General features: G+C 31.6%; 10 protein-coding genes, 1 long non-coding RNA gene, 1 other non-coding gene and 1 pseudogene across 16 annotated transcripts; 9 read left to right on the forward strand and 4 right to left on the reverse strand.

Annotated features, from left to right (window-relative positions):
- Positions 1 to 2822: 2822 nt before the first annotated feature.
- Positions 2823 to 5098, forward strand: LOC121229502 (WAT1-related protein At4g08300-like; annotated as a pseudogene).
- Positions 5099 to 8495: 3397 nt separating this feature from the next.
- Positions 8496 to 10983, forward strand: LOC121203646 (WAT1-related protein At4g08300). The gene is made up of 7 exons (XM_041114049.1): positions 8496 to 8982; positions 9084 to 9146; positions 9261 to 9377; positions 9528 to 9765; positions 9867 to 10025; positions 10123 to 10274; positions 10581 to 10983. The coding sequence occupies exons 1-7, from the start codon at positions 8768 to 8770 to the stop codon at positions 10792 to 10794; spliced, it is 1158 nt and encodes a 385-aa protein (XP_040969983.1). The 5' UTR covers positions 8496 to 8767; the 3' UTR covers positions 10795 to 10983.
- Positions 10984 to 15868: 4885 nt separating this feature from the next.
- On the forward strand, positions 15869 to 15950 carry TRNAS-AGA (transfer RNA serine (anticodon AGA)). Its single transcript has one exon. It is a non-coding gene; the product is annotated as a tRNA-Ser (tRNA).
- A 14889-nt stretch (positions 15951 to 30839) lies between these two features.
- Positions 30840 to 33928, forward strand: LOC107923191 (WAT1-related protein At1g21890). Its single transcript, XM_016853410.2, has 7 exons — positions 30840 to 31276; positions 31393 to 31455; positions 31823 to 31939; positions 32691 to 32928; positions 33016 to 33174; positions 33265 to 33416; positions 33505 to 33928. The coding sequence occupies exons 1-7, from the start codon at positions 31086 to 31088 to the stop codon at positions 33716 to 33718; spliced, it is 1134 nt and encodes a 377-aa protein (XP_016708899.1). The 5' UTR covers positions 30840 to 31085; the 3' UTR covers positions 33719 to 33928.
- Positions 33929 to 36037: 2109 nt separating this feature from the next.
- Positions 36038 to 40428, reverse strand: LOC107923933 (DNA ligase 1). Its single transcript, XM_016854132.2, has 9 exons — positions 40097 to 40428; positions 39731 to 39836; positions 39034 to 39314; positions 38773 to 38878; positions 38259 to 38681; positions 38073 to 38149; positions 37862 to 37986; positions 37028 to 37279; positions 36038 to 36374 (listed from the first exon to the last, which is right to left on the reverse strand). Exons 1-9 carry the CDS (start codon positions 40426 to 40428, stop codon positions 36352 to 36354), a joined length of 1725 nt encoding a protein of 574 aa, XP_016709621.2. The 3' UTR covers positions 36038 to 36351.
- A 195-nt stretch (positions 40429 to 40623) lies between these two features.
- On the forward strand, positions 40624 to 42894 carry LOC107923936 (uncharacterized). The gene is made up of 6 exons (XM_016854137.2): positions 40624 to 40902; positions 40987 to 41095; positions 41344 to 41555; positions 41650 to 41677; positions 42064 to 42172; positions 42663 to 42894. Exons 1-6 carry the CDS (start codon positions 40633 to 40635, stop codon positions 42742 to 42744), a joined length of 810 nt encoding a protein of 269 aa, XP_016709626.2. The 5' UTR covers positions 40624 to 40632; the 3' UTR covers positions 42745 to 42894.
- A 689-nt stretch (positions 42895 to 43583) lies between these two features.
- Positions 43584 to 48395, reverse strand: LOC107923934 (general transcription and DNA repair factor IIH subunit TFB4). 3 transcript variants are annotated; one of them, XM_016854134.2, is made up of 12 exons: positions 48209 to 48385; positions 48007 to 48095; positions 47632 to 47902; positions 47309 to 47355; positions 46376 to 46413; positions 46254 to 46299; positions 45668 to 45721; positions 45494 to 45562; positions 45179 to 45255; positions 44641 to 44736; positions 44272 to 44358; positions 43584 to 44028 (listed from the first exon to the last, which is right to left on the reverse strand). In XM_016854134.2, the coding sequence occupies exons 1-11, from the start codon at positions 48237 to 48239 to the stop codon at positions 44286 to 44288; spliced, it is 891 nt and encodes a 296-aa protein (XP_016709623.1). In that variant the 5' UTR covers positions 48240 to 48385; the 3' UTR covers positions 43584 to 44028; positions 44272 to 44285. The 3 variants fall into 3 exon arrangements, with proteins under 3 accessions (XP_016709623.1, XP_016709624.1, XP_016709622.1); XM_016854135.2 differs by having other exon boundaries at positions 43584 to 44049; XM_016854133.2 differs by lacking the exon at positions 43584 to 44028 and having other exon boundaries at positions 44109 to 44358; positions 48209 to 48395.
- A 120-nt stretch (positions 48396 to 48515) lies between these two features.
- Positions 48516 to 50495, forward strand: LOC121229505 (uncharacterized). The gene is made up of 2 exons (XR_005927287.1): positions 48516 to 50143; positions 50268 to 50495. It is a non-coding gene; the product is annotated as an uncharacterized lncRNA (long non-coding RNA).
- Positions 50496 to 52684: 2189 nt separating this feature from the next.
- On the reverse strand, positions 52685 to 56666 carry LOC107924400 (UDP-galactose transporter 1). Of its 2 annotated transcripts, none has more exons than XM_041114051.1 (5): positions 56227 to 56666; positions 54811 to 54954; positions 54496 to 54703; positions 53416 to 53647; positions 52685 to 53149 (listed from the first exon to the last, which is right to left on the reverse strand). In XM_041114051.1, exons 1-5 carry the CDS (start codon positions 56237 to 56239, stop codon positions 52919 to 52921), a joined length of 828 nt encoding a protein of 275 aa, XP_040969985.1. In that variant the 5' UTR covers positions 56240 to 56666; the 3' UTR covers positions 52685 to 52918. The 2 variants fall into 2 exon arrangements, with proteins under 2 accessions (XP_040969985.1, XP_016710325.1); XM_016854836.2 differs by having other exon boundaries at positions 54811 to 55060.
- A 3055-nt stretch (positions 56667 to 59721) lies between these two features.
- On the forward strand, positions 59722 to 65655 carry LOC107924518 (small glutamine-rich tetratricopeptide repeat-containing protein). Its single transcript, XM_016855006.2, has 10 exons — positions 59722 to 59879; positions 60770 to 60993; positions 61279 to 61312; positions 61447 to 61583; positions 62900 to 62966; positions 63567 to 63666; positions 64063 to 64226; positions 64482 to 64528; positions 64595 to 64645; positions 64953 to 65655. The coding sequence occupies exons 1-10, from the start codon at positions 59807 to 59809 to the stop codon at positions 65328 to 65330; spliced, it is 1275 nt and encodes a 424-aa protein (XP_016710495.2). The 5' UTR covers positions 59722 to 59806; the 3' UTR covers positions 65331 to 65655.
- Positions 65656 to 68438: 2783 nt separating this feature from the next.
- LOC107922824 (long chain acyl-CoA synthetase 9, chloroplastic) lies at positions 68439 to 74754 on the forward strand. Its single transcript, XM_016853003.2, has 12 exons — positions 68439 to 68751; positions 69550 to 70046; positions 70190 to 70270; positions 70779 to 71033; positions 71191 to 71322; positions 71450 to 71623; positions 71723 to 71952; positions 72625 to 72742; positions 73163 to 73294; positions 73434 to 73568; positions 73642 to 73848; positions 74327 to 74754. Exons 2-12 carry the CDS (start codon positions 69603 to 69605, stop codon positions 74492 to 74494), a joined length of 2076 nt encoding a protein of 691 aa, XP_016708492.2. The 5' UTR covers positions 68439 to 68751; positions 69550 to 69602; the 3' UTR covers positions 74495 to 74754.
- Positions 74755 to 77975: 3221 nt separating this feature from the next.
- Positions 77976 to 79817, forward strand: LOC107922894 (uncharacterized). Its single transcript, XM_016853100.2, has 2 exons — positions 77976 to 78574; positions 79282 to 79817. Exons 1-2 carry the CDS (start codon positions 78163 to 78165, stop codon positions 79563 to 79565), a joined length of 696 nt encoding a protein of 231 aa, XP_016708589.2. The 5' UTR covers positions 77976 to 78162; the 3' UTR covers positions 79566 to 79817.
- A 19490-nt stretch (positions 79818 to 99307) lies between these two features.
- On the reverse strand, positions 99308 to 101463 carry LOC107923103 (photosystem II 22 kDa protein, chloroplastic). 2 transcript variants are annotated; one of them, XM_041114053.1, is made up of 5 exons: positions 100903 to 101307; positions 100657 to 100773; positions 100315 to 100558; positions 99926 to 100138; positions 99308 to 99516 (listed from the first exon to the last, which is right to left on the reverse strand). In XM_041114053.1, the coding sequence occupies exons 1-5, from the start codon at positions 101107 to 101109 to the stop codon at positions 99485 to 99487; spliced, it is 813 nt and encodes a 270-aa protein (XP_040969987.1). In that variant the 5' UTR covers positions 101110 to 101307; the 3' UTR covers positions 99308 to 99484. The 2 variants fall into 2 exon arrangements, with proteins under 2 accessions (XP_040969987.1, XP_016708802.1); XM_016853313.2 differs by having other exon boundaries at positions 99308 to 100138; positions 100903 to 101463.
- Positions 101464 to 113337: the final 11874 nt, after the last annotated feature.

A 113337-nucleotide genomic window follows, 5' to 3' on the forward strand; every position in this document is an offset into this window, starting at 1 on the left:
ATTACACTATTGACGGCAATTAACGGCTTAATTTCCAACATGATAATGTCAATGACTAATACGTAACATTTCAAACATAAGTGACTAAAATGTAACAAGAAACAAAGTAACTATTTTAACAGTTTACCCTATTTTATTTAAAAAAATGACAATTGATTCAATTAGCCCATTACTAAAAACAAACTCAAATTTTTCCATTTTTTTAACTCAGTCCAACAATATTCACCAATTCTATCAGATATAGTGGAACAAAATAAGACGGTAGCATCAATCAAAACTTTTGTACAATGAATAAGTTCCATTCTGTATTATCCTTTTACTTATAATCTATGAACCCTATTCCAGCATCTACAATCATCAAAATTTTCAATTGATGAGCCAGACATCCATTTAAATTGATTTACCATGACACAGATGGACAATATTATCCTATATCTGCTTACCTACCAACTATATGAATATAAATTTGTATTCGATTTGAATCTCTCATGATAGGGACAAAAAAGAAACATGCTTTCTTCGTCACCAGGGCCACCCTCTTTCTCTTTTCTTTTCTTTTTTCTCTCATTATGGATGGGCACTCAACAGACAAGGTTTTAGCTCCACACCATATATATAACTCAGCATCTGTCTAATTTCATATCTTATGACGTTGAAAGCTCGAATTATTCCACACCTTTAAAGTTTCAATCTTGTCATTTAATCGTATCGGATTGAGTGGCATAATAGCACTTCTGTTTCAAGTACTGTACGTATTGGATGAGACGAAAATCAGGTTTTGCCAGAAAAAAAAAAAATGTCTGAATACGCGTTGGGTATACGTGTTTAACTGATTTTTTTACCCAAAACGAAAGAGTTGGATAATGGTAACCTTGGGTTTGATTTTAAGTGCAGAGATGACAAGGCAAAAGGGGCCTTGGATTTGTCTAAAACTAGAAGTTAATTAGTTACAACATATAACTTTAAATCACCAATTAAACAATTTACTTCTCTGTCTTAATAATTACAATGAAAACATGTAGAAATCAATGTGTTTGTTTTCCCATTTGTCATGTGGAATTCCACCAAACCAACCTGATATTTTCATGTTGGGATCCAAACACGAAAACCACCAACTTTGTTTTGTCCCTACATTTTAATACTTACGATTATAAATGATCTCTTTTTCCTTGGGAAATTTACACATATAATCCAACAACATTGCATCGACTTGTTTATTTTGTAACAGTTGATATATCTAATTCACTGCTCCCACTCATATTTTAACAATGTTTTTGGTCCAATAGATAGTTAGTGATATGAGGATTCGATTTCCCATGGATTCAAAATATCTATGTACCTTCACTTGTATATCAATAATCATTGAACCATTTAGTTGATATCCAATTCATTTGTTTCTCCATTTCACTGAAAACACCAGAAGGTCCTTTGAGTTTTATTACCATATTAAATTTTTATTTTTTTTAAATGAGAAATCTCTTAGATAAAGGCATAATGAAATGATGAATATTTTCTTGAAAGATGCAAAACCAAAGCAAGCAAAGTCATTAAGAGTGAAGTGAAAAGACAAGAAGCAGGTGGGGGAGGGGGAATAAGAATAATTAAATGTGAATTTTTTATGCAAACATTTGATTTTGAAGTTATATTGAGAATATGTGAAATGAAGTGAGAGATGCCTAATCGATTATTAATCAGCAACCACTTAATCCCATTTGAGATCAATATCTAATCATAAATATTAATTAGAATAGATTAGATTTTACTTTGGGTTTTGACAATTTTAACCAAATAGAATTCAACTCCTTGTTTAGTTGATTTTTGTCAATTTACTATATGATGTGCAAGTGAAAAAGCATATAGGAATGGAGGTGGAACAATTTAGATTTCTGATTTTTAGTTGGATAGAAATTATAACTTTTTATTTTCAAGTACGCATTTAATATTAAATATAATTAATAATAATAAAAATATGAATGTGGTTTAATGTTATAAATTTTATTTAAAAATAATAATTAGACATTACAAATAATTTTTTTTATCCATTTAAATTGATATTTCTTTTACCAATATGCATTTGACTTATGACTTAGTTATAGCATACCGACAATCAGACAAGAATGCCACCAATTCTCAAAATTTTAGTTGATTCGAACTGATGGAAATAAATCCGAATTTTTCATCCATGATTTAGAAAAAAGAAAAGTGAAAGTGAAAATACAGAGAATAAAGGACGGTGAAATGTGTGGATAAAGAGAGAAAGTGAACAAGGCGCAGCAGTTGTTTTTAGAATGGTGGCCACGTAAAAAGGCACATAATTCCTGCATGCATATCATCACATCACCATTAATCTCAACACTGTTTGGCTGTTCATTGAACCGAATCTCCACTTCACATGATAAACAAATCAAACAAATGAGAAATACAAGAAAAAACAAAAAGGCAAAAAGCATCTTATTCACATACACCCCTCTCCTTTTATTTCTTTCAGTCTTTTGGTTTCACAACAGTGAAAGTATAGTGGAATTGATTTGTAATAACAGGAACTGCTTTAAATTATATTAATGGATAAGTCAGATTTATAGAAGGATATATGTGTGATTTTATTTCGTAATAATTAAAATTGATAAAAGTAAATGGGGTATCAATCAATACCGAATTCGTACTGCCAATTGCAATTGCAATACTAGATAGAGAAAGAGGTTGAAAATACTGAATATGGACAACTGAACCACTTGCTTATTTATTTATTATTATTATTGTTGTTATTTTATGTTAGCATTTTCCTCCCTATATAAGAAGGCGAATCCTGATTCAGAAGTTGCAAGCTTCTGAGCTAGTAGTGGAGAGGTAAAAGAGACAGAAAAATGGGAGACCAAACATCAAGTGCTTCAGCTTTGTCTGATGTGTTGAACAAAGCGAAGCCATACTTGGCTATCATATCTCTGCAGTTTGGATATGCCGGGATGTACATCCTTCCACCATTTGCATGAAGCATGGCATGAGTAATTTCATCCTCGCTACCTACCGTCATGTTGCCGCCACCATTGTCATTGCACCCTTTGCCTTTGTCCTTGAAAGGTTCATTTTTTCCCCAATCTCACTACACACTTTCATGTATAGACATGTATATATAATCCCCAGCCTCATTGCTGCCTTTGCCATTCGTTTGTATATGCAGGAAAATTAGGCCAAAGATGACCCTGCCAATCTTCCTCAGGATTGTGGTTCTTGGCTTCCTGGAGTATTGCTCTAAACTTATTGCATCTTTATTTTGCATTTACTAAATGCATGTCATTTCTTGATATATCTATGGATACAATATGAAGAAATAGAGTTGACATTGGAATATGCACAGGCCAGTGCTTGACCAAAACTTATACTATCTGGGAATGAAGTTCACAACAGCAACATATTCATCTGCTTTCGTCAACATGCTTCCTGCTGTTACTTTCATAATGGCCATGATTTTCAGGTACAATCCATCACTTTCATTAACATATGCCACCTCCCACTACACCACACCACATCAGATAACTTAAAAAGTTCCATCATGATGTTAATACCATCGATAAGATTGAAGGAAACTATCATTTTTTTTAATACGAGGAATTATTTATGTCAAATAGGTTGGAGAAAATCAATTTGAAGAAAATACACAGTATTGCAAAGGTGGTTGGAACTGCAATCACAGTGGGCGGTGCAATGGTGATGACATTGTATAAAGGCCCCATTATTGACTTCGTCAAGTCAGGAGGAGCCACACACCATGGCACTAATACTGAATCTGCAGATCAACACTGGGTTTCTGGCACCATTATGCTTCTTGGAAGTATCGCTGGCTGGTCAAGCTTCTTTATTTTGCAAGTGAGTTGAAATAGGTCAAGTCTCTTTCAATAAACAAAATTTATTAAACTATTTAACTGTTTACGAGCTAACGTTAAACGGTTATTGTTTCTGGTTCAGTCCTTCACATTGAAGAAGTACCCAGCAGAGCTGTCTCTTACAGCTTGGATATGTTTCATGGGAACGGTGCAAGATGCAGGGCTGTCATTTATCATGGTTCGTGACCTAAGTGCCTGGAAAATAGGCTTCGACTCCAGGCTTCTTGCTGCATCTTACTCTGTAAGTCCCTTTTCTTACCAGCCATGATGCTCCCGGAAAGTGTTACGAATCACAAGTGCTTAACACTTCAATATAACCCATGATTGATTAGGGAATAGTGTGCTCCGGGATAGCCTATTACGTGCAAGGCATCGTGATCCGGCAAAGAGGGCCGGTTTTTGTAACAGCTTTCAGCCCCCTGTGCATGATCATCACTGCTGCGCTAGGGACTATTATTTTAGCTGAAAAAATCCACCTTGGAAGGTATGTAAGATATTAACAGCAATCTAAAATTTCCAGTATTAAACAATTAGTGTTCTAATTCTTTGCTTTTATTAACCACCATTAAACAATTTAGAAGTCTTATTCATTTAGTGGATTTCTGCATTGGTATTCCTTGTTTCACATTGCTCATTTGTTTCTTCTTTATCTTTTGATTGGTTGATTTCAGCATACTGGGAGCCATTATCATAGTCTCAGGCCTTTACACTGTGGTTTGGGGCAAAAGCAAAGATGTGAAAACTCCAGAACTTGAAGAGAAAAGCAACGGCCTGCAGGAATTGCCAATCACAGACAATGGTAGATCAATGAATGTTGTTGATGGAGCTGCGAAAGCTGTTAACATTCCGGATTCAAAGAACACTTTCAGCACACGAGGAACATAAAACAATATAGATATTTCCTTCAAAATGCTGATATATTTCAAGCAGAGTTTGTTCTTTCCAAGGCGATAAAAACTACTATGTAACCCACCCCTCCCAGAAACTATTTTCTACCTTTAATAATCATCTTTTGATTGTACTTTGAGGCTAATTTGGTGAGTAAAAACCATGAATCAATCGCGGTTTGCTTATGTTTTCCCCCAATTATTCCATTTCCGTACCTTTTTTTTCTTTTTGGCTTAAGCTCATCGGATACTATAGCAAAAAGATCTACTGCAAAAGTCAAAATAACTTGCTCCATGAATTTTACTGCTATCTCAAACTTTCCACGTTCATCATTTGTTCAAGTCTATGGAACTTTTTTTGCTTCTTTTTCACATCCTGATAGCTACATTGCTATATATTTGCTCTTCTTGTTTATGACTTCGCAAGGTGAAGATATAAAAGCTAAAAGAAAAGGTTAAATTCTGCAATTAGTCCCTGTACTTTGAGAAAGTTGTGGATTTAATCCATGTACTTTAATTTGATTATTTCTAGTCCTTGTACTTTTCAAATTTTAAATTTTCAGTTGTAATCAAACAATAACGGTTAAGTTCATTAACTTTTGCTATTTCAAAATTTGATCTCCAAATATATTATCATGTGTATAATACCATGTTAGCTCACTAAAAATCTAATAGATGGATTAACAACGGTCATTTATGTCAAGACTGAAATTTTAAAATTCAAAAAGTAAATAGACTTAAAATGATCCAATTGAATAATACAAACCAAATTTACAATTATACGTATGGTACAAGACTAGTAATTGGATTTAACAAAAAAAATTAATTACTAATATTTGACTAAGGACTAAAATTTAAAATTTGAAAGTATAGGGACTAAGATTAACCAATTAAAAAAAACTAGGATTGAAATTGATCAAATTAAAGCATAAGGGCTAATTTCACAACTTTCACAAAGTGTGAGGACTAAAAGTAGAATTTAACCAAAAGAAAATAGCTTAAACCCATTATTGGTTTTTAACTATTTAATCATACCAACGTGATAATGTTTGATACATTGATGGAATATAATCTAATCAAACAATACATTAAATATAAATCCATTAGAAGGTTGCATTCCACGTTCTTCTTAATAAACCTATTTTAATAGCATCATTTTCTTTTACTGGAAGTCATTCCCTAAAACATATATTATTTATTTATTTCATGGATTATCATTACATTCCAGTCTCTCAATTGCTTGCTTAAACCCCGTTGCCGTTTTTTAATTGTTTAATCATATGGAACATTCCACTTTGTTTATGATTAACCTATTTTAATAGCAATATTTTCATTTTACGAAACTGATTCACTTGAAAACATTTTTTTCTTAAATTTAATTTTATGGATTCTTATTCTCCGCTATATATCTCCCTTAATTGCGGTTGTTGGTTCTTGGGAATGTCACACAAACATACCTGCAGACAAGTCTTCACTAAAAGAATGGAAACGCAAGCCTCTGCGTACACTCCACATGATGGTATTTGAATAAGAATTGGAATACTATGATACACGCCATAACACCAAGTATAAAGAAACTAGACAAGTGGGTTGCAGCTTCTAATGCTATTTCATCCCAACAAATTGGTAGGTGCTCTAATAGAGGAGTCAAGAATTGACAATTCTAAGTTGGAGACCTAGTTTTAAGGTGTCGTGAAGCAATGCCAAACTAGCAGGAGAATGCAAGAAAAACTCTCACCAACACTTGGGAAAACAACAAAAGCGCATGTTGAACTTTCACGAGATTAGTGGTGCTTATACAAGCTTAAGAATTCACAACTAAACAAAGCAAATAAATCGATAGACATGATACCATTTATGCAAAAAAACTACAATATTCAGTACTTTTAAATATACACTAGCTATCTTTAGGCTTATATTCAAATTACTACCATATTCCCTTTTGAAACTTTAACTATAATATCGTTTTGCTTTGATGGTAAATTCTTTTTACTATGAAATTGTACTGTGTACACCATGTATTCGGCCTGGTAGATCATATTAACTAAAATCACTCTTAAAGAGAAGATTCCTCCCCCACACATCAATTACATGCCTTAACCCAGTATTTTAATACTCATCATTGTATTCTTCATATATCCCCACTCATATTTAACAATATTTTTGGTCCAATAGATATTTAGTGAAAAGAGGATTCTATCTCCCATGAATTCAAATAAGTATATCTTGATTGTGTATTAATAATCTTTGAACCATTTATTTTGATTAAAAGTATTTGAATTTCATCATGTCATATTTAAATATATGTCATGATGGACACAACAATTTTAAAATAAAACCTGATAGATAAGGCATAATCAAAGGATGGGTTTTTTTTTTTTTGAAAGATGCAAAACAAGTGGTTGCTCCAAATTTGTGCTACGTAAAAAGGGTAGCAATTTATTGAGAGTGAAGTGAAATGAAGAGACAAGAAGCAGGGGGAGGAATAAGAATAGTTGTATGTTATTTTTTATGCAAACATTCGAAGCTATATTGAGAAGATATAAAGTGAGAGATGCCTAATCTAATTAGTGATTATTAATCAGCAACCACTTAAATCCAATTATCATCTTAAATTCTTATTATTCTAATCTTACGAAGAATTCCAGATATCCGAACTTGTGCAATATTCAGTTTGGGAAGATGCTCTAAGCAATATAAAGTTTGTCTAATCATAAATATATTATTCTTTGTCGACGTCATTTGCACTAATTACATTAGTTTTGTTCTCTGTCCTTTCTGAAAGATGCTACCATTTCTATATTTCTAAGCTTACAATTTATTACCCCTTTGTAAAATCTCTATTAACACCGTATTAACAAATGGGTACGGAGATTCAACCATTTAGATTTCTAATTTTCAGTTTAAAATATTAAATGTAAATATTGATTATGAACGGGGTTTAAAGTTATACTAGTTTGGGAGAGGGAATGACTCACCGTTAACTAGTTGAAGTGATTGGTATTAGAGAATCACTTTTTTGATTAAAGCCTCTTTAATTGTATCGGGTTATTGTGGAATTGGATTGCTTATTAGTAGTTGAAGTGTTGTCGTCTCATCATAATATAGACATTGAGCTATGTATGATTCTTGACGATTGTTTTATGTTACGATCATATGTTGGATCGTTGTCTTTCCAATGGATCTTGTTGGGATATTAATAAAGTAGTCTTATTACATGCAAACCACACTAAATGGAATCTACTCCCCACTAAATACTTTGATTACTATTGATTTGATTCTTTGATACATCATGAGAATAAAGGATCACGAATGAGATGTATGGGATAAATCTATTGACTTGGGTTAAATTATCCCTCGCCTATGTCTTTTGTGTTCGATTTTACTTTTACCAATCAGTTGTATACATTTCACTAACCATGAGTTCTACCAAATCAATTTTTTAACTGTCAATTAAAAGAAAAAAAAAGAAATGGAAAGTGAAAACAAGGAGACCACAATGAGGGTGAATTCCGTGAGTAAATGGTTTTAGGGAAGCAGTTGATTTTGAAAATGATAGCCACGCAAAAGCCACATAGTTTCTTTCTGCATGCAACATCCGCACTTAACCTAAACATAATTTGGTTGTTCAATGAATCCAAACCCACTTCCCATGATAAATAGTGTAATTAAATTAAACAAATGAGAAGTAAAAGGAAACAAAGGCAAAAGAATCATATGCACAGATAGCCACATAAACACCCTCCTTTATTTATTTTATTCTTTTGATTTTCATCAGCAAAGCGATGGTATTCGAAATGATTTGTGATAATGAGGAATTTTTAATCATTATTAGTGGATAAGTGAGTTTTACATTTATGGGAAACACTATACTTGCTTCTATTAACTTATTATTATTATTATTTGTGTTTGCACTTTTCTCCCTATAAGAAGGCCAATTCTGATTTGTAAGTTCCAAGCCTCAGTGCAAGCGGTGGTGGAGAGAAAAAAGAGAGAAAAATGGGGGACCAAACATCAGGTGCAGCAGCTTCCTCTAATGTGTTGAACAAAGCGAAGCCATACTTGGCTATCATCTCCCTGCAGTTTGGATATGCAGGGATGTACATCCTCTCCACCATTTGTATGAAGCATGGCATGAGTAATTTCATCCTTGCTACCTACCGTCATGTTGTCGCCACCATTGTTATTGCACCCTTTGCCTTTTTCCTTGAAAGGTTCATTTTTCTCCCCAATCTAACTACACACTTTCATGTACAGACATGCATAATATAATCCCGAGCCTCATTGCTCCTTTGCCATTCGTTTGTATATGCAGGAAAATTAGGCCAAAGATGACCCTGCCTATCTTGCTCAGGATTGTTATTCTGGGCTTCCTGGAGTATTGCTCTAAACTTATCGCATCTTTATTATGCATTTACTAAATGCATGTAATTTCTTGTTTGCTGATATATTTATGAAGAAATAGAGTTGACAGTGGAATATATATGCGCAGGCCAGTGCTTGACCAAAACTTATACTATCTGGGAATGAAGTTCACAACAGCAACATATTCATCTGCTTTCGTCAACATGCTTCCTGCTGTTACTTTCATAATGGCCATGATTTTCAGGTAAAATCCATCACTCCCATTAACATATGACACTGCACACTACACCACACCACATCAGATAACTTAAAAGGTTCCATCATGATCTTCATATCTTCGATAATATTGAAGGAAATTATCATTTTTTAATCGGTAATTATTTATGTTAAATAGGTTGGAGAAAATCAATTTGAAGAAAATACACAGTGTTGCAAAGTTGGCTGGAACTGCAATCACAGTGGGGGGTGCAATGGTGATGACCTTGTACAAAGGCCCCATTATTGACTTCGTAAAGTCAGGTGGAGCCACACACCATGGCACTACCACCGAATCTGCTGGTCAACACTGGGTTTCTGGCACCGTAGCGCTTCTTGGAAGTATCGTTGGCTGGTCAAGCTTCTTTATTTTGCAAGTTAGTTGAAATATTCACGTCTCTTATTGAGCAAATATAGTTCATTAAAACTATTTAATTGTTTACGCGCTAACGTTAATGGGTTATTGTTTCTGGTCCAGTCCTTCACATTGAAGAAGTACCCAGCAGAGCTGTCTCTTACAGCTTGGATATGTTTCATGGGAACGGTGCAAGATGCAGGGCTGTCGTTTATCATGGTTCGTGACCTAAGCGCCTGGAAAATTGGGTTCGACTCCAGGCTTCTTGCTGCATCTTACTCTGTAAGTCCATTTTTCCCCATCCATGATGCACTCTAAACGTCTTACTAATCAGTAACCATAAGTGCTTAACACTTCAAAATAATCTGTGATTGATTAGGGAATAGTGTGCTCCGGGATAGCCTATTACGTGCAAGGAATCGTGAGCCGGGCACGAGGGCCGGTCTTTGTAACAGCTTTTAGCCCTCTATGCATGATCATCACTGCTGCGCTAGGGGCCTTTGTGTTAAATGAAAAAGTCCACCTTGGAAGGTATGAAATTAACAGCAATAAAACATGTTCCTGCAAAAACTTGCACTTTGATCTTTAACAAATATGTTATGATAAGAAATTTCACTGACACATGAAATAATATTACGGTGCACAATATATCAAAGTTTTAGAGAATATTACTTTTACAGATAGTGACAAATGCACTGTCAAGTAGTTCTCTTTGCTTTTATTAACCATCCATTAAACAATTTAGAAGTCTTATTCATTTAGTGGATTTCTGCATTGGTATTCCTTGTTTCCCATTACTCTCACTTGCTTCTTTATCTTTTATTTGGTTGATTTCAGCATACTGGGAGCCATTATCATAGTCGCAGGCCTTTACACTGTGGTTTGGGGCAAAAGCAAAGATGTGAAAACCCCAGAACTTGAAGAGAAAAGCAACGGCCTGCAGGAGCTGCCAATCACAGACAATGGTAGATCAATGAATGTTGTTGATGGAGCTGACAATACTGTTAACATTCCAGATTTAAAGAACACCTTCAGCACTCCAGGAACATAAAACAATATCCAATATTTCCCTTAAAATTGATATGTTTCGAGCAGAGTAGTTCTTCCCAAGGCGGTAAAAACTACTATATATGTAATCCACCCCCTCCCTATTAAGCACTTTTGTAACTCAATAATCATCTTTTGATTGTACTCTTTTTTTTTCTTTAATAATCTAATTAATTTACTCTTGAGGCTTTAATTTTGTGAGTAAAAACCATGAATCAATCGCGGTTTGCCTATGTTTAAATATTCCATCTCCATACATTTTTCTTTTGTGGCTTAAACTCATCCGATACTATCTACTGCAAAAATAAAAACAACTTGTTCCAGGAATTGTATTGGTATCTTAAACTTTCCAGGTTAATCATTTTTTAAGTTTATCCTAATAGCTACGTAGCCATATATATATATATATATTAATTCTACTTGTTTATAACTTTGGCAACGTGAAGAATATGAAGGCTAAAATAGAATTTACTTGAACCCCATTGTTGGTTTTTAATTGTTTAATCCTACGGAACATTCCACTTTCTTTGTGATTAAACTGATTCTTATTCCCCGATAGCTCCCCTTAATTGCTTGCTTAAAGCCTTAAACCCCATTCTTGTTTTTTAATTGTGTAATCATGTGGAAGAAAAACCACTTTCTTCAAGATTAACCTATTCTAATAGCGATATTCTCGTTTTTTGAAACACATTCCTTAGAACAAGTTTTTAATTTAATAATGGATTCTTACTCCCCAATCAGCCCTCACTTAATTGGTGGAAGAAGTGGTTAGAAGAGGCTAGCTGACATCATATGAAACAAAGAACCAAACATGAGTTAAAAAGAAGAAACAATTGTTTTGGACCGAATTGAATGATACCATCCATAGATTGTTTTAAGATTATTCAAAATCTACATTCTTCACACACAATTTATTATGATATAATAGGTTAAATTTTACTATTAGTCTTTGTACTTTAATTTGATCAGATTTAGTACAACTTTTCGAATTGGTCAAATGTCATTCTTGTACTTTTTTAAACTTTGAAATTTTAGTCCTGACCCAAATAGTAGTATTTAAATTCATTTTGTTAAATTCAATTACTAGCAGATACCATGCGTGCAATTGTATATTTAGTCTATATTCTCCAATTGGATCATTCTAAGTCTCTATAATGTTCAAATTTTAAAATTTCAGTCTTGACGCAAGTTATTTTTGTTAACCCAATAACTGAATTTTTGTGAGTAACACGTGAAAATAGCAAAGCTTATTATCACACCTCGAAAATCGAGTAATTAAATCATGGGCTCGAGTGAGGAATCAGAATTAGTGACATAGAAATTAAAATAAAATAAAATAAAATAAAAGATTAATTAGTTAATAATAATAGTAATTGGGTTAATAAAATATATTAGTGAGGATTAAATTGGAATAATTTTTAAATTAGAGGTCTAATGTGTAAATTAAAAGATTTAATTGAAATAGGAGCTATTAGAATAAGGGAGGCAATAGGAGGGGCCTTAGGGGTAAGTAGCACAAATTTTAAAATTTTGTTGGCTATATAAGACCACCCAACGTCCCTTCCCTCCACACTTTCAACCATTTCAAAAATAATATAAGATCTTAAATAGAGTTTTCTCTCAAATTTCCCTTCATCCTTTTTGTAACATCCCAAAACCCTAAGATAAATTTTTTTCGTGAAATAATATACAAAGAAAGTAAATAATAAGGATGTTAAAGAAAAATGAAATAAGAATAATGTTGTGAAATGTTAATTTGAGTTAGGGATTAAATCGTAAAATATAAAAAGTATTGTGGCCTAATGTAAATATTTGAACCTAAAATGACAAATAAACACTGAAAAGTTAAGGAGCCAAGAGTTCAAATTACCATTTTAAGAAAATGATGAATCTCATAATAGGGATTAATTTGTGTTTTTATAGATCTAATTAAGAAATTCTAAGATCTATGGTTTTAAAGCTTGGTTTTGCACAAAAATGGTGAACCTTATAATAGAGTGCTAAGTGATGATTTTAAAATGATTTTTAACTCAATTTACAATAATTAAGAGGTTATAAACTTGATTTAATAAATCCTTAAAGAATTTGCATGAATCAAATGATTTTTCTTCTTGAGATTGAAAACGAACGTGATTTTTCCGAAAAATGTTAATTAGTGAAATTGTATAAAATTAATGATCTAAATTTATAATTAAACATTAGATATGATGTTAGGAAGTGAAAATTGAGGGTTTAGTCTAGTTAAATTGAAGTAATTTGAAGATTAAAGTCACGTGAGGTGAGCTCTCCAGATTTAGGAGAGTGGCGAGCTGCTATGTTACTAGGTGGCCGCTCAGTCTATTTAAAAATGAAAATAACCTGTATGTTTATGCGAAGCCTCTATTCGTGAGGGAGCATCCACTAGTAAGGATAAGGGGAAGGAAAAAGTGGTGTAGGTTCAGCAGTATCAGCGAGTCAACAGGTGAGTGTTCTTGCACACTGCATCATAAGCACAAGTTCGCATGCTAAGGATAGCCAAGTAAGGCATGCATACCATTCTATTTAATGTGCGAACCCAGTTATGATCTCATGCGAACTCAGTTTACATCATGTAAGCCCTTATAAACCTTATGCGAACCCTGCTATACATGTGCGAACTCTTATATCTATGTGAGCCTAGATGTGTGCGAACCCCTGATTTATGCGAGCCTATATATATATATTTATGAGTGAGCCCTATTTTGCATGTGAGCCACTGCATTATGTGAGTTTCATGTTATGTGCGAACTCATATGTTGTATGCGAGCCCTAAATGTATACAAGCATTATGTTGTGTTATGCGAACCCTATGTTATGTGAACCGATGTTACTGCAAATCTATGTGTATTGTGAGCCCTGCAGAAATTTGAGCTCTGTTATATTGTGAGTCTGATAATATTGTATATTATAAATGTGATAAAAATGATATGTTGACATTCTGAACACTAAAAATCATTGGATATCATTGACATGTCATAGGATTGTGAGTACTCATTTATTTTATTATGTGTTAAGGCATTGTGGCCCGGAGATAATGTTGGAGAGATAAGGGAATGTCGAGCATAGATCCACTCATCATAGACAACGTGATGTGTTTGGAGAGTGTGAACACTCATGCTACACTTACATCGAGATAGCATATGACTCTATGAGTCATTTGGTGTGTTTTGGAGATCCGTTTATCCAATGCATACAAATTATGATTATGTTTCATATTCACAAATTGCCAATATTTCACCATGTCTATGAATATTGTATTGTATGTGAAATGTTACAGTATGTTTAAATCTTAGCATGATTAATGCGTTTTATGTGTTGTATGCTTGAGCATTCACTAAATTTCATAAGCTCACACTCCTTGCATATACCTTACGGATAAACAGTTAGCGGGACTAATGGTGAAGTGTGGCAATCCGGTGATCCATTCCAAGGCAAATCCCTTCGAGTATGTGACATGTGTTTCAAACCTTAAAGTGGAAGGTAATGTGGGACTATCCTAAGGGATTGGAATTAGACTTAGAATTTTAAAACATATTTTGGGGGGGTCTGTTTAATTTTAGATTTTGTACTTTATAATTGCTTGGTTGAATGCATGATTGATTGGATTTTATACATGTTGATTGTTATTAAAGTGAAGAGCTAACAAGCTTATGTAGGTTAAGGAGCTCGTCAGGTTCTAAGGTACGCCCTTACCTTTTATGTATGATAAAGCAAATTAGTGGCTTAGTATGCATGAAACAACTAAGCATAGTGCGAGCTTAGGGGTTTGCGAGTACAGGGTCTTGCCAGTGTTAAGGGATTCACCAAAGCTAGTGTTAGCCAAAGCATAGTCTTCGCTATAGTGCAGAATTCGCCACCAGGATGCGTTCGCCAGGGTAGGTTAGTACACTAAAGTACAAAGGTTCGCCGAAATGGGGAGGCCGGGAGGGCTCGCCAAGTCAGTAGATTCGCCATGGGTATTTGGTTCGCCAGGGAAAAAAAAGGTTCGCGAGTGTAGCATTCCCTAGAGCGGTCTGTTCAGTTGAGGGGAAAACTGGGGTCTAAGTTCGCTAGGAGGAGAGTGGTCGCAGGGTAACATGCGAGCTGGATTCGGTAGTTAGGATGTGAACCAGGGGGTTCGCGGGGCAAGTTGCAACCGGTGCATGTGGAAGGTCGCCAGCTAGAGCTCGCCAGGTGTCTGCGAGGTGCTTGGGGTTCTAGAAGGGGGTTCGTCACAAGGTGGGTTCGTAGGGGTCTAAAACTTGAAATTTTAGTGCTTTGTTCTTATGGTATTTTTAGAAAAGCATGTAATTAAGATTAGTTTTAGTATGATTTATGTTGCAAATGTGTGATGTGCATGGTTGGTTGGTGTGCTTCGTGTTGTTTTTAATGGAAAGTCGTTTCGGTGGCTAATGTGTCGTTCAAAATTCGGGTCGGATCATCCCGGCCAAGTTTGGGACGCCACAATTACACATATGATAATATGTTTGCTACATAAAATTTTAGAAGTACAAAACTTAAATGAATTTAAAAGTTATTGTAGGTGAGGGGTGAAATTTTAGAATTTGAAAAAGTACAAAGATTAAAAATGACCAAATTAAAGTAGAGGGGTTAAACCTATAACTTTTGCAAAGTACAGGGACTAATAACAAGATTTATCCATATAGATATATATAGAAGGGAGGGGCATAGAGAGGAGCAGACAGACACCTTAGTTTGCATATCATTGCATTACTGCAAATTGAGGATTCATAAAAATTGGTAATCTAAACTACCGAAACCGTTGCAAGAACTTGAGCTCAAAAGGGCTGCTAGTTGCTGATGTTAGCAGTCCATTTTACCTTGTAAGAAAATGGTTCTTCTGAACATCAAATACAGAAGTTAGTAACAAAAGGATACACTTATCACTAGCATATCTCTATCCTCACCATCCATAGTCTTAATTAGATGGTATAATCAATACTTTTCATTGCCGAACATATCTTTCTTTTAAAAAGTCCGGAATCCATAAGCTAATGGTTGAGTTTTTTTTTTTATTTCTTTTGTATAATTAATTTTTTATGAAAGCAGTTGCAGGGTTGGTGGGCATGCCGGAGTGGTTATCGGGCATGACTAGAAATCATGTGGGCTCTGCCCGCGCAGGTTCGAATCCTGCTGCTCACGTTTTATTTTTGCCCTTCTCCACTTATTAGCTGCCCAGAGCTCAGTTTTCTTTGGAAGCCTAGAGTGCAAATTACAATACAAATGAGATCTAGTATTTTCTTTAATTCTTAAATGGATATATATAGGTGTTATTTTAAAATTATAGTTTATTTTTTGGGTGAAAGTAAAGAGGGCGTAGTCTTATGGTCCAATTGCACAGCTTAAAGACCACAATTAAGACAGCAATGCCTTGTCAAAATCAGTCTTTAGTAACGGTAATAAGTTGTGAGGAGGTGAAGCCAACTTTAGCAGCTTGAACCCACCGACCACCGACCACTGAAGGCATCAGCCACCCGATTAGCCTCTCAAAAGATACAGTGAAAGGAGATATATCACTGCCTGCTACAATACTCCCTAATTAGCCGAACCAAAAACAATGGAATTCACATAGTCAGAAGGCGCATTAATTATTTGGATAGCCAGCAAACTGTCGCATTCTACCATCACCTTCTTGTACCCTGCTTCCCAAGCTATCTTCAAACCCTCATCTATTGCCCTAAGTTTCGCATGCAAAACTAAACAGCTCCCCAAGAACCAACTAAAGCCAACAATCCACCGCCCCCTATAGTCTCCAAAGACTCCACCAATAGAGCTTACAAATTTTACTACAAGAAAAGAAAATAATTTTTATAAAAAAAATATTATACTAAAAGGGCATAATGAAAATTTTAGCTCTTAACGTTTATATTTTTTGTCAAGTTGGTCCTTATTCTTTTTTTAGATAAATTATTGGCTCTCAACTTTTTAAAGATAGTTAATTTTGACCATCAACTATTCAAAAAGAGTAGAATTGATGGCTTTTTAATGAAAATACTCACTAAAACATTGAATTTTTAACATGGTAGCTTACATGATAATTCACATGTAATTTATGCTCTTTTTTTGAACTTCTATGAAGTTTCTTTTATAATTTTTTTTCAATTTTTTTATTTTTTAATATTTTATAAACTTTAAATTATTTGTTGATAAGTCATATAAGACAAATAGTGGTATATCAGCATGAAGTTCACACAGGTTTCCATGCAAACATCATTAAAAATTTGAAGTTTTAGCCGGCATTTCCGTTTTAAAAAAAGAGAACAATTTGACTCTATTTAAAATGTTAATGACCAAATTTAGCTCAAAAAATAATAAAGGGTAAATTGAAAAAAAAAAGATGTAAATGTTAAGGGCTAAATGTATCATTATGCTTAAAAAAACATATGAGCATTAATTAATAGGCATAATGATAATTTTAACCCTCAACGTTTACATTTTTTTGTCAATTTGGCCCTTAACCTTCAAAAAATAATCAAATCGCTTTTTTTTTAAACAAAAATACTGACTAAAATATTATTTTTTAATATTCTTGACGTAGCAACTTACATAGCGGTCCATGTGCACATATGTTACCATAACTCCATTTGTTTTATATGTTATATCAACAAATAATTCAAAAATTATAAAAATAAATAGAAATAAAAAATTAAAAAGTTCATAAAAATTCAAAAAAATAGCCTGAAATATACGTGAATTGTTATGTAAGCTGCCATGTATAAAAATTTAACATTTTAATTATTATTCTCATTTAAAAAAATCATTTTGACTCTTTTTCAAAAGGTCTATGGTCAAAATTGAATTTTTTTTTTAAAAAAGTTAAGAGTCAAATTGAACTCATAAAAGAATAAGATCCAATTTGACAAAAACTATAAATATTAACGACTAAATTTAATATTATACCTAATTAATAAGGTGTTATTATTAAATTATTTAGCAATTTTATAATAACATGCATTTAACATTAGTTTATCATGTAAGGCTTTTTTTTTTTGTAATGGCGTTGTTAAAATGTGAAGTTGAGATATGATCTCAAATAAGAATTTAAGCAATTCACTTATCACTATATTATATGTAAATGTTGTTTTCATAATATAAATATATATATATTTCTCTTATATTATTGTTATTCATTATTGTTGAATTAATTATAAAGTTAAAATTCTAAAACCTTTATAAATTTAAAATTTAATTTTTTTTAGTAGTTAAATTTTAAAATTCATATCCAATTGTTAATGTCACATTAAAATCTTCAGTTAAATTTATTGGTGTAATATTTTGAAAATTTTAAAACACTTACTTAGTAGCCATGCAACAAAAATTAATGTTGTGTTGAATCTAGATTCAACGGAAAAATTTTAACGATATTAACAATTAGACTTACGTTTTTAAATTTGAAAAGTAGAGAAACTAAATTCCTTAAAATAAAAAAGATTAAATTCTAAATACATAAATAATATAAAAATTTAGAACACATTTTAACGAATCATATCTATATTAACATCATTTAAAAAATGTATCAATCAAACAGTTTTTCATCAACATCTCAATCTTGACAAATAAACCTATAGCAGTTAATAGAATTATTAGTAAATTAGGGTGTCAAAGAAATCGAATCTGTAGATATAATAAACTACTAGTTTTTATCCAACCAGACTAAATCGGTTTGGTTCATGTTTTGAGTTTTCATATTATCTTTAGGTTTTGTTTTAGATTTATTTAGATAAAATTATCTTTGTTTTATGTTTCTTAAACATTGTTTGATAATTTTAATTTTTTTTCAATTATATATAAAATCTATAATTATAAATGTTTATTAAAATTCTAATTAAACATTGATTTAATCACTCTCAATTAATCTTCACCGAATATAATCAATGCTAAATTATTTGTATTTTATAACTCTTATGCTACCTTTGGCCGGAGTATTATTTTTTACTCATATTTTTAGTATATGGGTTAACAATAAACTAACTCAATTGGTAATATTTAGCCACTTTTATGATTTATTTTTAGCAAAAGAAGAAAATTTTTACAAGAGTTATTACTCATATTTTTAATTTTAGGTTTAAATTTGTACTAACTATTTTTTTTATGTCTATCCATTGTAATACATATGTAATAAATAAATTTTTTTCCTTATATTATTACATTAATAACCATACAAGGCATTAATGTGTAATGATAGCAAAAAAGCACCAAACTTGAAAATATTAATAATGACAACCAAAATTTTAGAAGTTTTAATAACAATAATAATATAAAAGAGATCATATTGTTGAAAGTTTTAACAACAATAAAAAAAAGAGCAAAGAATTTGTAAGATATTGACATTGAAAATAGATTTAGGGTTTATTTTTATTTAATTATAGAATATTTAAACGTATAATAAAAGTTATATTAAAATTTTTAAAGTAATGGGTTTTGTTTTGGGTTTTAAATGGGTTTATAAATTTGGTTTATATGTTAAAAAATTAAGTTTTTTTTTAATTTTTAAATGGTTTTCTTTTTATTTTTTAACGTGCAATAAAATAAATTCAAACTCAACTGAATTGATATGATTTAATTACATTATTTAAACTAAACCGAACTGAATTATAAAAATCTTAACTGAATCGAATCGTGAGTTTGATTCAATTTCACAGTTTGGTCGTTTTTTTGGTCAGCCCTAGTTTCTGCATACTAAAAATCACTGATTTGACTCAGTTGGTTGTTTACATAGTGCTTTTGAGTCCTAATTTCCTGGTCTTTTGCTGATTCTGTCGAGTCCTTGTCTAGAACTGTCTGCTGATCTCAGTACTTCAAACTGTTGGACAAACGGACATCTCCCTCCACTTCCCCTGCTTTCAAACAGCATGTGAAAACATGTTATACACTCACTGTTACGTTGCTTTTTCAAGTGTCAAATAAAGAAATAGTTTAAAACTATGTATATTAGGTCTGTTTACTATAAAATCATTGTCTAAAGAGAATATTCCTCCACCATAGATCAAATAGAGAAAAAAATTAGACCCTAAACCTAGTATTCTGCAGTAGCTTATCATTGATAATTTGCATGGTATTTATTGCTCTACATGATGTTGCTGTCAATCTCTACATACAAATTGGCACCAAATCGAGCAGTAATACCCATCTCTAATTCGTTATTTCCTCCATCTTCATTTGCTGACAAATTACATTACTCATGCTGAGGAAAGGCTCTTCTTCAAATTCGTGAGGTTCTTTCCCACTACACCCCTAAACAGTAGTCTACAAGTTGCTCCAAGTATTTCTTCACTTCTTTTGCCTAAAACGACCTTTTTTCTTTTCTGGGTTTAGCCTTTAAAGATAATCAAGTAATGAATCTTGCAAATGGAAGGGGGAGCCGAACTACGTCATGATGCAAAATGGAAATATAAATTAAAATAACACAGGGCAGCATTAGAGATGTGATGTGACTCCACTATACGTTGTCACCATGGTTTCCTAAACGGAGGGTTTGTTTTTCGTATAGTGTGGGATACAGTCATCCCAATATTCTGCAACCATGAGTTCATCTCCACGGTCGAAAAAACAGTGTCCAGAAAAAAGATGTTTCCCTATATGCTTTACCTCTTTCTCTTTTCAATTTGGATATTTCCCCTATTCAACCTGGTTGTTGTTTTTCTTTAAATGGCGTCTCCACTATAACCAAGGATTTGTTTTTGCAGATTATTAAGTTTATCTATAACCAAATCATAGTGCTGCCCACTATTATTCAGCGGCTTCTCGTTTATGCTTAGGATTGCAAGCGATGAGTCATCCCCAATAGCGGGAACTTCCCTATAAAATATACCTATAACAACAATTTCATGTGCTTGGAACAGTGTTGAACGGCAAAAAACTGGTCACTGATTGATACACTAAATTTAATTAATGATGCCAGGTTGAAATACGTTCTATGTTCTATTACTTTTGCTCAACTTGTTATTCACCACTTTGAAGCAACTTGGTGTATTATTGTGTTTATTTGCAACATGACAGAGCAAAACAAAATGGTGCAACAAACATTGGAGTACATCACTATTCTCTTTCCATTACAGGGAAAGGAAAAAAAACAACCCAATTCTATTTCAAGTTTGGAATGGAAAATATTATATGATCTCATCAAGATGCACGCATGTGTTAAATTTGTAAGGTGGCTTTGATGTACACAGTTGAGGCTTTTACCTTTGTCTTTTTTTGCATATAAAAAAAAGGCTCAGCAAGCCTTGGATATATTGAAATTTGGCAAATAAAATCTTGAAAGAAAGTGAGTATGTTATATGTGATATGAACCTTTGGCTACACGTCAGGAATCTTACTGCAAATTAAATGCACCAGAATGATAAGAACAGAACAACCACTTATATATATACGAATATAGATCTTTTATTGCTTTCCAAATATGCTATAATGATAGCTTCTAAGGCCGATGTTCCATAAATCAATAGATTAATATAATTGCTCTGTTATCAGCTTAACGTATGGATTATCCTCTAATGGCTATGTTCAGGGTTATCATTGGAGACTTGGGAAGTCATATATGATTTGTGCCTTAATATCTTTGTTCGATAGGTCTAGGAGACCCAATAATTAAGCAAAAGAGGAGACTCTCATCCTTCTCACCATCATCGTCATCACTATCATTATCATTGTCGTCGTCATCAGCTTTATGGATTTTTATATAAAAAAATATAAATATATGCGCACTTGCCGACTTTGCCTTAGCTAAGCAGCAATATAAGATCCGAAAGGTGAAAGTGGAACAAACTTAGAGATTCCAAAACATTAAACAAATGATCGATGATGTCTACCTAACCATATTTTATCAAAAATAGTACACAACAGTATTTACTTATCAGTTACTTCTTCCAGGAAATATATATTAGTGTTAAAATGGGAAAACAGGCACACCCGCATAGATTCCTTGTTAAACCTTATTTACATGGTTTTCTAGTTAAGGGACATGTTTTTCTTCTTACGAGTAAGGATAAATTTAGATCATAACCATTACTCTTTTACTGATCACGTTAAATCCTATTTCTTCTTCCTCTTTTTCTTCTTTTTTTAATATCATTTTATCCCTCGACATTAGAAATGCAGTCTAATTGCATTTTCAAAAGAAATAATTAATTAAATCATAAAAATTTTAACATCACCAACACGAGAATTCATGTGTGATAGTTTCTTCATAAAAATTAAAATAATTATTAAAATTTTACAATTTATAATTTTTTTTAAAAAGATATCTATGTTATTTTAAAGATGTTGATAAAAAAAATACATGGTTACACATATAATAAATATATTTATTACATAATCTTATTTATTTTATCATATCAACTAAAACTTATTTATTTTTTATATAATTTTTTATAAATATATTTATTACATAATCTTATTTTTCACTCACATAATAAATATTTCATAATAAAAAATTCAAATATAAATGATGTAGAAATTTTCCAAATTCAACTAGCTGCTACCTCACTTTCTTTCAAGGAAATCTATTATTAATAAATGTATTCTTAATATGAAATCATTTAATTACTATGTTAGCATTTTTTTTTGGAAACTTTTTCACTTTTTTATGGTAAATTTATTATAGGTTAATATTTGATATATTAATGTGTATAATTTTATATGTCATGTTAAAGTTTTTTTTTTTGAAATGAACTATCAATTGAAATAAAATAGCAAAAATAGTCAAACACAAGCTGAGAAATAGAGAGGAATCATGTAAACCCCAAGCTGCGGTAATTATTGGCAACAACAAAGTTAATGGAACATCAAAAAGAGAAGAGATTGCATGAGATTTAAGAAAAAGATAGTTTTGTAACTTAAACTCAGAATTATCATTCATTGTAAAGTTCAAAATATTAATTTCACATCTTGTAAGAATTCTTGGGGCCGACCCCAATTTTCTTCTATATAATATTATGAAATTATTATTTGACAAGGGTTGTGTCTCATTTATTTTTTAGAATTTTTTTAGAATATTAATTAAAGTCATGTGACACCTTATTAATTTATTTATAAGTTAAAAAGTCATATTCATTATTAATAAAAATAATAAATGTTAGAATCTTTATATTAATATTTATTTACTTTATAACAAATTTAAATAGCTTTGGAATTTTCTCTCTTTTAATTTTTTTATTTTAAGGAATTTAATTCTTTTATTTTTTTGGATTTAAAAATTCAAATCTAATTGTTAAATTTTTTCTCTTAAATTTCAAGTTTATTATAATGTTGTTTTTCTTTATATGGCTATCAACTAAGTTTTTTTTTTTTAATTTCAAAATGTTACACAAACGAATTATTGGAAATTTTGAAATCCGAAAAGTAGATGTACTAAATTATTGGAAATAAAAGTAAGACTAAATCTCAAATATATGAAGAGTACAGGGACATAGATCATATTTTAACCAACAAATTATTATTAAATAACAACTTAATCTACTCGTGTTGAGCTGGTTTGAATTTATAATTTTTATGATATAATATCAAATTTAGCTCTCAATGTTTTCATTTTTTTTCGTTTTGGCAACTAAATTTGGACATTAACCTTTTCAAAAAGAATCAAATCTCTTTTTACTTAATGGAAATGTTGACTAAAGTTCAATTTTTTTTAACGATGTTGGCATGGCTACCTACGTGACAATTTATATATACTTCATGTCAACAAATAATTTAAAAATTATAAAAAAACAAAAATTTTATAAAAATTTAAAAATAAAATTAACATGAAATATATGTAGTTGCCATACGGGCTATCATGTTTAAAAAATTAACATTTTAATCACTATTTTTTATAATAAAAAAAATCAATTCAAGTCTATTTTAAAGGTTGATGGTCAAATTTGATATTTTTTTTTAAAAAAAAGTTGAAGATTCAAATTGATTAAAACAAATGTAAACATTAAGAATTAAATTTGACAATATGTCAATTTTTATTTTGACTCATATTGAAATTTAGCCTTTAGATAAATCCACATTTATCTCTTAAAAACAATAATGTAAATTAATTGAGATAAATCAATTAGCATGATTTGAGATAGATTAGGTTAAGGTTTCTATCATTGACCTAAAGAAAGGAAGAAAAAAAAAAAAACAAAGGACAAAGACGAAAGCAAAGGCAAAATTTTACTTGGTGAAGAAGGTCCCATGGCCACAACGGGCATTGGAGGGTGTCATTTTCTATGATGTGTAAACATGAATTTTTAATATAAACTTAAGAAATATAAGGGATTACTGTGTGTATATGTATAGCCATTACTAAGGTAGGAATCCACCGCAAGGTTCCACCACCGCCTTCTTTTTCTCCTTTTCGTTGGAATCCAATCATCAAAGCACCATCCCCATTTGTTTTTACACATCTTCAACAATTTATTTTATTGGTTAATTTGTTCAAATACCTAAAGAAAAAAAAATTGTTAATCTATTCAACATGATTTCATATTTAATAAAAGCTTATAAATTAGCGTATTTTAATTAATTTATATTCTAATTATTTTAAGTTTTATTTTTTATTAATTATCTGAATAAAATTTGACTTAATTTTTTTTCGTACGATGCAGAGATTAATTTTATGTAAATTATTTTATATTTTTTTTGTAAAATATGGTAAATTTCAAAGATTAAATATTTAAAACTAATAAGTGATTTTAGTGGGTTAAAAAAAGTAGGAGAATTTTTCTTGAAAGATAAAAATACGGGGATTTTATTTGAAACAAAAAATACATAAAAATAGAAAATTAATGTGATTATATTTTGTTATATATATAAGCCATTCAATAGCATATATTCTTATAATTTCATAAAATTTTCTTTTTTTTAAAATTTTTAAAACATATATAATTTTAATATTATATGTTATTTAATAATTCAAAAATGCATTTAGATAAATAAACAAATTCAACAATCATTTGTCGTGACACTACCACGTCTTCAATCGATGCTAACATGACATCTATTAATAGTCATATTAGTATTGTTGTTAGTTTCTAACGGTTAACATTAGTCAAAAAATCTTGCTGGTCAAAATGATCAATTCACGAGCTCAATTGGATGCAAAAGATTTGGAGAAAATTACTTGATTGTTTTTAAAAAGTTCGAAAACTTATTTTACCAATAAACTTTACATTTATAAACTCAATTTTACACCATTTCAACTAAAATTAAAATTGATTACCTTTTTATAAATTTGTTACATATTTTTCTTTAGCCACCCACAGCATAATATCATAATATTTTAAAATACATTAGAGAACTTAAAAGAGGAAAAATATTGTAGTGTTTGGTAGTAATTTAGTCCTCTATATTAAGCTTACGTGGTGTTATTGTGTTTTACAGTTTCGCCATGATTATCGAAAAAATCCAATGATTTTAATAAATATATATAATAAAAATATATATTTGAGTTAAAAATACATATTAGCATCATTATGCGTGAAATAAATTTTGAAAAAAATCAAGTAAATAAATATTATTTATTTTATAAAGTATTTATAATTTAAATTAAATTAAATCAAAATATTTGAAATGCATGAGATAATTTGCACATTCAAAATTGCAAATATATCACACTAATAAATTATCCACATAGGACAATATATTTTTCTCGTTAAGTGCTTCGGTTTTAATATATATATATAAGTTGATTGGATCTTAATTCAGTTAGTATGGGTATTGTTACTAATATAGGAGAAAATGTATTCAAGTGCATTAAAACATATTATCTTTCTATTTATGGGTTGAAGAAATATTATAGCTAGCTCTAATCATTATATCAAATAGAGCAAATATGATGAGGTAATTATCCAATATATATAAGACAACGTAATTAATTTTCTTATTATTGATAACTTATTAACATTAAGTGTAAATTATAAATCGTGTGGGTGATGAATTTTGCAATTCTTTTTTGACGTTTTTATTTTTAAAGTTTAATAAGAAAAAATAATAAATTGGACAAATTGGCCCTTCTAAAAAATTAGAGTAATTTAACCTGTCAATTTTGAAAGTGACAAATTAAGGGAGATTAATCTCGGTGTTAGTATCTTCCGTCAATCGTACATAATTTTGATTAGTATAGTAACAAATTTAGCTATCAATATTTACATATTTTGTGTTTGTCATTTTAGCCTTAATTCTAAAAAATTCAATAAATTCAGCCTCAAAATTTTCATATTTACACAAATATTGTGAGATAAATTTATTAAATTATGATTAAATTGACAGAATGTGTAAATTTTAAGGACTAAATTTAATATTATACCAATCAAAATCATATACAATTGATAAAAAAGCATTAATGTCGTGTTTAATTAATTACACATTTTTTAAATTGATAAGGATTAAACTATTTTAATATTTTAAAAGGAATCAATTTACTCAATTTTAAAATTAAGAGATTCTGAAGAGATCTTTTTACTTAGAAAAGTTAATGATAGCATGGATGAAGTGAAAAATTTTTGTCAATAGTACTTACATTGTATTATTAATTTTAAGAAGGCATCTAAAAATATATAATTTTTATTTAATCAAAGGGATAAAAGTATTTAAATTAAATTATTAATTTTTAGAATAAACTAAAAATGAAAAAAAAATATCTTTTAACCGAAGAGGGCCGAAGCCTCTACTTTCTCCTTGACCCAAGTATAAAGCATGAAGAATTTTCTTTGTGGATATTGTTGCAAATACATTAAACTTTAAATATTATAATTTAATGGAATAAATTTTAAAATTATATATGAATTTTAGTTTAATGTATAATTGTATATATAAATTTTAATTTAGTACAATTGTACACTTGAAACTCTAATTGTAATTTAAATGTATACTTAAAATATTAATTTTGATTTAATCATACACGTTTAAAGAAATAAATATTAATTTATTTTTATAGTGAATAAATATAATTATTTATGCATACAATATATAAACATAAAATAATTTTATATTAATAATTGTTAATAATTTATAAAAATTGAATCAAATTAAAATTTTATGTATAAAATTACACACAAATTAAAATTTATGTATATAATTATATATTAAATATATATAATTTGAAAAGTAGGGTTTAAAATTTAAGATGATTTAACGTTATACCTCACAAATTAATTTTTAATAATATCCATAAAAATAATTTTGTTTTTTATGATATCAAAAATCAAAACTGAATCTATGCTAGCTATAAGTTGATGATGAATTATAATTATTTAATTATATTGGATAAAATAAATCATACATCAAATCTGGGTTCCTTTTTCTTTCTTGTTTTTGTCTGTTTCCTTGATTTGATAGAGAAAATAATGTAATTTAATAATATAAAGATATAAAAAGTATGATAAGGTTTGTGAATTGTTCGAGTAAAGTATTATTAGGTTTGAATTTGGCTCAATGATTATCACATTGAGTTCAAATCATTTTTGAGTCGAATTTGAATAATTTGTGAGTACCAATATCTCATTTACACCCGTAACGGAAGATGATCAAAATAAGAACAAATTCAAATATTAGTATCCAAATTTTTAAAAAAATTAAAATTGAATAACCAAAATAGAAATACGGACATAATTGAATGACCATTTATATAAATTACCCAATTATTTAAAGTAATTTTATTTCCTCTTTTTGGCTAACCATATACTTTTTTTTTTTTGAGAATAACCGAGGTTATGCTTTTTTATAAAACAAAATCATGCCAACCAACACTTCTCTACGTATCTTTCTGGTGAGAATTAACTTTAAAAAAAAGATAAATCTTAAAATAATATATTAACTTTAATTTAATAAGGTGAAATTTTATACATAAACTTTGATTTTGTATAATTTTTAATATATAATTTTTTATTTAATCTAATTCTCATAAATTATTAACATAATTATTGATATGATATTATCTTAAGTTTATATATTACATACACAAATAATTATATTTGTCCATTATAAAAATAATTAATTTGATGTATTTATTCTTTTAAATATATATAATTAAAACAAAATAAAAAATATATATATTTAAACTACAATCAAAGTCTATGTATAAAATTATACATTAAATTAAAATTTATCCCTTAAATTAATGATAATTAATATATATATTTTTTATGTTGACAAATGTACTAAATTTTGGTCATACGTTGATATTTGAGTTTATAATATTATAATTAAGCTCTGAATTATCCTTCAAATTTATAAGAAGAAAAGTTATACCTGCCATACCAAATATTCTCCCTTTTTGCATGCTATATACCAAGAAACGTATCTCCATATATTTTTTTTCGTGATTTGAAACTTAGATCGATTTATTCTAAGCGAATTTTAAATATAATATGCATATATTCTCTCTCAAATCTGAACTCAAATCACCCAATGGGATAAATATTCTCAAGAAAATTATGTTAGCTGATGATGCGGGTAATAATATAATATTAGAGTTGTGTTTGATTAATCAACTTTTATATGAAAATTAAAAAGGTTTATTTTCGATACATCCTTAGAGAACACAATAAAATAGTTGATTGGATAGCTAAATTTATAAGTGAAAATTATGATAAGATGCAAGTATATAAAGAGGCCCTAACCTTATTACAAGAGTTTCTCAAAACGGATTTTAATTTCATGATTGTTATTTCTAATTAATTTATTGTCATTGTATTTGCTTCCTAATTGATTCTTGTTAAAAAAAAATCCAGATTAATTAAAATTAAATGGATTTCTTTTACAAGTTTAGAATTTATAAATATACCAAATATTAAATTTAGTTTTAAGAATATAAATGGTGGCCATTATTATAGGCACCCACACTTAACAAACACCACAAGAAAACTTCTGCATTTGCATGCATATTTGAAAAGCACTAAGACTTATCTTCATTGGACACCAATGATTCGAGCAGATACCCACTTTCCTATTTATTAAATAAACTTTTTCTTGGGGCATTTCCTTTATTATTATTGTATTGTTTTAGCATATTTGGTCGCCCAATTTTGGGGTTCTAGATTATCAGCATTTTCCCGGTGGATAAGAGAATCTGGAATTTGGAGCAAGGGTAAGTACGAAATTTGTACTCATTTTTGGTGTACGGATTACAATTTGTCATATTTTCTTTGTTTGGATGTGATAGCCGCTTTCACTAGTCCTTTTTCCTATCCAATTTTATTTTCTTCTAGAAAAAAAACAAACTTTTCTTTTTTTTGGATTAAACTCGAAAGCGAAATGTTAAATGACTCCGCCCTAAACAATCTCTACTTACTAACCTATACCAATTTTGAGTTTATTATAAATAAAATAATTATATATATAAGCAAATTAGTTTATTTTAGAAGTATTTATCTATTATCTTAGTATTATTTAAGTATAAATATTTTTATTTGATGTATTATATTTTAAATTTATTTTTATATAAAATTAATATAATTTTTTTAATACGGGTGAGCCAATCCAAATTTAGTAACTGTTTATCTAGATCGAACTTGAAAAAAGTTTTAAGCCTATTTTTTAGGTCAGACTAAACCCAAACTTAAAATTTTACATTGACTTAAACTCTATCCATGATCAGTTCCACATCCCAATTACTTCCAATCAAATTTAAAAGCTTTCAATGGTTTTAATTGGTGCTTTAATAAGAGATATATATAGCATTAAAGATATTACTAAAAGATATAGGATTCTTAAAACCATAAATCTATAACTAACAATAAAAGTTATCCCTGAGGTTTCTCAACGTATTTTTTTAATAGTTTAATGTCACATCAATATTTTTATCTTAAAAAAATTAAATGAAAATAAAAATTTTAAAATTTAGAATAAAATTATTGATGTGATATTAAACTATTGAAAAAAGATAATATCTCTATTTCGTACAATTTTTTTTCTTGATAAAGAATACTTTAGCATACGAGGAATCCTAAATATAAATTAAGATGCGAAGGGGTAATTGGGGGAAAAGAAAAGGACAAAAGATGTAGAAATGTATGAATATTTATTTTATGTTTTTATATAATAATTGAATAATATATTATGTATTTATATAAATTACATTTCTACATGTTGATATATTTGTGTTGTATTTATGTTAATTTTATATCGTTTTCTAATTGTTTTTTTCATTTTGTGTCGTGTTATATTGTTATCTACAAGAAATGGCCAAATCCAATTTACAATATTAAAATAGTTCTCAAATTTGTGTCATATCTCACCATTTTTTTTTATCATAATTGCATTTAAAAATCTGTAAATTTTGGCATAGTAATAATAGTCACAAAGTGTTGTACGTTTTTATATAGTTTTTCTATTATGTTTTAATTAGTTTTCATGTCACATCTCAACATTATCAGAATTAATTGATCATACTAAAATAGTTTGTATTTGATATACTCTGTAGATTATATTAAAACAAACCATTTATAAATTAATTAATATTTTAAAAATTATTAAAAATAAAAAAAATTTATTACTTAATATTTTAAAATTGATAAAATATCAGCAACGTAGGGCGGGTTTTTGCCTAGTTATACAAATTATACTCGGGATTCTTAGTTGTCTTTTGATATTTTATAGCTTGTGCAGGAAAAAAGTTGGCGTGGTTTTGACATTCTAACACGGTGGGAATCAGAATCTCATCACACTATTAGTAAATCAAATTATGAAAGTATTTTAAAAAAAAATAAAAATAATTTAATTTCTGTTATTATCTGATTAACCGTACATAAAATTATATATAGTATGAGTATAAATTATTAACCTATAAATAATAAATTTATATTTGATGGATGTATCAATGAATAATATTTAAAATTTTAAAATTAAATTCAATAAACTTTGCTTCTAATGATGTAGCGTCCTATGGTTAACTGCATCAAATTTTTGAACCAAAATAGGGAAATTATTTTAAAGTTTTATGAAATAAGGTAGCTGATGGATGCAAGATAAATCATATTCGAACTAAAAAGAAAAAGAAATAGGATAGGGGATTTGATTGATGTAATAATGGAGATGAGAGTAGCAAATTTGTCTTGATTCTCTGAATTTCTCTTTCCTTCAGGTTAGGCACTTTGAGAACATTTTCACATTTTCCTGGCCTTCACCTTTTACTTGCCTATAAGAAGCCCTTGTCTCATTTCAATGGCAACATATCTGAAAAGAAGAATCAATTATATATACATATATAAACAGAGAGAAAGAGAGAGCAAGAGGGAAAGGCAGAAGAGGCTAAGCTTATTATTATATATATATACATAGAATTCAGTATAGTTGTTTGAGGGGAAAATGGCAGTGTCATTAGGGCTGAACAAGGCGAAGCCATACTTGTCAATGATATCCCTCCAGTTTGGATTTGCAGGGATGTATGTTATAACCATGGTCTCTTTGCAGCATGGAATGAACCATTACGTTCTTGCTGTTTATCGTCATTTGGTTGCCACCATTGTTATTGCACCCTTCGCTCTTGTGCTTGAAAGGTCTCAACTTTTTATCTTTCTACAGTCTTTTATATATTTTTCTTTTCCTTCGTATTCGTTACTCTAACACACTATAAATTTGCTTACTTCAATTCTGGGTTTTTCTTTCCGTGCAGGAAAATAAGACCCAAGCTGACTCTCCCCGTTCTCCTCAGAATCCTGGTGCTTGGTTTCCTAGAGTAATGGCTCCCAACATATTAACTGTTTTTCATGCATGCACATTCATACGTGCATACGTATATGTGTGTTTATGCAGAATTGCACTTCATGCATTACACTTGGGAATACGTTCCATGCAGATGAAATTAAGCCCTGTGTACATATATATATCCATGACATATTTTGCTTATCAATTCATTACATAACATTTGTTTCGAATAGTATCCGTATAAGTATTTATACAGGTATATATCTAATACAAATATATTCATTTTTCTTTTTAAAGTTCATTATCGATGATGAGTCCGTCACATAACATATAATTCATGCTAAATGAACGAAGGGAAAAAATGAAAGTCTACTTATTGGATAAATGATGATGAACAGGCCAGTGGTGGACCAAAATCTATACTATCTGGGGATGAAATACACGACAGCAACGCTTGCATCTGCCACTGTCAATGTGATTCCTGCCATTACCTTCGTTATGGCATTGATTTTCAGGTATATATATTTATATATAGTTGAGTTAATTTTAATTTACTGATTCATATTCCCATAAACGCAATAATAAGAAGCGTGCAAATTTTTTCAAAGGAAAGGTGATTTATTATTAACCAGTACCACAAGATAAGAAAAAAAAATGAAATGAATAAGAGGCGTGCAATGAGAATGAGAGGAAGAAAACGAAAGTTACATGCGCCAAGTATATATGCGGCAATAATATGTGGTGAGGTGGGTGTGGCGGGCCACTGTTTGGCATAAGCTCCCACCTTAGACCAAACCAGTCATTTCCAAGTTGAAAGTTGCCATCATCATTCATCATCTATCTATCTATCTTTATCTCCAATTTTTTAAAAGAATTATCTAATTTATATGTGGTTTATGGCTTTATGCAATCTTTTCTCATATTCTTATGGAATATTCATGATAAACTTTTTAGAATATTAAATGCTTCGCTTGCGCTTCACAATTTCACTATTGCTACTCCAAGTTACTTACAATTTTTTATATTCTCTATTTCTTGAACAAATTTGTTAAGCTCAAGCTCACTTTCTACTAAGTAAATAAATTTAATCAAAGGAAGTTCTAACAATTGAATCTTTATCTTGAATCTAATTTAGAGTCTTGAATTCTGAATCAAGCTCAAGTTTATTATAATTTGAGCTTAGCTCGACTAGATTAACCTTTTTATGACATAATAATCTTGAGGAATGATGGGAATAACTCATCAAGTATGAACTTTGTGAATTAGGTTGGAGAAAGTAAAGTTGAAGAAGGTGCACAGCATAGCCAAGATAATAGGAACAGTAATCATGGTCCCTGGAGCAATTATCATGACAATGTACAAAGGTCCAGCAATCAATTTCATAAAGTTGCAAGGGGGAAGCAACCACAATGCCACCAACGAAGCCGAGGCCAAGCATTGGGTTGCTGGGACACTAATGCTCCTAGCCAGATGCTGGGGCTGGTCAGGATTCTACATTTTGCAGGTCAGTTGTTGAAACATTTCACTTCTTCAATACCCTAGAATGTTGCTAATTACCTTGGGTTTTTGATGATCTTTTTGGGGGTTTCAGTCATTTACATTGAAGATGTACCCAGCAGAGCTCTCCCTTACAGCTTTGATATGCTTCGTTGGGACCATAGGAGGTGCAGCAGTGTCATTTGTGATGGAAAGAGATATGAATGCCTGGAAAATTGGATGTGATTCAAGCTTGCTAGCTGCTGTATATTCTGTAAGTAGTACGAAAAGAAAGGCCGAAACAATGAATTTCAAAGATGAATATAACAGCCTTATTGACATTATGAAATGATTGATGAATCAGGGAGTGGTTTGTTCTGGAATCGCATATTATGCACAAGGAGTTGTGATTAGGGAACGAGGCCCAGTTTTTGTTACTGCCTTTAGTCCCCTCTGCATGATCATCACTGCAGCTCTGGGATCTTTTATTTTAGCAGAGAAAGTTCACTTGGGAAGGTATTTTACTTCATCATTTTACACCTTTAGAATTTCCTTTCCATTATAGCATTATTCACTCATGTAAATTTCTTTTGTTTTTTCCCAGCATAATAGGAACTGTAATCATAATCTTTGGACTCTACACTGTGCTATGGGGCAAAAGTAAAGATCAGAAGAACGCAACAGCAATAGAGAACGGTAAAGTCCAAGAATTGCCAATCACTGACGGTTCTAAATCGACCAAGTTGGAGGATAGCATGGAATTACCTGCTACGATATTGAAGATGCCAGCTGAGAGTCAATTAACTAGAGAAACATGAAACAATGACTGTAGACTTGCAGCAAAGTTTTTTTGAAGCTATAATAATAATTTATATATCTAAATCTAATCTCTTCCTCTAAATGGACTCTAGAGTGTTTTGTTAGAGAATAAACCAATTGTCGGGCTTTTAAAGCTTTTTAAGTTAATGGTTCCTCACTTTACTATGCTACAGTTTTTGTCTATAAATATAATTTTGCTTTTGCAAGGATATTGTGCTTACCTGTTACTGATGGAGCTATATTCATACGGTTCTCCTGCAGCGTATGAAAGCACCTTCAACACTCTGTTACCGGATAGTTATAAGATTAGCAAGTTCATTATATTTTCTACTTTACATTATTATATTTTAAAATAACATTTTAAAAGTATTTTTTAATAGTAATTAGGCCAAATTTTTCAAAAATAACCACTCCTCCTAAGTTTATAAAATTATCAAAGAAAACAAATAATTCACAAACTTCAAAATCTACTTATTTAGAATTATGTATTTATATAAATAGAAAAATTATATGTTCCACCAAAAAATTTTACGTTCCAACAATACAAACCCCTATTGAATTATGTGCCTAACGAATAACAACTTGCATTCTCATACTAACATTGGTTCATTACATAATGAAGGATATAAGGAAACAGGTTCAAAACTTTAATCACAAATCATACAAAATGTAGAGAATATAACAGCACATGGTTCATACAATATATAGAGCATATGTAAGCCTGTTGGCTTTTTGTGTCGTATTTTTTGGTTTTTTTTTTTGGGGGGGGGGGTGGGGACACAGCTAAATTTCAAGAAACAACTTAACCCTGCTGTGATATCCTTTTTAAGGCTCAATCAAAAGGAATGCTGATGTAAGAAAAGTTGTAAGATTTGAGATAATGTCACAATCTCATACTTTGGGAGATTTTTTATTATAGGATGATTAAATTAATTATTTTATTATTGAATAAATCAATTTAATATTTATTGTTATTAATAGAGGTGTTAATGGGTCCGGCTGGGTCAAGTTTGGGCTGGGTTCAAGTAAAAATTTAGGTTCATTTGTTAGGCTTGAGCCTGGTCCAAAAAATGGGCTTAAAATTTTGTCCATCCCGACCGGATAAAAAATGTTAAAACCCGGGCCTAACCCCGGTCCGTATTAATTTTTATATTATTTTTATACAATTTTTAAATATATATAATACATCAAAAAAAACTAAAACATCAAAATAAATATTTCCCAACAAATTGAAAATAAATTTTAAAAAATGATGCAACTTAATAAGCAAATGCCTCTAAAATAATAACAAAAATTAACAATTGCCTTTAAAATAATAACAAAATTAACAATAAAATAAGTTTTATACAATATCTAAATAATAATAATAAAATAGTAGCAACATAATAATAAAATAGTAACAAAATAGGAAAAAAATAACAAAAAAATAACATTAAAAAACATAAAAAGAGTAAATTTTTTATCCTTTAGTACATTCGGGCTAGGCCAGGCCCAGGGCCAAAATGCCTTACCCAAGGCTTGGCCTGTTTTTTAAAAAGGTCTTATATTTTTTTTATCCAATTATATTTTTCAAGCTTATATTTTTGTCTAAATCCTTTCACATTTTGGACGGGCCAAGTGACCCAACTCATAAACAAGTCTAAATTACATGAAACCAAATAACATCCAATTATAATAGAATTAATATTTACTGTTTAAAATATATATTTACTGTTTTAAAGAGTAGATATTTTGTGAAGTTTTTATGTTTTAAAAATAAAATCTATTGTTTGAAATTAAATTATAATTAATAATAATAATTTTCAAAATACTTTTAAATATTAACCCTGCTATAATTTAAATTTATTTTACTCTTTTTAATAATATACAGACTAAATTGATATATTTAATAAAAAAAACTAATTTAGTCTAGTCCTATAATACAAGGACCTCCCAGGTATTTTAACGTATCTCTTTCCCAAGGAAAATTAAGTTGGCACCTCGAATTCCTTACCCAATATCTCAACCAACCCGATTGGGATCGAATAAATCAGACCCAATGTCCAACCCCTAAATAAGTTGCTTGCTAATTATTAATCATTTTCATAAAAAATTATGCAAATATATAACAAAAAATATATACAAAGGCGACATAATACACAAACTGCTAGGTCCAGCTAACATCCTATGTTAGTTGAGGACTTCATCCTCCAAGTCAAGAAATCAGGGCAGGTGACTAGGTTGTCTCCTTTAGCTAGCTTTTGCATCCCTGCATAGTTTGGAAGTGACAAAGAAGTATACTAATTAATAACAACAAGCAACAATACGAAAGCCTCGAATTCCAACTCGAAAGGGCTCTGATTTAACTTTGTAAGGTTTATCATGAAGCCCTTGAATTCGGTTATTGTCAATATTTAGGGCTTGCAAGGTAGGTTCTTCCGGAAAAATAACCTAAATCACTGCATTAATCAACAATACACGACATCCTAATAAAAAAAATACTGAAGCAATGTTTTTCTATCAAGGACTAAACAACACACCAAGTATACTACAAAATATCAGTAGAAAACTAAACTCAGATACATAATATAGCATCATAATCTAACAGCCCATGAGCAAGCCACTGCCTTGCAAGTTTAAACTCGTCCAAGATTCAATCGCTGTCACCATCTTCTTCTGCAAACATATGCACAGATCATATAAGACAACTGTCACTAGCTTAGAACAGGGAACCTATTATCCAACTAAAAGTTATTAAAGAAAATATTATTGCAGCATAATCCGGTTTCACTGTGAGCTACTTGGACATGAATCAGGACTCAGGAGTCTGAAATGCTGCTACATTGCAAATATTTCCACTTTGCATTCAACGGCTTTTCTGTGGTCAACTATACGACATTAACACCTTGATTCACTTAAAAGTTGATTCTTCATATTATGTGTTTTTGTATGGTATTGAATTTGCCCCCATTTCTGAGAAGTGTCACAAACACTTCCCATGCCCAATTGTGAAATCATAGATTCACAAAGTACTACATAAACTCTCCAAGGCATAGATCTCTCCTCATATGCACCAAAAGTAAATGCACTTTAACAAAGTGGGAAAAGAATTTATTAGTAGGCTAAGAGTGATAAATTTATCATTAGAACGCTTATGACCTACTGACTCACTCCTGTCTATGGGGACAAAGAATCTTTAAGATCACAGAGTTGATTCCCCAGTCACATTATCTATATTCTCAAAAACTCAAGGTCCCCAGATTTAATGGTGCATAAAGTTCGTTAATAAAACTTCATAACAAAGCAAACACACAAATCTTTATACTCACCTTCTTCTGATTCTTCACTTTGGCTGTTGCCATCATCACCGGCTTCTTCATCACCATTATCTTCATCATCATCCCCGTCATCCTCATCACTTTCTTCACTTTCATCATCATCACTCATATCTGGTATTTTAGGCTTTGGTGGAGGAACAAAACTGGTTGTAGACCTTCTACGTGAACTTGACACAATATTACTCATGTCAATCCCTTCTAACTCTCTCGCTCTTTCTTTTCTCTTCCTCACGTCCTTGATTTCTGAGAATTAAAGTACTACTATAGATTAATAGAATTAAAGAAAAGATCAAGTAGAAGAATAAAATGGTGGTGGTAAATGGTGACAAAACCACAAGTTGTGGATCAGAATGCATTCAGCTTGGAGTATGGTGGGCACGGAAATCTCTGCAATCCCATGCGAATTTTACAGAGTTGCTACCTAATGCTCAAACAGCAATTATCACCAAGCCTTCTGAGTTCAGACACAGAAACTCTCAACGCACAAGAACAAAGAGCAAAACTAAGTTACCCATTGAAGATATTATTAATAGAAATGGACAAGTTTAAACTTGGTTTACACTTTCCACAGGTATCACTGTACCAGTTCTTAGTTAATGAATAGTTTCATTATCATCATCACTCATGGATGGTCAAGGCAACCGCTATATGACAAAATTAGTTAATAACACTCCCCCTTCCCAAAATGTTATCCAAGCATTAAAAAGCTTCCAATGGCAAAATAAAACACAATCCATCTTTTCTCAGTAACAAATATCTTTCCCGAAACAAGGTCAACTCCAGAAATAAATAATAAAAGAGTTGTACAGGGGCTAGAATCCTGACCTTTTTCTGAAGGCTTTGCAGATAATCCTTCTTTGGAAAGAACCTCCTCTAGTTCCTTAATTAATTGGGCTTCACGTTTATTCTCAGGGACCTGTTTGACCCTCTTGTAGATCGAGGGAGGAACACTGTAAATAAAATAAGGGTAAGAATAAACTGACTTGCAACCTTCATGGAGTTCAAAGATTCATAAAAGAATTGGTCAAAGAGAAACCTCATCCCACATGACTTGATAACCGACTTTAGATGTTCCACACGTTTCCCATATACTGGAGCAGAAGTTTCTTTTCTCTGCATATCATTACTATTATTAAAAGGTGCTTAATTTAAATCAAATCAAAAGATGCACGACTTAAAAGAATATAGATTAGGACAGAAAATGAGCATTAAGAAGTAAGACCTTCACCGCCTTTGCAGAAGAAGATTGAGAGCGACCATCATCAGAGACACTCCCACTGTCTTCTTCATTGCTATTATCATCTGAATTTCTTTCTGCATGCTTGCTTCTCTTCTTGCTAGGCATCTCTGCCTCCTTCTTAGGTATTTTCCGTTTTTTAAGCCCTTCAGAGTTCTTAATCTTCCCTTTAGGAGTGATCTTCTTTTTGGGCTTCACTTCTTCTTCTTCTTCTTCTTCCTCTTCGTCTTCTTCTCCTTCATCATCACCATCTTCTTCTTCATCTCCCACTTCATCATTCTCGCTTCCTGATGAAGCAGAAATTACTTTCTTGCTAAGCTTTTCAGAAGTTTTGCTCTGAGAATTTTTCTTGAGGTTTTTTTTCTTAACCTCACTTGCAGGTGCAGAAACTTCAGCAGACTTCAATAGCTGATAATTAACAGAAAAATTACAAGAAAGTTACAATACACATTACAGTTTATGAAGCTGAATTGACTTCTCGCAAACAAACTATGCCCACCTCATCTAATTGTTCAGCGATAAACTTCTTGTATGGATCAAGTGTATATTTATCAAGTTTAAGATCTTCCTCCAAAAGACGACGGAGTCCAGCCATTGTGACTTTTCTGAAACATAAAAGTTCCAATGATTCGATATTACACCTCAGTATATCATAGGCACTGGAAAAGGTAGCATACAAAACAATATGATGCAACATAATGAACAAGCATTGCAATCACATTGACTTGTAGCAATTATCAAACAATTCAGTAATACTTACTCCGAATTAGCTTTCACATATGAAGCTCTATTTCTGATAGCTTTCTTTATCTTACTCTCAGAAACTTCTTTATTTTCTTTATTATCATTTTTCACAGTTTTATTGTCAGACAGAAGGCCCAAAACTGGAGATTCTTCCAATTTCTCATCTTCAGAGCAAGGTTCCTTTATTTCTTTCTTAGGTTGTCGTCCTTTGGGAGATTCTGTTCCTTCAGTGGTTGTACTTACATTTTTCTCCACCGTTCCACTAGAGCCTTCATTGTCATTGCCATCATCTAACCACTGTAAATAAAGAATGGATAAACATGCTGATCAAGTAAAAGAAAAATCATGCATTTTGTACCCAATTGCACACTTAATGTTTGCTTCCAGCTGCAAATAGTTAAAATATAACATAAGAATGCTTTAATACCATTTTAGCAAATCAAGAAGATGCATTATAAATTAACATTATTCCAAGCAAAAAGAGGTAAAATCATGCATTTCCCAATATCAAACAAATTTTAGTTTTAATTTTTCAAAAATAGTATTGGCTTCTGTATCTAAAGGAGACCTTTTGCTTTTAGAAGAGAAAAAGCAAGTAGCAAAAGTAAGACTCAAAATTTACACGAAGCCTAAAAAAGGAAAAAAAGAATCTTATCAAGCAAGTAAAAGATAGAAAAGAGGGAAGTCCAACGCCAATATTGATAAAGAAGTACCTTTAACAGGCATTGCTTGACAAATCTCTTGTGAACATCCAGTGCAAAACTTTCTAGCCCCAAGTCTTTCTCTAACAATCTCCGAACTCCCTCGAACGTCAATGAGCTTAAAATAAACGAACCAAAAAAAGAACCAAATTAAACAAAATTATGAAGTAAATAAGCTACAGATCCCAATGTTATACACAATATTCACATTCTCTCAAATAATTCGAATAAAACCCTTCAAATATCCGTCCAAAATACCTAGAAATCCCTAGAATTCGACTATGTAAAGCAATTCATTTCACAAAACTTATGGATTCGAAACTGAAAACCTACTTAAGGAGAGTGAAAGAAATAAACAGCGAGAGAGAGAGAGACTACTCGGATTGTTCCTTGAAGTGGCCAACGCGAGAGCGCATGGCGGTGGTAATTCGTGACTCGATATCGTCCATCTCCGCCGCCTCTTCCTTGGCTTCTTTTTCGCCGGCGGGGTTACCGTGCGCCTCCTCTGCCATTTGTCGGGACTCAGGAGAAGGTTTCACTGTCACTGGTTTAGAGAGAGAAACAAAGTGTGCTAAAACCTTAAGCAACGGGGGAGCGAGGAAAAAAAGGGGTATAAGGAAAAGATAGAGTGTAGGCGGGTGTACTATAATAAAATCACTGTGGTGGGTTCTGAGAATTACAAAGTAGGGGAAATTTTCCAAAATAATCATGTTTTAGACAAATATTGAAATTATAAAGTAAAAATAGGAAATTTTGGTCTTTTAGACACGCAATACGCTAAACGACAAAAACATAAAAATCTTATCTCATCGTCAACATTTTTCATTTGTCCCAAATCCAAACATCAAAATTCTTGGAACAAAAAAGATCCCAAAATCGAAGTTCAGTTTTATAGGGTTTCTCTTTGAAAAACAATGGTTGGCCATGAAGCTGTGGAGGTTGCCAAGACGGTTCTCGAAGTGGCCGACGTCGCTTGGACCGCCATGGAATGTTGCCACCACCTCCACCACCGTCACAACCCCGACGATGATTCTCCTGAAAATCATGACGCTTTCAAACTCGAAAAAGAATTGGAAACCCTAAAATCCGAAAATCAACGTCTCAGGAATCTTCTGGAACAGAACCTCAAACTCCTCAACAATCTCTCTGAATCTCCTGTTTATTTAAACGACTGTCCTCCTGACGTACATAAATTTCATAACCCTTTTTTTGTGTTTGATTTTCTTTTTCTTTTTAATTTCTGGACCTAATTATTTAAGTAATTGCAGCTCTATGCTCGGTTGGTATCTACCGTGGAATCTAAAGACTTTTTGCTCCGACTCAAATCTCTTAACGGATCCAATACTAAAATCGAGTTTCCATTCAAGGAAGCTACAGGTTCTTATATTATTATTTTTGTATCGATTATTTGCACTTGCTGATATCTTATATAGCTTTTCCATGAATGTAGGGAATGCATCAAGAAATTCTTAATCGAACTGATAAATTATTACCGCATCAAGTTGGATTAATAACTGTGGCAATAATGTTGATGCAAATTTTTCCTTTTCCTTCTATTTATTGTTAAGAATGTTGATATTAATTGATTAGTTACCATGCTTTTTTTAAATTTGATTTTAAATTAGGGGATGATAAGCATTCTGCTGAAATTCTGATTAATGTTAACCAAAATGAACCAAGTTGGTGGGTATGGATAACTGATGAAATGGTTCCGAGCAATGTTGAAGAGTGGAGTGGAATTGATGATGAGAATTATACTGTTATTAATGAGGAGCATGTTGTGGATGCGGTTGCTAACTTTATGGCCAAATGCATTTTGTCCAATTCTAAAGCTCAGGTTTTTAGCTGCCTGATCTGATTTTTATCCTTTTCAAGATATATGACATGTAAAAACAGCTTTCTCATGTTTGTTCGTGTTCCTGGTATTTCAGGCTTTGACACCAGAAGAACTGCAGAAAAGTAAATTTTCTACTTCACCTGGCTTTATGCCTTTACTACCTAAATAAACTTATCTTTTTTCCTTGCAAAATGGTTATTGTACTGGATAAATGCTTCATGATAATTGACAGAAAAATCATGCAGTTTCATTCTTCTAAGAAAGAGTAAATTGCATTTAATTTTAGATGTGGCATACGATTTCAATTGTTGTTGACCTCAATATTTAGACCCTGAAAAATGGTTTTGTGTTTCTATGAGTTCATGGCCTGGCATTTGAAAACTTGCCGGAAAATTTGAGCACAGAATATTGCTATCCTTAGTTTAGGAAATCTAATTATATTTCTCGCCACTCTTCTTGTCAACTAAACGCTATATGAGATTACTTATTATCATGAGATTATGAGCAGCTCTGCTTAAATCATTGGGAGGCGTCAGCAAATTGGAGAAAGTTTTGGGCATTTGGCATGCTGGAAAGTTGTTCTATGCGTTGTCAACCTGGGGACTCGCACTGTTTGGGTGCGTTTTATTGTTCCTTTTATTATTGTTTCTTTCTTGTTCATTTTTTTAGTCTCTTTCCATTCTCTTGAGGTAAAAGAGTCAGCTTGTTCTTCTTTGAGAGGACGGGTCTATTGATTTAATTTTGTATACACCATTTTTTAGTATGATGAGATCCGTACTGAAAACTTATGGAGCCTGTTTGATAATAAATGGTTCCCCCCACCGTTTTATGAAAACCAAAGAGGAATTATTATCCATTGAAACGATCATTCCTTTTATACATTAGATTATGTGAACTCTTTTAGGTACTGTAGAACCTTTTTTGCTACATATCTTGTGAGCTAAATTCATACAATATATTGATGAAAGTATCATTTGAACAAACTTATAGCCTATTATACTACAACATAGCGTTCAGTGTCGTATAATGTGCTAGGTTTTAGTCGTGTTCCTATGTAATCTTTGATCTAGTAAATTAACGGTTTAGTTTATCTTTCGACTTTGACAGGTTATATAGAGCCCGTAGTGTGGTAAAAGTTGCTGCAATGGGCATCCACACGACCGGCAAAGTTGTAATGAGGGCTCTATGAATTTATTGCTCCAATATCAGATAAATAAATAAAAAAAAGGTCTGTTTGAACTGTATTATTCTTTCAATTCTCGGTTGGTTTGTTTAAAATACTTCTTGTTGCTGTAAAATGTACATGTTGTAAATATATTTGAAATACTCTTTTAATGAATCAATTGTATTGCTTCAGAATGATTACTAATGTAAAATATTCACTTGTACCGGGAAGACTCGTGGAAAATGTTTTTTAGAAAAAGAGTTCCTTTATAACATTTTTTGGAAAAAGAGTTCCTTTATAACATGATTTTTAGATAAAACTTATGTCAACATATTGAATATAATATCTTTATATATTCCAAACTTATTTCCTCTCTCATTTGTTCTTCCTCTTGATGTTAATTAATGTTAGAAAAAGTGAGTCATGAGGCTGGTGCCAAACTTTCAATAGTCTCTGTTACCCGATCTCTAACCAATAATTTGGGACCAATAACATGATTAAGGCCAAACCGTTTGAAGACAAAGGCTCAATTGCAATTTAACAACTTAATAAGTTATGCTTTTTCGATCAATTTAAAAGATAAAAGCTTGGTAGTAAAAAGGTTTTTACAAGAAGCATCTTCCTTGCTATGGAGCGCCTCTATTGATAATTAATTCTTTCCGTAATTAATCAACTTTTTTTGACGTGTCATTTGACAATGTGTACGTTTTATACACTGACAAATGTCAACACCTTGAATATAAGATCTTTATATATTCTCTCTCATTCAAACAAACTTATTTCTTCCCTCATTTGTTTTTCTTCCTGTGTGTTAATTACTGCTAAGATGATGAAAGGAAAAAAAAAAAAAAGAGTAATGTGGCTGGCACCAAACCTTGAATTGTATCCACTATCCAATCCCTAATACTTCCAAGCCTATGACAGAGAAAAAGTGACCCTTTTTGAAAAGCTTAGGATCAATCGCTACTTCACAAGCTTGTTTGCTCCATCTTGAGCATTTCCAAAAACTTTCCAGGTATAGTTTTCCACAACAACATTTGTAAAACAAAGTTGTAGGAAGACCCATAATGAAAGCTACATTCACCATTTCTTTTTCTTCTCTCTCGGTTCCTAAAACTGTAGTTTCAACACCACTGAATGTTTCTAAAAATAACAAAGTATGCTTTGTGCTAACAGTTTGGTGGATGAACAGAGAAATAATAAAATGAAGGCATGTCCTTTGTAAGTATCAAAATCTCATCTCCAATCTATCAAACTCTTCTGAAGGTTTACGGAGGAATCCATGGTCAGAGATGCAGAATCTCCGGCCTGCAATCACACATTTGTCACCTTCTCCGTCATAAGCACAACCAGAAATTCGTTTGACACGAGTTTGTGAGAAGATAAAATTTGTAAATGCTGGCTCAACCTTTCACATTTAATAATTTATGATGTACAGATTCCGCATATCAAATGGTTGCGCAAGGAGAAAGTTTTTGTTCTCTCAAGAAACAAAAATTGTTAAGCAAGAAAGACTTGCCCAAATTTAGTAGATTATAAAACTTCTCTAACCTCCTTAATTAACTTTATGTCTCAGGAGTCTTTCTCTTTTTGTCAGATGCTGAAGCCGCCTCAGATTGAGCTTGACCAAATACAGACCTGCACTTGCAAGTAAAAAATCAACTTTACATACAAGGATTAGAGGATGGTTAAAAGAATCCCAAAACACTAAAAGGATGTTTGGGTTTCACAGGAGGAGAAATTGATGAAGCTGATTCCAGACAACCAGCACTTCTGTCGGAGAAAAGTTCGAGAAGTCACAGAATTTTTTGTTATTTTGAGAACCAACTGAACTTTTAATTGTTTGATAGATAAGACTTTTGCATACATGAGGAGACGAACATAAAAAATGGAATCTAACTTGCAGCTACAACAGCTTACCCGCAGGTGGAACATTTCTTGTGATGCTTGCAGAAAATTGACAAACATACAGAACATATGTAGCCCATGTCAATAGTGTTTTTATGGCAAAAACATCTGTAAATTTCAGAATTCAATCAATGCATTGCATAGTTTAAAGTTCAAGTGAAAAAAGCACGAGAATTGACATGTGATTAACTGCAGGCAATATAGAGGAATTTAAGACCTTAAGCAGTTATGCTAGCTCGAAGAACATATGCCTTGGCAAGAAAAGAAAATGGAAAAAATAAATCTAGAGCTCCCTCTTGTTGTAGTAATACCAAAAAAATGTTAAAGCAAGGAAATTAGCAGTTTTTTGGCTAGCATTGTTGACAGTTCTTATCTTACCTTTTTCTTCAAAACAAGCATGATATCAGCTTTTCTTTTAGTTACTATATTGACTAACATAAACCATTATCAATGGCACAATGCATGTTTAAGAGGCATGAGAGGAAACATGTACATTCATACAAATAAGGATGGCTTCAAAATTTAGCAACAAACAAGTAGCAAAACTTACGAGGCGCGAAAATCAACACCAACAGGCTTTGGAAGATGTATGAAACTGCGAGAATGCAAGTCAGTAGCAAAAATAGTCTGCATGGAAGGCCAATAACATGTTAGTAAAATAATCTGCCCACATTTTCATCAACCAAATGCACTTCAAAGAACATTTATAGAGAAAAAGAAACTTTTAACATCATACAAGGCCGCAAAGTAACATATGTGCAAGAAATAAAGTTATGTTCATCAGTCTGTACAGAGAGAGCCGCAATTAGTGGCAATAAGCATAACGTAAATTCAAATTGCAGTCAAATTAGAATAAACAACATACCATGAGATACTGAAACAGCCCATCCAAATTTTGCGGTTTATGATGTACACCACCAGTTATGTAAGAAGCCTAAAACTCCGATGCATCAAACTGTATCAGTAGAGCTGAGAGAGGAAGACCAATGTTTGTTTGCAGCATAAGGTAATTAAGAAAGCATTACTAACGGTGCCATACCTGCTGCAGGAAGGCTGAATTTTGAGAACCTAGGTAACAAGAATCTATAGGAACCTACAAGATAAAGCCAATTAATTACGACTCACGACATGAATACATCTAAAGCAAGACAAACTACAAATTCATGTCATAAAAAATAAATATGTTCTATACGTGCATTTGTGTTTGTTGAGTATATTCAGATTTACAGAGAGTGACAGAGATAAAAATTACTGCCATAAACTTAAAGAAATGAACAATGTCAAATTTCACCTACTAGCATAATGCAAATCATCCTAGTTGAAAACAAGATAGCAATAGTAAAATGACGAAAATAGTATTTCCACAAGTTTAAAACCAAGCATGAGCTGTCATCATAATGCCCTCCCTAAACAATTCAAACAGAGGCTACAAAAGGTAGAACTCAAGGAAAATTAACTTCCCAACTAATCATTTAAAGTTGTTCGTGTCATTATAAGCAAGAATACAAGACTAGATTGAATATAGTTAATATTGAGCTGCCAAACGGAAGAATCTAACAAAAGGAAAATTAGGCAGAAATATATTGAAACGATGAGAAAGAAATAATAGATGCAGCATCAAGTACCGAAGAGCGTTGGGCAGAGAATATCGCGTTCATGATTGCAACATATCTGAAAGAAAAAATATTTCTTTGAGTCTAAAGGCCAGAGGTTGAAAGCATAAATAACCCAAAAAAAAATAACTTACTGTTCAGGTCCATCTGGTGATCCCTGCAAGCATAAGATCTGTATGCACATGTTAGTCAACTACTATGAAACATAGTAATAAAAACAAAAACAAGTAAATACACAAAAACTACAGTGTTACAAAATTTGTTTCTAACCTATATCCAGAGAAACTCTCGATTTTATTATCAGTTTGCATATAGCTTTTCCAAATTGTTTGAAGTTAAACCACTCTAATGTTATCCAGCATGCATTTCAACACCTAGAATCATATATCCTTCTACGATTAGAAAAATATCTTTGTCTCTTTATCATTGCTCAATAACTATGAAAATTAACAATGCACCCATGTCATATATAGCTTGGCCCACAGTTATTTTAGTAACAGTGGTCGATAATGCAAACAATATTTAAACAGCATTGTCCTGGCAGCTGTCCTGGTCAGTTACCTTAATACAAGCATCACCTTTTGATCTCATCAGAAGTAAATTTTAAAAATGATGGTGCACTAACAGGAGGAAGTGAAAAGTGGGTCTGCTACAAACATGAAAATAAATAAAATGAAAGAAAATGCAGCTCCTCATGGTATTAATAAGACACATGGTACCAAAGATGGCACTTTTGACTATACAAAGATAGATGAATTTTCAACAGCACTGGTACTTAACAAGATACATATGCAATTGATATGAACGTGTTCAAGCAGTCTACAGTTGCTGAACACACACACAAACAAAGAAGACACAAAATTATAATAGTAAACATAATCAGCGTGTATCTGAATTATTTCAGAAATGTAGCACTAAACAAATAAAAACATATCCAATTTCATTCATCACATGAAAGAATTTCCCAACGAGCAGGAACTGCAGAATTGGTGTATAAAATTTTTCAGATGTCAAATTATTAAGATCAGCAGATAAATCGAATAGCAATAAATTATTTAGAGACTCACTCGAGGATGTGGATGGAGGGCTCCTGAACGAAACACTCTCTGTATATCTGTTAAAATCTAATTAAATCAAAAAACAAGTAAAGCACATATTGACAAAGGCCTGCAAAACGTACACTATGCCTTCACTCTCCATGCATTTCCATGCAACTGAATAATACTTGCATAAACATCACTCGGGTATTGAACAACCCCCTTTACATAGCTATATAACACTATTACCACTATAAACCCATTAATTTTCCAAAAGAACTAGGTTTACCATGAATAGAACCAAACACTTACATCAAAGAAGTAAGGAAGCATTAAAACACCAGAAAGGATACAACAAAGAGCCATTGACAATGACCCCGAGAAAAGGGAAGACTTAATCTTTCCTTCAGGTTCCTCCTTGCTCAACTGCTCATCTTTAATAAGAAATTCTTCCAACTTCTGCAACAAACTGGAGCACATAACAGGCATTCTCCCATTCTCAAAACTCCGGTTCAAATCTGAAGACGAATCAAAGACATAGTCACAGGAATTATATCCAGTAGCAATAACCACGACTTGGTTTAGCTGATTCAGAGTCAATATCGCATTCAAAAACGCAAGAACCTAAACAAACACCAACATTACAGATCAATAAAATGCAAAAATCAATGAACCTTTTAACTTGGTTTGCTTTAATTTTTAGGGTTTTCTGATAGATAAGAGATTACATGGGAGAGAAACTGAGAGAAAGAGAGTGAGGAGGAGCTCCAGAAAAATGGGTTAGTGTCCAGCAAAACTACCACAAGGCTAACATCATCTGCAACCATAATTAACAACAATAGTTATAAAAGTATCAAAACAAAAGAAAACCCAAGAAGGAAATCAATCAATATTATGCGAGTATCAAGAAAAGTTTAAAGGAAGGGCAACCTGCATAGAGCTTGGAAGGAGCTGAAGCCATGGAGGAGGCAGCTTCTCCTACTTTTATTTATTGTTACTATCAAAAGATTGGGTTTTTTTCAGCGAATGCAGTGAGTTGGATTCATGAGAAAAAGGGAACGACATCTGACCTGACCGAAATTCTTTCCTTCAAGCTGTTGATTGTAAGCGTCGAGTCTGCTCAAAATACGAGATTTTGCATAAAATGGGCTGAAGAACAGAGGCCCCCATATTCTTACGCGACGGAATGGCTCAATTGAGCCCATTTGCTTTTCACTAGTTCTAATTCTTTTTTCGGATCCCCCCCCCACCCCGGGTCTGCATTTTAATTAAATTAATGCAATATAATTTAAAAAATTGAGACTGTTAAAAAAATTTATTCATGATGACTGAAAGGAGGAGTTGAAGATGGAATTTTAGTGTTTCAATCTGAAAGCTTTTAAAGCTTTCTCTTTCAACCCAAAATCTGATCACTTGCAAGTTAGAATTGAAATTTTATTTATTTAAGATGGAGAAAAGCAAGTCCTAAAAGTGAGCAGTAATCAGAAACTATTGTAAACCCAAAACTGGAATCTTTACCATCTGTCCTGTCTGAAAATGAGCTTGTTTGCATAATAAGATTTTAAGATGTTCAAAATTATTGTACCATGTTCGATTTTGCATTCAACCTCCACCTGTTTAACCAGTGCCACACTTTTCTTCATGTTGTCTCAGAACCAAAAGATGCTTTTAAGATATTAAAACAAACGTCTAGAATGAGTGATCTGATTTCACAAACTGACCAGTTGCTTTCCAAGTGGCAGATGCAAGTAAGTGATAATAGTATTTTTTTTTTCCTTTTACGCTTACCTTTTGCGTATGCTTGTTATCTACGATACAAATTAGCCACTTGTGCAGGATTACTTGGAGCTGTTAATGATCCCTTCTGCTGATTTAGTTGCAGTCACTTGGTGTGATGAGCAGCTGCATATGGCCACCACAGTTTCTAACCATGTATTTTGCTTATATGCTAAAGAAATTGATGCTATAGGATCAAATTTGGGTTTTGAGCGTAGGGTGGATTTTAGCCAGGAGATGCTGGCTCCCTCAACTAGTACAATGACACTCAGTAGATTGCTCGGACATGGTGCTATAACAAGCAGCACTTCAGTTGATGGAAGGGGTTTGGATATAAGAACATCAAAATGTGAGCTACCAGTGAAAAGGTACAGGCTTGTTATTTCCTTTGAAGCGACACTTAGTTGTGTATTACTTGCATATTAGTTGAGCATTCTTGACATTGGCAGATCAAAGATCAAATTTGATGTTTATTATCTATCGATTACAATTTCTGTTTCGGGTCACTAGGATGGATAAAGTAGTTCCTTGGATAAGTAGAGTGTCTATAAATGTATGACCTGGGCATTTTATCTAATATGTTTTGTCTGAAACAGATTTTGGTTCAGTCATCCCGTTAAGTGATTTAAATTTTCATTATTGGCACTGCCTTTTTACTTTACCTAAATTAGTTTTGGCATTTGCAATAGAGGGATGTGAAGTCCTGTCTTTTCAACATTATTAGCTCCATCATACTTGACACTGAAGGGTTCTTCATTTCATGAATATTTGTCTTCATTGAAATGCATTTCAAGATCAGAAACCTCCCGCTTATTGGCAGACATGACTCGATAAAAAGACGGAGGTAAACAAACTTTTAAATAAATTACTTTCATTATTCATGACCCATCACTGCCCTTGCTGTAGTTCTTGTTTTGTCATACTGGAGACGAGGTGCTCGGCATTACTTGAGTTCCATGGCAGTTATATTATCCCCTGAAGATATTTCATTGTTGGATCAATACAACTTTACTGGCAAGTTATCATCCAACGTTTGATGCTAGTTTCAGAAAACCAAAATCCAGGAAAACCCCAACAAAGGTAGACATGGTAAGCTTGTAAGTTTAATGCCATTGGCTTTAAACAACTGCGAGTCAACGATGGATATGAAATGGCTTACGAAAGTTGCAAAAATTATTGGCATGTTGATTTGTTTGAAATTTCTTGATGTCAGGTTATGTATGTAGCCGGCTTCAGCCATGTCAGGTTAGTTAGGAGGATCATGACAATGTAGAAAGCTACCTCAATTACCAAATACAAAATTTATTTAGTTAACACGATGGACAGTGAATCATTTTCAGTAAACAGGTGAGACTAGATTTGCTTATCCGAATATAAAAGTGAGATAAGATTGAGCTTTGTACATATTCATTTTCAATTGCCATTCCTCCTCCTTTTTTCATTTCTTCTTCTTTACCCCCTCCATCTTATTGCTGGAAAATAATATGGTTATTTCGACTAGTTACTTTATCCGAATATGTTATGAAGTATTTTTGTTTAAATTATGTGCATGAAAAAAATATATCCTTTAAACTATGAACTCTGATCCTTATTCTAGTGTTCAAACTAGTAGCCACAGTTTATTTTCGTGTTTTTTTAACAAAAAAAAAACTACTTTAATATTAGAATTTATAGGATGCGCTTGGTTGGGTGGAAAAGTGAGTGATGGAAGGATGGAGTAGAAAAGTAGAAAGAAAATAAATTTAAAGTTTACATGGTTAGGAAAAAAAGTGAGAGAAGAAAAAAAATAAGAGGAGTGATCATTTTCATACTAATGCATAAAAACCAATCGAAATGAAATAATAAGAGGAGAAAAACATGTTAGTTCAAATTACACATTCTTCATTTATTTTATTTTCTTTCGTTTCACTTTTCAACACTACCAAATAATGGAGGGAAAGAAAGTTGTATTCTCTTTCTATTTTTCCATCTTTCACACCACAATTAAGGAAAAAAAAAATTAAATTTTCATCCTTCTAATTTTCCAACCCTTCAATTGTTGATCTTTCCAATTTTCTTTCCTACGTACCAAGCAAAGCGACTCATCTCATGTAGCTAACAAGGTGATTTGCTCACTATACTTCATATTATTTCCGTAAGCCAAAGGAGTTCATACGAATCTTCATCTTCTTCTTGTTCTTCCTATCTGGCTGTATCTCTTGGCTCACTTAGCGAGGCTTGTAAACCTGAGGTCATGTACGCAGCAAACCTCGAAGTTTTTAAACAAAAAACGACCCCAAAAAATTTGTCATTTCTTGTGTTTCTGGTCCAATCCAAACCGGTTCCATCTTTGCTGGTTACTTGCCTTTTTCAAGGGACCAATACGAGCAGGTACAAGTGGAAGCACTGGTTATCCAAGGGCCCCAAGTTGGCGACAGTAATGAGCCTCAAGAAGCGGGTGTTTCCAAGTACACTTTTTTTCCATCATTCATTAAGATCTTCCTAACCTTCTAGGGACCTGCTGCATCCACGAGTTTGTGTAGCAATGCATCAGTATTGCAGGTTGCTTAACCATACAAATGGTGTCGGTAGCTAGCTTATGACCACTAAATGGCAAAACAATTTATGGCTTTTGGCTTCATCTAGTTACTATTAACTCAATTTTTATATATAGTACATGATCCCAGACCCAGAATTTTAACTCAATTTGTTTATGCAAAAATAATTTAGCTTCGGTTCTAGTCTTTTACTGCTAACTGGTTTTTTCCCCGTTTCTCTTCATTATTGAGACGTAAAATGTACAACTGTGTCTTCTCTTCTTTTTTTCTGATTGGATAAACAAAATTTGGTGATTGTCTAATGAAATTGAGGGCATTGCTCTTTCAAAATATGTTTATTTTACTTCTGTAAAAATGGGTTAATTTGGGGTTTTTAATTTTCAACTTTAGTTGGAAACATGTTAGGGTCAATTTATTTGGGATAAAAAATACTTTTCAAATAAAAACATTACTAAACAAGTTACTGATGAATTTTTAAAAATTACTTTTGGGACAAAAATGCTTTGAAAAAATACTTTTTTTTATTAAAAGTAGAAGAAAAAAATTTTAACTTCTGCTCAAAAGTAATTTTTAGAACAAAAGTATTTTTGAAATTTTTTTGAAAAGTATTACTAAATATCAGGAGTGATATGTAAACCAAGTAGTCTGATTTGGATATTTCAGATTATAGTACTTCAAACATCACAATTCCCATACTTGCTTCTTCAGTTGCTACCATGTAACCAAACGCAACTCAAGTTATAAGAACTTCATATTCGAGTCCGACTTTGAAATCTAAAACTCAGTTCAAATTTGACTAAGTTTCATTTGAGATAAAAACAAACTTGAAAGCACTCGGTTAGACTTTATTACATACTAAAACATGAACTGAATTCTCATACTTCAATTTTTTATTATTTCAGCCTAACTTGAGTTCAAAAATGAAATTTTTCAATACATAACTAAAAAAAATAAAATCTCGATTAATCTTGCAGCTTGTTCAAATCAAATATCAAAATACTTGAATCCAACTCAATCAATACTAGAACTTGAGTCAACAATGGTCGAGCTGAACTTGAGTGACTTACAAACTAGTATCGGGAAACAGAGAGTCTGAGCAGCAAAATGGAGAAAATTTCCATTGATTTCATGTACTACATATTTGAGGCACTCTAACAAATAAAGAGATGTAAGAAAATAATTTCTGTATCTGAGAGAACAAAATATGTTAAAAACTTCCCCAACTGAGTAAATCTAACGTAGAACCGCACAAGGTGATAAAATCAACCTTTCCAAATCATGCCATTTCTTTGTATCATCCAAGAACCCCCATGCATAACAACCTAAATTAGATCTTGTCATCTAACTTATCATTATTATTTACAAGGGGTAGTAGTTGTTCCATCCTGTTCCTAGGTGTCCGGGGTGTTCGTGGTGTTCCAGGTGGCTGTTGAGAAAGCAAGTGTCGGACGTACCCGTAAAATGTACATCCCACAAGTGTGATACCACAGCCAACAGCATTTAGACCCGAAATCGGGTTTTTGAATATCATCCATGAAATCAACACAGCAACTGCTACCTGCATCAGAAAAGCATTAGAATAATGAATACCACATTCAAAATGATGAACAGGAAGCTTTAAAGCGTTTAAGCACCAGAAATCTGCTACAATTTACCACAAAATTTCAGGACTCTGCAGAATCCGAAAAATAGATTCATCTAAATAATCAAATCTACGGTAATGTAAACAACTTAAGCCTAGAACACCACAATCAATGACAACAATTATAATAGTAAAATGAGTCAGAATATGATAAGAATCCCTCTTCACTAGATAAATCTCACCTTAAGGTTCCCAGCAACATTAAATGTTACAGCCGTAGTTGAGTGAATCACATAAAAGATGGAGAAGTTAAGACAGAAAGCCAGCACTCCAGAGCTGAAAATAATGACGAGAGCTGGCCAGGGAGAAGGGTGTGTCTCAAACCATTCCATAATGCCATTACCTTCTAGTAACATTGCTGGTACTCCCAAGATCAAGGTTGCAAAAGGTGCCATGTAGTAGACAGTGTTTATGCTATAAGAGCATGCACCAAAAAATATAAAGTGAACCAAGAGCAGAGAACGTGTGAATTAATAAGTTGGAGCGAAACACTTCTCCACAAGTAACACATGATTACTCTTAAATATATAAATAAATAAAAACAAATAGCTTTGCTCAAGAAAAAGAATAAGCAAGTCTCTATGTGGTATTACGGAAATCACATTCGTCCACATAGGCTAGGAATGCAATTAACTCTTAAAACACTACAGCAGTAATATCAAAGCTTTCAGGCTAAAAATGGAAGGAATTTATCACGGCTTTTATTCTGAAAAAGTTTTGATCACAAGTTTCTAAGTTATGATGCATGCATGTCAAATACTTAGCTTAACAGAATAGTTTGTGAAGCACTACTTGATAGTTATGAAATAATGGCAGTAATTGTTGTTCAACTAAATATTTCCTTGTTCATAGTTCAATCCAGGGACACAGAGTGTCGTGTCAACCAGAAGTTTGCCAGTCAAAAGTTATCTTCCTGAAAGTAAAAATCTATGCTAATGGAGATTGTGAAGCCAAGGAAATGGCACTCATTCAATTTGTTAGCGAAACAGTATAAACTACATGAAAAAAAAAAGAAGGAATCGTCATACAAAAATGCAGAGGAAAAGATGACTGACAAGTGTAGCAAAATTATATGCTAGCTGCAAAAGACACAACACTAAGTGAAGTGTAGAATTAACTAAATTTTTGCATCAAGAATATTCCATGGCCGTCATAAACTAATTAATACATTGAGCATGAGCTTAGCTTCAAATCCATTTTTCTTAAATTTCAACCTTTTCCAATTTGTCAAATATGGCCATGAGAACAAATGACAACAGTACCTATCAAACTTGTATCCATGCAGCAGTGATTCAGCAAGGATAGTCTTTGTAGAAGTAGCTAAACATCCAAATAAGGCAGCACAAAAACCAAACATATTAAAACTAAGCTCTGTAATAGATGTGAGAAGAATTCCTCCAACAATAGGAATCAAAGAGGCCCAAATTCGCCAATCAAAGTACTTCCTCCAAACTAGCCACTGCAAAATAACTATCATGAACATACAAGATTAGATGTGATGACGGCATGCATGCAAGACTTATACCAAGATAATGCGCATAAAAGTTATGATTAGGCTTATAATTTCTAAATCTCACCTGTTGTAGCAGGAGTGAATGACTTTATAGTCTGCATAAAAGAAACTGGGATGTAGCGCAAACTGACATTTCCCAACACTATGTTGACGCAGAATACAAAAGACATGGGAAATATCCTTTTCCAGCGATCTTCAGGATCAACCACTATTAGAGGTTTAAGCTTTAGCACTTTGATTACCATATATGCTCCAAATGATGAAGTTATGAAGTGAACGCATGATACTGATAGAGGGAACTTGAAATCCAATTTCTGGAATTATAAATTTTTTTAAAAAGAATTAAGAAAAGAAAAACAACATCAACATTGTCATATTCCAGAACTTTGTCAATAAGTGTCAAAATCAACCAATTGCAATCTAAGGTACCATTATCCCATCTAACAATTGAATGATCATTGAATGGTTATACTTTCTTATGTCCACTACGAAAAAAAGATCAAAGGAAAACATTTAATGAAAAATAAATTCATGTCAGGTTTTTCATTCAGCTGAAGAACAGCCGAAAAGATTCGGTTCCCACTTATGCCGATATTAAAGTTGCAGACTATCTCAATGCTCAGCATTAAATCAGGGAAGCAGCAGAGATAGAAGGTGTTTTAAGCACCTCAAATGCTTCCAAAGATTCCATTAAACCGTCCAAAAAATTTAGGCTAATTCATTAAGCTGGAAAATGCACTTATCAAGCCAAAAACTTCAAGGTTTGAGTTTAAACCCATAACATGCTAAACAGTAAACCCTACTCTTCTCCCCTCTCATCAAACATTTATCATAAAAATAAAATAAACATTATAATACCAATATATGAAGAATCATATGTATCAACATTTAATTTATTTATTATAATCCTAGATCTGTTGCTTATGAACCCAGACAAAAGCTTAAAGCGGCAGCCACATTTCTATAACATGAAAATTAAAAATGACAGCCTAACCATGATTCTTGAATCTTTCTTCTAAGATGCATAATTTAAGTCCATAATCAGGCCGGAACTCTAGATTTCAAAATTAAATTAAATACTAATAAACACGAAAAGAACCTAATACTGTTAATAATACATAATTTACAAACTAAACTGTACCAGTTAAAATCTTGCAACCCCTTTAAATTATATTTTTTATAATATGTATTGTTTAATAAATTTTATTGAGCTTAGTTATACTTATAGCCCACATCACAACTTCGGTTTTTAATATATAATTCTGGAAAAGGCAAGTTGTACTCTAGCAAAGCATTAACAAGAATCAATCAAGAAACTAGAGCAAACTGAATCGAAGCAGAGGAAAAAAGGCATCGAAAGTATATATAACACAACAAAAGAGAATTACATGAACATCAAATAATTAGATCAAATATAAGAAAATTTAATATAAAACTGGAAGTGTGAAGATCGATAAAACAAATTTAAAGAAAAAGGAACCTGAAAGATCCATTTGTTAATGATAATGACGGTTACATTAAAACCCCACCACTGGACAATTGCCAGAAGAGATCTGCAAACACTCCACTGACATAATCTCCCTTCCTCCATTTCTCTTCCCTCCCTCTCCTTCTCCCAACAATTCCCACGCACAAAAAAAAACACAGATCACCAAATTCAAAACCAAGAACCAAAAACCCACCTTCAAAATTTTCGTTTATAGAGCATTGAATTAAAAAAAAAGGGTAGCTAAGATGTAAATAAAGAAAGAGAGAGAGAAAGACAAAAACAAAAAGAGAAACTTAACGAAAATGTGAGAGAGGGTGTAACGGTGGAAGCAGGCTTTTCTTCCCTTGTGAATTACCCCCTCTCTCCCTCCCTCATTTCTCTCCCTCTAATATTATGGGTTGAATTTTAATTTTTCCCAATCGATCTATTTTTGTTTCATTTTTACTATGTCTATTTATTTTACTTTTTGCTCCTAGGAAATGGGGATGATTTAAGCCGTCGATAGGATAAACTATAATTTAGATTTGTTATATTGACTTTAATTTCTATCGTCAGATATTGTCTAGTCGTAGATCTGATCTCACTTGGGAGAAACCTCATACTACCCTCTTTTTCTTTTTTTCTGCCCTTGGGGAATTTCTCATCTGTAAAATGAAATAAAGTGGGAGATAATTACGGGTAAACTTTTCTCTTTAATTGATGTGCACTGTAAATTCCGGATACAACTAACTGCCCTTCTCTTTGCGAATATTTATTTACTCTTTCTTTAGCTTTCAAAAAATTATTTACTTTTTCTCAAGGATGGGAATAATTATTTACTGGTTATTTTATTACTAGCTACAATAAATATAAATATATTATTTTCGAATAGGATTTTATTTTTCAATTCTATTAATAATTTGAATAAGTTTTGATAATATTTTATCGAAAACTTGAATGTTTAAAAAAGCAATTTAAAAAAAAAAAGATAAATTGACGAAAATATCATATGTTTAAAAATGTGAACCTTAATAATTATTGAACGATTTTGTCTTTAAACTCTACTCTTAAACTTTTCCTAACAAAGTTAGCCTCCTTTCAACAAATAACTCAAATGGTAACATTCTCATTTATAAGTGCCTTACACAAGGAAATTTTCTATAAACTTCACTTCATATACTTTTGTCAATTAAGGGTCGCTCAGTCATACTTTTGAAGGTGGAAAAATGTTTTTCAACCCTCAAAAGCAATGCCAAAGACTTGGCTTTTGGGTCGAAAGTGTGGAGAAACAGTGATTTTAGCAAAAGTTGAGTTTAGGTATTTTTAATTTTTGCGTTTTGAAGTGTAAATTATTAAAATATTCTTATTTGTATTAATTATATTTTTACTTGTATTAATTATTTAAAATATATTTAAATTTTTGGATTAATTTATATTCTATTTAAATATTAAACTATTTAAATATTATTTATTATTATATTTAAAATTTTAAAATATTTTATGTATAATTATATTAAATTATTTAAATTATTTTATTTTTTATTTTTTAACATCATATCTAAAATAGATATTTTAACTTCTCAAATTTGTTTATTAGTAAAATCGAAAACTAGTACATTGAAATATACTCTCTTTTAAACGTAATTCAATCTTGATTTGATTGTAAAGATGTTAAATTGCTAGAATTAATGGACACAAATTCGGTTCAAGCAAACCATAAGAAAGTAAGTTTTGGACATTAAATATAAACTTTTGGTATTGTAAAAAGAATATCTTTATCTTAGATTGATCTGGTTAGTAATGGATACGTGGTTGACAGTAATCTTTTAGAAATTTAATTTATACATACTATGATTTTGAATGAATGGTAAATTAAATTTTGGCATGTTCTAAATGAGCAAAACAATGTTGCAGATTGCATAGCAATGATGTCGAATGGAGATTTAAATGTGAAATATTATTTTATTGAGTCACTTGAGGGTGTTCAGAATCTACTAAATAACGATATTTAATAATCTGGAATAAGGTCTGACTCTTAATAAAGTCGTGTAATTAGAAGTTTACTTCTATTTCTTTTAACCAAAAAATAATAATATTTTTTTATCTATCGCTGCATTATTTAGATTATTATTTAAGTCTCTAATTAAATCAGTGTCACAAGTTAGTTGACCATCAAATTAATTGAGAATTTATAAAAAAAATTAATGTTATTGGACTTGAATTCGTGCTTTTTACATCAATAATTTTTTTTAACATTTAACCAAATCTTTATTTTAATATAATATTTATATTTTAATTGTATTATGGCTACTTTATTACATCCATCAATTGTATATCTATATTTCTATACTATTGGTGTCACAATTTAATTAGACACCAACTCAATTAAAAAAATTAGAAAAATATCATTTTATAATTAAAATAAATTATATCATTCAATAGTATGCATAGAAAAAAATATGAGGTTCAACTCTAAAAGGTGTACAAGGATCAATGACCAAAACTCTATCAATCAACTGATATAGAAATTCAATTTTTATCTCTCAACATGGTACTTGAATAAGTCGATGGATGTATGTTCCGTAAAGTCCGTAGCAAGATAATATAAATTTTATAGAGTTAAATTTCAAAAATTAAAAAGTATAGAGAATAAAATTATCGAATTGAAATAAAAATAGAGGCGTTTATGAGTTATATCGAGCTAGTTTATGTTTAATATTAATATATTTTATATTTGCCAAAATCTAGACTGAGTCAAAATATAAGCCTCAAAATTTGCTTAAATTCGTCTATATTTATAAACAATTAATCCTTTCTAAACTCGTACATATTATTATTTTATTTTAAAAAATTTATATTATTTTAATTTAATATTATTATTTATTTTAGATATTTTATTTTAGTAAAATTTAAAACATAAGCATTTTAAATATTTTCTAATGTTTACATTATAATATATATTTAATTTATTTGATATAAATTACATAATATATAAAAAAAATTACAAAATAAAAAAAGCCATGCGAGGCTAGATTCAAGCCTTAAATATTAAAATTAAACTCGATCCATATTTTAAAAGAGACTAAGTTTTTATCCAAGCTCATTTTTAGATTTTATATTTTTGTTAAAACTCTTTCACGTTTTGTAGGAGAGTAATCAGGCTCAAGGTCCTTATAGCATAATTTCACAAGGTTAATGTACCATTTTGTATATGAATTTGACTTCAATATTTAATTTGATACTTAAGTTTAACTTTAATATTCAATTTAATATCTAGATCAAGCGACATCATGAGACCCAATAAATATTTGACATGTGTGCAATATTAAAAGAAATAGATACACAAAAACTCTAAGTGACAAATTAAACCTTGAGACAAAAGAAACTTAAGTGTCAAAATGAAAAAAAGTTTAGTACCAAAATCTGAAAAAAAAATAAAAACTTAGTATTAAATTGAACATTGAAGCTAATATTAGGTACCAAATAATATATTCACCCTTCTTATAATTCAGTACTAGAAATTGAAGTCCCCAACTCTGGCGAAAACACAAAACAAAGCAAGAGGTGGTTTAAGCTGTCTTTGCAAAATTGGATGGGTAAATTAAAGTCCGATTCTCCCCTCTCTCGTCGCATCGTTCGATCCTTTTTGGATTTCCTCGACTCAGGTACTCTCTCTATCTCGCCTTTGATTTTATTCACTATTTTTTTCAATTCAATTAGGTTAGCTTAGCGTTTGTCACTGATTTATTTTTTTTCCTTTTTGCATTATTTTTTAAATGATTTTCTTTTGGATTGTTCTTTATTTTGCCATGGTGCAAAAGCGGAATTAGCTCCTTTACTGATTGATTTTGACTTTTGCAAAGCGCAATTAGCTTAATTCTACTTGGAAATTTAGGGTTTGCAACTGCTAATTCGGAGTTAAAGTGATGCTTTCTTAGTTTCATGGAGTGTGTTAAGGGTGGAAAGAAAAGAGGTGTTATGAATAAGGAGTGTTGTTGTTCGACAATTCAGTGTAGACAAATGAATTGTGGGATTATGTGATTGTTAGGTTTCAATAAAATTAGGAAGTGCAGCATTAGCTATAGAATGATACCATTGGAGAACGGCTCTAGAAGTCTTTGGGCACAATATAGAATTTGATCGATCTTTAAATTATCCGGGAAAAAAATGGTGTAAACATTTGGAACTTTGTCCTAAAAGCTGCATCATCGTTGGTTTGTAAGAAAACAAATTGACTGGTTTTGTGTGCATCCTCTTTAAAATTGACAAGGGTCCTTTTTATATGCATGACTGGTATCATGTTTTTTAAATGGCAACTTTTAAGTTCATTGATATCATCACATTATACTGGTTGCTTGCATCCTCTATACTATACAATTTATGTCTTTTATTTCATCTCCCTTATTTTATTATTTGGGCGGGTGAGTGTTTAGGGCTTTAAGCGATTTGAAGGGGGAGATTTGCTGAGTATTTCCTAGTCATATACTTCTTCATTCACTTTGTATTCTCATCTTGTTATATATTTTCTAATAATAATCCTGTTTCTGTAAAATAGTTGAACCCGCCCCAGGGGTTGATCTTGAAGGCCTTGAAGTTGCTAGGGAATGTTTGGTGGAGGTGTTTAAACTTGACTCAGCTTCTATAAATTATGTCAAACCTGATCTATTAATTGACATATTCAGTTCACTGGATGAAAGTGAGGATAAGAAAATTAAATCAGATCTAAGACACAGGGGTACTTCTGATAATGCCACTGCTTCACTTTCTGCCCATGATATCGTAAGTGCTAATTCCTTGGCGGCATTAAAATTGGTATTTCATGATCACTCTATTTTCTTTTTGAAATTGATTTAAAGTATATTTGGGTTCAGGATTTAATTTAGGCACCATGTATGTCATCTAAAATTTAATATGGGAAAATTTTTCTCTACATATGGTTCTCTTTCCCAGTTTCCTTATCATTGTATGGATGCTGTTTTAGTGGTATCCTGTCAGGGACATTTCTTCTTTTGTGGCACTTATTTTGTTTCTAATATGTTTGGTGTCTGGATTTTGCTAAATTAGGGGGATAACTGGACTAAAGAATCTCAGTCTACAGGTATGCCATGCTACTTATCTTGATAATTTCACATTTTGGACTTTTAATAATTGGGTTGAAATGATTTACCTTTGTATTATTTATTTTAATGTTTTAGGTTATACAAAGTAGTTCTAAACCAGGGTAACTTGCAGGAGTCTCAAAGGATGAACTCTTTGGGCAATTCTTTGCTGCAATAGAGAAAATTCACTTTCTGAGGGCCATGCCTGATGGGAATGATGATCCTGCCCAACTGGATAAAGCTACTCGTTTATTTGAAGACGCCGTAAATGTATGTTTTCCTCTGGTGTATATTAAACCTGTTCCACTAGATGGATGGTTAGCTTGCCTTGGTTTATGGTTATTGTTGCTTAATTAATTGTTGTAACGTGAAGGTTCTTTTTGAGATATTTTTAGATTTGCCCCATGGATTCAGGTTAAGTGTTAGAGTTACATGTTTCATTGAAGTAGTTTCTTCATAGTGTATCCATACTTTGATTACATCATTGCACTCAGAAAATAGATTAACTGAATTACATGATTCCGATCATTTAAGAAGATTTTCTGGTCCTCATTTTTAGTAGGGATGTTCAGAAGGGAAATCTTATGATACTGAAACTAAAAGCTGAAATAAATTACTTGTCTATCTTCGTTGAAACTTGAGTGAAATTTGGAAATCAGAGTGTAGGGAAATTCTTCAAAAGAGTCTTTTGAAGATCGGTATGGGGATTGTCAATCTTTCCCCATGGCATGGATTTATTCATCAGTAGTGTTCTTTGTCATATATGAGCTATTAGGATGAAAACCTGTGGTTGATTTCTTCTGATTATTTAGTAAGAACCGATCATGTCAAGCTTAATCATTGACCTCAGAGAATTATATGAGCAAACTCTTATCATTTATTTCTTAACTTGACATCCTGGCTTGCACAGCTGACAACGGCATCTTTATTTCCTCTTTTGGATTAATGTAACAGGTTCCTTTGAAAATTGGCCAACCTTTGAAGTTTTACACTTAGAGACAAACTCCAGCTTCTGCTATCTCTTATATTGAGAAACATATAATGCATTTATATTATCATCACATAGATACATGGTTCTAGAAACTGAAAGAGTGAAATGCTGATTTTTAGATTGTAGTTCCTGAAATAAGCATTCTCGACATAGTGGCTTATAATATTTGGATAGAAAGGTAGGTTAGTGAGCCAGCCTTAAAATTATGGTTATGACTGGGGATTGGAGAACCAAGGTAGTTATTACAGGTTGCAAGGTTATTCAGTTGCATGGCATCCTACTGAATTTAAGCATTTGCAATCTTTGCATTCTGCCGTGTAAGAAACATGATTATGAGGAAGGATATTAATATATGTTTTCTTTTTAGTGCTTTGAACTAGTTAGGAAGTTGGGATCCACTAGTGACATTTAAGTTCATCTTGCTTTCACATCACTAAATCAGGACTGACTGGCACTTGATCTTCATTATATTCTTATTCAGTTTAGATAACTTCTTGCAATTTATGTTTATTGTCATATTTTATTTTTACTTTCTAAAGATATCAGTTAGCTTCTATAACAAACCTTTATTGATATCTTAAATTTTCCACATCAGGAGATGGAAAGGTCTGGTTGTCAGGCATTTGACTGTAAAAACCTGGCCGAGACATTCAAATGTCAAGGTAATAAAAATTTGTGTGCTTTTTTTTTTTTTTTTGTTGGCAGTTAGTACTTCATATCTTTAACGTTTAATTTTAAGGGCTCATTGTTTGGAGAGGTTGAGAAAGTTTTGTTCTTCTCTTTCTTTTTTTTGTCTAATTTATGCATGCTTTATCTGTTTATTTGTTAAAAGTCATAAAATAGATGCTGTAAAAGCAGACCCTAGCAAATGAGCTCGCTTGATATCCAATCCATCCAACAGGATTTTTTTTACTTAACGATTTAAACTCAATTACTATATACCCTTATTGAGTAAAATGTAGAAAACATTAACATGAGCCTAAAGTCACCAAAATAGAAACAGGGCCTACCTAAATTGATTCTAAAGGACCCAAACCTAAAGTTACCAAAATGGAAACAGGTCCTACCTAAATTGATTCTAAAGGACCCAAACCTAAAGTCACCAAGAAACCCAATACCTGCAACTTTTTTATGATAACTGTTGCTTAAGAAGTGTCAATGTGCTTACCATATGTGATGTTTTGGTAGCATGATCTTTTTAATATCTTGCACTGCTCATTCTCTGTAAAAGCTGCTCTTAAGTTATATTGTTTTGCTTTCAGGTAACAGGACCATGCAATCAAAGCAATACTCTGATGCGATAGAGCTGTATTCTATTGCTGTTTCTCTTTGTGATGATAATGCAGTTTATTATTGTAATCGGTACAGCAGTAATTTGCTCAAGCTGATAATTTGATATATATATATCTGTTCAATTTACCATATTTACCATATTTTTTTCCTTACCAAGAGATGGAAAGTCCTTATCCTGCTACGTCAAATTATTCTTGCACTATTAGGTCACCCTATGGGTTTCATTGAACACCGTAAAAGCTTTTAGACTTTGACTTTTAGGAATAGTAAACTTGTCTTTTCTGTTAATCATGTCCCAATAATATTAGGATTTAGGAATTTGATTCTTGTTAATGTTCGGTTTCTAGTAACTTTTAGAGATAGTACATATTTTTTGTATTTGATTGCAGCAAGTTTCTGCCATTTTCACACATTCATCTTCGTAAAAATGCAACGTCTGATTGAATTATAATCTTTGTTTCTCAGGGCTGCTGCTTACACTCAAATTCAGAAGTACAATGAAGCCATTAGAGACTGTCATAAATCCATTGAAATTGACCCAAATTACAGCAAGGCATACAGTCGTCTTGGTTTAGCATATTATGCTCAAGGCAACTATGCTGATGCAATTGAGAAAGGATTTAAGAAAGGTTGGCGGGAAATTATATCTGAACTATACAGTGTTACTATTAGGGACATCCAAATCTAAGATATAATTTATAAGCATTTATCTCTTAGTATGGATTGTCTTACATTCACAGTTAAAGAAAACTTCCACATTTTCTTAAAGTCCTTTTGATTTTCTTTCACCATATCAATAACAGATTAATGGTTGAAGATTCAATATGCTATCAAACATGGTAGTTTCTAACCTTTATTTTTTCTTTTTCGTTTAACTTGTGCAGCCTTGCAACTGGATCCAAACAATCAATCTGTGAAAGAAAATATTCAGGTAGGTTTCAGTGTTCCCTTTTTTACATCATTATTGTGATCTTGATGTTCTGCTTGTGATATCTAGGTAGCTGAGCAGAAATTGAATGATGAACAGCAAAGGGCAGAATGGGATCAGGTAATATGAACTATTAGTCGCTTATAATAAAAGAAATCTGTATGTTATAATTAACTCGCAATAATATCCATTACCAGTTTACCACCTCACAGTTTGACACTAAAAGACAGAATGTATGACTCTCTCAAGCCTGTTACCCTTGAAAATGGAACCCCATTTTGTTTACTCGGTTATTCTCAAGAAATTTTGCTATTTGAATTCTATTTTGAAATGATTTCTTATGTTTCTGTATATGCATAAGCATCCCTGATCTTTCTGATCCAGAATGTCTCATTTTCTTTTTCATCCTCTAATACCCGTCTTGCAGGGTGCTAGTTCCAGTCAAAATAATCAAGGATCCAATAACCAATCATCCGGATCAAGGAGTCATGGCAGATCATCTCCATTTACAATGCCTTTCGACGTTAGTTCCCTTCCAACGGAGATTGCAAGCATGCTTATGAATATGGCTTCAAGTGCATATCAGGGACAACCATCTCAAAACAGGCAGGGGGAAGACAATAACATTAATGGATCAGAAGAACCTGGGATAAGAGTAGGTGGGAACATCAACTTGAATTTCGGTGAGCAAATGCAAATACCAGAGGAATTAACCGGTGCTTTCAGATCTGTGATGGAAATGTTCTCGGGGACACCACCGCATGGAAACAACCAGGATACAAATGGAGGATCAGGTTCAAACTGAACTGCCATACAAACATGTACACCATACTATTTTGAACTTCCAATAGCTTATGCCTTGGGTTTTAACCATTTTTGCCCCCGCCCCTTTTGATTATTATAGAAAGTAAGTAGATACCAAACCAGCGATAGTGTATAATTCGTTGCAAAATGATGGAGCTGTTGAGATGATCAGATATCACTGCAAACTGTGTCGCTGAGAGTATTCCTTTTGTTTTGATTGTGGGTGATTGTAGACGCTTTGTCACGGGATCTTTTTTTGTTATACCTAACCTATCCAATCCTATATTCTTTTATTAGGTTAGGAGATCATTTTTACCGGGGTAAAATTTGCAGTTAATTTCTTATTAGTTTTACAGTTGAATTTAGTAAATGTAATTGTTTCCGTTATTCATCAAATTGATTTGATATTACCACTAGACAGGAACAAATCACAGTCAACATTCACCATATTAGGCAACACACCTAAGCAATTTCTGGAAAGGAGAACGCTTCAAATTGATTCAATATTTTTATCATCTAGATTGATGATGCTATTTCTAATTGATGAAAATTTAAATCAAGGTAATTGGTATTGTATCAGTGGATGCACTATTTTTCTATTTTAACTGGCTTGAATTGGTACCTGTTTGTTTTGATATATTATTTTAAATTTATTAAAAATATTTATAAATTAAATGAATAAGATTAAATAAATTTTAAATATAAAATATTTTTTAATAAATTTTACAAATAAAAATTCATCATTCAACAAACAAAGAAACAAAATCTTGTACATTAAACTACAAACTACAAAATTACCTCATGTATTGTATATTTTTTTCTTTTTTGCAACTTCATTCATGTATTGTCTACATTAGGGTCATATATTGACAGTTCCAACTAATTGAAAAATTAAAAAAAAAATCGATTTTTTTTCAACCCAAGACATTATAATATTTAATGTCTCCATTTTAATTTTATTTTTTATATAAACTTTTAATATTTCAAATGAAATTTTTTATAAATATATATATTAGGCTACGCAAATTTTTTAGTCTATAAATAATAAGAATCCTATGGATTGGGAGAATAAAAAACTGATGTATCTATACTTCAAAAAATGTGATAATAGTCTATATTTTCAAATTAAACGATGATTAAATTAATAAAATTAAACCATGATTTGAATTAATAAAACTAAACCATGATTTAAATTAACACTTTGTTCAAATTTAAATAAGTCATAATATTCAAATTTATAATAATTCAAATCAACGTAATCCCCCAAAAAATGTCAAATGCTTCGAATATTTGCTCAACTAATATGAAATTTGAATTAAATTGTTTAAATTTACTTTTGTTTAAAAAATCAGAACTAACTTTTAAATAAATATTTAGAATCCATAGCCTTAAATTTAAATTTTAAAAATATTAAAAGTCCCAATAAATAATATATAAAAATTCAAAACACATTATTGCTTTTAAGAGAAAATTAAAATTTATTTTTTATGAAATAAAAATAAATTTTGTTTCCAACACCATTTAAATTTGATAATTTAAGCGAAATTGAAATAAATTTATTTCAATAAAAAATGATTTGATACAAACTATCAAATCAAATAGTCAATAATTACTTTGATCCATTTGTCACAAAATTATTATGTTCCTAATAAGAACATTTATTAACACAATTTGGTTGGCGTACGAAGATAAAGATAAATTTATGATAAATTAATCGAAAGCTTCAAAGGAAGCCCAATTGATTAGGTGTCCATTTATCCAATAATAGTTTTATTAAAATCCATTTTATTATTTTTATTTATTTATTAATATCCAATACAATAATCATCACCATTTAAATCGGTAAAACTTTTGTAGAACACTTTTATTAAATGTGAAAACCAACTTGTGAATGATGAATAAATATGCATGGGATATTAATGGATGAAAATGTAATGGGGTGAAGCCAAACCCAGAATAACCTGAGTTTGAATCATTATTGTACAAAATAAAATCAAAAGCTTCAAGACGCATTAACCATGTCACTATGTTTAAGTTTCTATTGGCCCTTTATAAAGCCTAATGACTATCTATATCTTGTACTAAAGAAAACAATTCACTAAACATCAAGTGGAGTATAACAAGAGTATACCCAAATTCTATAAACAAAATACAGCATTAATTCTTTATAGAATAGATATTAGAAGACTCATATATCTTTATAGATATGTAATTATTCAGTAAATATCTATTTGGATAGTCGCAACTATCAAGAATGAATATAATTATTTACTAATTATTTGGATAATCATATTTTCTTTGTTAATAATCAAATAACGTAATCTTCAATAATAAGAAATACACCTCATAAATAGTAACAACTCTCAATTAATAATCAAATAACATAAATTTTAATTATTTTATAATTTTTCAATGTATAAATATATTTTAAAAATATTTCAACATCATTTTCTTTAAATAAATAAAATTTTATATTTTTCAATTGTCATATTAAAGAATATGACAAAACTTATCTAATAAATAAAACCTTAACTCGAATGTTTGAAGAGTGACGAAGGCATGTTACTTTATTTTATTTGCAAGAAAAGAATATTTATGAGAATATTTTGTTTTGCAAACAATAATTTGTAGGAAAAAAAAATTAATTTTTGAAAATTTTGAGGCATATTCTCGATTAGTAAAAGTAGAGAGTTGAATCATAAATTATGATTTTATATTATATTTCATGAGAAATTTACAATGGTATATCATACGCTCAAAATGGTTAAGTGATAAATAAGAAATTTATGCTTAAAATAAGTCACTTGTAAATATTTATTAAGAAAAATAAAAATTTAAATCCCACATTGATTAAATATAAAGTATGAAATATGTATATATGTATATATTTGAGAATTTACTTGAAAAATTCTTAAATAACTAAGCTTGAAATATGCACAGCGTATTTAAAATATTTTTCTAAAATCTATATTTAGGTACATAAATGAAATAAAATGTTACTCTTAAAAAATATTAAAATTCTAAAATTTGGAACAAATATTCTAATAATAAAATATTTATAACAATAATAAACTTAACATAGAAAGAACTATAGATTTATTTATTAGGTATAATGTTTTTGTTTGCATGGCAGTTCGCCATCTGTTTGAATTTACAGTAATATGAATCTCAGTTGCCATCTGTTTGGTGACACCCAAACCTAGACACTATCTCACATGCTCGTCTTTTATGTGCGTATATATATTCACACACATACATACATATTGCTGACAATTTCTCATGAACCATCCTGCCCAATGAAAAATTTCTGAGTAAACTGCTTCTGAAACTCCCAACTTTCATTCTCCATCATCTTTTGGCCCAAATTTTAGCTACACTTTTTCTATCCCAAACATTTCGCTTTCTTACTCCAGATTTCGAAGGTATTTTGGATCATGCACGTCTTTATTCCAATCGTTTGTTTTTTTCCTTCTGGATTTTTCAATGTTACCCGTTTGTTTTTTATCTTTAATTTCTTTTTTGCCCTTTTTGAAAATGTGGGTTCTTTGTTCTTTCATTCATTGGACTGCCACTTGTGATTTATGACATATTGTCTGAATTGATATACACACATATATATATGTGTGTGTGCATGTATTTTGGAATTGATGCAATGTTTGTTTACCCATTGGTTTATCTTTAAATTAGCTTTAGCCCTTTTGTTGTTCCTCCGGATGATTGGTCCCTGAAACTTTGCTACGAGGGAAGGTAGAAGCCGGCCAGAACTAGGATGGTGAATAGCATAATACTAGTATATCTGTATTATGTGATTAATATAAAAAATCTGTATTATAATGCTGGCTTGGTTAAAACAATATTGACCTATGATGGTCATAATCATAATAGGAACTTGGGTTTTGTTCTGTCATTGCCTGTGCTTCCTCGTAAGAGTTTCATATTGTAACAACCGATCATGTTAAGACTGTGTGTGTGTGTGTACACATATATGCAGTTGCATGTGCTTTTTGTCATGTATGGCTTGGCTGGAACCAGGCAAGGTTTGGTTATGTTATGAGGGATAGAACTTTGTTGTGCTTTTGGCTTGTTTCTACCTAGCTAGTTTCTATTTGGTTTATTGCTATCTTGCAGACTTTCAAGAATAAAGCAAGTAAAACGACTTTGAATTGTTCTGGTACTCTTTCTTGGTTAATGATCATGGTTGGATGTGATTCTATTTTCAGGGTAAATTGAAGAGGTAGGTTCTGCCAAAGCCAAAGCACAAAATCCTTTAAGTATGAATGGGTATATTGTTGGTGCGATTGTCCCCATTGTTCTTGTGCTCCTTCGAAATTCAAGGAGGGTGAAGAAGCGAGGAGTGCTGGTTGATGTTGGTGGGGAACCTGGGTACACAATCCGAAACATTCGGTTTCCATTCCCTCTAGAAACAGCATGGGAAGGTGTATCTACACTTGCAGAACTTTTTGAGCAGTCATGTAAGCAGAACAGCAATAAAAGCTTGCTTGGCACTAGGAAACTGATTTCGAGTGAGGTTGAAGTAACTGAAGATGGAAGATCCTTTGAGAAGCTTCATTATGGAGAATATGTATGGTTGACATATGCTGAAACATTTGCAGCTGTGTGCTATTTTGCTTCTGGTTTAGTTCAACTTGGTCATAAAAAGGGAGAACGCGTGGCAATCTTTGCTGATACAAGAGAAGAATGGTTCATTGCATTGCAGGTCTGACTAATGTTTTCTGAAATTTTCTATTAATTTCCATGCCTGTTTGTTTAAAATTTTGACTGAGATGTTAACTCATGCCAGGTCCTTCCTTTGCCTTCCTTCAAATTAGAGAAAGTAATTGGTACATGTTATTTTTTCAGGCCTGCTTTACGCGCAATGTCACTGTGGTGACAATATATGCATCTTTGGGGGAGGAGGCTTTATGTCACTCATTAAATGAGGTCCTCTATCCCTCTCTCTGTCTATCTATATCTATACATGTTTGTATCAATACTATTTACTTGCGAAATAGTTAACTTTTTCTTGAACTAATATTTTTATCAGTCCTTAAGAAACTATATCTGTTCTTAATTTGCTTCCCTCAGAGGTGAATTGCCTTTTCTTATTTCTTACATGTTTATATAAATTGTTTAGAACCTGTCGGTAGTTGATTAACGATTCAATAATAATTGCTGAGTTTATTTTTATTCATTGTAATTACTATGCCTTTTGTCCAAAATTTCATCACTGAGCTTGTTAGAATTAATACTTATAGTTTTGTTATGTTGGTAATACACTCTTCAAAAGGTTAGCGAGATAACCATGCATCAGAACAGTATTCCCTGCATCTTATACCGTGTGAACCAAGTGGAAAAAGTTGTTCACTGGTTTAATTGGCCGGTGAAGATTTCATGGTTTTGCACGTTTGTTAGTCATGTTTATTTATTTATGCAATCTTTGCTCTGCCAGACTGACGTTACAACACTGATTTGCGGGGCCAAAGAATTAAAAAAGCTTGTCAACCTTAGTGGACAACTCGACAAGATAAAACATGTGATCTGTATGGATGATGAGATTCCAACTGCTGCAAGTGGTAGATGGGCAGTCACTTCTTTTGCTGATGTCCAGAGAACCGGCTATGAAAACCCTGTTGATGCTGATTTACCTATTGCAGCTGATGTTGCAGTTATAATGTATACTAGTGGAAGTACTGGATTGCCTAAGGTTAGAATGTAGATTTTGGGTTTTGCTTCTTGTAGCCTCTTATAGATTTTGTTGGTAAAAAGATGCTTGCACGATGTTATATCTTTGAGATATGTAAAATTGTCAAGATTAGGTTTCAACAGTGTTAAGCTGCTTCTAATATATCGAATTTGTACAGGGTGTTATGCTGACACATGGCAATATACTAGCTACCGTTGCTGCAGTCAAGACAATTATTCCTGGAATTGGAAGCAAAGATGTCTATCTTGCGTATCTACCCCTTGCTCATATTCTTGAATTAGCGGCTGAGGTATATATGTTGTCTTGAATTACATTACAATTGTTCATTGCAACTTACTTTTGATCTCTGATTATATTCATATTTGTTTACCTGCAGTGTGTTTAAACATATTTTAACATATTTTTTCCAATTGTAGCATTTAATTGTTGCTGTAGGAGGTATCCTAGGATATGGATCCCCTTTGACTCTTACTGATACATCTAGCAAGATAAAACCAGGAACAAAGGGGGATGCCTCCGTGTTAGCTCCAACCCTGATGGCAGCTGTTCCAGCAATTCTTGATCGTCTTCGAGATGGAATACGAAAGAAGGTTAGAAATTTTTACTTTCTCAAACGTATGACTTCTTTATATGTGTGTGTATTTGTGAAAATACGTTAATTTCAAAAAAAATTGAATCTTAAACTTCAGGTTGATGCAAAAGGTGGACTATCCAAGAAATTGTTTGACTTGGCGTATTCTCGTAGATTATCTGCAATAAATGGTAGTTGGTTTGGTGCCTGGGGCCTTGAAAAGTATCTGTGGGACTTACTCATCTTTAAGAAGGTCCGAGCAATTCTAGGTGGTCGCCTTCGATTTTTGCTTTCTGGAGGTGCTCCTCTATCACCAGATACTCAGAGATTTATCAACATCTGCTTTGGGTTAGTATGTTTTTAGCAATTTGAGTTGATATCCATGTAAAAGTTAAACTTATGGATCGTCTGCTGCTGCTCTTACATACTCTCACACAAACTCATATTCAACATTCAGGCACATTTCTGTAGTTTCGTAACAATTGTTGTTCTAAATTTAATTAAGGTGTTGTTTGATTAACTGAAAATTTTGTCTGCTGGTTTATAAAATATACTATATGATTTTATGCCGGTTTCTCATCTAATAAGAGTTAGAAACAGGATTATTAGCGTACCTTCAATTAAAATATTGGTGTAGTTTAGTCAAATTATATGAAAAAGGGAAATCTTAAATAACATTGACAGAATGTAATAAGTAGGTTTTAAGTACTGTAGCTTCTAAAACAAGTTACCAAACACATTAAAGATGAATGCTTTCATCAAACAACACCTTACATCTTGTCCAACAGGAAGATGCTACTTAAACAGCGATTCTTTGGGTGGAAGTTCTATTTTTTGTCTTAGATGGCTATTTGATATGCTAGTAGCTTAGACATTAACAAGGACCAAAACTGTGTGGGATGACAAGTAGCTTTTTGGTACCATGGAGATACTATCATCATGAAGGACACTGACAGTTATCTCTTCCACACAGATTTAATATTTTTAAGTATCATATTCTCATTGGAATTCCTTTTTCAGTACTCCAATTGGCCAAGGGTATGGTCTAACTGAGACTTGTGCTGGTGGCACCTTCTCTGAGGTTGATGATACATCTGTTGGTCGCGTTGGTGCTCCACTTCCTTGCTCCTTTATTAAGGTAAGAGATTATTATTATTACTACTACTACTAGTTTGACTGAGATGACTGCTTAACATATTTGCTTTTGTTCACTATCTGGTGGTTAAGTTTTGTGGCTTTGCTTTGAAATCAACCAAATAGGTTATTTTAATTTTCTCTCCTTTATTCAGGTTGAAACTGGAAGCTTTGAGCTTGAGGATGGACCTCTAAAGCCTCTCTAAGCTTTGTTTCTTGTGTATATTTTGCATATATATGATTGTGTGTGTGTTTGCATGTGTGTCGGCAATCAAAGCTTTATTTTCCCAATGCTGTTTGCTGTATATGATGATTATTTGGCGGATTATTGCTGTGCTCATTTCATCCTGATTTGTTTACTTATTTGCGTTGGTGGGTGAATTTCTGACTTCGATCATATTGCATTATGTGTTGTTTATTTCAGTTAGTAGACTGGCCTGAAGGTGGATATTTAACTAGTAATTCACCAATGCCTCGTGGAGAAATACTGATCGGTGGCCCGAATGTGACGCTTGGATACTTCAAAAATGAAGAAAAAACAAAAGAATCATATAGGGTACGGTTTTGAACTACTGACCTTCACATTCCCTTTCCTTTTCCTCTCTTTTTTTTAACGATTACCTATAATGGATCCTCTCTTTTTCCTTTCTATCTCTTAGTTAACTCGCTATTTTTATTTTTTTGGTGCGGAAAAGGTTGATGAGAGAGGAGTTAGGTGGTTCTGTACAGGTGACATAGGACAGTTTCATTCCGATGGTTGCCTTGAGATAATTGACCGTAAAAAAGACATTGTCAAACTTCAGCATGGAGAATATGTCTCTTTAGGAAAGGTATGAATGGATATTTCCAGTGAAACACTTATGTAATTCGAATTTTCCACTGTAACTAATATTTTTCCTACAGGTTGAGACTGCTCTCAGTATCAGTCCCTATGTCGACAATATTATGTTGCATGCTGATCCATTTCACAGTTTTTGTGTGGCTCTCGTGGTGGCTTCCCAACAAATGGTGGAAGATTGGGCTTCAAAGCAAGGCATTACATTTACTGATTTTGCAGACTTGTGTGAGAAAGAAGAAACTATCAAGGAAGTACATTCCTCTCTTGCTCAGGTATATCTTCAAATTTATCCGAAGATTTAAGCTTTGATGAGGGCGCCAGGATATCCATGTACAATTGCAACAAATTGCAACATATTATACTCTTTGCTTTTTGCATATTGCTACAAATTATTTGAACTTGGAGAACTATCCATCGGCAACATTTGCTTTTGCATCTGTTTGTGATCACTCATTTACGGTATAGGCTTATACTTGGATTTTAGCTTTTTTTGAGTGCTGGCTTAGCTTTGATATAGTTGGTAAAGAAATCTTTTTAATTTGCATGTTCTTTCATGCATAAAGCAGAGATATTGCATTCCCTTTACTTTGAACATACCCTCTGTGCAGCTCTGATGGAGAAAGTAGTGAACCGTTGCGCTGCCACGAGAATCTAGGCTTATAATAATTCAATTTTACTTTTTCACTGTTGCTTTTTTTTTTTCCGACCTCTGACCCTGTTTCGTCCATCTGCTACTGCTTTTAATTGCAGACAGCCAAGAAGTCACGATTGGAGAAATTTGAGATTCCTGCAAAAATCAAATTGATTTCTAGTCCATGGACTCCAGAATCAGGGCTTGTGACTGCAGCTCTCAAGATCAAGAGAGAGGCCATTAGAAGAGCTTTTTCTGAAGACCTGGCCAAGCTATATGCATCATAGTTTCTAGATGCTTTGACTGCTCATTTAGCAACAATCTTGAAGAAAGTAAGACTAATGTAAGATGATATGATCAAAACCCATATTCATTTTCTTTGTTCTAGTTCTTACCATTGCAGTTCATGTTTTGTTCTAAATAAACTACAGGAAAACTCAGGTTTTTGCCTGTCTTCAAGCAGATTGTTAGATTCAAATCACTTTTCTTTGGGTTCGACATGTGTGTATATATCTTTTCTGCTCTAAATAATGTGTCCTTTTTTATACACCTGCAAATCATATCCGTGTTGTGTTCTTGTATACATGTCATGTTTTTTTGTTACTTTTCGGTGCCGTGTAATCTTGCGGTCATCCATGCTACTGAAACCTACCAGGGATAGCTCTTTAAATCACCAAATGAAATAATAGTGATGAGCAGTTTGTAGGCATTGGGTCTCTCTTAACCCGTCTCAATAAAAGATGGGCTGATGTTACCAAAGTTCAGTGGGAGACTAAAATCTAAATGGGGGAGGGTTGCCAAAGGACATGATGTAGCAAAAGACGAATGAATGCCTTTTGTCACTGGACCAGCCTCCTCCTCCAATGATGTTCATTTTTAACTACTTTAAGATTTGGGTCTTATACTTCTTTAAGGCCATGAAAGCAAGCTATTTGTCCTTATAAATTAGGTATATAACGCTTTTTCTATTATTTTGATACCGAAAAATTAATTGGGTTAAAAAATAGGTGGCTCAGAATGTACATGTCTGACTTTTTTCAGTGTATCATTGACCGGAAAAAAAAATGGGTATAGTTTGAAAGGTTAAATTGTGATATAAGCCTATAAATTATTCAGTTGAGCATTTTGACACATTGAATGAGTCAATGCAAAGGGCGAATTTCTTAAAGTTTGAGCTTAGCTCAATTTTATTTTAGTACGAAGTTAAGGTCAATTTAATGTTTTAAGTTAAAGATTAGATTGAAAACCCAGGTGATTAAATAGATGGAAGAGGATGAATTTGTATTTGATTGCTGATTCAATCCTAAAAAGAAAGTAGAAGAAGAAGAAGAAGAAGAAGAAAGGAACACAGTTTACTTTAGTTTTACTCTCTGCTAAGAGATCTAGTTTCTAGTGAATGATACCTCAACTTGTCATCATGTGTAATAATGAACAATGTATTTTGCTTAGTTTTGGGGGAAAACAGAAACTAAGGAAGTAGGAATGGATTTAATTTAATTAATTCATATAATTATAATTAAGATATGATATTTAAGTAAAGAAAACACATGGGGTTGGTTTTGATTTGATATGTACATGATTAAACCCTTTTCATCTATTTACTAATTCAATGGCATAAAAAAAGCCAAAGTGGATTTTGGTTGAAAAGGTCAAAAAGTCTCATGAAGAAGATGAACAAAGTAGAAATTTGTAGTTTGAACCATATAAGTCAATTCCCTAAGCTTTTGTTAGCCTTTCTTATGTTTGAACCATAATTTTTCCATCCAAATTAAATATAATGTGCTTGGAATATTATTGTTGTTGTTATTAATTGTGTAAAGAAGACCTAGAAAAAGTCTTTGAGAGAATATCCTAGTATTAAGGAATTAATTTTATAAAATGGAAAATAGAAATCAATTTTTATTATTAATATATAATCCAAAACAATAAATTAATAACATACTAAACATAGTAGTTGATCATCTCATTCATTAGTATATTTAGTAAAGCTTAGAGAATAATTAAGATGGACAAAAAATTTAATTAATTCATGGTAATTTTAAAAGGTATGAGGAGGAGACCCACATCTACAATTTGGTCCATGAAGATGATGATGATGTTCAGAAATATTTGAGTCCTCACCTCACCCAACCCACATTGGAAACACCCTCTTCTCCCCCATGTGACTCCGCTTCTCTATTACTTTTCATTGTTTCCCCCCTTTCACCTTTTTTATTAAAGGAAAAAAAAAGGCTTTTTAGATGTGTTCTCTCATGGACAAAACCTTCACAAAGTTCAATCTCAAAGCAACCTCTTCTCTCTCTCTCTCTCTCTCTCTCTCTTTTTGGGTTATAATTTTTTCCCCTTATTTAAGACATTTCTTTTTCAATTCCCTTTACGCATGTACAAATGCAGGAACATACACAGAAAAAAAAAACATATGTCCATGACAGGAAGCTTGCACTAGTGGCAAAATTATATGAATGATAGGTTTTGGAAAAAAGAAAAAAAAAAAGAGAGTATAGGTTAATAAATGAAGTTGATATCATTTTATTGTAATGTATTTTAGAAAAATTAATTCATAAGACAATGTTTTGGGATAAATAAGTTGAATATGTAGAAAAAATTAATTGGATAAATAGATTATTTTAAAGATAAAAAAATGCGTTCGACTAGACTACTTTTCCTAACAAGTCAACAAAAAATTCATCTAACTAAACATGTTTTTATATTTTCCCTTCAAAAATAGTATATTTTTTTAAATTTAAAAAAAATAATCTATTTTACTAATTAAGTTTTTGTGAGAATAGGAGCAATAGTATTGGGAACCCCATGTTGAGAAGATTGATGCGAAGGACTAGTGCTTTTTTTTTTCTTTCCCTAATTTTCAAATGTCTTGTGCTACATCAATTCCCTGTATCTCGTGCCTTTAAATGACCCCTTAAATCATTTGGGAATCTTAATTTTTGACTTGAAATCTACAATCACAACCCCATACACCTGTTGTACACATGCATGCATATGTGTGTGTATATATATATAACATGAATTGCAAAATATTACTGTAGAAGCCAACTAAATTACTATTTTAACTCATTTTCATGGCACTTACGTTTTGCTTTATCAGGAGTTGCTAAATTATTCATTACATTTACCATCCCCAAATTTTATATCAATAGCAACCCAACTGCCGTACCAATACAACTATGGAAATCTTACCAACAATTTGGTAAAAATTTTTTTATTTAAGTGCCAATCTCACCAACAAATCAAAACTATATTCCTTTTTTTTTAATTTTCCTAGGAATTTGTCTAAATGAACATTTATATCAAAATTAAGAACTTATAATTTCAACCAACTGAATTTTAATTTAATTATATAAATATTATTATTAATATAATAGAACGTAAATTCAATATTTATTCTTGGAAGAAAAAAACTTTCACTTTCTAAAATATAACTATCTTTAAAAGACTGTTTCCAATAAATAAATCAACCATTTTCTTGTTAGACCGCAATATGGTAAACGTTTTCACTTTTCAAAGCAAATATTAGGTGGTCAAAGAATTGGCTTTAAAGTAGATCAAATTCCCTGGTTGAATGGATGGTTTATCTTAAATATATATAATTTATTTATTTTTATAATTAAATAATTATAATTATTTATGTATACTGTGTAACATAGTATAATACGCTTGTTATTTTATTTATAATAATTAAATGAAATAAAATATTTATATATAAAATTTAAATTTAAATATAAAACATCCTTAAAAAGGAAAACCCCCAATTTACCACTGCGTACTCTGGTCTAAACTTATGAGATGGTAGGGGCCAACCTCATTATTATGATCGAAAATTCGTGTATATTTATATTATATTCGTATCTCGTGATCATATTTAATAATAATATATAAATTTTCTTTTTTCTTTTTTTTTTCTACACAATATAAGAAGGTATAGGAGCAGCAATTCATGTCCTTTTTTTTTACTATAGTTTTGTCTTTAAAGGAAGAGTTCACATTTGCTTCTCTTTCGTTTCCAGTCCAGTACAACCCCCCCCCCCTTTTTACTATGATGAATGGGTACAGGGAAGACAATTCATGCTGCTATTTCCATCCTAAACAAGTAGTTATTGGGGTTTGCCCTTTGTGCTTAAACGAGAGGCTTCTTGTCTTAGCTTCAAAGCAAGGCCAGCGCTCTTCATCTTCATCCTCTACCAGAGCTGGCCGTAGTAGATTCCTTCAAGGTGTTTCACAAAAGAAACCCCACATTTACCTCCCCAACATCTTTGCTTTTGGTTCCCTTCTCAATCGTCCTCAACCTCACCTCAACCATTTGAAACCTCAAGATTTCGATGATCATGATGCTTCTACCAGTCAGGAAGGTATTTCGATTTCAACTTGGTCTTGCAAAAACTGGGTTTTTTTTTCTTGGGGTATGTGTGTGTTCTTGAATATCAATTACATGCATGCATATGTCTCTTCATAGGCAAAATTATTGTCTGTGTAAATGACAAAAGTGTGGTCAAAGCTGGAAATTCAAGAATCTTATCCTGTTTTCTTCAGCTTTCCTCTGCAACTTCCACCCCCCCCCTTTTAGTGTTCATAGTAAAGTAATTCCCTTGCATGATTGGTTTACTCATGGGAATGCCATTAGTAGTTTTTTGGAAAATCATAAAATCCATCCAATTATGCATATAAATTTATCCATCTTTGCTTTAGCATCTGACCAGTATCTGCAAACAGAAATTTTCAAAAAAAAAAAAAAACTTTCCTGTATCATTCCAGATATAACCAAAACAACACCACCATATATCTGTTGGATGATTCGTGCAAAATCATTCCACTTCTTAGTAATATGAAGACAACAAATATCAGTACAAATTCATCTAATCATCCATTAAAAACGGACCCCTTTCATGTCAAGTCTTGCTAATCATGTCCTCACCTTATCAAATTTTGATAAAACATGGCTTTCCTTAACATTCTTTTCCTGGCTATATGTTGGTCTCACCATTAATGTAGCCAACTACCAACAATTGTTACTTTTAATTCCTTTTTGAAAACCCAGATTATACTTGTGTATTTGCAGACTCATTTATCTCAATCAAGTTCGAAGAGAATGGGGTTGGTTCATGGGAAAAAGGCAAAGTTTCAAAGGTATCACTTGAGCATTGCAGCATGTCGTGGAAGGCCAGCTTGAGCAATAAGAGTGTGATACAGCATCCCAAACCAGGTGGGAAACTGAGGTGGCGAAAGCGGATGGGTCATTTGTTTCAGCTGGTAAGGTGGAAGAGGTCCAACAAGGCTGAGGGAGTTAAGGTTATGAAGAAGAGCTGGATAACACGGACTCTCACAAAGAAGACTAAAGAATAAAAGACTCCCTTGTTTTTTTTTTTTTTTTGTATAGAAAGGGACAGTAAGTAAAGTAAAAGCTAAGCTAAGGTTTCCTCCGCCATTGCCCATATGTGTGTGTTGGGGCTATCGTTTTGGCTTTAAAAAAGTTGATTGGTTTCTTCTTCTTGTATTCTATTCCAAAACAGAACAATATTGTTACGATGTGCCATTCATTTTAGATTGGACCTAAGACAAGAGCACGTTTTTAATGCAAAAACAAGTATTTGTATATTTTAACCTTACAAGTGCCAATAGGATCAAAACCCTTTCTCAAGTGAGGAATTTTTTTTTTATATTTCTTTCATTAATTTAGTAACAAGAATACTTATTTTATACGAATAATTGTTGAATTTTAAACAGATAGGGAAATTTTCACAAATGTTGCTAGATTTCTGCCAGTAATGGAGCAGGCGTCTAGCTTTGGTTCAAAATGGCAATTTGTCCCCAAAGTTGTTCCAAGTTCTAACTATCAACCAAAGGGACCATTGCAGTTAGGACCACAATGGAGTGGACGAAACGTTTCCACATGAGCTGAAGAAAAATGAAGACGAAACAATATCGCTGCATTGCTTTCAACCAACAACCAAATACGTCACTAGATTTCCTCTTTATACTATAACGTAGGAAACATTTTCATTGAAATGTATCAAAATTCAAATGGATTAATTATCCTCCACTATATAACCATTTTTTCAATTCAATGTCTTAAACTCGTAACATCAAATTCAGTTAAATTATATAAATTGGACCTGATCAAATATCAAGCTATATATCAACTCCGAATTTCTGTTTAAAGGGTTTGAAAAAAAATATTGAAATTTGTTTGAAAGAAATGAAAGTGTGATTATCAGTGTAGTAGTTATTCTTTCTTGTAATTACAAAAAATTATAATTCATTGGACATGCTTGGCTAACCGTATCGGTATAAATTGTAATTACACGTACATAATTTATATTTTTAAAAATATTAATTATTATAAAAAATATTAGTATGAGAATAATAATTTCTAAACAAGTAAATAAAATAAAATCATCGTATATATTATGTTAGTCTAAAAGATAATATGATTCCTAATAAAAATTACAAGAAAAACAAATACCGTATGCAATTTTATCTAATTATTCTAGTGCATATTTATTTAGTTATTGACTGAGTTCTAGTACATATGCTCCTTATTATCATCTATTGGTCATTGACTGAGTTCAACACCATCCGAATTTGAATATGCATCATTAAAATTATCAGTATCTCATTCTTCTATATACACTTCAAAGTATAAACCTTCTCAATTCCACCTATTATTAAAGTTATAAAATATGTTGCATGTTAGTACGACTCAACATTATTTTATTTTATACTATACTAAAGTGATGTTAATATAATAAATATTTTTAGAACAATAAATATCTTCTTAATCACATTTTAATCTCAAATTAAAAAAAATTATTATTACATAAAATCATAAATTTTAACTATAATTTCAACATCTTTTAAGTCAATTAACAATAAATAAATCTTTTTACCAATAATTTATAGATTAGCAACTTGTTTGGGAAACATTATTTTGGGTGGCCATTGATATTTAACCACCCCAAAGAATCCTCAACTAAAGTAGTTGAAATTAACCGCTGTATCCTCCATCACTTGCTATTGTCAAGCCATTTTCTCCAATCTGCATAACTTCCAAGGCAATGTGATTTGAATGTATAAAATATCTTTTTCTTTATTCAGAAACATCCATAATTCCCATTAGTTGACCCTAGACTTTGAATTTGAAAACCCATTAATTTTCCTCTTAATCGAAAACAATATTGTAGAAAGTTCCGCAACACACTTTTTATTAATGGACAATATTATTTTTTAGGCATGTAATAAAACTGTACTACTTTATTTATATATTTATTTTTTTTCAAATTAATATCATACATCTTTTTTAACACTAGATAAGTTTCATTTAATAATATTTTAACCATAATTAGTATTGGTTAATTAAATAAAATTAATGTTAAAAATTAAATAAAATTAACAAATAATAATAGTAACTAGACTTATCTATGGGTGGCCCAGCCGGAAAGCTTGGAGAAAAATATAGACCTGAAAAATATGTTTGGACAAAAAATAAAGTTTGCTTAGAAAATGGGTCAGGTTTCGAGTAAAATTTTTGGACTCAAGCCCAGCCCGTTCGAGTTTGCAAAAAAAAAAACTATTTTTTCCACTATTTTGATCTTCTTTCCTCACTGTTTTGCTATGATTTCATTATTATATTGCTATTATTTTGTTGTTATTATTTAGATATTGTATAGCTCTTATTTTATTGTTAATTTTACTACTATTTTAAAGGCATTTGCTTATTACGTTAAACCTATTTTAGTGTTATTTAAGTACAAAGATTTTGTTAATTTATTTTCAATTTGTTAGAAAACATTTATTTTAATGTTTTTAGTGTATTTGATGTATTTGTATTTCAAATTTTTTATAAAATAAAATAATTTTTAATACGGGCGAGCCATGCTAAGGTTTTAACATTTTATTAGAGATGGATTAGGGCAAAATTTTGAGCCTATTTTTCTGGTTAAGCTCGAGCCTAGAATTTTGTTAAGACTCAAACCCGAGTAGATTCATGGACAACTCTAATAGTAACGCAAGGTTTATGGGTTTTTTTTGTTCAACTAAATTTTTATAACATGGTTAAATTAGGATTTAAGGTTTTAAAATTTATAAAAAAAATTAATTTATTAATTTTGGAATTAAAAAACAATATACACTCTAAAAAAATTTATGACATTTTATTATTAGATGAAAAAAAATTAACTTTTTAAGATCAAGCATTAAACTCTTAACTCAAATCAAATCTCAAAAAATCTTAAAGCATTTTGTCCCCAGAAATTGTAACTAATTATTTTAAAATCTGCTTCCCTTCCCATTCAATAATTTCACCAATTGTGAAGCATCTGCCTTTTTTTCCCCTCCGTTGAGTCAAAGGGCAAATGGGTTAAGGTACAGTGAGACTTAGACCTGTTCATATATTTAAACCGATCCAAATTTATCCAAAACCAGATACGTGTTGGGACAGATGATGAGGAGAAGTAGGAAAGGCAGGGAGTGAAAAGGACCCTCAAAAAAGCATTCAATTCATTCATCCACCCAAATCCCAAATACATAAGGTGATCAGAAGAATAAAAAGGGAAACAGCTTTAGTTTATTTCTTTACCTCTAAGATACAGAGGGGTCTCTCTCCCTCTCTCACAATTCAAACAAGCTTTAAAAAGAGTAACGACACATGGTTTTGTGTTACACGACTCAAAATTTCTATCCAATATAACCAAATTATACAAAAATATTCAAGACTTTAACACACCTTCTGGTAGCTCTCTTTCCAATGGTCCACATTACACCACCTTTATGATTCCTTCTTTTATTTTCAAATTACCATAAAAGAATTTAACGCCTATATTAAGTTCTCATTTCAACTATTTGATGGGCACCTACTTGAAATTCTAATTCAATTACTATCTTATATTATTTTAACATTTATAAACCTTTACCTTTTTTTTTTAATAATCTCCTTCGTGTAAAATATTTCAATGAGATTATTTGGTTATTTTATTGGATATGTCTACATTAGTTGGTTTATAGGTTCCCCAGGCTCTAACTCTCACATATGCTCATATTCCAATGAGATACACATGTGAAAGCCTATGATCATAAAGCATGGGAATGGAATTTTTTTTAAATTGCAAATTTACAATTATATCATTATTGATCAATTTTAAGAAATTTTTGACTCCTTACTTTATAGTCAATAGACTCTTTAATAAATTTGGTATCGTCCTCGTTAAAAGTTTTGTTTATGTTAGGATCGTCCCGATTAAGCAACGAACAAGTAAAAATAGTAGAAGAAATTGAGAAGATGAACACACAAATTTAACGTGGAAAAACCCCTCAAAAGAGGATAAAAAACCACGGGTAAAGATAATTTTACTATAATGGCAAAAGAATGAAGAGTACAAAAGATGGAGATAAAAACTAAACCCCGAAAACCCGAAAAACAAAGAACCCTCAAACGTAAACACAAAATTCTCTGAATGTGTTATGAGTTATAATCTAATGGGTGTCTATTAATTCTAAGATTGTAAAGGAGCCTATTTATAGGCTAAATTAGTAAGTCAAATAAACTATACTAATAAATGCTAAATATATTATACTAATAAATACTAAATCTTCTAGAAAGAAAATATATTTTTTTTAACTTGACTTGCAAGCAATCTCTTAGAATTTGGGTCACACAATTCTAACAATCTCCACCTTGACACAAATTCTTTCAATGCCATCTTTGCCAAAACCCGCCACGGGCCTATCTTGAACTATGCAGGGAATTAACTGAGTCGAATCTATGCTTAGAAGCTGGAAGACTTCTAGCCTTCGACTTGTGCACTGCCAAATCAAAACTAACTCGGGTCTGATTTTCACGAATACAGTGCCCTAACTTTTCAAAACCTGCATCCAAAAGAGAACCTCTCTTCAACGAAACGGTCATACCTTTTTCCCTCTTATGACCAAGTTGTCTCCGCTTCAAATGAGTTCACTTTGACTCCGTAATGGACGAGGGACGTCCGCTTTCACCGGTCACTGTAGAACCTTCCAGAATATAAAGACTGCCGGTTCTTTTACCTTTTAACAAAACGAGAGCTCCACGAGATACTTTAATGTCGCTCGACTCGATGTTGATTTTGCATCCTTTCAAGTCTAAAATACTCAAGGAGATGAGATTCTTTCGTAAATCAGGTACATACCTGACATCTGAGAGTGTCCTAATCGTCCCATCGTGTATCCTAATTTTAACAGTACCAATACCGATTATTTTACTAGATGAATCGTTTCCCATGTGCACAACTCCACCTTCAACTGAACTGTATGTGGAGAACCATTCTCTATTGGGACACATGTGGAAAGAACATCCTGAATCTAGGATCCACTCAGACGTAAGCTTGGAGTTATCGCTCGTTGACACTAACAAGAAATCATCACCGCCTTCATCGACCAAATTAGCACCAGCTACATCTTCCTCTTTACTCTCAGCAGCTCTTTTATTTCGCAGTTTATAACAATCTGCTTTGACGTGACCTAACTTTTTGCAATAGCGACACCTTTTGTCTCGTTTCTTTGATGCTACCAAAACGGAAGCTTGTCTATCTGCTTTGCTATTCAAATCAAACTCATTGTCGAGTTTGTCTCTACTCAACAAATGACCCTTCACATCTTCGAACGAGAGTTTGTCTCTGCCATAAATCAGGGTCTCCCTGAAAGACTTGTATGAAGAGGGTAAAGAGCACAATAATAGCATAGCTTGATCTTCATCGTCAATATGAACCTCAACGTTCTTTAAATCATTTAAAAGAGTAATGAATTGACTGATGTGATCTTTAAGAAGCTCACCTTCGTTCATGCGAAACGTAAATAGACGTTGTTTCAACACTAAACGGTTAGCCAGAGACTTAGTCGCATAAAGAGTTTCTAACCTTTTCCACAAGGCGAATGAGGTCTTCTCCATCAATACCTCCTGCAATACTGTATTCGCGAGGCACAACTGGATTGCAGACAAGGCCTTTTCATCAAGCTCTTCCCATTCTGTTTGATTTAGATTCTCAGGCTTTTTCCCTATAACAACCTTTTTCAAGCCATTTTGAACTAGAATTGCCATCATCCGAACTTGCCACAGATTGAAATTTGTCTCACCATCGAACTTCTCAATTTCAAACCTTGTTGCTGCCATCTCTGACCGGGCTGATCTATGAAAGTTAAACTAGCTCTGATACCACTTGTTAGGATCGTCCCGATTAAGGAACGAACAAGTAAAAATAGTAGAAGAAATTGAGAAGATGAACACACAAATTTAACGTGGAAAAACCCCTTAAAAGAGGATAAAAAACCACGGGCAAAGATAATTTTACTATAATGGCAAAAGAATGAAGAGTACAAAAGATGGAGATAAAAACTAAACCCCGAAAACCCGAAAAACAAAGAACCCTCAAACGTAAACACAAAATTCTCTGAATGTGTTATGAGTTCTAATCTAATGGGTGTCTATTAATTCTAAGATTGTAAAGGAGCCTATTTATAGGCTAAATTAGTAAGTCAAATAAACTATACTAATAAATGCTAAATATATTATACTAATAAATACTAAATCTTCTAGAAAGAAAATATATTTTTGTTTAACTTGACTTGCAAGCAATCTCTTAGAATTTGGGTCACACAATTCTAACAGTTTAGTATCTTTGTCAACAATTTGAATACTTAAAGAGACAATAAGTTCATAAAGTAAGAATACCTTATTAGATGTCGAGAAGGTGAACCATACACAATTATGTATGGTTGTACTTAAATTCATACCCTAAAGCTATAAGGCACAAGTTCAAGTCTAACGTGCACAATCATGTGTTGTTCACCTGTTCAAATATCAAACGAGGCAATCATGCTTTATAAATCTATGCTTAAAGAGTACTCCCAACAAATACGAAAAGCAAAATCCTTGGAAGGAACAATACCAAATTTGTTGAAGAGTTTGTTTGACTTTGCGCAAGTGACACCTTACAAATTTCTCCTAAAAATGTTAAAAATCTCTGAACAATTAAAATAAATCTAGATCAAACCTATGCATAATCAATTTGAAGTTCTCGTGAGGTCTTCTTTGCCATTAAACTGATTTTCAAAAATGGACGTTAAAAGTGGAGATTTAGAGGTAGAGATTTTTATCCAATGTCTTGTAACAACATAAAATAATAATAATAATAATAATAATAATCCAAACTCTTTGTTGAGATCTCAAATATCAGAAATCAAGTTCCATTAATATATATACATATTCTGATTTGTAACTGGATTCCTTGATGTCTGATGGAAAATTGGAAATGAGACCTCATTCAATGATCCGTGCACTGAGACCCTAGCTTTAGGGGCTCTATTTGAGGCATCAATTTTCTCCTAATTTTGGCATGTATACTAGACAACGAGAGACCCAAATCAAACACAGTGATAATATCCTTTCAGTTTAAGACTTTATTTATTTATTTAATAATGAAATTTAAAATCAAATAGATCAAACTTTTAAATAAAAAATTCTTAATCTCATTTTTATCCACAAAATTTATTATTTAAAAAAAAAACATCAGTATCTCTATGCAGATTATCTTTCCTTTATATACAAGTAATTACAGGGAAGAAAAATATAATTCATAATCTTAAAATATTAAAGTTTCTTTTGTTTTTCAATATATAAAAGTTTATGTTTTCATATTGGATATGTGAAAGTATGCAATATTTATAAATAAAATAATATATATTAGAAAAACGAAAAAAAGATATACAGAGTGTGTGGGTAAGTAACTGAGTAATTTCGAGCCATGTGGGTAGGGCAAAGAGACATGTAACAAATCAGACAAGACATATATAATTGTTAGACTTGACTCAATAGCTTCCAACAACTTGTCCAATCACAGTGTGCCACCGTAACTTTGGAGTTGTGTCTTTGGAGGATGTCTCTTTCTCTGTTGCCTCTTCTTTTTTGCCTCTGCCCATATTTCAAGTCCCAATGTTTGACTTTTGCTTACCCCTATATATATAGCTTTTTTTTTGAACCTTGGGCTAGGTCACATGCAAATTTAATTTCATTACCATCAAACTTAGGGATTTAGTAAAATTGTCTTAACCAATAAAAAAAGGGTAAAAATTAGATTTACTTTTTTATTAATTAATAAAACTTTTACATATTTAAGCTTTAAGATCTCAATTCCGATTTTATATTTTTATAAATTTATGCATTCTCCTTTAAATTTAATCTGATTAATTAATTACTTAAAACTTAATGCTTCTGATAATTAAATTTATTAAAATTATAATTTATAAAAAAAATGTGTTTAAGCTTTATTCATATATTAAAAAGTATTATTACAATCTCATGAAGTAAAAATCACTACCTCAACCAGATTAAATCCAACCATCACCAAATTTGGGGTTTTTTACCTCAATATTATAAAAAAAATTTATACACTAAAATAGGTTGTCAGCCAGATTAATTATGAAAATGGTATGTTTTTTTAGGTTGTGCCTATCTGACAGGCATAATCGATTTTTTAATATTAAATTTTTTTCGTTTAAAAATTATTATTATATATTTTTTTTTTCAGGTTAGTATACAACCCGTGTATATCGAAGCATACATACATGTTGTGCCTACCTGACAGGCTCAACTAGTTGAGATAGCTGACACGCACGACTAGTTGTGCCTTCTTGGTAGGCACAACTGGTGGAGCCCACATGCTTAATTTTTCCCTATATATCCCCCCGAAAATCAGATAAAGAACATACAGAAAATTTAGCAGCAAAATAGAAGTAAGAAGAGAGTGAGAAGAAGGAAAGAAAGGAAAGCAAGAAGAAGGATAAAGTATTTTAATTGATTTATTTTTAAATAGGATGTAGAATTTTGTTAGAAATTTTTTTATTTAAAAGTTTGTTAGATTAATAATTTTGTTAGCTTCTGAATAAAAAATTTTGTATTAAAAATTTTATGTAACTTTTTTGCTATTCGAAACTATTTTGAGAATTTTGAAATTTTTTTAACTGATCTAGTATTGAATATAGAGAATCAGTTTTTCATATGCGTTTATTTTGATAGAGAAATTTTGACAATAAGCGTAGGATGTATATTTGAATGTCGCAAACAAGTAGCAATGAGATTCAATAGAAATATCTCTTTTGATGATATGAAGGAAAAAATTAGTGAAAAAATTTATAAACGTTGTGGGAGAAGGATCTCGAAACTTTTCTACAAGTTTCCAGTTTCGACGGATCCCATAAAATTCACTGAAATGGAACTTGTAGACGATGAAGACGTGGAGACAATGGTCGCTCTTTATTGTGGGACTTGGAGCAACCAAAATGCACCGATTCAGTTATTTGCTGAGTTAGCTGGTGTGGAGGAAACTGAAGATGCCACTCCATTAGGTGAAGAAGATGGAGCTCAAGAACCGTGTATGGTGGTTCCGGTATCATACGTTTGTAGTCAATCAACTATACATGGGATCGACATTGATCTTAATGCTGCACCCGAGACTGCTGTGGTTGGTGATGATGTATACCATAGTAGTGATCCTTCTGATCATGAAGTCGATAGTGAAAGTGATCCCGACGTGGATAAGGTCCCGGATGATATTGACGATGAAGGCGTGAATGAGGAAGTAAATGTTAATGCGTCTTCAGTTGGGAACCAGATTCGTCGTATTGTGATACATAATAATCCTGGGGTACACATGTCTCAGATAGACCCCGATGCGGCACATGTAGCCGAGTTCCCAGAGTACCCTGAAATACAATCTGCTCATCGAATGGCCGTAGATTCTGATCCTGAGGAGTTGTTCGTGGGCCAGAGATTCGAAAATAAGGAAGAGTGCGTATTTGCCATTAAACGGTATAGTATGAATATATCAGTAGACTATAAAGTCGTCGTGTCTAAACCGACATTATATATTGGAGAGTGTTGGAAGTCAGTGGAAGGCTGCAATTGGCGGATACGAGCTGCATTTATCCAAAAGTCGTAGATGTGGGAGATACGAAAATTTGTTGGGCCTTACACATGCACTTCATCACGTATGACGGAAGATCATCGAAAACTTGATTCCAAAACTATCTGTACGTGCATCATGCTAATGGTTGAAGACATGCCGACCATTAAGGTTTCGGTACTGATTGCCAAAATACAGGCACGATTCCAGTATCGAGTGTCATACCGGAAGGCATAGATAGCTAAACAGATGGCAATGGAGCAATTGTACGGAGATTTCGATGCATCATATAATGAATTGCAGGGATGGATTACCGCTATGAGGGAGTACGTACCAGGAACTGCCATTGTGTTGCAGACACGACCTTATTATGGCCCGGACGAGCAACTACAACCGAGAAAAAGAATTTTCCAACGGATGTTCTGGACGTTTGATCCATGTGTATGTGCATTTCCCCACTGCAAGCCGTTTGTGCAAGTAGATGGGACATGGCTATACGGTAAATATACACAGATTTTACTTCTTGCGATTGCTCCGGACGGGAACAATAATGTGCTCCGATTGCGTTTGCCATCGTAGATAAAGAGAATATGGAGTCATGGGAATTCTTCCTTACAAACCTGCGGAGGTATATTGTTAGTAATGATAGTATTTGCATCATCTCCGATAGAGGGAAATAATTAATTGCTGCCATTAGGCGTTCCGGTGTGCCATGGAGATCTGTTTACTACATACGGCACATTGCGTCTAACTTTCATCGATATTATAAGAATGCAGACAGGAAGAGACAAGTTGTGAAAATGGGTAAAGAATAACCTTATCCTTTCAATATATAACCTAATGTTTTGTGATGAGACTGTAACTTATATTTTCTTAATACATACACAGCGTACGAGGTTGAGCCACACATTTTCCGGCAAAGGATGACTCGACTTGAGAATGACATGGAAGGTCAAACGAACACATCTTTCCGACAATGGTTGGGTACCATGGAGCCATGACAATGGGCTCAAAGTTTTGACGAGGGCTTTCGTTACGGTCAAATGACTACAAACTTGGTGGAGGGCATCAACGCTGTGTTATTGAAAACACGACATCTTCCGATTTCATCTGTCTTCTCGGCTACATTCTACAGGTTGGCTACCTTGATGCTAAGAATGGGTCAACAACAAGTCAACCAGATAGAGGCAGGACACGTGTTTGTCGAATATGTCAGGGATGCAATGGTTGCAAACCGTCGGATGGCGAGGTCGATAAATGTAGAAGTATATTCACGACGTAATGAAACGTTTCGCGTTACAGAGACCATTGGTCGTCCACTCGGTATACCACCTATGTCCTACGGAGTTGATCTCCGAAATAGACGGTGCGATTGTAGGAGGTTCCAGACACTTCATTATCCTTGTGCACATGTTGTAGCAGCTTATGCTAAAGTCTCGCTCAATGTGGATCAATTTATCGATGAAGTGTATACCCTCGAACGCACGTTGCGTGTATGGGAGAATGAGTTTCCCGTACTTCTTGACCTATCTACTTGGGAGGTTCCTCCGACGACATTCGAGCTTGTCCCAGACAAAGGGTTGCGTAGGAACTCAAAAGGTCGTCCGCAATCATCTAGAATCCGTAACGGAATGGACATTAGAGAGAAATCAGATGGGAAGTTGTGTGGAGTTTGCAGATTACCAGGTCATAATCGGAATAAATGCCCGCTCCGAAACTACCATATTGGACAATCGTCACGATCAGATAGAAATTAAGATTTTGTTAATTACATGTTAGAAGAAAAAGTCCCACCGAGTAGTATTAAATGGATTTTTTAAGCATTTTAAAATTGATTGTTTTTAATACTCCTCTTTTTTTGCAATTATGCACTTCAACCCAAGCAAATCCAAAATTCGCCTTCGAAGCACATGTTTATATACAATTTACATACTTGTATTTTTTTTCCCCATGAGTGATAAGACTCATGCATGAGAAAAAATGGGCAGCATGCAGGGGGAAGGCAGCAGCAGCAGGGGGTGTTGTGCCTACCTGTCAGGCACGACTAGTCGTGCCTACCTGACAGGTTCGACCCGTTTCGGGTATTTTTACCCGTATAAAACTCGTATTTTTACATATATATTAATATAAATATTAAAAAATAATATAATAATAATTTTTTAAACGAAAAAATTTAATATTAAAAAAATCGGTTGTGCCTGTCAGATAGGCACGACCTAAAAAAATATACCATTTTCGTAATTAATCTGGCTGACAACCTATTTTGGTGTATAAATTTTTTTTTATAATATTGAGGTAAAAAACCCCCAAAGTTGAATACAATCGAACTTGTTATCAATACCTTGCCACAACAATCTCACTATATACAAGTCGCTACTTCAACCTCACTAAATCCACCCCTCACCAAAGTTCATCAACTTTCTTCTAAGCCAAATATCCGAGAATTAAATTTAGCCAACCTTAATTTGATTCATTTTAAAGATACTTTACATGCCTCTAGATTTGTTCATAGGCCGTGTTCGAAGGCCTACCCGAAATTTAGGAGGCCTTGGGTAAAAATATTATGCTTGAATAAAGAAATTAGGCTCATTTAAATTATGAGTTTGGCTCGAGCTTGAACATTCAAGCTTATACTAAAAAATAAACTTATACTAAATATATAATACTACTATAATGTAAACATTAAAATAATATTAAAATGACTATATAACAAATTTTAATAAATAAAAAAGGTATAAAATTATTAAATATTAAAATAAAATAAAAATAAATATTTTCTAAATGAATTTAAAAAATAAAATGGATAGGGCTAAAATGAGTTTGGATTCATCTTTTACAAATATGGGTGGATTTAGGCAAAATTTTAAATCCATATTTCAGGTCGAAACGGACTTGAACAAACATAAAATATGTTAATATCATACTTAGACCTGATCTAATATATGAACACCTATAAATGTCTCCATGTGAACTATCATCCGAACATCCTCCTACTTTTTCCCTCAACAAAACTAAACATATGTTTGTAATTAATTACTATATTTAATATTAAATCACATATCAACATATAATTTATATTTAAATTGAATAATTAAATTCAATCGGATTGAATTACACCAATTTCTAATTCAATATTTTGAATATTATATATTTAAGAAAAGGAAGTACGAGACGATATCCAAGAATTTGAGCACCACTTTGATCACGTTAGGAGGGAAATTAAAGCAAGTTGCGTGACGTCAACAAAATACAAAATTGCATTGTCTCCGAACCAAAAGGCTATGCTACAAATAAAGCCTATAATCTATTTGATTTTATTTGATTTTCTAACGTTGGGTTTCATTAAATCTAATTAGGTTATAAATTTAATTTTTGTTCCATTTTATTGGACCCAATATTTCTGTAGTTGGTATGCATCTTTCGCCATATGATAATCATATCATTTTCCTATAATCACCCTATCATTTGAGTCTTTCTTCGAAAATTACTGGATCTTAGTGGCCCAAACATTTATTATTGGACCGACTGAACCAGATTAATTAACCAAGAAACTTACAACAATCGCTCTTAGAGTTTTTTTTTTTTAAAGTTTCACTGCAACGAAGTTAATACAATGTTGGAGCAATTATATGTAGAATGTACGGCGGCTGAAGAATTGGGTGAAAACTAAACTAATTGAAAAGAATTAGATTAAATTTATACAAAATATAAGTATAAAGTGAGAGACTTAGGCATTATATTTGTAGGTGATGAGATTTAAACTCAAATTTTTAAAATTCAATGTCTCAACCTACCTTTTATTTTAATGCATAATTTTTGAAGTTTTGGATATGAATACTAATAAATCTTTTATAGGATTAATTAATCCTGAGATTACAATTAGAGATTTAAATAACAATTAATAAATTTTTTTAAAAAAGCAACAGATTATTCCTTGTTACCGGATGTTTGTTAGGTGAGTTATAAGTGTTTTATGCTCTAAATTATGGTTTTGGGTTTGGGTTTAGGTTTGAGTTTGAGTTTTCTAACAAAAAATATAATTGGTTGAGTTTTATGTCGTTTAAAAATTTAATTCAGCATAACTTCAAATTTAATCGGGATCTAATGTGACTAGGATCAGACAAAAAATGTATATATGTCTTGAATCATAATAAAATACGATGCGAAAAAAAAGAAATAGGAAATGCATGGTAATGCTTAATCTCCTATAGCTTGGATGGGACAATGGAAGACAAGGAATGCGGGTTTTGTCTTCTTTTAAGGTCAGTCATTGCGAAAATGGAGCTATATCGATTTTTAAATAGCTTGGGACAAGGCAAGTGTGAAGCATTTGTACAGTCCCCCGGGGGGTAATTCTGAGGAAAAATAAGTTTGTCGGCAAATAGAGTTAACCCTAACATGATTTCCAGCATAGTGCCATGAATGATTTTTTTTGGTACAATAGTGTCATGAAGGATTGATCACAAAAGGAGGATTTGAACTTATACTGTAGTTCATATACATGTATTACAAAAAGGCAGCCTTGATTGTGTTTTTTTTGGCTGGATGTTGACACTTTCTGGTTTGTATGCATTGTCTTGATTTTTTTCACTAAATTTATGCAAAACTCTTGGAGCATGGGGATGGGACCCTAATGTTGCAGTAAATGGAGCAGCTTTGCATTGAAGACTGGTGATATAACATGTTATATAGAGAGAGACATTTATGAGAAGTAATTTCAGTATCTATGCTTTAATCAAAATAATCTAAGATAAAAAGATGATTTGAAGTCGTCCTTTCTAAGGGAACAGATGGATCTGAGAAAAAGATCCTGCGGAAATTGAATGGGGAGCAGGAGGTGTTATATATGCTTAATCAAAATATTACTTTTGACTGAATTTATGTTATATAGATTATTTGTCGGTGTTTTGCTAAGTCTAGGTGGGTGCCATTCAACCCAATTCCTCCACAGAGAACGCTGCGACGTAGTTATACTTGCCCCAATCCATCAGGCGACGCTCAAATACCCTAGAAATTCCCATAAAAAAGAAGAAGCCTTATTTGATGTTTAATCCTTGAACTTATTAAAACAATTATTTAAAAGCTGATAAGAAATGGTCCAACTATTATATATTTAAAATTTAATCCGATTTCTCATGTGCAAATCGAATGAATGATTAATAAGCTGAGAATAAGATTTGGATAAAAGGAATAAGAAAAAGAAAAATGGGGTTGTGGAAAACTAATATGGTGAGCAATTATCTCAAAAGGTTTGAGTGCACGCAGAGGAGAATAAACGTGGACGTAAGTTATTGCAGCAAGTGGAAGGTGTGTCTGAGTTGAACTTGAACAACCGCTTGCTTCAGTTTCAGATCACTTCATTGGGGGGGTATAGAGCAGCCAGCCAGCATTGTCCTCTCCTGCTGTTGCAACATTTGTTGACCAAAATTAAGGGTAACCCACTGGCCCCGTATTTTGTGGAATACGAAATGATGTAGCTCCCTCCCAAACACATTGCTACCATTTATAGCCCTAAAACAACTGCCATGGGCTCATTGATGCTGGGTAAGGCTAATCTTCATTCAGTGCCGAGTTTAGCTACCTAGCTAGGATCTTATGGCCCAGACTTGTTCAATATGACTGGACTATCTTACTCTTCTGCCGATAAAAAGTATTTAACTTTGTTTCTTAAGCGGGTTAAGCTAGTTTTTTTTACTTACATATAATAATAAATTTAACTCTAAATATTTATATTTAACTTTACTTTTATTATTATAATAAGCTAAATTTAATTATTGATCTTTCAAAAAAAGTCAAATTGTGGTAAAAGTATCATAAATGCCCTTATATTATGAGTCAGATTACATTTTGCCCCTCTACTTAAAAAATAAGCAAATTAGTCATTATACATTAGATCAAAGAACAAGCGGGAAAGAAAGAACATAATGGACTAATAGTAGAAAATTATAATTAAAATATTAATATGTAAAAACATAAAATAAAATAACATAACTGAAAGAAAGAGAATTAATTTCTTTCTTCTTGAACCATACCAGGAAATAAGAGAAGAGAAACAAGGAAAAACGACATAACGTTTCAATCTTTAAGTAATAAATTGGTATGTTTAATTTAGTCCTTTTTGTGGTTGTGGGAGCTTGATTTAGCTTGCCCATGTATCAATTTGTAAAGCTGTTAAAGTTTCTAAAAATTTTCATTGATGAATACTTGAATAAATTGATACTAAATTAATAGTTTTTAAGCTTAGAAGTAAAAAAGGACTAGTTTGTAAAGTTTAATTGCTAGTTTTTAACATAGGGACTAAAATGTATAAATTTTGAAATTGGTGTAAAATTTCTATAATTATAGACAATAGAGAGTCTTAAACGGATGTAATTGACATCAGTTTCAAAATTGAAGCTCAAAATTGAAAGATATTACAATTTTGATTTTAGGGACTATATTAAATAAAATGCAAAACTTTAGAGGGCATTTGAAAAGTAAAATCAAACTGATCCATGCATATGATAGAATATTATACAATGCTTGGAATTGATAAATTAAATTATCATATAGATCAAGAATTGAACCAAACCAAGGATAATCGGGAAAAGGGAAAATTCTCAATTAGTCCTTACACATTCAATTTGTTTGTTGATTTAACCAAGTTCATATTATTGTGTTTAAATTGTTGTGCATTTGAATTATAAAATATGTATATTTAATTGAAATTTGGATGTTTGCGATGTGGTACAAATAGGTGAGATTTGGACTAAATTGTAAAGAAATGTATATGAACTTATATGTTGAAATTGCCTTAATGAACTCAGTAAAGGTCTTCTACACATGGATACGGATTAATTACTGATTATTCCTGAGATACAGCATTTGTTGTGGACTCGAATATACATGTAACACAAGTTTAGCTTGGACAAGTAACCTGATGTCGTTTTAAAGGTTTAGCCTAAACAAGTAACCTTATATGTATATTTTCAGCTTGGCCAAACAATTTGATGTGTCATTATAAAGTTTTAGCCGAGACAGGTAACCTGATACGAATATATATATTCAGCTCGGAAGAGCAACAAATGTGATTAGTAACTGTGTATCTGAGCCCGTTTATTAAGTTTTATCGGGCTATATAAATTATATGAAGTGAGAAATTAAAATGATATGGAAGGAATTCGGTATTCAAATGATGGGATAGTGAATGTGTGAACATAAAATCTATAATGTATATATACGTGTGTGACTATATTGTACCCGAGTAGAATGAGATTTGAACTTCTTACCTATAATGACATGAATGCCATGTTAGATATACGTTTTATGCATAGATTGATGTTGGTATATTACTCAGCATTTTTATTTTTGTGAAATGTTATGTTTAGCCAAATTGTGCCAACATTATGGTAGTTTATATTATTTAATTGTTTATTAAGGTAAGTTTTTGTTTTATTACCTGTGAACTTACTAAGCATTCGAAATGCTTACCCCGTTATTTTCTTTTTTCTTGTAGATTGACAACTTGCGGAACGTGTCGAACGGATCTACAAGAAGTTCACACTATCCCATTATTGATTCGGTAGTCTTTCAAACATTCTAAAGTTCGGTTATGTGGCATGTACATAGGTGTTATATATGTTATCTTGGGAATGATAGTTTTGGTTTGAACCTTAGCTAATGTTTGATTTTGGGAAGGCTAATGTTCATATAAATGTGTGTATGTTTTGATAATATGATAACCTATATATATGACACTTGAATGAAAATTTTGAGTAAGAAATGATATGGTAAAATTATGGTATTGAATGCATAAATGTATTGTTGAATAGGTTGAATTTGTATACGTTGAATTGATATGACTTGGTGTCAATTCGTGGTATATTAGATTGGTTGAATGGAAAATGGTTAAATGTAATGTTTGGAATGTATTTTGGTATGTTTTTGTGCAGGTAAGGTTGTGTAAATATACACCAATTTGTAAGTTTGAAAGATGGATAAGAGATTGGCACCAAATAGCCTAAATGTACTAAAAACAAAGTCCACGTTGGGACGAGCTCTAGACTTTAGGCCACGACGTGATGGGGAACCCCATCGTTACAACGAGGCCAAGTTAGTATGTCACGTCGCGATGAGAAACTCCCTCACGTTTCCTTGTTGCGACGTTGACCCAAAGCTTTGAAACTTTTTCAAATTGGTCCTTGTTCGATCCCAGGCTAACTTTAAAGCATTCGTAAACTCATATCAGCCCCGAGAAAGGTTGCATAGTATATCTATTGCATGTATAGATAATGTTTGCATGTGTAATGTTTCAAATTAAATGTTAAATAATTGTATTTGCTTTAGTATCGACTATAGCATTCGGTAACTCGGACCCAACGATTGAATCGAGTGAGGGGTGTTACAACAACCAAAAAATGACACTTAGCGTGCCACATGTATCTCATGTTCACATGGAATTACTAATTCAAACAAAACGGATGAAATTTTTAATATAAGAAATGGATGTAATTTTAATAGACAATAAAATGGATGGAATTGTTGACATGGAGGAACTAATTCTAACAACCGAACAGTAATATGTGTTCACTTAACAGTAGAAAATGATGTAATTTTTAAAGAATGATCAATTCACTCTTTAATCTAATGTGTAAGTCAATTTTTTAGTAGATGGGGCAAAATGCAATCTAAATCCTCGTATAGAGGCCTTCATGGTGCTTTTATCGTCATATCCTTAACCTCATTTGCAGTCACTTTGATGGCAAAACGTTTAGGCAAAAACATAAAGACTTTCTTCACCAATTTCTAGTTAGAATATTCATTACCAAGAGAAAATGTTTGATTTGAGAAATCACACAACTTGGCATAAAATTCATCGATGGTCTCATTCTCCTGCATTTTGAGAGTTTCAAATTTGTTGGTGAGCATCTGCAACTTCGATTACTTTACCGTATTGGTTCTTTCATGGGTTGTCTCAAGAATTAACCATGCTTCACAAGCAATAGAGCACTTAGAATTCTTTTTAAACTCTTGAACATCAACTCCACAAAAAAAATATGTTCCTATAATAAGTTTTGATATCATAGATGGACTTATATACGTCCACATAATAAAAAAAATCACAACCGAAAGGTTTGTTAACAAAAATTGCTAACTCTATATAATACAAGTTATGAGGTTGAGCAGCACCGGACAGTAGTGGGTACTAGTCGTGGTACTACTCCAGGTATTCCTCTCATAATTGTCTCAGCAATAAAACCTCTATCAATGTTGAATAAACCTTTTATAATTGTTGAACACAATAATAATAACAAAATAGATTAATTTGAAAGGAATTTAATTGAATAGAAGGATTGTATAAAACTGTAATTCCATGTCATTCTTATCCATTTCTAATAAGAGAATGACAAATCAGATTTTTCCTCTTGATTTTTAGTATTTGTAGTTGGATTTGAATTTTTTGAGGAGGAAAAAACTAAATAATCATGAGAAAAAACCTGATTTGTCGTTCTCCTATTGAAAAAGAATAATAGTGATGTAGAATCAGAGTTTCATACAATTCTTAAACATGTCAAAATCACTACTAATAAAAGGATGGACTTACTCTATAGAATTGTTACTAATATCTAAACTAAATCCTAAAGTACTCTACATATCATAAGATACACCATTAGGAAAATATTTAGTAACAATTTAAAATAAATTATTTTGTCGATTGAATCTTAGTTTAGTTGGTATCGATATTGTTGTCAGTGTAAGAGAATGCAAGTTCGAGTGCAATCCAACCCCTCCGAAACAATAAATAAGAGGATAAAATAAGCTTAAGCACGTTTAAATCTACACTCTCCTACACGTTGATACCAATTAAGTTAAAACTCAACCAATTCTTTTTTATTAAAAAAATAGATTATTTTTTATTGAATAATCATTTGTAGCTATATAAATTTACACATTAAGAGTAAAAAAACATACTAATACATTTAAAAAAACATATTAATACATTATATACACAATTAATTTTATTTATTAACAAGCATATAACCCCATTTACTCATTACTTGCCTTTATTCTTATTAATTTGTGCTATGCATTTGAATCAACCCGTTTTAGATTGTGATAAATGTGATCAATTAGAACAAACAATCCACTCTTTAAGCATTATGGAACTCAAGTCATTGGAGATTCGCCTTTGAAATCGTTTACGTTTTATTCTCAGATTAATTTTGGTTTAAAGCCCAGTTAAGAAACTTCCGTTGATGAGACATGAAGAGAAGCGAGGGAAAGGGAGAAAAAAATGAAGGTGTCAAACTTTTACAAGTTGCTTAGAAAATCTGAAAAACAAAAAACAACAGCTGGGATCTACTCTTCTTCTTCATCGGTGAGAAATTTACCAGTCCCAGGGTTTATAGCAGCAAAGAAGAAGAAAGCAAATTTATTAACAAGCATATAACCCCATTTACTCATTACTTGCCTTTATTCTTATTAATTTGTGCTATGCATTTGAATCAACCCGTTTTAGATTATGATAAATGTGATCAATTAGAACAAACAATCCACTCTTTAAGCATTATGGAACTCAAGTCATTGGAGATTCGCCTTTGAAATCGTTTACGTTTTATTCTCAGATTAATTTTGGTTTAAAGCCCAGTTAAGAAACTTCCGTTGATGAGACATGAAGAGAAGCGAGGGAAAGGGAGAAAAAAATGAAGGTGTCAAACTTTTACAAGTTGCTTAGAAAATCTGAAAAACAAAAAACAACAGCTGGGATCTACTCTTCTTCTTCATCGGTGAGAAATTTACCAGTCCCAGGGTTTATAGCAGCAAAGAAGAAGAAAGCAACGTTGAACAACACAAGAGGTTCAATATCGCTAATGGGGATTCCAGTCTCAATGTTTAACTGTGCTAGAGCTCCTTTCCCTGTAATAATTTCTCCTATCAATGAGAAAGCAATCCCCAGCTGAGCCAATCTTCCAACAAAAAGCTCATTTGCCTTTGTGAATCCAAACAATGGACCTGAAATCACACCACAAACCCTACATGTATCATGTATGTTTAGTTTATTTAGAGTTTTTCATATATACTTTTTTATCTGAAAATGAAAAGGATGAATACCATACTCTGTTAGACTATATAGTATAATGCAGAGCAACTTTGTTGTGTTAGAGATTCTAAAATGGCAGATTGTATACCTCCTTCTTTGAGACCCAATGCTCCCCTAATGCCTTTCCCGGGAGGGATAACCGCCCCTTCAATCCCGGTAGGAGGGTCATCGACAAAGCGACCTCGGTCACCCAATGCTCCAATGGCTCCAAGGAGTGTGAAGAGAATGAAGAAGAGAAGAAGGGGTTCAGCTTCATAAATGGGAATTCCAGTCTCCAAATTCAGCTGTGCTAGGATTCCTTTCCCTGTTATTGCTTCGCCTAGCAATGATGCCTACAAGTGCCGGATACGAATATTTAATAAACAGAAATGAAGAATTCGAGTAATATAATATATATATGTATTGGTTGCTTGAAAAGAAAGTAACTTACAGCAAAACCAAGCATGGCAACACGTCCCACAAAGAGCTCATTTTGCTTGGTAAAACCAATCCCTCCAGAGGTGCCAAAGATCCCATCTTCAACCTTTGGCTTTGACTTTGGCTCAACCTTTTATATTACAACAAGATGAATATAAACACAATTATAAAAAAAAAAGAAAAAAAGAGTAAAGTTAAATCCCCACTAAAAATATACTAAATGACAACCTAGCTAGAGAACAAATTTGAAATACAATACCCTCTTGGGAGCTGCTTTGGTCTTTGATTTAAAGATAGCTAAAGTGGTGAAAGCTTTGGATGAAGTATGGACACCGTTAGACAATGGATTGAAGAAGAGATGAGAGACAGGTTTAGGCTTGAGCCCTTGAGCTTGGAAATGGAGTAAAGGGTGATCTCTCTTCAAGCTCACTGCATGGCTAGACATGAGCAACATGGTTTGAGCCATTGATTCAATTTAATTCCTTGTATGAGATATTTGAGGACAATTGCTATCTCTTTCTTCTTAGATTTTAATGTATCAGATTTAGGGTTTTTTTAAAGGACACAGATGTGGATGTGGTGCGAGAGTTAGTGACAGGCAATGAGATTGTCCACGTCGTCCTGTACTTGTTCACTCTTAATGGGAGATAATTTCATGCACAAAATAGTTATCTATCAGAACTTGGAATGCAAATTTAACTTTTGAATTTTGATAATAAAATCGAATTTAGTAGTTTTGAAAAAATATTATTGGCATTTTGTTCAACTTGGAAAAACACTTGTAGCTTAAAAAACAACTGGTTTAAATCTTATTGATATGATTCACATATTGTCTAGGATGTTTGTGTCTGCAGAAAAAGAAAAATCTGTGGTGAAGAAGCAAAGTGTGAAATAAACAAAAGCCAGATGTAAGAAAGGTGGCCAAAGTTGAGTCAATCAGCTGAGTTGTTATTTGATGTGAGCCACTCGTAGGGTTGCAGTTAGAAGCTCAATGTTTCATCGTTGCTGTTGTCATCTTGTGCTCCCCATTGATGAGAAGATAACAAACACCATGCGACAAAAGGGAGGGGTATATAGAATATAGTGATCACTTGGGACTTGACACGTTTTACAAGTATGCAATATTCACAGGGTTTTTTTCCAAGACTCCTTCCGCTCAACATTTATGCTTTAAAAACTTCACCCAGGAGCCTCCTAGCTTTCCTGGATTAATCTCTAAGGCCTTTCGTTTAAGCCCAAAACTTTTGGATTTAGGCCTCTTTTTGGATTGACTTTTTGGTGCTACCGAAAGCAAAATTGAGCTACTTGCTACTCTTTTTGGATCATGGTTGCTACTTAATATCATCCAAAAACAACGAGAAAACCAACCATGATCGAATAGTATAAAAACAATACAATTTACTTAAAGCCACCCAAACTAATTGGTGAGCAGCTTTGTTAGCACTTCGACGAATCCAATGAAAAGGAAGATATTGAAAATGTGAACATAACCAACACAGATGTCAAGCAGAAAGCCAAATTCGAGCTACCTAAAGTATGAGAATTCAAAGCATAAACCGTCTCTAGACAATCGAATTCCAAGACAATGTTATTCATATCTGTCGACTTAAGCCAACAAAGCACTTCGCATATAGCCATAACTTCGGCCACGCATGCATTACCTGCAATGGAAAGTGGACCCAACACCTTTGCTACAAACGCTCCCTTTCATCCCGGGCGACAGCACCAAAACCGATCCGTTGATCAACTTCATGGCATGTTGCGTCAACATTGCATTTGAGAGCGCCCAACGGGGGTCGAACCCATGTACCAGCAACAGCAGCCGGCTGTCTGCCACCCCTCGGCAGTACCCGCTGGTAAGCAACTCGAGATGCGGCCCAGTCCTACAGAAAACACGCGGCAAAGGCAACGACACAAGTTGCGATAATATTACAGTATTATATATTACTATAAATTTAATTTTATATGACATAAATAACATTAAATATAAAAATTAATATAATATAACTTAAAAAATGGGTTGAGCCAAGATTCACCTTAAACATTAGAGCCCAAGTTTGATCTATAGTATTTTTTATATGTTTATATTACAATATTATAAATTACTATAGATTTAATTTTATGTGCATAAATAACATCAAATATAAAAAAATAGCATAATACAATATATTATAAACTTTAAAAAATGAGTTGGACCAGGCTTGATCTTGAACGTTAAAACTCAAATTGAACCCGTATTTAAATGGGTCTATTTTTTTTTAAATCAATTTCTTGAGCTTATTATTTCTACCTTAACCTTCACAAAATTCGAACAGACCTTTAAATTTAAATAGATAACTCGACCCTTAAATAAGTTTAATCCTTAAAAATGTAAGTCTCACAAGTTATATAATTATTGGGTTTTAGCCCTGTTTATTATGACAAGTATAACAAATTACACTTTATATATATATATAAATTAGATAAAACGCCACATATTTTATCTGATTTTTATAATTAATATTATTTAAAATAGACAAAATTCATTAAAAAAAAACAGTAGACAAAACTCAAACCCTTAACCAACAAAAATGAATAAATTTACTAATTAAATAAATATACCCAATCAAAGCATTTATATATATTGAAACATGAAGGATAAGTGATGACCCAACGTACTCTTTTAAGAGTTTTGATATTGAGTTGGTGATAGTCGCTTGCTCGTCTCCTCTCCTCGTCCTCACAGCTAATGACATGATATGATCCCCATGTTTACGTTCAATAATTAATGGTTGAATGACATACTGACATGCTGTATTATTATTTAGCTCAAGCCATATTTTATATCATTGTATTTCACCTAAAGCTAGACTTGTTCAAATATCACAACTAGAGTTTTTATATCTTTATTTAAGTTGGATTTGAGTCGGTTTATCAATTCATTATATTATTAAAATGTGAAAATTTAATTTTATGTTAATATAAATTAATAAAATTACTTTTTATTAATAAATATTATTTTAGACCAAATTTGGATGATTTGAATATAAAAACATCCTATTTAAATTCAACCCGATATTAACAAATTAGACTTGATCATGGGCCGGACTGTTTGGTTCGACTTGAAGGTCCGCTTGAAAAATAAGAGAGTTTAGATAAAAATATAGGCGCCCAACAAATAGGCTTGGACAAAAAAATAAGGTTCATTTTTTAAAGGGGTCGGGTCTTAGGTAAGAGTTTTTCGTCCCGGGTCTGGCCCGAATAAATTAACTATTTTTAATAAAAATTATATTGCTGTTCCTGGTGTAATTTGGTGCTGCTTTTGTTGTTTGGATGTTTTCTGTGCGTTTTTACTATTGTTTCGCTGCTATATTTAATATTATTTGGATATTGTAATATTTATGTTTTATTGTTAATTTTGCTACTATTTTAATTGCAATTATCTTAGAATAATTCTTTTAATGTATTTTCAATTTGTTTGTTGTATATAATAAATAATCTAAAAAATTTTAATACGGACCGAACTGGACTCAGATTTAACTTTTATAATTTAAGTCGAGCCTGAACAAAATTTTAAGTCCATTTTTTAAGTTAAACTTGAACTTAAAAAATAAGCCTAAAATTTTGTTGAGAATCAATGCCATCCAACGTAATTGAGGTGGATATAACCCAAAATTTCCTAAAGTTTCCTGCGGAAATAGCGCAGAATAATTGTGAAATTGTGAAAATTTAAGGTGGCTCCTAGAGAAACAATCAATACATGCCCCACATCACCAGCATTTGAATTATAGTATAAAATTCAAATATTTGTATCTTTTCATTTTTCTTATATACCATGAATCTATGACCCAGCTTTTTGGCTCCAATCCTACACCATAATTTGAATTTAAAACTTCAAATTAAATTAAATATTTATATTTTATGTATTGATAATGTCAATTTATATAATTTTATGTAAATCGGATTCTAACATATCATCAAAATCATTTTAAAACTAAATTCGCTTCATTTTTTGAAGAATGAAATATAAGTGCACTAAATATTTAACCCTTAAATTATAAAAAAATGGTATAAAATAATACAAAAATCAATTAATTTCCTAATTTAAAACAACGACCAATTAAATACCTAATAAAAAATTAAACAATTAATCAAGCTATTGAGTCACAGTCACAGACTTTCGTCGAAGCCACTAACATTGTTAACTTTGTGTTGACTGACTTGATGGCTTGATAATTTGATGATATGACTTTAACGTAGCGCCATATTATTTTTTTTTTTAATTTCACATTTATAAAGAACTTAGATAAATGTTTATTTGACTAGATTCAATATAAATGTGCATTTTTAATGATTTTATATAACTTTTTAATAATTAAAAACGTAAAAACCTAATATTTAAAAAATTTCCAAAATTTTCTAACTTTTTAGAATTTTCATAGTGACCTTAACCAGTAGCATTAAAAGTAATACACTTTTGAGAACACAAATATAAAAAATAATAAAATATTATAATTGCCAACAAATTTTGAACGAAGTGATTAGTATCAAAACATCTCACTTAAAAACTGCAATTCCCATGATTTGTAGTTACATAAGTTGCAATTATAATTTTTTATTTAATTGACATGTTTTATAATATTTTATAATGATAATTTTGAGTTATTTATTAAAAATAAACTATAAAAAAATTTCTTTATAATTTTTTTATTTTTTTATATTTGTGTTTTTGAAAATCTATTTAATTTTTTTTATCTTATAGTTTAGGAGCACTATAAAAAAAAGCATAAAAAACAAGAAAAATCCTAAATCTAAAAACTTGGAAAATTGTTCTAAAATATCATATTTTATATTATATATTTTTAGAATTATAAAAAATATAGACTTATATGTTAAAAAAAATTGTTAAAAAGATACAAAAGAAATCAAATTAAGCCCCAAATTAAATTTGCACCTAATTAACTCACTATCATTAACTAAAATAATCAATTAAACCCATCTATTAATGATTTACATCATTGACCATATTAACCGTTAAAATAAATTGACAAACTACTTAGATTGTGACATGTGGCAGCTTATAGTTTAATATAATATTTTAAAATGATTAAAAATTAAAAAAATTATAAAAAATAAAATATTTAATATTAAAATTAAAAAATGTTATAAAAATATAAAAAATCTAATAAATTATAAAATTTTATAAAATTAATAAACATACTTAAATTATTTAAAATTAAAAATATGTATTAGAATTCTTAAAAAACAATAAAAATTGTAAAAAAATTATATAAAAACTATTAAAATTATAAAAATTCAAAAAAGCTTGATTTGGTCTGATCAACTCGAAATAGAAAAGGGTACCGGTCCGAAAAAAGCCATTAGACCAGTTGACCTGAAAACCGAGTGGTTGAATCGATTTTTTATTTTTTAATATTTTTATCAAACCAAAATGATTATTATCCAACTATTATCATATTTCAGAATGAAATATTCTAATCAAGGTTTTCATTACTGGGTTGGTGGTTGAACCAATCAAGCTACTGGTTTGCCAATTCGATTGATTTGTTTAGTTCAATTAAATAAAATATTAAAAACCTAAAAATATTGGTTCAATTGCCTAGTTCCCAAATCAACCGATCTAATGACTTTCTTTGGACCAATACCCTTGTCGATTTCAATCTAATCAGTCCAACAGACTAATCTGATTCGGTTCAAGTTTTTATGAATTTTTTTTTATAATTTTTATAAGTTTATATCAATTTTAATACTTTAATCATTTTTATAATTGTGTATACTTTTTAATGATTTTAAAGAATTTTAATATGTTTTTATAAAAATTTAAATATTTTAAATATGTTGTATTAATTTTATAAATATTTATTAGATTCCTTATATTTTTAATAATATCTATATTTTTTATAATTTTTTTATAATTTTTATAAATTTAAATCAATTTTCGTATTTTTAATAATTAATAATTTTAATATTCTTATAAATTTTCTTATTTTTTAATCATTTTATGAGAAAATATTATATTAAACCAGAAACTACTGGATGTCACTATTTGATTGGTTTGTTAATTTATTTTAACAGTAAACAATATCAATGATAGAAATTGTTAACGGAGGGACTTAATTAATTATTTTAATTAACAACAAGGACTTAATTGAATATGAATTTAATACAATAATTTAATTGATTTTTTTTTATATTTTCTTTAGGACTTTTTAGATTTATATGCCAAAAATATATAATTATTAAAAAGTGTTTTCGATATATATATATTTAAACATCGATTTATCAAGATTTATTCTTGAAGTGAAATAAGAAATAAATAAAATGTTAGAAAATCTAGGAAATGTCACATTATCATCTTGCCATATCATCATTCTACTTAACACAAAGTCAACAATGTTAGAGGCTTCCTCGGAGGTTTGCAATTTAATGGTTTCATTTATTATTTATTTTCGATTAAAGGGTTTACTTGTATTTTTTTTATTAAGAGCTTTATTGATTGTCAAGTTATTTACTTGGGTTTTTTTTGATATATTAAATCTGAAAAAATAATAAAAAAATTTTAGTTGGAATTACGTATGCATCTTTCTTTTTAAATTTAGTATTTAGAGAATGCAAATTTTTAATTTAGCATTTAAATTTTATTTTTCTTGTTATATTCTTCTAGTCTAAGACACGTGGTAATACAATAAGTTATTTGAGAAGTGCTCCCAAACATCCTTCCATTCATTACCAATTGAATAGTCGTCGAAGGATCGATGGCTTTGAAGGCCCAATTCCAATCAACCTCCCATTCTTGCCGGAAAGGTTCTAATCAACTATCCTTGCGAACTAACTATTTACTCCTTCCAAAAAGGTCTCGTCCATCCATTACTCAGGGTACCCTCTCTTCTATATAGAACATGACTGTTAGATCACCAACCCCTACCTGAATACTAACAGCTATGCACCACAACACAAAAAGAATGATAGGACAAGTTCTATCACAAACATCCTCCTCATGCACTCCGCAATTATGACAAATTCTCTAAGCACAAAACCTCCACTGTATATAACCCTCGGCTTGATGAAGAAAAGATCGACCATCAAGCATTCTAGCCTTCTTACTATCCTTAATCTTCTCTCTTACTCCCAACCTTCTTACTTGCATTACTCTTTCGCTTTTCCACGCAACCATGACGAACTGATCTAATTGTAATAGCCTAAATTTTCAGTGGTGTCGGAACAGTGATTCGAGATCACTAAATCCTACAAATGAGTAGAAAATATTATTAATTTAGTGAATATAATTTAGATATGAAGTTAGGAAAAATTTTAAAATAGCGAATAGTGGACTAGAAATAAATATTAAAATAATTAGAATCGAAAATGAGGTATTGAGACTTTGAAAATTTTAAACCGAGCCATAAATATTTTTATAAATATTTATGGAGTGTAAATAAGTGAGTATTAAAGTTTCATCAAGAAATTTTAAAGTTCCGATAGTTAATTGAAAAAAAGGACTAAATTGTAACAAATGTAAATTTTTGAAAAATGATTAAATAGCTTAAATGATAAAAGAAAGAGGGTTTAAAAGGAAAATAGACCCAAGGTTTATTTGGGATGGACGGCAACGACATGAAAGCAGCAAGAAAATAAGGAGAATTAAGGGTAAAATTGGAATATTGCAAAATTTACTTAATAAAGCTAGGACTAGAGTGGAATTATCTAGATTTCTCTTTATTTTTCTGCGTTCTCATCAGAAAAAAACACCATAGAAGGGTTTCCTTAAGCTGTTTTTTCATATTTTTTCTGCAAGTAAGTTCAATTCTTGATTATTTCTTGAATTTTTTGTGTTTTTGTGACTGTTACAACTAAGTCCACTTGTTGAATTCATTAGTTTTTTATTCTATGGAGGACATTGAAAGTTTCTATGAATATGTGTTGGAAGTATATGATGATTTAGCATGGGATTAGACTTTACATTGTTTATATGCTGATTTTATTGAAAGAATTGAATAGAAAGTGAATGTTTGAGACCTAATTGTAAAAGAGTTTGAAGTTAGGGTTTTATATAGAAATTATGAATTTAAATAGTTGTCAAATAACTTTTAATTTCTAGGTAAAGTATTAATTGGGAAAATTAGCCTAATTTAGGGGTTAATTGAGCAAGGATTGAATTGTATGAACTATGAAATTTGGGGCAAAAATCAAAATCAATATTTGCACTAAAACAGTTTTGGACAGCAGTAGTAGTCTAACTTCGAAAAATCACCAAAAATTGTATAAATTTAATTAGAGGATGAATAAAATATTAAATTAAAGCATATTGAGTTTAGTTTCTTATAGAAGATAACGGTGAAAGCAATGGAATTGTAAATCATGAGATATAATAAATTTTGTGAGACAATGTCAAAATGATTTCGGGTTTCCCTGTTCTGAAATTGGAAAATCATAAAAAATTAGAGAAAAATAATTAGGGGCTTAAATTTTTATTTTTAAAATTTTGAATGAGTCTATTTTCAAGAGAAACAAACGGGAACATCATCTGAATCTTGTACGAAGAGATAATTAATTTTTAGTGAAGAAGGGTCGCAATTGTCAGACAACAGAACAAGGGTGAGTTTAAAGAATAAAATGTACTTATTGGCTAAACCAAAAATTCTGAAAATTTTATGATAAGAAGATATGTGAGGGTAGTTTCAGGGAAAATTAACGGATCCTAATTTGGAGTTCTGTAGCTCAAAATAAGAATAATTTAGTGACTATGACACGGATGGATAACATTGAATATACATAGGTAAATAGTGAAATTACAAATAATGTTACTTATAAGCGGGTTATAAATATTAAGGATGTGAAATATAATGAATATGAAGTTAATACTGATAAGTGAATGATTTTACAATGGTAGATCGAGAACCCGAAGCAAATCAAGAAAAAGAGAAAGTAGTCGATTAGTCTCTGAATTTTCACAAATTTTAGAAATCGACCCAGGCAAGTTCATATGGCTGAAATTTAATGATTAAATATTAATTTTATGAATTATATAATGTATGATGAGATATATTTATTAATGAATTGAGAATAAAATGACAATGCAAAAACCGAATAAATGATCAAATTAAGCGAAACGTCGGATTTGAGAACTTCTGATCAGTGACAAGTGACAAGTGATAAGTGGTAGCTTTAGCTACACTTATCTGATTAGTGACAAGTGACAAGTGATAAATGTGATCCGTGTAAAACCATGGCAGGACTATGATTTCGAAAAGTGATAAGTGATCATACGCAAGACCATAGTTATACTATGGCAAAGTGAAAGTGAAGTACTCAATTTTCCGTAACCGTTCCCTAATTTGATTAAGAATGGTATGTGACAAATGGGCCCAAAAGAATTAAATAAAATGGATAAGTGGTAGTGAGTTTATACAAGGGAACTCATCAATGATTGTGGTTGACAGGTGAACTTAATAATTATGTATATTATATAAGTGTCTGAATATTTGGTAAGATTTATGTTTTATGCCTATGAACTTACTAAGTTTCTATAAGCTTACTTGAGTTTATTCAATGTCTCTTGTAGATTGACATAGAAGTATACGGAGGACCGGATCTGTAACAGCCTAATTTTCAGTGGTGTCGGAACAGTTATTTGAGATCACTAAATCCGAAAAATGAGTAGGAAATATTATTAATTTAGTGAGTATAAGTTAAATGTGAAGTTAGAAAAAATTTTGAAATAGTGAAATGTACAATATATATATATTAAAATAATTAGAATTGAAAACGAGGTATCGAGACCTCGGGAATTTTAAATTGAGCCATAAATATTTTTATAAATATTTATGGAGTGTTAATAAGTTAGTATTAAAGTTTCGTCAAGAAATTTTAAAGTACTGATAGCTAATTGAACAAAAAGGACTAAATTGTATCAAATGCAAAATTGTGGGAAATGATTAATAGCTTAAATGATAAAAGAAAGAGGGTTTAAAAGGAAAATAGACCCAAGGTCTATTTGGGCTGGACGGCAAGAGCATGAAATCACCAAGAAAATAAGGGTAAAATTGGAAAATTGCAAAATTTACTTAATAAAGCTAGGACTAAAGTGGAATTATCTAGATTTCTCTTTATTTTTCTCATTATCATCAGAAAAAACACCATGGAAGAGTTCCCTTAAGCTTTTTTTTCATATTTTTACTGCAAGTAAGTTCAATTCTTGATTATTTCTTGAAATTTTTGTGTTTTTGTGACTTTTACAACTAGGTCCATTTGTTGAATTCATTAGTTCTTGATTCTATGAAAGAAATTGAAAGTTTCTATGAATATGTGCTGGAAGTATATGATGATTTGATATAGAATTAGAGCTTTAAATTGTTTATATGCTGATTTTATTGAAAGAATTGAATAGAAAGTGAATGTTTGGGACCTAAATTGTAAAAGAGTTTGAAGTTAGAGTGTTATGTGGAAATTCTGAATTTCAATAGTTACGAAATAACTTATAATGTCTAGGAAAAGTATTAATTGAGAAAATTAGTTTAATTGAGGGGTTAATTAAGTAAGGACTGAATTGTATGAACTATGAAATTTGAGGCAAAATGAAAATCAACATTTTGCACTAAAACAGTTTTGGACAGTAGCAATAGTCTAACTTTGAAAAATCTCCAAAAATTTTATAAATCTAATTAGGGGATGAATAAAATATGAAATTAAAGCTTATTGAGTCTAGTTTCTTATAGAAGAAACGGTGTAAGCAATAGAATTGTAAATCATGAGATATAATAAGTTTTGTGAGACAATGTCAGAATGATTTCGGGTTCCCCTATTCTGACTTTGAAAAATCATCAAAAATTGGAAAAAAATAATTAAGGGATTAAATTTATATGTTTAAAATCCTTAAAGAGTCTATTTTCAATAAAAATAAGCGGGAACAACATCTGAATCTCGTACGATGAGATAATTAATTCTTAGTGAAGAAGGGTCGGAACTGTCAGACAGCAGAACAGGGACAACTTTAAAGAATAAACTGTACTTATTGGCTAAACCAAAAATTCTGAAAATTTTATGGTAAAAATATAAGTAAGTCTAGTTTCAGGAAAAATTAGCGGATCTTAATTTCGAGTTCTGTAGCTTAATATATAAATAATTTAGTGACTATGACGCAAATGGACAGTTTTGAATATACATAAGTAAATAGTGAAATTATTGATAATGTTACTTGTTGCATGTTATATAAATTAAGGATGTGGAATGGAGAGGAGGAGGAGGAAAATATGTATGAATATTCAGCTAGCATGGCTAATTTGTATGTTTTAGGCTCATGGACTAAATTGAATAAAAGTAAAATTTTATAGGCAAATTTGTAAAAAAAATGTTAGAAATGAAAAATTTGCATGAAATGGATTATTTTATATTTAAATTACAAAATTGAATGAAATTGTTAATTTAGCTCAAGATCAGGGAAAAACATGTTTTAAGGATTAAATTGAAAAGTGTTGAAATTATGGAAAATTCTGACATTTTATAGAATTCATAGGTTGTTATCAATTTGTATGAGAATAACGGCTGGAAATAAGGATTAAATTGCAATAATTTTATTTTATTTTAACCTAAGGATGAAATCGTCATTAATTAAAAGTTTAGGGGTAAAATGATAATTTTGTTTAGAGCATTAGTTGAATGTATTATAACATGAAATAAATGAAAACGACGATCAAATTTCTTTATAAAGATCCGGATAACTTGAATACGAGACTTGAACATGGAAAAGAAAAAAATCGGATTAATGAAATATCTGATAAATGAACCGGTAACTCCGGTAATGCTCCGTAACTCTATTCCAGTGACGGATTCTGGGTTAGGGGCGTTACAGGATCAACACAGAGGATCACACTATCCAAATTATCTACGGTAGCTTTTGTAAATTTCCTTTTTGATTTATATGGCATGTATAAGGTTTGATGATTATATATATGCTAAGACTTGTTTAATAAATATGCATTAAAGTAAAGAGTGATGAATATGTTAAATGGTATAATTATAATAGAAGTATAATTTGGTATCAAATTGGTTCAAATGAATTGGTTGGTTGGATTGGTCTCGGTTTTAAAATTTGCAGGGAAGGTTAGATATTTATAAAGGGGTTATATTGAGCTTATAAAAAAATATTTCCTATGGTTTTGGCTTAATTCCGGTTTGGTCTAAAAGTATGTTTTGGGCTTTGGAGGCCCATCTAAAGGACGTTATGACATATTTTGGTAAATAAATAGTATTTAATTAGTAATAACAAAAAATTAATTGGTAAATTCTGGTGATACCTCGTACTCTATTTCGACGACGAATACGGGTAAGGGGTGTTACATTTAGCGGTATTAGAGCTCGGTTTAGCCGGTTCTCGAAACACGTGTTATGTGTAAAGTGTTTAGAAATACATGCCATATAAATCTGTGATAGTGTGATGTGTATGATCCGATCCAATTTTTGTTATTTTTATAGATACTCTTCGATTATAAAGATGTCAGATAGACCTGAACGTACTGAACAGGAAGAAGCTAACAGTAGAGTGCAGACTTCTGAATAAGGAACAAGTAGTGATATTCCAATTTCTATGATGCGAGAGCGAGAACTTAAAAATATGATTTATGGAGTTATGAATCAGTGGTATAAGAAGATGATACAAGAAAGAAGTCAGGCTCAACCACCTCCTCCCCCTACTGCA

This window comes from Gossypium hirsutum, chromosome A05 (assembly GCF_007990345.1).
Source record: "Gossypium hirsutum isolate 1008001.06 chromosome A05, Gossypium_hirsutum_v2.1, whole genome shotgun sequence".
NCBI classification, from domain to species: Eukaryota; Viridiplantae; Streptophyta; class Magnoliopsida; order Malvales; family Malvaceae; genus Gossypium; species Gossypium hirsutum.

Coding starts and splice junctions, on each gene's coding strand:
- LOC121203646 (XM_041114049.1), top strand. CDS start 8,768: ATGGGGGACCAAACATCAGGTGCAGCAGCTTCCTCTAATGTGTTGAAC. Junction 9,378..9,527: donor ATAATGGCCATGATTTTCAG/GTAAAATCCATC, acceptor TATGTTAAATAG/GTTGGAGAAAATCAATTTGA. Junction 10,026..10,122: donor TTCTTGCTGCATCTTACTCT/GTAAGTCCATTT, acceptor GTGATTGATTAG/GGAATAGTGTGCTCCGGGAT.
- LOC107923191 (XM_016853410.2), top strand. CDS start 31,086: ATGGCAGTGTCATTAGGGCTGAACAAGGCGAAGCCATACTTGTCAATG. Junction 31,940..32,690: donor GTTATGGCATTGATTTTCAG/GTATATATATTT, acceptor TTTGTGAATTAG/GTTGGAGAAAGTAAAGTTGA. Junction 32,929..33,015: donor CAGGATTCTACATTTTGCAG/GTCAGTTGTTGA, acceptor TGGGGGTTTCAG/TCATTTACATTGAAGATGTA.
- LOC107923933 (XM_016854132.2), bottom strand. CDS start 40,428: ATGATTATTTTGGAAAATTTCCCCTACTTTGTAATTCTCAGAACCCAC. Junction 39,837..40,096: donor CACTTCAAGGAACAATCCGA/GTAGTCTCTCTC, acceptor GTTTATTTTAAG/CTCATTGACGTTCGAGGGAG. Junction 38,682..38,772: donor TCGCTGAACAATTAGATGAG/GTGGGCATAGTT, acceptor GTTAATTATCAG/CTATTGAAGTCTGCTGAAGT.
- LOC107923936 (XM_016854137.2), top strand. CDS start 40,633: ATGGTTGGCCATGAAGCTGTGGAGGTTGCCAAGACGGTTCTCGAAGTG. Junction 40,903..40,986: donor TAAACGACTGTCCTCCTGAC/GTACATAAATTT, acceptor AAGTAATTGCAG/CTCTATGCTCGGTTGGTATC. Junction 41,096..41,343: donor TCCATTCAAGGAAGCTACAG/GTTCTTATATTA, acceptor ATTTTAAATTAG/GGGATGATAAGCATTCTGCT.
- LOC107923934 (XM_016854134.2), bottom strand. CDS start 48,239: ATGGCTTCAGCTCCTTCCAAGCTCTATGCAG. Junction 46,300..46,375: donor TCACCAGATGGACCTGAACA/GTAAGTTATTTT, acceptor TTTTTCTTTCAG/ATATGTTGCAATCATGAACG. Junction 45,256..45,493: donor GGCTGTTTCAGTATCTCATG/GTATGTTGTTTA, acceptor CCTTCCATGCAG/ACTATTTTTGCTACTGACTT.
- LOC107924400 (XM_016854836.2), bottom strand. CDS start 56,337: ATGGAGGAAGGGAGATTATGTCAGTGGAGTGTTTGCAGATCTCTTCTG. Junction 54,704..54,810: donor ATTCACTCCTGCTACAACAG/GTGAGATTTAGA, acceptor TGTTCATGATAG/TTATTTTGCAGTGGCTAGTT. Junction 53,648..54,495: donor CATGGATACAAGTTTGATAG/GTACTGTTGTCA, acceptor ATGCTCTTATAG/CATAAACACTGTCTACTACA.
- LOC107924518 (XM_016855006.2), top strand. CDS start 59,807: ATGGGTAAATTAAAGTCCGATTCTCCCCTCTCTCGTCGCATCGTTCGA. Junction 59,880..60,769: donor TTTGGATTTCCTCGACTCAG/GTACTCTCTCTA, acceptor TCTGTAAAATAG/TTGAACCCGCCCCAGGGGTT. Junction 61,584..62,899: donor TATTTGAAGACGCCGTAAAT/GTATGTTTTCCT, acceptor TTTCCACATCAG/GAGATGGAAAGGTCTGGTTG.
- LOC107922824 (XM_016853003.2), top strand. CDS start 69,603: ATGAATGGGTATATTGTTGGTGCGATTGTCCCCATTGTTCTTGTGCTC. Junction 71,624..71,722: donor GAGATGGAATACGAAAGAAG/GTTAGAAATTTT, acceptor CTTAAACTTCAG/GTTGATGCAAAAGGTGGACT. Junction 72,743..73,162: donor TTCCTTGCTCCTTTATTAAG/GTAAGAGATTAT, acceptor TGTTTATTTCAG/TTAGTAGACTGGCCTGAAGG.
- LOC107922894 (XM_016853100.2), top strand. CDS start 78,163: ATGTCCTTTTTTTTTACTATAGTTTTGTCTTTAAAGGAAGAGTTCACA. Junction 78,575..79,281: donor TGCTTCTACCAGTCAGGAAG/GTATTTCGATTT, acceptor GTGTATTTGCAG/ACTCATTTATCTCAATCAAG.
- LOC107923103 (XM_016853313.2), bottom strand. CDS start 101,109: ATGGCTCAAACCATGTTGCTCATGTCTAGCCATGCAGTGAGCTTGAAG. Junction 100,774..100,902: donor CCAAAGCAGCTCCCAAGAGG/GTATTGTATTTC, acceptor GTAATATAAAAG/GTTGAGCCAAAGTCAAAGCC. Junction 100,139..100,314: donor ATTGGGTCTCAAAGAAGGAG/GTATACAATCTG, acceptor GTGTGATTTCAG/GTCCATTGTTTGGATTCACA.